Source organism: Mytilus galloprovincialis, chromosome 10, assembly GCF_965363235.1.
Source record: "Mytilus galloprovincialis chromosome 10, xbMytGall1.hap1.1, whole genome shotgun sequence".
Lineage (NCBI taxonomy): Eukaryota > Metazoa > Mollusca > Bivalvia > Mytilida > Mytilidae > Mytilus > Mytilus galloprovincialis.
Genome location: NC_134847.1, coordinates 22,608,423 through 22,739,810, shown reverse-complemented (window position 1 = coordinate 22,739,810; position 131,388 = coordinate 22,608,423). Strand labels below are relative to the sequence as shown.

Genomic DNA, 131,388 nt, shown 5'->3' with positions numbered 1-131,388 from the left:
AAAAAATGTAAATAGTGTATATAATGTTGTTGTGTTACGATTGTATTCTTCATTTATTTTTTTTTTGGTGGTGGAACTGTTCGACATACGAAAGTATAGTTACCCTATAAAGGATGTAAAGATCCAGAGAAGACGAAGAAGGTACTAGCTTATGCACTGTCGTGCAGCGCGTGTATAATATTATATAACCTTTCAAAAACGCTGCACTGAAGTAACTTTCACGCCATTTTATTATAGGGAACGAACCGCTTCCAAAATTTTAATAGAAAGTAAGGCCTGTCAACGTCAAGAGCCACTTTAGCCAATCAAACTATTTTTGCGTTTAAATTATACACTATATTATAGGTTTTTAAAGGTATGTCTGAGAGTTCTTTGTTATATACTCTATTTTACAAGTCGCTTGAAGATATACGCTACTAGTAAAGTCTCTAGTACACTTGTCTTGCTTTACGTAATTTAAATAAATATTAAATAAGGCAAAAGGGACACAAAACATACGCTACTAGTAAAGTGTCTAGTACACCTGTTTTGTTTAAATTACCGTAAATAAATAAGGATATAGGGCATGCGCTACTAGTAAAGTTTCTAGTACATTTGTCCTGTTTAAATAACGCCAAAGAGGAAGATTAGTTAAAAGACATACACTACTAGTAAAGTCTCTAGTATATTTGTTTTGATTTAAATAGTTGAGATAAGAATAAGGGTTTCAGGACTACACTGCAAGTACAGTCTCTAAAGCAATTGTCTTGAAGTAAATAAGAAAACCAAATTACGGATAAACACTATTTTGAGTAAACTTTGATATAAATTATATGGCATATACTGCTAGTAAAGTCTCTAGCACAATTGTCATAATTGTCATAATAGCTTAAATTTGTATAAGCTGAGATTAACTTATTTTCTCTTTATAAAACTATTTGTACATTCATTTACAAGTAAATATTTAAAAACCTTTAGATCTTAGGCATAAGCTCTAACACAGGGTCAGCTAGCACACTTGCCTATCTAAATTTTATACACTTGATATAACGCTCTAGCACAGGGTCAGCTAGCACACTTTTAAACATCAATATCAATCTGCTCAGCTCTTAATAAAACTCCATATCACGGCTTTGTGACGTCAAATACGTTGACCTGGCCTTATTAACTTTGACCCGGACATATCAGTGACGTCATAATGTTTGAACCGACGTTGATAAGTTTGACCCGAACTTATCAAGCCAACTTCCGGTTGCTGGTGAAACTAAGACAATACTTCCAAAAGACGCAAATACAGCCCGATAAATCGATTATCAGGTTATCGGCATGTATTAATATTGTAAAATATCAGCTGCTCGACATAATATGAAGGCTTTTTGATCTCGTTCGCTGCGCTTACTCGACAAAAAGCTTCATATTATGTCTCGCAGGTGATATTTTACGATATCAACATGCAGACAACCTGATAATCGGTACATATATATACCTCAGATATACCTTGTTTAATAATATTAGACAAACGCTACTAGTAAATCTCTAGTACATTTGTTTATTTGTTATATGTAATATTTGCTACTGGTCTCATTGTTATATACCAGTATCAGTGTATCTGAAGAAAACCCTAGTCAAATAATAAAAGCACACTATTGTTATTCATATTTTTATTGGTAAACTGTAGTTCTTAATAGTCCTTTATATATATTGAAAGTGACCATAACATCATGCCAATAATAAAGTATTGAACTTGAAATCATATTTCCCTTTCCTTTAGATTTTAACAAATCTAGCGAGACATAGAGATTGCTTTTCCAGTCAATATTTCTGGTTTGTTGTGTCACCTCAGTTGGTTCTGATTTTGAGATGTAGTCTTGGGTCAAGGTATTGAGTACGTTTATTGTTTTGGAGTTTGCTGACAACCTTATTTACCATATAGCTCTTGCGTGCTACATTTTTGGCATCCTCGGTGGAATTTGGTTTTCATTTGCGGATCCAGTGATACGAATATCTTTTAATTATGGTAAAAAAGGAAGAATCCAGCACTACATATACCAGGTGAAAGGGGCAAAATAGACACAGAGACAGATGCCCTCGAGACTGACACAGATGGTAATATGTACACAGACTTTTCAGAGCCAGAAACTGACGACAGAGATGTTACAGTAGTGCCAAAAGTAAGCTTGCTAAACTTGCGTAGCACTAGTTTTATACAAAATAGTTCAGATATCAGACCAAGAGAGAAGTCCACACAGAGAAGAACCTGAAATGCAAAGTCATGGTGACACAGCTGTTTATTGTATAATTAAAGGGGCGTTTCATAAAATGAAAGGTCAACTAGTGACAGCAATCCAATCAGCATTTAAGGGGTTCCATAGTGATACCAAGTTAACTGAAAAGGTGGAGACTAGAAAAGAAGGAAAAGACCAACCACGTCCAAAAGTGACCCAGGCAGATTACATCCTGTGATGTCCAACTTTGCCATCCTGTCAGACAGTGATGATAGTTCAGATGAAAGCAGCTATGAAGATTCTCTAGAAGGCAGTATAGATACCTGTAACATAACAGAGCCCAAAAGAAAACCTCCTCTGTCTAGTAATGTTAAATTACCTTCCTATACAGGCAAAGACAAGTGGGAGGCGTACTACAATAGATTTGAAGCTGTTTCTAATCTAAGTCATTGGGACGACAACACCAAGTTAGCAGAGCTACGTCCTCGTCTCCAAGGTGAAGCTAGTGACTTTGCCTTTGACCAACTAGTAACGGCCTTGCAATAGGGCTCTTCACGGTTAGTTCGGCCATATTGGATAGGGCCCAAAGAACATTATCAAGCTATATACCAGATTAACCAAAGAAATAAACAATAGATTTGGAACTTTCGAAACCAAGAAAAACTACAAAACATTTGTTTAATAGGCGAAACCCGAAACCGGACGAGAAACCAGAGGCCTATGCAGCGGAGCTGAAACGGATCTATGACAAAGCCTACAAAAACAGAGATATGAAAATTAGGCAAGAGGACCTGTTACAAAGATTTCTGATGAGAATTTCTGACCATGACAGTAGGGTCCATGTGGAGCTATATAAAGAACCAAACACCATTGCAGAAGCAGTGCAGGAATTTATTACTTTTACTGAAGCTATAAGTCCACAAGAAAATACAGTCAGCAAATTTAAGAAACAAGTTAGGCAGGTTAAGGGAAAACAGAAAACACAGTAAAAAGGGTAAAAACAAAGGAAAGAAACAAGATGGTCAATCTCATAGTGAAGACAGTAACCAAACTAACCCTCCTAAACCAGGATTCACCACGGTAGATATTGAACAAATTAAAGACATCATAAAGCAAGTAAACCAGGAAAAGAATATATGAAAACATACAGAAATCAAATGGGTACCAGGGGAACCCACATTTCAACTCTACACCTAATTATGTACCAGATTCTCACAGTTACAATAGAAGAGAAAGCATAAATACTGTAAATCCACCAAGTCAACAGGAGTATGGTAGTCAGGATACAAAGAAAAGTTTTGTTTGTTATTATTGTGGCCAGCCAGGACATTTTGCCAGGAACTGCTTTAGTAACCCCAAAAGACAACTTGACTTTAACAAAAAACCAAAAAAAAAACCGAAAATTTAGGTACATGAAGAAGTAAACTTCCTAACTGAACAATTTGTTCAACATATTTATGTTTAACAAATAAGGGTATGCTGCTAATATTAACAATGATACAACTTTAATAAAAGAACAAAGTTCCTATTTCCTCCACGTAGCACTTATTTTATCTAACAAAAGGCAATAGCCAACAATATTTTTATACGCCCGTAAAATTTTGGACGGGACGTAATATGGTATACAGCATATTATCCTAATTGCATTAAACTTTTAAAGTACAGCTCTTCATAAGAATCAGGCAGAGTGCCATATACACGTGATGTATGAGGGTTTCAGATTTTATCTATAAATGGCAAAGAAGAAGCAGTAACCACATCAAAAAATAAATTTGAGTGGAAAAATATGAGTGGTTGCCATGGTAACGGACACTCTTTTTTTGGGGTTGTTAAGAGTGGTAAAATCTTTCAAAAATCATCTTAATCACTACAATTCAGGGCCTGATATTGAATAGAATCAAGTATATTTCATCAATTTTCATAAGTAATGTTGATACAACTTGGTTTAAGCTTCATTTTAATTAAAATTGCATGTAAACCAAATTTGTAATTTTTTTGAAAAATTTTGCCAAAAAATGCATATTTTCAACTTTTCTGAATTTGGGATTTTTGCAAAATTATCAAATTTTCTCGGGTGTTTTTCAGAAAACTGCAAATGTGTACAGCATAGTTAGCACTGTAGTTATGAAGTTTAAATACTACTTTACCAAATTAAATAGAAAAATGCTTGGGACCTTTTTCAGTTTGATCACCATAGCAACTGATTTTTATTATTTGCAGAATATAGCAGTTTAAGAGCTTAAATGTACTTAATTGTTTCATAACCGATAAGAAAATACATAAAAGCATACGCTAACTCTAAATTACCATCAGCTAGAGTTGCTGACTTCAATAGTTACCATGGAAACACATATTATTCATAGCAACATCTATTTTAAAATCTATCAATGGATTTATGTAAAAAAAATACATATATAGAGAGTTTATATTCAAATTTGAATATGACAGCATGCTTTTCTTCACTCACACTCTCTTCTGTTTTTTTTCAAAAGGTTCAACAAATGTAATATATAATGTATCATTGGGGTTGGAAGGTTGGGAAAAGGGGGGGGGGGGGCGGGGGTAGGTTTATTTAAAAAAAAAAATCATACATGTAAATTCTTGAAACGATATAAACGTTTGGTCGTAGAGCCTGATTATGAATAGAATCAATTTTTTTTTAGAAATTTCATATATAACATCAATATAAATGGGGTTAAGCTTCAGAGCTTAGTAAAGATTACAGTTTAAGCCGACTGTTAGTTTTTTTGTAAAAATGTGCTAAAAAACACATATTTTTATTTTTGTTGAAATATGGAGTTTTGTGAAATCATTAATTTTTTTCGTGTGTTTTTCCGAAAAATGCAAATATGTAAAGCATATAAAAATGCAAGCATTGTAGTAACAAAATTTGAATACTACTTGACCTAATAAATAGAATATTGCGTGTTGCTCTCTTGAATTTTATCACCATATTATCGTATTTTCCCCTTGGAAACACAGATATTATTTGTTGAATTCTGCAGTATAGGAAATTCAATGTTCTCAATTGTTTCCAAACCTTTATAAAAAATACATAGAAGCATATAATTTTATATACTCTAACTCTAAACTACAATCCTTAAGTATTATTACAACAGTAGCCATGGTAACAAATATCACCAACACCCAATCAAAAGATATATAATATAATTTCATGATAAAAATTATATATAATTAAGTTTGATAATGTTAATTTTTCTAATGGGAATATAACTAAAATTGAGAATGGAAATGGGGAATGTGCCAAAGAGACAACAACCCGACCAAATAAAAAACAACAGCAGAGGGTCACCAACAGGTCCTCAATGCAGCGAGAAATTCCCGCACCCGGAGGCGCCCCTCAGCTGGCCCCTAAACAAATATATACTAGTCCAGTGATAATGAACGCCATACTAATTTCCAAATTGTACACAAGAAACTAAAATTAAAATAATACAAGACTAACAAAGGCCAGAGGCTCCTGACTTGGGACAGGCGCAAAAATGCGGCGGGGTTAAACATGTTTGTGAGATCTCAACTGCATGCTTTGCTTTGTTTCACTCTCAGTCCTGTCTTTGCTCCTTGAGAATACTCAACAAATTTAAATATATACACTTGTGGCATTTTGGAGGAGTAGTGGAGGTTGGGTGGTTTTTGTTTAAATCTTTCATAGATCCTTATGAGGAAAATTGAGAGGTTTAGCTATAAAACCAGGTTTAATCTAACATTTTCTACATAAGAAAATTTCTGTACAAAGTCGGTAACATATGACAGTTTTTATCTATTCGTTTGATGTATTTAAGGTTTTGATTTTGCCATTTGCTTAGGGATTTTCCATTTAGAATTTTCCTCAGTGTTCCGTGTATTTGTTATTTTACTTTTTCCTACAACGTTTTGGCAGGTTTTGTTCAGAGTTTCAATCTGGAAATCTATAATTATTCATAAAATTTTAGTAACAGATGATGAACTTCATGGGGATTGCAATAGCACATTCTAACTTTTGTCAAGGTCCATATAATTTTTGAAAGTATAGCTCTGGAAGGGAATTAAAAATGTTGGCAAACTTCTAATTTTCCTAGCACAATAACACTCCCTAGTCATGAGCCTGTATGTATGTGTTATAAAAAAAATTTCCGTTCGTTTTTTGTACATAAATTAGGCCGTTAGGTCTTTACATTGTCATTTTGGGACCTTTTACAGCAGACTATGCGGCATGGGCTTTGCTCATTGTTGAAGGCTGCATGATAACCTAAAGTTGTTAATTTCTGTGTCTTTTTGGTCTCTTGTGGAGTGCTGTCTCATTGGAAATTATACCACATCTTCTTTTTTAGCTCACCTCACCTGAAAAGTCAAGTGAGCTTTTCTCATCACTTGGCGTCCATCGTCCGGTGTCCGTCGTCCGTTGGGTTGCTGCCCCTGAATTGGTCATTTTAAGGAAATTTTGCTGTTTTTGGTTATTATCTTGAATATTATTATAGATAGAGATAAACTGTAAACAGAAATAATGTTCAGCAAAGTAAGATTTACAAATGAGTCAACATGACTGAAATGGTCAGTTGACCACTTTAGGAGTTATTGCCCTTTATAGTCAATTTTTAACCATTTTTCGTAAATCTTAGTAATCTTTTACAAAAATCTTCTCCTCTGAAACTATTGGGCCAAATTTAACCAAACTTGGCCACAATCATCTTTGGGGTATCTATAGTTTAAAAAATGTGTCCGGTGACCTGGCCATCCAACCAAGATGGCAGTCACGGCTAAAAATAGAACATAGGGGTAAAATGCAGTTTTTGGCTTACAACTCAAAAACTAAAGCATTTAGAGCAAATCTGACGAGGTTAAATTTTTTATCAGGTCAAGATCGATCTGTCCTGAAATTGTCAGATGGATTGAACAGCTGGTTGTTGGGTTGCTGCCCCTGAAATGGTAATTTTAAGGAAATTTTGCAGTTTTTGGTTATTATCTTGAATACTATTATAGATAGGGATAAACTGTAAACAGCAATAATGTTCAGCAAAGTAAGATCTACAAATAAGTCTAATGACCAAAATTGTCAGATAACTCCTTAAGGAGTCATTGTACTTTATAGTCAGTATTGAACAACTTTTCGCCATTTTTGTAACTTGTACAAAAATCTTCTTTTCTAAAACTATGGGCCAAATTTAACCAAACTTGGCCACAATCATTACTAGGGTGTCTATTGACCCTGCCTACCAACCAAGATGGCCGACATCAGTAAATACAGTAACAGGTGAGCGACACAGGCTCTTGAGAGTTTATATTAACAGAAATGATAAAAAATAATCTACACTAAAGTCGAAAAATATTATATGGACAGAAAAAAGGGCTCCAAAAAGGTTCTCCTAAGATGAAATAGTTACTTTTAGAAATTTCGTCAGTTAACCAGGCCATTTAAGGCAAACTATACAGTTCTAACCTTGTCTGGTTCTGGGTTTTAAACATTTTAAAGTATCAAACAAAGAAACGTAAAGCAAAATGTGCATAACTCGGGAACAGTTAAAGTGACGCCAACAAATTCAAACTTGATATCCGTTTTGTGTTTATCAGCATTGCGTATATTTTTCATAACATTTGGTTGAGGAAAACTAAAATTAGAAAATGGAAACAAACTTTGAGACGACTACCGTACTGACAGACATGGGTAAAACTTACTCCCCCACACATTGCGGCGCGGCCATAAAAGTGTGTATTTTAGTTTTTGCCCTTGTACCTTCGAATAGATAAAATGTGTGCAATGCGCGAGACATTCAAATTTGTTCTTTTATTTCACATGGGACGCTAAAGTCTTATATTCAACTTGTTGGGACTAGAAAGCATTGATAATTACAAAGACAAACAAGATTGGTATTTACTGCGCTGTTTCTAGTGTTGCAGTTAATTGAATAATACCATGTGTGTATTTTGTCTTAAAATTAACTGTTATTAATCTTGTATTTCTTAACACATTCTCAGCTTAGTGGTTTCATTCCAAATCTCGGGATTACTGCACCGTCTTTTATAAAGGTTACAGAGACAGATACAGAAAATAGGGGCGTAATTCAAGAAAAGGTTAAAAAAAGACATTGAGAGTAGCAAAACGATTTTTTTGAAGATTCAAAGATAAACAAATGATGCATTTTTACATGTTTACTATCTTAAAGGAGAAGAAGGGGATTTCAGAAGGATTAGAAGTGTGCTTCAGCTGAACCCCCCCCCTTTACACACACACACACACACACACACACACACACACACAAAACAAGATATAATGTTATCGGAAGCATGAACATATGAGATGTTGCAGTATGTAGTACGGTGCATAGTAAGAAATGATTCATAATTAATATAATTATTTTGTACAATAATTTTGTTTTGATATTTTGCCGGTTATAGCATAATCATTTTACCCGGTAGTACAATACTAACTTAGCAGATGTATCTATTCATCTTTCTCGGAGATCCTGAATTCCAATTGCGGAATAGTGCTACAACAAAGGAGTTATTAATGATATGCTAATAGCTATTTATTAAGAGGATTCAATTATACTGGACTTCTAATATCAACGATTACCAATTGACTATTATTATTTTTTAAGTCCCCACCGACTTAATATTTGTTCAATTTGTCTGTCCGTCTATCCACCCGTCTATCACACTTCAGTTTCAGTTTAGAAATGCTTTGACCAAATGATTCTATTTTTGGTTTGTAAGCTTATTATTATATTACAGGTCAAGTTTGTGAAATATACTTGTGGGATAACATCTCAAACTTGTGTGTGCTCTAAGAAATTAAGAACTTTCTTACAACTGTTAAGGGCCATATTTATCTTGCCTTAGGTTTGCCCGGGTATTGCAATCCAATGAAGTTCATCATCTGTTAACTTTTAAAAATTGATTATCAGATTATGAACTCGAAATTAAGTCCGACAAAACGCAATTATCTTTTCAAGGATCAACTTGTATGAAACATTTAAAAAAATTAACATACCCCCCTTTTTTCCCAACTCTCCAACCCCAATGTTACATTATATATTACATTTTTTGAACTGTATAAAAAAACATCAGACAAGACTGCGAGTGAAGCTAAGAATAAAGTCATATTCCAATTTGAAATAAACACCCTCAATTTGTGTATTTTTTTACATGAATTTCCATTTATGCTGTTTTTAGATGGATGTTGCTATGGATAATCTTTGTTTCCATGGTAACAATTGAAGGCAACAACACTTGTCGATAGTAATTTATAGTTTGCGTTAGCTTTTATGTATTTTCTTATCGGTTATGAAACAATTCAGGACATTTAAGCTCTTAAACTGCAATATTCTGCAATTAATAACTCCGTTTCCAAGGAAAAAATTGGTTGCTATGGTGATCAAACTGAAAAAGGTCCCAAGCATTTTTCTATTTAATTTGGTAAAGTAGTATTTAAACTTCTTAACTACAGTGCTAACTATGCTGTACACATTTGCAGTTTTCTGAAAAACACCCGAGAAAATTTAATAATTTCACAAAAATCCCAAATTCAGAAAAGTTGAAAATATGCATTTTTTGCCAAATTTTTTTTAAAAATTTACAAATTTGGTTTACATGCAATTTTAATTAAAATGAAGCTTAAACCAAGTTGTATCAACATTACATATGAAAATTGATGAAATATACTTGATTCTATTCAATATCAGGTCCTGAATTGTAGTGATTAAGATGATTTTTGAAAGATTTTACCACTCTTAACAACCCAAAAAAAAGAGTGTCCGTTACCATGGCAACCACTCATATTTTTCCACTCAAATTTATTTTTTGAGCAGTATGTGGTTACTGGTTCTTCCATGCCATTTATAGATAAAATCTGAAACCCTCATAAATTACGTGTATATGGCACTCTGCCTGATTCTTATGAAGAGCTGTACTTTAAAAGTTTAATGCAATTAGGATAATATGCTGTAAACCATATTACGTCTCGTCCAAAATTTTACGGGCGTATAAAAATATTGTTGGCTATTGCCTTTTGTTAGATAAAATAAGTGCTACGTGGAGGAAATAGGAACTTTGTTCTTTTATTAAAGTTGTATCATTGTTAATATTAGCAGCATACCCTTATTTGTTAAACATAAATATGTTGAACAAATTGTTCAGTTAGGAAGTTTACTTCTTCATGTACCTAAATTTTCGGTTTTTTTTTGTTTTTTGTTAAAGTCAAGTTGTCTTTTGGGGTTACTAAAGCAGTTCCTGGCAAAATGTCCTGGCTGGCCACAATAATAACAAACAAAACTTTTCTTTGTATCCTGACTACCATACTCCTGTTGACTTGGTGGATTTACAGTATTTATGCTTTCTCTTCTATTGTAACTGTGAGAATCTGGTACATAATTAGGTGTAGAGTTGAAATGTGGGTTCCCCTGGTACCCATTTGATTTCTGTATGTTTTCATCTCTCCTTTTCTCCTGGTTTACTTTATGATATCTTTAATTTGTTCAATATCTACCGTGGTGAATCCTGGTTTAGGAGGGTTAGTTTGGTTACTGTCTTCACTACGAGATTGACCATCTTGTTTCTTTCCTTTGTTTTTACCCTTTTTACTGTGTTTTCTGTTTTCCCTTAACCTGCCTAACTTGTTTCTTAAATTTGCTGACTGTATTTTCTTGTGGACTTATAGCTTCAGTAAAAGTAATAAATTCCTGCACTGCTTCTGCAATGGTGTTTGGTTCTTTATATAGCTTCACATGGACCCTACTGTCATGGTCAGAAAGTCTCATCAGAAATCTTTGTAACAGGTCCTCTTGCCTAATTTTCATATAGATATAGGAAGATGTGGTGTGAGTGCCAATGAGACAACTCTCCATACAAATAACAATTTAAAAAGTAAACCATTATAGGTTAAAGTACGGCCTTCAACACGGAGCCTTGGCTCACACCGAACAACAAGCTATAAAGGGCCCCAAAATTACTAGTGTAAAACCATTCAAACGGGAAAACCAACGGTCTAATCTATATAAACAAAACGAGAAACGAGAAACACGTATATATTACATAAACAAACGACAACTACTGTACATCAGATTCCTGACTTAGGACAGGTGCAAACATTTGCAGCGGGATTAAACGTTTTAATGGATCCAAACCTTCTCCCTTTTTCTGAAACAATAGCATAACATCACAACAAAGAAAAACATACGATAAAATATCAATTGGCAGACTTAACTCAATCAAAAAACGTATGATTAAACAATGAACGAATAAATTTGATCTGCGATATCTGAATACAAATGCACAGTTAATTAAATATTAGAGACAAACATTCATGACCAAAAAGCTAACAAACAAATTCAAACACAGGACATGACTGAGAAATATTTAACCAATCAATGTTCACTTTAGAAAAAAAACGGTTTTTTTATAATCTTGAAGTTTATACAAATGTTGTAAGAATAAGTGAAAAATTGAAGATATTACAAATAATGAAAGCTGGTGTACAGACAAGATCCATATAAATAAAAAATAACAAAAAAGCATTATAAACAGTATCAACAGGTCGAATTAACAAGAAAATACGATTTGAGAGTACTAGCAGTTACTGACAGCTAGTTAAAAGCCAAAACCAATAAATAATAAAAAATCATGCATCAGAGACTAAAATCGACTAAAACACATCACAGGGATTTAGTATTTTAACGTCATTAATAGTCAAAGAAGACATGACTTGTGCAATGCCAAAAATAAATGTATCGACAGGTAGTAGTATAGTGAAGAGCGACTTCTATAGAAATAAAAGTTAACGTGTCTGTGTCTCTATACATCTCGCCTAAAAAAATAATGAAATTTAGTTATGTTTTAATTTGCTAATGACAATATCAATATTAGTGCCAATGTGAACTATATTCAGAGATCTTATTACAATATTGGTACGATAACCCTTAATTACTTATAAGTTTGTTTAAAGGTTCAATGAATTTACAAGGATCACATAGTGATTTCCTCGCTTTAAGTACAATATTACCATAAAATTTAGGATGTGAAATACCATTTTTAATAAGCTTTCTACAGGTATAGCCAAATTTACTAATCAAATCTTTGTATCTATGAAAGAATTTAGTAAAAGTTTTAAGTAATTTATGGTATCGAAATCCCTGACACAACAATTTACCAGTGATGCATTGATTACGTTCGTTAAAATCTATGACATCAGAACACACACGGGCAAACCGAACGAGTTGCGATATATAAACACCGTATGATGGAGCCAAAGGCACATCGCCGTCTAAAAAAGGAAAATTAACAATAGGAAATGAAAAATCGTCTCTTTTGTCGTAAATTTTAGTGTGAAGTTTCCCGTTTGAAATTGAAATGTCTAAATCTAGAAAAGGACAACTGCTGCTGTTTATGTTAGATTTAGTTAAAGTAAGTTCGTTTGGGTAAATTTCTGAAGTATATTTAGAGAACTCTGGATTATTCAACGAAAAAATATCATCCAGATAACGGTAGGTATTTTTGAATGTATCAACCAAATGTAACAATGATGGGTCTTTACTGAGTTTGGTCATAAACTGAGATTCATAGCAATATAGAAATAAATCTGCTATTAAAGAGGCACAGTTGGTGCCCATAGGAATACCTCCCATAGGAATATCTCTGTTTTTGTAGGCTTTGTCATAGATCCGTTTCAGCTCCGCTGCATAGTCCTCTGGTTTCTCGTCCGGTTTCGGGTTTCGCCTATTAAACAAATGTTTTGTAGTTTTTCTTGGTTTCGAAAGTTCCAAATCTATTGTTTATTTCTTTGGTTAATCTGGTATATAGCTTGATAATGTTCTTTGGGCCCTATCCAATATGGCCGAACTAACCGTGAAGAGCCCTATTGCAAGGCCGTTACTAGTTGGTCAAAGGCAAAGTCACTAGCTTCACCTTGGAGACGAGGACGTAGCTCTGCTAACTTGGTGTTGTCGTCCCAATGACTTAGATTAGAAACAGCTTCAAATCTATTGTAGTACGCCTCCCACTTGTCTTTGCCTGTATAGGAAGGTAATTTAACATTACTAGACAGAGGAGGTTTTCTTTTGGGCTCTGTTATGTTACAGGTATCTATACTGCCTTCTAGAGAATCTTCATAGCTGTTTTCATCTGAACTATCATCACTGTCTGACAGGATGGCAAAGTTGGACATCACAGGATGTAATCTGCCTGGGTCACTTTTGGACGTGGTTGGTCTTTTCTTTCTTTTCTAGTCTCCACCTTTTCAGTTAACTTGGTATCACTATGGAACCCCTTAAATGCTGATTGGATTGCTGTCACTAGTTGACCTTTCATTTTATGAAACGCCCCTTTGATTATACAATAAACAGCTGTGTCACCATGACTTTGCATTTCAGGTTCTTCTCTGTGTGGACTTCTCTCTTGGTCTGATATCTGAACTATTTTGTATAAAACTAGTGCTACGCAAATTTAGCAAGCTTACTTTTGGCACTACTGTAACATCTCTGTCGTCAGTTTCTGGCTCTGAAAAGTCTGTGTACATATTATCTGTGTCAGTCTCGAGGGCATCTGTCTCTGTGTCTATTTTGCTCCTTTCACCTGGTATATGTAGTGCTGGATTCTTCCTTTATTACCATAATTAAAAGACATTAGTATCACTGGATCCGCAAATGAAAACCAAATTCCACCGAGGATGCCAAAAATGTAACGCGCAAGAGCTATATGGTAAATAAGGTTGTCAGCAAACTCCAAAACAATAAACGTACTCAATACCTTGACCCAAGACTACATCTCAAAATCAGAACCAACTGAGGTGACACAACAAACCAGAAATATTGACTGGAAAAGCAATCTCTATGTCTCGCTAGATTTGTTAAAATCTAAAGGAAAGGGAAATATGATTTCAAGTTCAATACTTTATTATTGGCATGATGTTATGGTCACTTTCAATATATATAAAGGACTATTAAGAACTACAGTTTACCAATAAAAATATGAATAACAATAGTGTGCTTTTATTATTTGACTAGGGTTTTCTTCAGATACACTGATACTGGTATATAACAATGAGACCAGTAGCAAATATTACATATAACAAATAAACAAATGTACTAGAGATTTACTAGTAGCGTTTGTCTAATATTATTAAACAAGGTATATCTGAGGTATATATATGTACCGATTATCAGGTTGTCTGGTTGTCTGCATGTTGATATCGTAAAATATCACCTGCGAGACATAAAATGAAGCTTTTTGTCGAGTAAGCGCAGCGAACGAGATAAAAAAGCCTTCATATTATGTCGAGCAGCTGATATTTTACAATATTAATACATGCCGATAACCTGATAATCGATTTATCGGGCTGAATTTGCGTCTTTTGGAAGTATTGTCTTAGTTTCACCAGCAACCGGAAGTTGGCTTGATAAGTTCGGGTCAAACTTATCAACGTCGGTTCAAACATTATGACGTCACTGATATGTCCGGGTCAAAGTTAATAAGGCCAGGTCAACGTATTTGACGTCACAAAGCCGTGATATGGAGTTTTATTAAGAGCTGAGCAGATTGATATTGATGTTTAAAAGTGTGCTAGCTGACCCTGTGCTAGAGCGTTATATCAAGTGTATAAAATTTAGATAGGCAAGTGTGCTAGCTGACCCTGTGTTAGAGCTTATGCCTAAGATCTAAAGGTTTTTAAATATTTACTTGTAAATGAATGTACAAATAGTTTTATAAAGAGAAAATAAGTTAATCTCAGCTTATACAAATTTAAGCTATTATGACAATTATGACAATTGTGCTAGAGACTTTACTAGCAGTATATGCCATATAATTTATATCAAAGTTTACTCAAAATAGTGTTTATCCGTAATTTGGTTTTCTTATTTACTTCAAGACAATTGCTATAGAGACTGTACTTGCAGTGTAGTCCTGAAACCCTTATTCTTATCTCAACTATTTAAATCAAAACAAATATACTAGAGACTTTACTAGTAGTGTATGTCTTTTAACTAATCTTCCTCTTTGGCGTTATTTAAACAGGACAAATGTACTAGAAACTTTACTAGTAGCGTATGCCCTATATCCTTATTTATTTAGTAATTTAAACAAAACAGGTGTACTAGACACTTTACTAGTAGCGTATGTTTTGTGTCCCTTTTTCCTTATTTAATATTTATTTAAATTACGTAAAGCAAGACAAGTGTACTAGAGACTTTACTCAGTAGCGTATGTCTTCAAGCGACTTGTAAAATAGAGTATATAACAAAGAACTCTCAGACATACCTTTAAAAACCTATAATATAGTGTATAATTTAAACGCAAAAATAGTTTGATTGGCTAAAGTGGACTCTTGACGTTGACAGGCCTTACTTTCTATTAAAATTTTGGAAGCGGTTCGTTCCCTATAATAAAATGGCGTGAAAGTGACTTCAGTGCAGCGTTTTTGAAAGGTTATATAATATTATACACGCGCTGCACGACAGTGCATAAGTACCTTCTTCGTCTTCTCTGGATCTTTACATCCTTTATAGGGTAACTATACTTTCGTACGTCGAACAGTTCCACCACCAAAAAAAAAATAAATGAAGAATACAATCGTAACACAACAACATTATATACACTATTTACATTTTTTATGTCTCTATGTGTTTTTTACAAGGGATGTTTACAGGTTTTATTTTAACTTTTACATTGGAAGTTTACAGTTTTTAAGACTTTTTACATGCAAAGTTAGAACTTTTTATGATTTTTACTTTGACCAGTTATTTTTTATACATGTATATATAAATGTATATATTTTTATACATGTATATATAAATGTATATATATATATATATATATATATATATTTTTTTTTTTGGTCTACTGATATTTAAAATGTGATAACATTTACAGATTAGGTCACATATTCACTTTTTAGATAATTCACAAAATGAAAAAAGACAAGATTTTTGGTCTTTGACCTTAAGGAATTCGCCTTTATATATCTTTAAAGTTAATTTGACTCTAATTTATTCACTGTGTATTAAATAGAAAGATGATGTTTTTACAACTATTTTCAGTTAATTCACAGAATATTTATGAACTGAAACTCTTAAGATTTAATAAGAAGGATTATACTGTTAAGAATAGTATTAAGTAGACTATTTTTTTTTTTTAAATGCAGTTTGTTTAAATTTTACATTGCTGCCCCTCCCATCCTTACACCCACTCTCAGACAGCCTTTTTCGTTGCTTGGTCTTTCATCACCAGTTGATATCGTGCGTTGTGTATGAGGAACACTAGTCTTCTTGGTTGGGATTCTATTTGAGACATCAGGTCAGATGTGACTCTGAATATCTTTTGTTTTTTTGTAATGTCCATTAATACTTAAATTGTCATTTCACATGTGAGATCTTCTTCACGCACATTCCCATTTGTGGTTAGTAGGTTCTTAATTGTTTGTAGTATTGCATGGATCTCGCAGGTAATCCCACGCTTCACATTCTATAAGCAAATGTTATAATGTCTCTTAATTCTTTACAGTCACAGGCTATACAATGATCTTCAGTTCCTTGATTCTTTGTCTATCTTATATCTTAAAGGTTGTAGCATATACGTTCCAGTTAATAGTTTGATCTTGGTAGGTACTCTCTTGCTGTCTCTTGGAGATTGGTGCTTGATTGGCATGATTATATCACTGTTAAGGTATCGAAGGCCGGTATAGAGCTTAGCTAGAGATGTTATTCGCTCAATCCAGTAGGCACTGATACTTTTTTAAGCTTTATTTAACAGTTCATCCTTTTTCATCTGAATATCCAGCCACTCACTTATATATGATAGAACAAGTATGATTTAAGATCACAGGAAACAGCAGTACCCCCAAGAGTTCGAAGTAATAAGTATGGCTTAAGATCGTTTCGCTATAATGCTGCAAAAATCTGGAATAAGCTACCGACCATTGTCGAATAGAAACATCTTTTGACCAATTCAAAAAATTGCCGGTACAAACATGGAATCCAGGTAACAGCTCATGCCAGTGCAGTGCATGCATATAGTGTTTATGCCTGTTTTATTTTAATTTTATTTTTTTGTGTGACTATATGATTTGTGCAATCTTATTATTAACTTGTGCTATGTTTTAAGTGTACTATATGCTTTTAACTTATATATGTCATTTATGGTATCTTACTATGCATTATATGTTTAAAATTGCCTGTTGTTTTTCATGACTTTTGTATGTGTGTATTGTATTGTGTGTGTGTATTGTATTTTGTTATTAAGTCGATTTGAAAAGCTCAATAGAGCTGTAGTCCAAATAATTTTGACGCCTTGGGCGGCTATTTTATAAAAAAAATTGGACGCCCTCAGGCCTGCGTCAATGAGGGAACTAAAAAAATCCAAATATAAAAATACCCTCAGAAGACGGCATGATTATCTGGACTAACTAGAGCTTGTGTTATGTAGTTTATTGAATATCGACTCTAAATAAAACTATGAATCTTGAATCTTGAATCACCTGCATCCTAGATCGTATTAAAATTTTAGCATGATTGTTTTACTTCAATAAACCACTGTTACTATTCATTGACTTGATGCACAATTGCCTCCTTGCTAGTTGTTTTTGGGTTGGGTACATACATTTATGAAGAGGGTCATAACCTTTAAGTGTATTTGTGCTTCTACTGGTAGTATCGCACAGCGGCATGCACGATAGATCTACCCTTAAGTGCCTCTACTTGCACTGATAGCCAATCAAAAAGCTCCATTCTTTATCAAGTTGAAACGACAAAGAATACAAAATTATTAAAATATAAACTTTTACATTTTCTAACATTACTCGTAAAATGAAACATTTCTATAACAGTTTCCACAAAAATTAAGGTAAAATACTTTATTCTTTTAATCAACCAATGAAATCGCTAGCCTTTCATCTGAGGTAATCTGGTAATGGCGACACATGAGCACTGTCTGTAACAGAAACGAAGATCGACAAGTTTAAGCAAAATGCATAACCTTCAGTGGGGAAAAGTAAATTCTAGAACTCAATTCGAATTTAAAAAAGAGTGTATATAAGTAAGTTTGGCTGTCATTGTCCAAAACTGACAGAAAGTATGTCTAAAGTGATCCCGAAAAAGTTTCAGATGAAAAAGTACGGGAACTTTCTCAAAAATTAACAAGTTTCAAAAATCTGAATATCACAATATTCCTCATTTTCTTCCCATTTGTTGGCACAAGTTTATAAACAAACACAATTCTTAAAGCATTTGCAATGACTAGATAAACATAAAAATATGGAAAGTAATTTTAACAAAATCTTGATGTTTACAATTTATGCAAAAATGAAAACATTCCTGACTTGGAATAATTTATGAAAATATCTCTTCTATAAACAATAAACAAACAGTAAAGTCTTATTATCATAGGAACTTAGCACTCATAAAATGTATAGAATAAATAACATTATCAACAATTTTAAACATATACCTTATCTATAACAAGGAAAAAACATATTTACAGCATAATAAAAATTAGTCCAAATAATTATGACGTCTTGAAAGGCTATTATAATTTTTTTCTTTGACACCTTACTTTGAAAGAAATTATAATAGCCTTTCAAGACGTCATAATTATTTGGACTAAATAAAAATATAAAATCAAAGTACTGAAGTACTGAACATCAGATGTCTGCAGGTTCTAGTGGATGATCAAAAGCACATGTCACAGAAACAGATCACATCTCTATACCTGAAACTGAGGTTAATTTACAGAGATATTTTTTTCCGATACAAGTTCGTGCTTGGATGATGAATAAATGACAGGAAATTCAACCTCACCGTAATAACTATCATATTGTGTATGATAATAGTCCAAGAGAATACACTGGTTTGTTGTTATATATTAATATGAGGCAGGTATTACCTGTAAATGGGGACGAAGTCTGTATGAATTATTTTTTTATACCCCCGCTTTAAAAAAGGGGGGGTATACTGTTTTATTTTATACCCCCGCTTTAAAAAAGGGGGGGTATACTGTTTAACCTCTGTCTGTCCGTCAGTCCGTCCGTCAGTCCGTCAGTCCGTCCGTCAGTCAGTCCGTCCCATGAAACTTTCGTCACATTTTTCTCAGGAACTACACATCCACCCTTTCTGTAATTTGGTATCAACATTTATATATGTTAACCATACCGTGTGATGCGTTTTCAGATTCATCACTTGACAACTTCCTGTTTACCGAACACTTGTATGATTTTACACATAATAGCCAAGTTGAAAATTTTCGTCACATTTTTCTCAGGAACTACACATCCACCCTTTCTGTAATTTGGTATCAACATTTATATATGTTAGCCATACCGTGTGATGCGTTTTCAGATTCATCACTTGACAACTTCCTGTTTACCGAACACTTGTATGATTTTACACATGATAGCCAAGTTGAAAATTTTCGTCACATTTTTCTCAGCAACTACAATACAAGGATTTCTGAAATTTGGTTTCAGGATTTATATAAGTCAGCTATACCGTGTGATGCGTTTTCAGATTCATCACTCGACAACTTCCTGTTTACCGAACACTTGTATGATTTTACACATGATAGCCAAGTTGAAAATTTTCGTCACATTTTTCTCAGGAACTACAATACAAGGATTTCTGAAATTTGGTTTCAGGATTTATATAAGTCAGCTATACCGTGTGATGCGTTTTCAGATTCATCACTTGACAACTTCCTGTTTACCGAACACTTGCATATTTTTACACTATTAATATTATCCACTTGCGGCGGGGGTATCATCAGTGAGCAGTAGCTCGCAGTTTCACTTGTTGTAACTTAAAATATTTGTTTAAAAAAAAGAAACGGAAATACCAGACTACGTGAATGAATTTTATTTTTACAGGACATTCGGTCTGGTAAGCATCCTAGCTTTACCAGACCGAATGAAATATTACCAGACCAATTTTTTTTTACATCTAATTGTATATTATCCGACAAAAAACAACAAACATATGACTTTGTTGTGCCCTACTCCTCCCCAAAATGCACAAATTAAAACAAAATGATGTAACAAGAGGGGATATTGTTATGAAAGTTGTGCACAATTGCTTGAATGCATTTCAGTGAAGAGTAATGCCCCATTTTATTGGATTTTGACAATGTTTGTGAACTAAACATAATTTAGAGTTTCTGTATAAAATATTATTTCCTGTTTCTTCTTTCTTTTTCATATATCTTTTGGTTTTCAATTCTTGTGGTTATATTTCATAGCTAAATTTTGTGATCTGCTTGGATTTTTATTCATTTATTGTATTTAAATCGGCAAACCCGGAATTATCCTTATCCGTTCCCAGAATCTGATCCGGTTTTATTTACATTTCCGGTTGTGCCAATGATGGCATCCATTGTTGTTTTTGACAGTCAGATATGTTTTTACCCGGATTTACACATTACTGATTGTCGATGTTCGGCATAAAGCTAGCGGTTGAACAAAATAAACATCGCTGTGATGAATAATAAAGATGAAAATGAATTTGAGATCGTTTGGCAATTTTGCTAGAATGTTCCATGAAAAAAAACACCGGACATTCGGACCGGAATTCAACAAAATTTTACCAGACCGATCCATTATTCACCGGATTTGTCTGACGGTCCGACGTATTTCGTGTAGTCTGAAATACGGTAACGTTTCCGATTTTGGTTCTGTTGTTAGGGATTTAGTTGTGACGTTATTTAAATTATGATGTCATATGCAATGTAAACAATGAAACGCTATCATCAGGTAACGTTTTTTCATATCAAGGAATTATTAAAAATGAAATTGGTATTGCGCGTTCCTTCCTATTATATACTAGACTGATAAATATATATTTTACTCAAAGTTTCATACAAACGAGACCGGAAAAAGGAAGTACATTGTACATTTCTGCGCAGGTCCAGGATTTCAAAACACGACAAAAACAAATTGAACGATTTTGAGTTCATTAGTACAATGAAAAATTCGGAAAATTTTCCAGTATTTTTTTTATTGAATTTTCTACTGTTATTGGGGACTCCGTCCCCATATAATATGAGGCAGGCATTACCTGTGAATGGGGATGAAGTTTGTTTAAATTAATTTTTTTGTAACTTAAATATTTGTTAAAAAAAAGAAACGAAATACCGTAACGTTTCCGATTTTGGTTCTGTTGTTAGGGATTTTACTTGTGACGTTATTTAAGTTATGCCGTCATGTTCAATGTAAACAAAGAAACGCAATGCATCAGGTAACATTTATTCATACCGAAGACAAAGAATGATTAAAAACGAAATATTGGTACAGTACTAGTGCATTCCGGTTATTTGCATAGCCTAATTGTCAGACGAAATTATGCAATAAAGCGGAGTATGCTTATATCCGAAATGCCAGAATACGGAGTCAAATCGCCGATAGTGCAGATCAGTAAAGGAAATACCGAAGAAAGACATCTAAAGAAAGATGAACGTCCTTATATAATCCACTTGCATTGACTTACAACATATTGAATGCTTACATGTACTTGTTCTAATAAAAGTTATTTGTCTAGTGTCATGCATTTTATTTCATTGTGTATACTTTCAATAAAGTTTATTAACACATTTAGTTTTAGTTTATTTATGTACCGACTTTTCCTTTACCTGAGATACGAAAATAAAATTGTTCTAAAAATAGATTTGTTTCTATGACCCGGATGTACAAATTATATTGTTACGCTTTGAATAAAACAAACTGTTGAACAATGCTACACAGTTCATAATCATTTGATACAATAAATGTGTAATGAACTGCCTTTTATATGCAGTATTTACCGATTGCACAGTGATGTAACACTGTTACTTTGCCCTCGTTAGTTTCGTACGTACATGTATGCCCCGGACGTATGCAAAGCAGTTAACAGGTAATGGGGCCCTGCACGGGTAATTTGCTGGACATGAGTGTTGAAAGTGAGAAAATATAATAATTAGAAGTTAATGTTCTTTTTAAAAAATATTAAAAATGAAAGATTGATGTATGAAATTCTTCAACCATATATAATTGCCCTGTAATATTCAACATAAATGTAGATCACCCCTAGCCCAATTACAAGATTGCACATTGGATAATGATCGATAATTAGCAGGCTTTATATTTTTTAAAATACACCCAAAATTTAATCTACGAGTTATCTATGAACAATGTTTGAAATCCAATCAATAATTAACACCTTTCTAGATAGAAGATCATAGAATGGTTGTGTTTTTACAACAATCAGCTGATTGACATTTTTATGACCTCGAGGCTTAAAATAGAATATGGGAAACTTTACCTGTGTACACATCGAGGCCTTTTTTTATAATCATATAAACACGAAAGAAACTGTTTTAAAACTTTATTTAAATAACACAGAAGTAAATGTGAAATAATATAAAAAATTATGATGCATTCCAGAATAATATACTTTCCAAATTGCCGTTTCCGGTCAAAAATCTCGTCAGTTTCAACTAAGCATATCTAGCTGGCGATTATTTTCTATGCAATTAACCGAAATGCCACTTGTGGGGCTATGCATATAACCGTACAATTTAACATTAGATGAATGGGAAATGGTTTTGTGCAGGAGAAAAGTATGCAATTAACCGAATTATGCTATTAAGCGGTATGCAATTAAGTGGAATCGACTAATGTTAGATGAAAATTTTTTTTCAAGCATTTAAAGTTTCTTTGTTTTCCAGTTCACTGCTTTTAACAAAGTTAAATCTATATCACCAGTTTAATCAAATTATAATTACCAGTAGTCTTCATTTGCTTCAATTAATTAAAATATTGTATTAAACTGTTGATTTAAACATGAGACTTTATATAACAACTGTTGAGAAGACAGGGGGACTGGCAATGTCTTAAATGACCTTTGTATCCGAGGTCAATGTCACATCAGCGAAGACACCTTAGCTTTAGTTATATTAGTAACAAGTAAAAGTCAAACTGTATAGCTGTTATTTGTTATTACAGTTATATAATAAGAAATTTTCCCTTCAACAACATGATCACCAACCCACTATAAATTGTAAAATAAAACCTTCTTTATTCTTTGTTATTACCCATCACTTCAATTGAACAGATTTTTATACATATAAAAAAGGAAGATGTGTTATGATTGCCAATGAGACAACTCTCCACAAGAGACCAAATGACACAGAAATTAACAACTATAGGTCACTGTACGGCCTTCAACAATGAGCAAAGCCCATACTGCATAGTCAGCTATAAAAGGCCCCGAAATGACAATGTAAAACAATTCAAAAGAGAAAACTAACGGCCTAATTTATGTACGAAAAAAGGAACCAAAAACAAATATGTAACACATAAAAACAAATGACAGCCACTGAATTACAGACTCCTGACTTGGGACAGGGACATAGACATACAAATATATCCATCAAATACTAAAGGTTTAGTTTGTTTAACAATTCGCTAAAATAAGCAACTATTTTTTTCCCCTACAATTTGAACATTATCTAGTTATGATTTAATTATATACAGTTTGCATGGCTAGCTTTTGAGATAATCTAATAAAGATAACTGTCTAGGTCTGGTAATTTATCAAAATATGTTAATACTTTGTTAACATTCGAAATTTAAGAATATTTTGTGAAATTATTTTGTTTTTAATATTACCGGTCATAAACCTCTTAAGCAAAATTTCTTTTCCAATATTACTATCACCAACTAAATACACAAAGCTGAAATTACTGCTTAATCAGTGTTGATACCACTGTAACTTATATGGTGGTGAAGTTAAAATCATCCCTTTTGTTAGTTTTTCAGATGCCATCACGAGCTGGTTGAATGTTATGGAATATCCGTTTCACAGATGATAATGCATATTTCCTTAATGTTGAAACTACAATCCCTTTATTCCAAAATTGTTAACAAACAAATTAAACTTAATACTGTCTTTGTACTGACATGAGCAACACAACAGCTGCCTCCTTACCCTTCCAGAGCACCTGAGATCACCCCCAGTTTTTGGTGGGGTTCTTGTTGCTCAGTCTTTAGTTTTCTTTGTTGTGTTCTGTTTACTATTATTTGTCTGTTGGTCTTTTATATATTACTAGAACACACCCGTGATATCGCGGGTCCGTGACTGAATTAAAGTTTATAACTATGCGCAAGCCTTATTTTAGTATTATTTTTTATCTGATAAAGTCATGCCGATAATAAGATACACAATTTTCTCTGCTTTCAAATCTTTCTGTTTGAACCCGTCGAACTGGAACTTATCAATTATTGGTAATATTAATTATTTGGATAACAAAAGGTCCTGGAATGGAGTAATTTTTAATCAACAGCATTGTCCTATGTTAGTTATAAATAAAGTTGAATTTTTTGATTCACTGTTTTATGTCATGGCCGCTAACTAATTGAAAACGGTTCCTATATATACACCTTATTTTTAGTCCAGATTTTTAGTATTCGTATTGTTATCTTAGAAAGTCTTACTGATTAAAATACTACAATAGGTAACAATTTGACAATGATTGAATTTAGTAGTGTCCGTGATCCGTGTATATAGCATAATCCTAAATACACCGTTTGGTGGTGCACCTGTTAGATGCGGAACGTACAGATATGGTAATAGGTAACAGGTGAATATACTATTGGTATCGGTATCGGACTCGACCGGAACTTCTTAATTATTGGCAATATTAATTACGTGGAAAACAAAAGGGCCTGGAGTGGTGTAATTTTTAATCTACACCTTTTTACTATATTAGTTATATATAAAGCTGAATTCTTTGATTCGTCGTTTGTACGTGATGACGGCTGACAAATTGGACCTCGTAATTTTAGTATTATAGATGTACCAGACATTTTTAATGAACATCATTTATTTCAAAATAGTCCTTTATCCTTTTAAGAATGTAGATGAGGTATAGTGAAAGGTCTTAAATAATGAATGCATATAATTGTGGTTTTTTTATACGGGACGTATTATGGTATACAAATGTCCGGTGTCCGTCTGTCTGTCTGTCTGTCTGTCCGTCCGTCCGTCTGTCCGGCGTAAACATGTCGCACCGTAACTTGAGAACGACTTATCCAAATTTCATGAAACTTAATATAGTTGTTTCTTATGATGGTCAAATGATCTGTATACTTTTTGGTGAAAATAAGATTTAAACTTTTTGAGTTACGGCACTTTATAACTAAAACAGGGGTGTGTTTTTTTCACATGTCGCACTGTATCTCAAAAACGATTCTTGATTATGACTTAAAACTTTACACACTTCTTAGTTATATTAATCTCAATATCTGTATACTTTTTGGTGATGATTCAAAATTTCATTTTTGAGTTTTTGAGTATTTTGTAAAAAAGGGGGAGGTTTTTTTTACATGTCGCGCCATATCTCAAAAACTATTTATGATTATTGCTTAAAACTTTACACATGTCTTTGTTATATTAATCTCAATATCTGTATACTTTTTGGTGATGATTCAAAATTTCATTTTTGAGTTATTAGTATTTTGTAAAAAAGGGGGAGGTTTTTTTTTACATGTTGTGCCGTATCTCAAAAACGATTTATGATTATTGCTTAAAACTTTACACACTTCTTTGTTCTATTAATCTAAAGATCTGTATACTTTTTGGTGATTATTCAAAATTTTATTTTTGAGTTATTGAGTATTTTGTAAAACAGGGGAGGGTTTTTTACATGTCGCGCCGTATCTCAAAAATAAGTTATGATTATTGCTTAAAACTTTACACACTTCTTTGATATATTAATCTAAAGATCTGTATACTTTTTGGTTTTGATTCAAAATTTTATTTTGGTAATATTTAGTTTTTGTAAAAAAAACTAGGGTGGGGGGTTTCACATGTCCCGCCGTGTCTCTAAAACAATATATGGTTATTGCTTAAAACTTTCTCATAAACTATTTATGATTATTGCATAAGACTTCCACATAAGACGTCGGGCGTATCATGCGCTCATGGCGCAGCTGTTTATTTGTTGTTAGTATATATTATGTTAAAACATACAGGTCAATTTGTTGCAGGTTGGTGATAGTATTGTTAGGAAGGCAAGAGAAACTTTAGAAAGGTCTATTAAACTGGTAGAAGACACACCAAAGTGGGGAGCAAAAGTCTTGTATGGCGATACTGATAGGTAGATTTGATTATACAGACAAATAGTTATTGCATTGAAAATTTTAGTAATGTGGTTGAGCTATTGCTATTTGATTAGTTCCAGCTAGATATGATATTTGATGACTCTGCATTGTGAGGTACTGACTTGAGATTCCTTACAAGATCATTTAGTACCTAGAAGATTACCAAGAGTTTACATTTCCAAACTTTGCTAATTGATCCTAAAATAGTATAAGTCCTTTGATAATAAACACAATATTGTATATCCTTGCCTGTACATTCTTCCTTAGATTCATTTATCTTTAGATTTACACGATTTAATGTTTCAAATAACAAATTATTTGTAGATTTATATTGTTTGACTCATAAAAATTGGAATTGTTGTTCCAATTATTGTTCCAACTTATTGTCTAACTATCAGTCTTAATTTGACAAATGTAAAAGTTTTGTATTAGAATTTTATCTTGTTAATTGAACACAAGTACATTAATGGAAATGCTGTAATCTTTCAAAAATAGGGAACGTGTAGTTTTACTATCATGACAATTCACTTGATCAAGGATTTGTATTATTTACAAAAACTTAACATGAACAATGAAAAATGTCAATAGAATGTGTATAATCTCCAGTTTTGAGGCCCAAACTCCAGCCTATAGTTTCCCTTGGAACTTTTATTATTCTGTTGTGAATCAAATTAATGAGTTTTAGTCAGTCATGGTTGTCATGAATTTGTCAACTAATGATATACAACTTCAACAATATTTTTTTCAGCATGTTCATCTTATTGAAAGGTAGAAGTAAAGATGATGCTTTCAAGATTGGTTATGAAATCTGTGATGCTGTAACAGATATGCATCCAAGTCCAATTAAACTCAAATTTGAAAAGGTAAATAGGATTTAATCTAAATCAAGTTAATTACTGGTATGAATAATTTGATTAAATGATTATGTATGATTCTGTGCACAAATAAGATGTTGTGTTGTTGCCTAAGCCAATACACAGCGCTCGTCAAGTTAAGACAAGATTTGAGTATTACTTTTACAGTGATGAAGTTGTTAAAAATTTTTGTCTTGCCTGCCACCACTGTCAAGAAAGCTTCACAAGCAACCAACCCGATAAAACTATGCAGAAAGTAGAGATTGAACAAGGCAAACCCAATCAAAAACAGTAACTTTCGTTGATGAATGACCTTTAGTGTACAGGTCTTCTATCATAATTTTATTCATTGCCAGACATTTTTGTATAGTTCCATGCCGCTGCTGGTGGACGTTTCGTCCTCTAGGTTATCACCAGCCCTGTAGTCAGCACTTTCGGTGTTGACATGAATATCAATTATATGGTCATTTTAAAAAATTTCCTGTTTACAAAATTATGAACTTTTCGAAATACTAAGGATTTTCTCATCCAAGGCATAGATTACCTTAGCCGTTTATGGCATAACTTTTGGGAATTTTTGGTCCTCAATGGTCTTCATCTTTGTTCTTCTTTGGCTTTATAACTTTTTTATTCTGAGCGTCACCGATGAGTCTTATGTAGATAAAACTCGCGTCTGGCATACTAAATTATGAGCCATGGTACCTTTGATAATTATTTTTCTTGGAAAAAGGAAAAACTTAATTGTGAATGGAATGTACTGAATAACTCTGATAGTTGGGTAAGGTGGCAGAAACTGCCTATAGCTATTGTTTGATGTGAGTTTAATGTTTTTTTTATTTAGGTTTATCTTCCTTGTGTCTTGCAAACAAAGAAGAGATATGTAGGATTTAGTTATGAAACGCGAGACCAAAAGGAACCAATATTTGATGCTAAAGGCATAGAAACAGTGCGAAGAGATGCATGTCCTGCTGTAGCAAAGGTTTGATTGTGCAATTTTTTATCCTTGTAACTAATTTTAAAGTGATAGACGAAAATCGTTGACCTATGACTATGTCTGTCATTTTATTATTCTGTCCTTTGTCATTGTAATTATAAGATTGTCATTGTAATTATAAGATAGAGAATTAATTAACAATTGTTTAGCTTGAATACATTACAAGTAAGTCATGCAATTTTACAGATAACAAAGAAAAGATAAAATGTTTCCTTGTCTGCATTCAAAAAGTTCCTGGTCTGAATTTTTTGGAGCTCAGAAGTGTATTTTCATATTTTCAAAAGATTTTTTTTCTAAGGCCACGTGACTGGCTTCTATTGTCCGCATCATAATCTTTCAAACTAAATAAAAACTTCTCCTCTTCTTGCCAAATTTAACCAAACAGCCACAATCATCATCAATATCTAGTTTTATAAATGTGTTACATGACCCTGCCTGTCAACAAAGATGGCCAGACATACAGACACATGGCTTAAAATAGAACATAGTCCTGGGTAAAATGGTAATTTTGTCTCAGGAAAACCAGTATGAAAAGAGAAAATCTAACAGAGGTAGAAATGTTCAGAATGTTGAGAACTTGCTGTTCATTTATGTCAAAACTGTCATACAACTTCTTGTGGGAGAAGCCCTATCAAATTTTACCAAATATTTTTTTCTTTTTTGCTTATTATTATGAAATCTATAATTTGAGAAGGAAAAAATATTAGAAAGACCAAATCTACAAATAAGTCACATGGCCAATATTGTTAGATGACTCTTTATTTGAATTATTGACCTATAATGACAAATTTTACCATTTTTATACAACGGCAGAACAAAATTTTGTGTTTATATAATGCTAGAATGTTGTCATTGTCATCTAGGTAGTCTTCTGACACATTTCGCTTCCGGACAATAACTTTAGTTTAAGTTAATGGATTTAAATGAAATTTTACAAGAAGGTTTAATACCACAGAAGGAAGGTTGGGATTGATTTTGGGGGTTATGGTCCCTATAGTTTAGGAATTAGGGGCCAAAAGGGGACCCAAATAAGCATTTTTCTAGTTTCTGGACAATAACTTGTGGAATGGTGTATGGATCTCTCTAAAATTATACCATAAATTTCCATACCACAAAGGGATGGTTAGAATTGGCTTTCTGGGGTTTTGGCTCAAACTGTTATAGGAATTAGTGGCAAAAAAGGGGGAAAACAAAGGTATTCTGGTTAAAGGACAATTTCTTAAGTACAAAACATAATTTAAAAGCAGTGTAAGGGAGGTAATTCAAACATGTTGCAAATTTTATTTCAATATATTTTGCAGAAGAAAAAGTGTAATTCAGCTGAAGTAAACCAACTCTTCTTTTGTTTTCTTACATTGTTATTTCTAGATGCCACTATTCAATTTCAGGTTTTGGAAAGATCTATAAAAGTATTGTTCACAACAAGAGATGTTTCACAGGTTAAGCAATATGTTCAGAACCAATGTCGCAAAATAATGGAGGAAAAAGTTAGTATGCTGGACTTGGTCTTTGCCAAGGAATTCAGAGGGATGTCTGGATACAAACCTGGGGCATGTGTTCCAGCTTTGGAAATCTCAAGGTACTTTTCAAATACATTGCTAGCTGGTAATAAATTGGTCAAACTCCATGTGTAGTAATATGAATTCTTTGATTATGCAACAAGTTATAAACAAGTTATGTTAAACAAAATTAAAGTTGTGCACCTTTGAAATATTATGTGGAAAATGATTGATTTTCTGTTTCCCCTTTGACAGTTTTCCAGTACAAATGTTTTAGGATGATAAGTGTAATGGTTTTTATTATGTCTATGAGCTGAAAGATAAAACACTGTCAGCCAATCAGAAGACGTGTTACATCCAAAATTAAATTATGACTCTGGAAATTGATGGTTTCTTGGGATAAAGATTGGTTACATAAGATATCTTTTTATTTTGAAAGGAAAAATATTTCAGGAAATAAAAAGGAGGGGACTGGAGATCCTGGAAAAGAAGTTTAACCTACCTCATGTTAAATTTACTTTTCCAAGAAGATATAGATTTACTTTTGTACTTCTATGTTGTGTTCCTTGAGTTCCTATATTTTACTAGACTAATCGAAGTCTCACGACAGCAAGACCGGAAGAAGAAATTAGAGTTATGTGTTCTGCGCAGATCCGGAAATTAAAAAACGCAACAACAAAAAAATTGAACGATTTTGAGTTCATTAGTACAATGAAAAATTTGGGAAATTTTCCCGATTTTTTTTTTTTTTAATTGAATTTTCAACTGTAATAGGAGACTTCGTCCCCATATTAATATTACGGTTGCATGTATAATCTATTTATATAATATGAGGCAGGCCTGTGAATGGGGACGAAGTCTATATGAATTATTTTTTTTGTTACTTACATAATTGTTAAAAAAAAGAAACAGAAATACCGTAACAATTTTTTTTATGCATGATGGAAATTTAAGCGATAGCAAGACATTAGTGACCTCAAGGTCATCCTCTGCAAAAATATATGCCCTGGGGGTTAATTGTCACAGTACTAAGGGGAGATAATCAATCCAAATAACTTCATAGGGGGTGAACAATAAAGATTTGTTTTATACTGTCAGGTTTGAGGTAACGGTAGGTTATACTTTGTGTATAATGTATTAAGGGGAGATAATCAATCCAATTGACTTCATAGAGGGTGAACAAAAAATTGGTTCTATACTGTTATGTTTGAGGTAATGGTAGGTTATACTTTGTGTATAATGTATTAAGGGGAGGTAATTAATCCAAATGAGTTCATCGGGGGTGAACAAAAAAGATTTGTTTCATACTGTCAGGTTTGAGGTAACGGTAGGTTATACTTTGTATATAATGTATTAAGGGGAGATAATCAATCCAAATGACTTCATAGGTGGTGAACAATAAAGATTTGTTTTATACTGTCAGGTTTGAGGTAATGGTAAGTTATATATACTTTGTGTATAATGTATTTAGGGGAGATAATCAATTCAAATGACTTCATAGGTGGTGAACAATAAAGATTGGTTTTATACTGTCAGGTTTGAGGTAATGGTAGGTAATATATACTTTGTGTATAATGTATTAAGGGGAGATAATCAATCCAAATGACTTCATCAGGGGTGAACAAAAAAATGTTTTATTCTGCCAGGTTTGAGGTAATGGTAGGTTATACTTTGTGTATAATGTATTAAGGGTAGAGGATCAATCCAAATGACTTCATATAGGGGTTGAACAATAAAGATTTGTTTTATACTCTCAGGTTTGAGGTAACGGTAGGTTATACTTTGTGTATAATGTATTAAGGGGAGATAATCAATCCAATTGACTTCATAAGGGGTGAACAAAAAGATTGGTTTTATACTGTAATCTTTGAGGTAATGGTAGGTTATACTTTGTGTATAATGTATTAAGGGGAGATAATTAATCCAAATGACTTCATAGGAGGTGAACAATAAAGATTTGTTTTATACTGTCAGGTTTGAAGTAACGGTAGGTTATACTTCGTGTATAATGTATTAAGGGGAGATAATCAATCCAAATCACTTCATAGGGGTAAACACAAAAATCGTTTGATACTGTCAGGTTTGAGGTTACAGTAGGTTATACTTTGTGTATAATGTATTAAGGGGAGATAATCAATCCAAATGACTTCATAGGCGGTGAACAATAAAGATTTGTTTAATACTGCCAGGTTTGAGGTAATGGTAGGTTATACTTTGTGTATAATGTATTAAGGGTAGAGGATCAATCCAAATGACTTCATATAGGGGTTGAACAATAAAGATTTGTTTTATACTGTCATGTTTGAGGTAACGGTAGGTTATACTTTGTGTATAATGTATTATTGGGAGATAATCAATCCAAATGACTTCATAGGGGGTAAACAATAAAGATTTGTTTTATACTGTCAGGTTTGAGGTAACGGTAGGTTATACTTTGTGTATAATGTATTAAGGGGAGATAATGAATCAAATGACATTATAGATAGTCAACAAAAAAATTGTTTTATACTGTCAGGTTTGAGGTAACAGTAGGTTATACTTTTTGTATAATGTATTAAGGGGGGATAATCAATCCAAATGACTTCATAGGTTGTGAACAATAAAAATAAAATTATACTGTCATGTTTAAGGTAACGGTAGGTTATACTTTGTGTACAATTTAATAAGGGGAGATAATGAATCAAATTACATTATAGGTAGTCAACAAAAAAATTGTTTTATACTGTCAGGTTTGAGGTAACGGTAGGTTATACTTTGTGTATAATGTATTAAGGGGAGATAATGAATCAAATGACATTATAGGTAGTCAACAAAAAAATTGTTTTATACTGTCAGGTTTGAGGTAACGGCAGGTTATACTTTGTGTATAATGTATTAAGGGGAGATAATCAATCCAAATGACTTCATAGGGGGTGAACACAAAAATTGTTTTATACTGTCAGGTTTGAGGTAACGGTAGGTTATACTTTGTGTATAATGTATTAAGGGGAGATAATGAATCAAATGACATTATAGGTAGTCAACAAAAAAATTGTTTTATACTGTCAGGTTTGAGGTAACGGCAGGTTATACTTTGTGTATAATGTATTAAGGGGAGATAATCAATCCAAATGACTTCATAGGGGGTGAACACAAAAATTGTTTTATACTGTCAGGTTTGAGGTAACGGTAGGTTATACTTTGTGTATAATGTATTAAGGGGAGATAATCAATCAAATGACATTATAGGTAATCAACAAAAAAATTGTTTTAAACTGTCAGGTTTGAGGTAACAGTAGGTTATACTTTGTGTATGATGTATTAAGGGGAGATAATCAATCCAAATGACTTCATAGGGGGTGAACACAAAAATTGTTTTATACTGTCAGGTTTGAGGTAACGGTAGGTTATACTTTGTGTATAATGTATTAAGGGGGGATAATCAATTCAAATGACTTCATAGGTTGTGAACAATAAAAATAAAATTATACTGTCATGTTAAAGGTAACGATAGGTTATACTTTGTGTATAATGTATTAAGGGGAGATAATGAATCAAATGACATTATAGGTAGTCAACAAAAAAATTGTTTTATACTGTCAGGTTTGAAGTAACGGTAGGTTATACTTTGTGTATAATGTATTTAGGGGAGATAATCAATCCAAATGACTTCATAGGGGGTGAACACAAAAATTGTTTTATACTGTCAGGTTTGAGGTAACGGTAGGTTATACTTTGTGTATAATGTATTAAGGGGAGATAATCAATCCAAATGACTTCATAGGGGGGTGAACAATAAAGATTTGTTTTATACTGTCAGGTTTGAGGTAATGGTAGGTTATACTTTGTGTATAATGTATTAAGGAGAGATAATGAATCAAATGACATTATAGGTAGTCAACAAAAAAATTGTTTTATACTGTCAGGTTTGAGGTAACGGTAGGTTATACTTTGTGTAAAATGTATTAAGGGAAGATAATCAATCCAAATGTCTTCATAGGGGGTGAACACAAAAATTGATTTATACTGTCGGGTTTGAAGTAACGGTAGGAGTTACTTTGTGTATAATGTGTTAAGGGGAGATAATCAATCAAAATGACTTCATAGGGGGTTAACAATGAAGATTTGTTTTATACTGTCAGGTTTGAGGTAACAGTAGGTTATACTTTGTGTATAATGTATTAAGGGGAGATAATCAATCCAAATGACTTCATAGGGGGTGAACAATAAAGATTTGTTTTATACTGTCAGGTTTGAGGTAATGGTAGGTTATACTTTGTGTATAATGTATTAAGGGGAGATAATCATTCCAAATGACTTCATAGGTGGTGAAGAATAAAAATAAAATTATACTGTCATGTTTAAGGTAACGGTAGGTTATACTTTGTGTATAATGTATTAAGGGGAGATAATGAATCAAATGACATTATAGGTAATCAACAAAAAAATTGTTTTATACTGTCAGGTTTGAGGTAACAGTAGGTTATACTTTGTGTATAATGTATTAAGGGGAGATGATCAATCCAAATGACTTCATAGGGGGGTGAACAATAAAGATTTGTTTTAAACTGTCAGGTTTGAGGTAATGGTAGGTTATACTTTGTGTATAATGTATTAAGGGGAGATAATCAATCCAAATGACTTCATAGGTGGTGAACAATAAAAATAAAATTATACTGTCATGTTTAAGGTAACGGTAGGTTATACTTTGTGTATAATGTATTAAGGAGAGATAATGAATCAAATGACATTATAGGGAGTCAACAAAAAAATTGTTTTATACTGTCAGGTTTGAGGTAACGGTAGGTTATACTTTGTGTATAATGTATTAAGGGGAGATAATCAATGCAAATGACTTCATAGGGGGTGAACAATGAAGATTTGTTTTATACTGTCAGGTTTGAGGTAATGGTAGGTTATACTTTGTGTATAATGTATTAAGGGGAGATAATCAATCCAATTGACTTCATAGGGGGGTGAACAATAAAGATTTGTTTTAAATTGTGAGGTTTGAGGTAATGGTAAGTTATACTTTGTGTATGATGTATTAAGGGGAGATAATGAATCAATTGACGTTATAAGTAGTCAACAAAAAAGTTGTTTTATACTGTCGGGTTTGAGGTAACGGTAGGTTATACTTTGTGTAAAATGTATTAAGGGAAGATAATCAATCCAAATGTCTTCATAGGGGGTGAACACAAAAATTGATTTATACTGTCAGGTTTGAAGTAACGGTAGGAGTTTCTTTGTGTATAATGTGTTGAGGGGAGATAATCAATCAAAATGACTTCATAGGAGGTTAACAATGAAGATTTGTTTTATACTGTCAGGTTTGAGGTAACAGTAGGTTATACTTTGTGTATAATGTATTAAGGGGAGATAATCAATCCAAATGACTTCATAGGGGGTGAACAATAAAGATTTGTTTTATACTGTCAGGTTTGAGGTAATGGTAGGTTATACTTTGTGTATAATGTATTAAGGGGAGATAATCAATCCAAATGACTTCATAGGTGGTGAACTATAAAAATAAAATTATACTGTCATGTTTAAGGTAACAGTAGGTTATACTTTGTGTATAATGTATTAAGGGGAGATAATGAATCAAATGACATTATAGGTAGTCAACAAAAAAATTGTCTTATACTGTCGGGTTTGAGGTAACGGTAGGTTATACTTTGTGTATAATGTATTAGGGGAGATAATCAATCCAAATGACTTCATAGGGGGTGAACAATAAAGTTTTGTTTTATACTGTCAGGTTTGAGGTAATGGTAGGTTATACTTTGTGTATAATGTATTAAGGGGAGATAATCAATCCAAATGACTTCATAGGGGGGTGAACAATAAAGATTTGTTTTGAACTGTGAGGTTTGAGGTAATGGTAGGTTATACTTTGTGTATGATGTATTAAGGGGAGATAATGAATCAAATGACATTATAGGTAGTCAACAAAAAAATTTTCATACTGTCAGGTTTGAGGCAGGGTAGGTTATACTTTGTGTATAATGTATTAAGGGGAGATAATCAATCCAAATGACTTCATAGGGGGTGAACACAAAAATTGTTTTATACTGTCAGGTTTGAGGTAATGGTAGGTTATACTTTGTGTATAATGTATTAAGGGGAGATAATCAATCCAAATGACTTCATAGGGGGGTGAACAATAAAGATTTGTTTTAAACTGTCATGTTTGAGGTAACAGTAGGTTATACTTTGTGTATAATGTATTAAGGGGAGATAATGAATGAAATGACGTTATAAGTAGTCAACAAAAAAATTGTTTTATACTGTCAGGTTTGAGGTTACGGTAGGTTATACTTTATGTAAAATGTATTAAGGGAAGATAATCAATCCAAATGTCTTCATAGGGGGTGAACACAAAAATTGATTTATACTGTCAGGTTTGAGGTAACGGTAGGAGTTACTTTGTGTATAATGTGATAAGGGGAGATAATCAATCCAAATGACTTCATAGGGGGTTAAAAATGAAGATTTGTTTTATACTGTCAGGTTTGAGGTAACAGTAGGTTATACTTTGTGTATAATGTATTAAGGGGAGATAATCAATCCAAATGACTTCATAGGGGGTGAACAATAAAGATTTGTTTTATACTGTCATGTTTGAGGTAACGGTAGGTTATACTTTGTGTATAATGTTTTAAGGGGAGATAATCAATCAAAATGACTTCATAGGGGGTTAACAATGAAGATTTGTTTTATACTGTCAGGTTTGAGGTAACAGTAGGTTATACTTTGTGTATATTGTATTAAGGGGAGATAATCAATCCAAATGACTTCATAGGGGGTGAACAATAAAGATTTGTTTTATACTGTCAGGTTTGAGGTAATGGTAGGTTATACTTTGTGTATAATGTATTAAGGGGAGATAATCAATCCAAATGACTTCATAGGTGGTGAACAATAAAAATAAAATTATACTGTCATGTTTAAGGTAACGGTAGGTTATATTTTGTGTATAATGTATTAAGGGGAGATAATGACTCAAATGACATTATAGGTAATCAACAAAAAAATTGTTTTATACTGTCAGGTTTGAGGTAACGGTAGGTTATACTTTGTGTATAATGTATTTAAGGGAGATAATCAATCCAAATGACTTCATAGGGGGTGAACACAAAATTGTTTTATACTGTCAGGTTTGAGGTAACGGTAGGTTATACTTTGTGTATAATGTATTAAGGGGGGATAATCAATTCAAATGACTTCATAGGTTGTGAACAATAAAAATAAAATTATACTGTCATGTTTAAGGTAACGGTAGGTTATACTTTGTGTATAATGTATTAAGGGGAGATAATGAATCAAATGACATTATAGGTAGTCAACAAAAAAATTGTTTTATACTGTCAGGTTTGAGGTAACGGCAGGTTATACTTTCTGTATAATGTATTAAGGGAAGATAATCAATCCAAATGACTTCATAGGGGGTGAACACAAAAATTGTTTTATACTGTCAGGTTTGAGGTAACGGTAGGTTATACTTTGTGTATAATGTATTAAGGGGAGATAATCAATCCAAATGACTTCATAGGGGGTTGAACAATAAAGATTTGTTTTAAACTGTCAGGTTTGAGGTAACGGAAGGTTATACTTTGTGTATAATGTATTAAGGGGAGTTAATCAATCAAATGACGTTATTAGTAGTCAACAAAAAAATTGTTTTATACTGTTGGGTTTGAGGTTACGGTAGGTTATACTTTGTGTAAAATGTATTAAGGGAAGATAATCAATCCAAATGTCTTCATAGGGGGTGAACACAAAAATTGATTTATACTGTCAGGTTTGAGGTAACGGTAGGAGTTACTTTGTGTATAATGTGTTAAGGGGAGATAATCAATCCAAATGACTTCATAGGGGGTTAACAATGAAGATTTGTTTTATAATGTCAGGTTTGAGGTAACAGTAGGTTATACTTTGTGTATAATGTATTAAGGGGAGATAATCAATCCAAATGACTTCATAGGGGTGAACAATAAAGATTTGTTTTATACTGTCATGTTTGAGGTAACGGTAGGTTATACTTTGTGTATAATGTTTTAAGGGGAGATAATCAAAATGACTTTATAGGTAGTGAACGAAAAGATTTTTTTATAGTGTCAGGTTTGAGGTAACGGTAGGTTATACTTTGTGTATAATGTATTAAAGGGAGATAATCAATCAAAATGACTTCATAGGTAGTGAATGAAAAGATTTTTTTATAGTGTCAGGTTTGAGGTAACCGTAGGTTATATTTTGTGTATAATGTATTAAGGGGAGATAATCAATCCAAATGACTTCATAGGGAGTGAACAATAAAGTTTTGTTTTATACTGTCAGGTTTGAGGTAACGGAAGGTTATACTTTGTGTATAATGTATTAAGGGGAGATAATCAATCCAAATGACTTCATAGGTGGTGAACAATAAAAATAAAATTATACTGTCATGTTTAAGGTAACAGTAGGTTATACTTTGTGTATAATGTATTAAGGGGAGATAATCAATCAAATGACATTATAGGTAGTCAACAAAAAAATTGTTTTATACTGTCAGGTTTGAGGTAACGGTAGGTTATACTTTGTGTATAATGTATTAAGGGGAGATAATCAATCCAAATGACTTCATAGGGGGTGAACAATAAAGTTTTGTTTTATACTGTCAGGTTTGAGGTAATGGTAGGTTATACTTTGTGTATAATGTATTCAGGGGAGATAATCAATCCAAATGACTTCATAGGGGGGTGAACAATAAAGATTTTGTTTTAAACTGTCAGGTTTGATGTAATGGTAGGTTATACTTTGTGTATAATGTATTAAGGGGAGATAATCAATCCAAATGACTTCATAGGTGGTGAACAATCAAAATAAAATTATACTGTCATGTTTAAGGTAACAGTAGGTTATACTTTGTGTATAATGTATTAAGGGGAAATAATGAATCAAATGACATTATAGGTAGTCAACAAAAAAATTGTTTTATACTGTCAGGTTTGAGGTAACGGTAGGTTATACTTTGTGTATAATGTATTAAGGGGAAATAATCAATCAAAATGACTTCATATGGGGTGAACAATAAAGATTTGTTTTACACTGTCATGTTTAAGGTAATTGTAGGTTATGCTTTGTGTATAATGTATTAAGGGTAGATAATCAATCCAAATGAATTGATAGGTGGTGAACAATAAAAATAAAATTACACTGTCATGTTTAAGGTTACGGTAGGTTATACTTTGAGTATAATGTATTAACCCTTTCAAGGCGAACAATGCGTTGAGGCATCCCCGTAGCCAGGCCGAACAATGTGTTGAGGCATCCCCGTAGCCAGGCCGAACAATGCTTTCAGGCATAGACAATCACGTGATAATCATATTTTTTTTGTCTTTTAACTCATTTCCCCCCGTAAAGCTACGTTTAACCAATACATATAGAGGTTTTCAGGAAGCTTGTATATCACAGTTAAAGAATACCAATTCTGACTGAATTTGATACCTTATATATACTTCAATACAATGAAAGATCGGTAGCGTCAACAAACAAAATAAGCCGCCGCCATTTTGTACAAGACATGTGATGCGAACATGTGATCTTTTTCGTCGAAAAAAGGTTATTTGGATTGAAAGTTGAATTTAATTTCATGAATATTTTGATTAACATTATGATACAAATTACGAAAAACGATTTTAAAAATTGCACGGAGAATAAAATCAAGTAATAATCCGACTTCCGTCGGCGCGGTAATTGGATTTTTCCCACGAGTGCAAAAGGTCGCACTCCTTTTATGGAAGTTCTAAATAAAACAATCCAATCACATTCCTCTCTCACTTGCCGATGTCAAGGACGCAAAATTATAGTAAATATTAGTAAAATGTCGTTTCATGGTCTGTATCGTGTCTGTAACATTCTGAGACAAAAATGTCCGATAGTTCTGAGAACGAGTTTGAGGGATTTTCGGTGGGAGAAGTAGATCTTCTTGGTCAACGGTATGAAATGCATTGACCTCAAAATGACATCGGTGATGATTTCATGATCACTCCTGAAGTGATGTTGAAAGAGAAGGGGTCAGCGAACTTTCAGACGAAAAAAATTACAGCTGGCAGATGTAAATATGTCCCCCAACAATGACTGTGGCACCAAGAATTTTATATTTTGAAATTTGAAAGAGGTCTTCCCCATTCATCCCAGAAGTAACTGGTCCACAAAACATATGAGACCCAAAGAAGGATATTTTTTCCAGATGTTTCTATCTCACAACCAAATAATTGATAGTTATAATTAGATAAGATAAGACATTTTTATTCCAAAGATAGAATATTTTGATTACAGAGATAAGATATTTTTATTCTAATTAAAGGGCCCATGAAGAGCAAAGTAATATTGCAATGATTTGATCATTAACATGAAACCGGTAATGTTTTTATAAATCATATATAAATGTGAATATAATCATCTCAAATCTAAGATGTTAAACCGCAGCCAGATCAGAGCCACACACATATATTAAAGTAAAAAATATTTTTATATTAACAGGCAATTATTCTCATATTCAATATATATGTACATTGACGGAAAATAAAATATAATTGTATGAGCTTTAGAATTTAGGACAAAAATGTTATATTTTCTGACAATGTACATAGATTGTTTTTATCCTGAAATTTATTAATCCCAACACTTGAAGGTTTTATCATGTTTAAAGTTATTAAAAATATAAGTCATGGTCTCTTAATTTTTCAAAGAAATGGACGTAATTATGCAGATAATAAGGTATCTTCACTTCACTGATACGCACCAGCGAGGTGAGCAAAGATGGGAGGCTAATAATGATGTATCTTACAAACTCAGAAATAAAAGACCCCCTTAACAGACAAAAATGAGGGACCAACATGTCCCCAAACGATAGGTGACCATTCATGATACCTTACAAAGTGAGGGATGCATTCAAGCAATTCATGCCTCCTAAAACAAAGAAATGGGCCATCAAACTTTGGGTTTTGGTAGCGTCAGACACAGTGTATGTCATATTGTGAAATCTACCACGTCAAGACAGATCAAACACATGTAGGTTAACTCTGTTTGCCAGTAGACTTTGGGAAACAAGATAAGGTGTCACATATGCTGGGCTAGGGTAAATATTAAAGGTACACAGGAAAAAAGGTTTCAAAATATGGTTGTGTTGAATGTAGAAAACCCCTTTGCCTACCCCATTGCTTCAATGTCTCCCACTCAGTCAAAAATTAAACTTTAACAGTTATTTTGTTACAATTTTTAAGTTGAAAGGATATTATATACATAATTTGTTGAAAAGGTTTTCACAGATAAGTTGTTGAAAGGATATTCATAATTTATATTTGTTGTTACAGTTGACATTTTCATTTAATAATTTTTGTCATTTTTTTTTAATAAGGAACATTAAATTATCTTCATCATTGAACAATACAAAACCAAAGACAGTGAAAATTCTAGCATCCCATGGAGTCAGGACACGTATAATAAATAATTTTAAAAATAAATCATAGACTTTTTCAAAGTAATTTTATTTTTAAAAGTTCATGATTGTCTTTCAACATTTAATTATGTCTCACTTAATTTATCAACACATTATTAAAGTGAGTGTTAAATGTACATGGATTAGTGTGTCAGGTCATCTTACATTTAATTAATATTTCCATGCAGTCAGTGGTTTGATACAAAAAAAAACACCAGAAAAAAATATTGGCACATTAAAAAAAAAAGCACATATTAATCTCAAAAGTTTTGATTTTACCAGATTAAAATATCATTAGATATCTCCATTAAAATATCAAAAATTCCACAAAAGATCCCAATAGTCAATTTATATCTATATTCATACAAAAATTCAAAGAAAACATCGGACTAAGAAAGACAACTCCAACTTATCCAGGGACACAACTTCCTATCTGGTGATTGCATTGTACAGGTAAAAAAATGGCCGCCGCGGAATTTGACAAACCATTTTCATTCGTATTTATTCTGACTAATAAGCTAGAATTTTGACTCTGGAGTTATTTTTTTCTATAAAACTTCGATAAAGGAACACTCGAAATTGTTAATTACCGTTTGTATTGTTAATTTAGAAGATGGGAGGCAAAAATGTAAACCGGTCACAAAAAAAAATAGGTGATTTTGCAAATCAAACGTCATTTTCTTTCCACAAAAGGTTAAACAAAATCAAAAGTAGGTATTGTCATGTAAATTTATTTATATTGCAACACTCCTTTGATACTTAAGTGTAACAATATCGAGTTTGAAACCGATTTGATGAGAAACAACAAAGATACACACGTTTTTTCTAAAACGTCATTTTTTTCCCCATTCACACGTCAAATTAATTCAGGCCAGGCAAACTGCGCGCGGAAATTTGATCAGGTCACACAACGTCGCGGAAAAAAACAATTCAGTAAGGAAAGTGTTAAGGGGAGATAATGAATCAAATGACATTATAGGTAGTCAACAAAAAAATTGTTTAATAGTACTGTCAGGTTTGAGGTAATGGTAGGTTGTACTTTGTGTATAATGTATTAAGGGGAGATAATCAATCCAAATGACTTCATAGGGGGTGAACACATAAATTGTTATATACTGTCAGGTTTGAGGTAACGGTAGGTTATACTTTGTGTATAATGTATTAAGGGGAGATAATCAATCCAAATGACTTCATAGGTGGTGAACAATAAAAATAAAATTATACTGTCATGTTTAAGGTAATGGTAGGTTATACTTTGTGTAAAATGTATTAAGGGGAGATAATGAATCAAATGACATTATAGGTAGTCAACAAAAAAATTGTTTCAACTGTCAGGTTTGAGGTAACAGTAGGTTATACTTTTTGTATAATGTATTAAGGGGAGATAATCAATCCAAATGACTTCATAGGGGGTGAACACAAAAATTGTTTTATACTGTCAGGTTCGAGGTAATGGTAGGTTATACTTTGTGTATAATGTATTAAGGGGAGATAATCAATCCAAATGACTTCATAGGGGGGTGAACAATAAAGATTTGTTTTAAACTGTCAGGTTTGAGGTAATGGTAGGTTATACTTTGTGTCTAATGTATTAAGGGGAGATAATCAATCCAAATGACTTCATAGGGGGTGAACACAAAAATTATTTTATACTGTCAGGTTTGAGGTAACGGTAGGTTATACTTTGTGTATAATGTATTAAGGGGAGATAATCAATCCAAATGACTTCATAGGGGGGTGAACAATAAAGATTTGTTTTATACTGTCAGGTTTGAGGTAATGGTAGGTTAAATATTGTGTTTAATGTATTAAGGGCAGATAATCAATCGAAATGACTTCATAGGGGGTGAAGACAAAAATTGTTTTATTCTGTCAGGTTTGAGGTAACGGTAGGTTATACTTTGTGTATAATGTATTAAGGGGAGAAAATCAATTCAAATGACTTCATAGGGGGTGAACACAAAAATTGTTTTATACTGTCAGGTTTGCGGTAACAGTAGGTTATAATTTGTGTACAATGTATAAAGGGGAGATGATCAATCCAAATGACTTCATAGGGGGTGAACAATAAAGATTTGTTTTATACTGTCAGGTTTGAGATAACAGTAGGTTATACTTTGTTTATAATGTATTAAGGGGAGATAATGAATCAAATGACATTATAGGTAGTCAACAAAAAAATTGTTTTATACTGTCAGGTTTGAGGTAACGGTAGGTTATATTTTGTGTATAATGTATTAAGGGGAGATAATCAATCCAAATGACTTTTTAGGTGGTGAACACAAAAATATTTTTATACTCTCATGTTTGAGGTAATGGTAGGTTATACTTTGTGTATAATGTATTAAGGGGAAATAATCAATCAAAATGACTTCATAGGGGGTGAACAATAAAGATTTGTTTTATACTGTCATGTTTCAGGTTATTGTAGGTTATACTTTGTGTATAATGTATTAAGGGTAGATAATCAATCCAAATGAATTCATAGGTGGTGAACAATCAAAATAAAATTATACTGTCATGTTTAAGGTTACGGTAGGTTATACTTTGAGTATAATGTATTAAGGGGAGATAATGAATCAAATGACATTATAGGTAGTCAACAAAAAAAATATTTTATACTGTCAGGTTTGAGGTAACGGTAGGTTATACTTTGTGTATAATGTATTCAGGCAATTTAAGGGGAGATAAACAATCCAAATGACTTCATAGGGGGGTGAACAATAAAGATTTGTTTTATACTGTCAGGTTTGAGGTAATGGTAGGTTATACTTCGTGTATAATGTATTAAGGGGAGATAATCAATCCAAATAGGTGGTGAACAATAAAAATAAAATTATACTGTCATGTTTAAGGTAATGGTGGGTTATACTTTGTGTATAATGTATTAAGGGGAGATAATCAATCAAAATGACTTCATAGGTAGTGAACGAAAAGATTTTTTTATAGTGTCAGGTTTGAGGTAACGGTATGTTATATTTTATGTATAATGTATTAAGGGGAGATAATCAATCCAAATGACTTCATAGGGAGTGAACAATAAAGATTTGTTTTATACTGTCAGGTTTGAGTTAACGGAAGGTTATACTTTGTGTATAATGTATTAAGGGGAGATAATCAATCCAACTGACTTCATAGGGGGTGAACAATAAAGATTTGTTTTATACTGTCATGTTTGAAGTAACAGTAGGTTATACTTTGTGTATAATGTATTAAAGGGAGATAATCAATCCAAATGACTTCATAGGGGGGTGAACAATAAAGATTTGTTTTCTACTGTCAGGTTTGAGGTAACGGTAGGTTATACTTTGTGTATAATGTATTAAGGGGAGATAATCAATCCAAATGACTTCATAGGGGGTGAACAATAAAGATTTGTTTTATACTGTCAGGTTTGAGGTAACAGTAGGTTATACTTTGTTTATAATGTTTTAAGGGGAGATAATGAATCAAATGACATTATAGGTAGTCAACAAAAAAATTGTTTTATACTGTCAGGTTTGAGGTAACGGTAGGTTATACTTTGTGTATAATGTATTAAGGGGAAATAATCAACCCAAATGACTTCATAGAGGGTGAACAATAAAGATTTGTTTTACACTGTCATGTTTAAGGTAATTGTAGGTTATACTTTGTGTATAATGTATTAAGGGTAGATAATCAATCCAAATGAATTGATAGGTGGTGAACAATAAAAATAAAATCATACTGTCATGTTTAAGGTTACGGTAGGTTATACTTTGAGTATAATGTATTAAGGGGAGATAATGAATCAAATGACATTATAGGTAGTCAACAAAAAAATTGTTTTATAGTACTGTCAGGTTTGAGGTAATGGTAGGTTATACTTTGTGTATAATGTATTAAGGGGAGATAATCAATCCAAATGACTTCATAGGGGGTGAACACAAATTGTTTTATACTGTCAGGTTTGAGGTAACGGTAGGTTATACTTTGTGTATAATGTATTAAGGGGAGATAATCAATCAAAATGACTTCATAGGTGGTGAACAATAAAAATAAAATTATACTGTCATGTTTAAGGTAATGGTAGGTTATACTTTGTGTATAATGTATTAAGGGGAGATAATGAATCAAATGACATTATAGGTAGTCAACAAAAAAATTGTTTCAACTGTCAGGTTTGAGGTAACGGTAGGTTATACTTTTTGTATAATGTATTAAGGGGAGATGATCAATCCAAATGACTTCATAGGGGGTGAACACAAAAATTGTTTTATACTGTCAGGTTTGAGGTAACGGTAGGTTATACTTTGTGTATAATGTATTAAGGGGAGATAATCAATCCAAATGACTTCATAGGGGGTTGAACAATAAAGATTTGTTTTAAACTGTCAGGTTTGAGGTAATGCTAGGTTATACTTTGTGTCTAATGTATTAAGGGGAGATAATCAATCCAAATGACTTCATAGGGGGTGAACACAAAAATTGTTTGATACTGTCAGGTTTGAGGTAACGGTAGGTTATACTTTGTGTATAATGTATTTAGGGGAGATAATCAATCCAAATGACTTCATAGGGGGGTGAACAATAAAGATTTGTTTTATACTGTCAGGTTTGAGGTAATGGTAGGTTAAATTTTGTGTTTAATGTATTAAGGGGAGATAATCAATCGAAATGACGTCATAGGGGGTGAAGACAAAAATTGTTTTATTCTGTCAGGTTTGAGGTAATGGTAGGTTATAATTTGTGTATAATGTATTAAGGGGAGAAAATCAATTCAAATGACTTCATAGGGCTGAACACAAAAATTGTTTTATACTGTCAGGTTTGCGGTAACGGTAGGTTATACTTTGTGTACAATGTATAAAGGGGAGATAATCAATCCAAATGTCTTCATAGTGGTGAACAATAAAGATTTGTTTTATACTGTCAGGTTTGAGGTAATGGTAGGTTATACTTTGTGTATAATGTATTAAGGGGAAATAATCAATCCAAATGACTTCATAGGGGGTGAACAATAAAGATTTGTTTTAAACTGTGATGTTTTAGGTTATTGTAGGTTATACTTTGTGTATAATGTATTAAGGGTAGATAATCAATCCAAATGAATTCATAGGTGGTGAACAATAAAAATAAAATTATACTGTCATGTTTAAGGTTACGGTAGGTTATACTTTGAGTATAATGTATTAAGGGGAGATAATGAATCAAATGACATTATAGGTAGTCAACAAAAAAAATGTTTTATACTGTCAGGTTTGAGGTAACAGTAGGTTATACTTTGTTTATAATGTATTAAGGGGAGATAATGAATCAAATGACATTATAGGTAGTCAACAAAAAAATTGTTTTATACTGTCAGGTTTGAGGTAACGGTAGGTTATACTTTGTGTATAATGTATTAAGGGGAGATAATCAATCCAAATGACTTCAAAGGGGGTGAACACAAAAATTGTTTTATACTGTCAGGTTTGAGGTAACGGTAGGTTATACTTTGTGTATAATGTATTAAGGGGAGATAATCAATCCAAATGACTTCATTAGGGGGTGAACAATAAAGATTTGTTTTATACTGTCAGGTTTGAGGTAATGGTAGGTTATACTTTGTGTATAATGTATTAAGGGGAGATAATCAATCCAAATGACTTCATAGGTGGTGAACAATAAAAATAAAATTATACTGTCATGTTTAAGGTAACGGTAGTTTATGCTTTGTGTATAATGTATTAAGGGGAGATAATGAATCAAATGACATTATAGGTAGTCAACAAAAAAATTGTTTTATACTGTCAGGTTTGAGGTAACGGTAGGTTATACTTTGTGTATAATGTATTAAGGGGAAATAATCAACTCAAATGACTTCATAGGGGGTGAACAATAAAGATTTGTTTTACACTGTCATGTTTAAGGTAATTGTAGGTTATACTTTGTGTATAATGTATTAAGGGTAGACAATCAATCCAAATGAATTGATAGGTGGTGAACAATAAAAATAAAATCATACTGTCATGTTTAAGGTTACGATAGGTTATACTTTGAGTATAATGTATTAAGGGGAGATAATCAATGAAATGACATTATAGGTAGTCAACAAAAAAATTGTTTTATACTGTCAGGTTTGAGGTAATGGTAGGTTATACTTTGTGTATAATGTATTAAGGGGAGATAATCAATCCAAATGACTTCATAGGGGGTGAACAATAAAGATTTGTTTTAAACTGTCAGGTTTGAGGTAATGGCAGGTTATACTTTGTGTATAATGTATTAAGGGGAGATAATCAATGCAAATGACTTCATAGGGGGTGAACACAAAAATTGTTTTATACTGTCAGGTTTGAGGTAACGGTAGGTTATACTTTGTGTATAATGTATTTAGGGGAGATAATCAATCCAAATGACTTCATAGGGGGTGAACACAAAAATTGTTTTATACTGTCAGGTTTGAGGTAACGGTAGGTTATACTTTGTGTATAATGTATTAAGGGGAGATAATCAATCCAAATGACTTCATAGGGGGTGAACAATAAAGATTTGTTTTATACTGTCATTTTGAGGTAATGGTAGGTTATACTTTGTGTATAATGTATTAAGGGGAGATAATGAATCAAATGACATTATAGGTAGTCAACAAAAAAATTGTTTTATACTGTCAGGTTTAAGGTAACGGTAGGTTATACTTTGTGTATAATGTATTAAGGGGAGATAATCAATCCAAATCACTTGATAGGGGGTGAACACAAAAATTGTTTTATACTGTCAGGTTTGATTTAACGGTAGGTTATACTTTGTGTATAATGTATTAAGGGGAGATAATCAATCAAAATGACTTCATAGTGGGGTGAACAATAAAGATTTGTTTTATACTGTCAGGTTTGAGGTAATGGTAGGTTATACTTTGTGTGTAATGTATTAAGGGGAGATAATCAATCCAAATGACTTCATAGGGGGTGAACAATAAAGATTTGTTTTAAACTGTCAGGTTTGAGGTAATGGCAGGTTATACCTTGTGTATAATGTATTAAGGGGAGATAATCAATGCAAATGACTTCATAGGGGGTGAACACAAAAATTGTTTTATACTGTCAGGTTTGAGGTAACGGTAGGTTATACTTTGTGTATAATGTATTAAGGGGAGATAATCAATATAATTGACTTCATAGGGGGCTGAACAATAAAGATTTGTTTTATACTGTCAGGTTTGAGGTAATGGTAGGTAATACTTTGTGTATAATGTATTAAGGGGAGATAATGAATCAAATGACATTATAGGTAGTCAACAAAAAAATTGTTTTATACTGTCAGGTTTAAGGTAACGGTAGGTTATACTTTGTGTATAATGTATTTAGGGGAGATAATCAATCCAAATGACTTGATAGGGGGTGAACACAAAAATTGTTTTATACTGTCAGGTTTGAGGTAACGGTAGGTTATACTTTGTGTATAATGTATTAAGGGGAGATAATCAATCAAAATGACTTCATAGTGGGGTGAACAATAAAGATTTGTTTTATACTGTCAGGTTTGAGATAATGGTAGGTTATACTTTGTGTATAATGTATTAAGGGGAGATAATCAATCCAAATGACTTCATAAGGGGGTGGACAATAAAGATTTCTTTTAAACTGTCAGGTTTGAGGTAATGGTAGGTTATACTTTGTGTATAATGTATTAAGGGGAAATAATGAATGCAAATGACTTCATAGGGGGTGAACACAAAAATTGTTTTATACTGTCAGGTTTGAGGTAACGGTAGGTTATATTTTAAGTATAATGTATTAAGGGGAGATAATCAATCCAAATGACTTCATAGGGGGGTGAACAATAAAGATTTGTTTTATACTGTGAGGTTTGAGGTAATGGTAGGTTATACTTTGTGTATAATGTATTTAGGGGAGATAATCAATCCAAATGACTTCATAGGGGGGTGAACAATAAAGATTTGTTTTATACTGTCAGGTTTGAGGTAATGGTAGGTTATACTTTGTGTATAATGAATTAAGGGGAGATAATCAATCCAAATGACTTCATAGGTGGTGAACAATAAAAATAAAATGATACTGTCATGTTTAAGGTAACGGTAGGTTATACTTTGTGTATAATGTATTAAGGGGAGATAATGAATCAAATGACATTATAGGTAGTCAACAAAATAATTGTTTTATACTGTCAGGTTTGAGGTAACGGAAGGTTATACTTTGTGTATAATGTATTAAGGGGAGATTATCAATCCAAATGACTTCATAGGGGGGTGAACAATAAAGATTTGTTTTATACTGTCAGGTTTGAGGTAATGGTAGGTTATACTTTGTGTGTAATGTATTAAGGGGAGATAATCAATCCAAATGACTTCATAGGGGGTGAACAATAAAGATTTGTTTTAAACTGTCAGGTTTGAGGTAATGGCAGGTTATACCTTGTGTATAATGTATTAAGGGGAGATAATCAATGCAAATGACTTCATAGGGGGTGAACACAAAAATTGTTTTATACTGTCAGGTTTGAGGTAACGGTAGGTTATACTTTGTGTATAATGTATTAAGGGGAGATAATCAATATAATTGACTTCATAGGGGGCTGAACAATAAAGATTTGTTTTATACTGTCAGGTTTGAGGTAATGGTAGGTAATACTTTGTGTATAATGTATTAAGGGGAGATAATGAATCAAATGACATTATAGGTAGTCAACAAAAAAATTGTTTTATACTGTCAGGTTTAAGGTAACGGTAGGTTATACTTTGTGTATAATGTATTTAGGGGAGATAATCAATCCAAATGACTTGATAGGGGGTGAACACAAAAATTGTTTTATACTGTCAGGTTTGAGGTAACGGTAGGTTATACTTTGTGTATAATGTATTAAGGGGAGATAATCAATCAAAATGACTTCATAGTGGGGTGAACAATAAAGATTTGTTTTATACTGTCAGGTTTGAGATAATGGTAGGTTATACTTTGTGTATAATGTATTAAGGGGAGATAATCAATCCAAATGACTTCATAAGGGGGTGGACAATAAAGATTTCTTTTAAACTGTCAGGTTTGAGGTAATGGTAGGTTATACTTTGTGTATAATGTATTAAGGGGAAATAATGAATGCAAATGACTTCATAGGGGGTGAACACAAAAATTGTTTTATACTGTCAGGTTTGAGGTAACGGTAGGTTATATTTTAAGTATAATGTATTAAGGGGAGATAATCAATCCAAATGACTTCATAGGGGGGTGAACAATAAAGATTTGTTTTATACTGTGAGGTTTGAGGTAATGGTAGGTTATACTTTGTGTATAATGTATTTAGGGGAGATAATCAATCCAAATGACTTCATAGGGGGGTGAACAATAAAGATTTGTTTTATACTGTCAGGTTTGAGGTAATGGTAGGTTATACTTTGTGTATAATGAATTAAGGGGAGATAATCAATCCAAATGACTTCATAGGTGGTGAACAATAAAAATAAAATGATACTGTCATGTTTAAGGTAACGGTAGGTTATACTTTGTGTATAATGTATTAAGGGGAGATAATGAATCAAATGACATTATAGGTAGTCAACAAAATAATTGTTTTATACTGTCAGGTTTGAGGTAACGGAAGGTTATACTTTGTGTATAATGTATTAAGGGGAGATTATCAATCCAAATGACTTCATAGGGGGGTGAACAATAAAGATTTGTTTTATACTGTCAGGTTTGAGGTAATGGTAGGTTATACTTTGGTATAATGTATTAAGGGGAGATAATCAATCCAAATGACTTCATAGGGGGGTGAACAATAAAGATTTGTTTTATACTGTCAGGTTTGAGGTAATGGTAGGTTATACTTTGTGTATAATGAATGAAGGGGAGATAATCAATCCAAATGACTTCATAGGTGGTGAACAATAAAAATAAAATGATACTGTCATGTTTAAGGTAATGGTAGGTTATACTTTGTGTATAATGTATTAAGGGGAGATAATCAATCGAAATGACTTCATAGTGGGGTGAACAATAAAGATTTGTTTTATACTGTCAGGTTTGAGGTAATGGTAGGTTATACTTTGTGTATAATGTATTAAGGGGAGATAATCAATCCAAATGACTTCATAGTTCGGTGAACAATAAAGATTTGTTTTACACTGTCAGGTTTGAGGTAATGGTAGGTTATACTTTGTGTATAATGAATTAAGGGGAGATAATCAATCCAAATGACTTCATAGGTGGTGAACAATAAAAATAAAATTATACTGTCATGTTTAAGGTAACGGTAGGTTATACTTTGTGAATAATGTATTAAGGGGAGATAATCAATTCAAATGACTTCATAGGTGGTGAACAATAAAAATAAAATTATACTGTCATGTTTAAGGTAACGGTAGGTTATACTTTGCGTATAATGTATTAAGGGGAGATAATCAATCCAAATATGTGGTGAACAATAAAGATAAAATTATACTGTCATGTTTAAGTTAACGGTAGGTTATACTTTGTGTATAATGTATTAAGGGGAGATAATCAATCCAAATGACTTCATAGAGGGTGAGCACAAAAATTGTTTTATACTGTCAGGTTTGAGGTAACAATAGGTTATACTTTGTGTATAATGTATTAAGGGGAGATAATCAATCCAAATGACTTCATAGGGGGGTGAACAATAAAGATTTGTTTTAAACTGTCAGATTTGAGGTAATGGTAGGTTATACTTTGTGTATAATGTATTTAGGGGAGATAATCAATCCAAATGACTTCATAGGTGGTGAACAATAAAATTAAAATTATACTGTCATGTTTAAGGTAACGGTAGGTTATACTTTGTGTATAATGTATTAAGGGGAGATAATGAATCAAATGACATTATAGATAGTCAACAAAAAAATTGTTTTATACTGTCAGGTTTGAGGTAACGGTAGGTTATACTTTGTGTATAATGTATTAAGGGGAGATAATCAATCCAAATGACTTCATAGGGGGGTGAACAATAAAGATTTGTTTTATACTGTCAGGTTTGAGGTAATGGTAGGTTATACTTTGTGTATAATGTATTAAGAGGAGATAATCAATCCAAATAGGTGGTGAACAATAAAGATAAAATTATACTGTCATGTTTAAGGTAACGGTAGGTTATACTTTGTGTATAATGTATTAAGGGGAGATAATGAATCAAATGACATTATAGGTAGTCAACAAAAAAATTGTTTTATACTGTCAGGTTTGAGGTAACAGTAAGTTATACTTTGTGTATAATGTATTTAGGGGAGATAATCAATCCAAATGACTTCATAGGGGGTGAACACAAAAATTGTTTTATACTGTCAGGTTTGAGGTAACGGTAGGTGATACTTTGTGTATAATGTATTAAGGAGAGATAATCAATCAAAATGACTTCATAGGGGGGTGAACAATAAAGATTTGTTTTATACTGTCAGGTTTGAGGTAATGGTAGGTTATACTTTGTGTATAATGTATTAAGGGGAGATAATCAATCCAAATGACTTCATAGGGGGTGAACACAAAAATTGTTTTATGTTTGAGGTAATGGTAGGTTATACTTTGTGTATAATGTATTGAGGGCAGATAATCAATCAAATGACATTATAGGTAGTCAACAAAAAAATTGTTTTATACTGTCAGGTTTGAGGTAACGGTAGGTTATACTTTGTGTATAATGTATTTAGGGGAGATAATGACTTCATAGGTGGTGAACAATAAAAATAAAATTATACTGTCATGTTTAAGGTAACAGTAGGTTATACTTTGTGTATAATGTATTAAGGGGAGATAATGAATCAAATGACATTATAGGTAGTCAACAAAAAAATTGTTTTATACTGTCAGGTTTGAGGTAACGGTAGGTTATACTTTGTGTATAATGTATTTAGGGGAGATAATCAATCCAAATGACTTCATTATAAGGGGTGAACACAAAAATTGTTTTATACTGTCAGGTTTGAGGTATCGGTAGGTTATACTTTGTGTATAATGTATTAAGGGGAGATAATCAATCCAAATGACTTCATAGGTGGTGAACAATAAAAATAAAATTATACTGTCATGTTTAAGGTAACGGTAGGTTATACTTTGTGTATAATGTATTAAGGGGAGATAATGAATCAAATGACATTATAGATAGTCAACAAAAAAATTGTTTTATACTGTCAGGTTTGAAGTAACGGTAGGTTATACTTTGTGTATAATGTATTTAGGGGAGATAATCCAAATGACTTCATAGGGGGTGAACACAAAAATTGTTTTATACTGTCAGGTTTGAGGTAACGGTAGGTTATACTTTGTGTATAATGTATTAAGGGGAGATAATCAATCCAAATGACTTCATAGGGGGGTGAACAATAAAGATTTGTTTTATACTGTCAGGTTGGAGGTAATGGTAGGTTATACTTTGTGTATAATGTATTAAGGGGAGATAATGAATCAAATGACATTATAGGTAGTCAACAAAAAAATTGTTTTATACTGTCAGGTTTAAGGTAACGGTAGGTTATACTTTGTGTATAATGTATTAAGGGGAGATAATCAATCCAAATGACTTCATAGGGGCGTGAACAATAAAGATTTGTTTTATACTGTCAGGTTTGAGGTAATGGTAGGTTATACTTTGTGTATAATGAATTAAGGGGAGATAATCAATCCAAATGACTTCATAGGTGGTGAACAATAAAAATAAAATGATACTGTCATGTTTAAGGTAACGGTAGGTTATACTTTGTGTATAATGTATTAAGGGGAGATAATGAATCAAATGACATTATAGGTAGTCAACAAAAAAATTGTTTTATACTGTCAGGTTTGAGGTAACGGTAGGTTATACTTTGTGTATAATGTATTAAGGGGAGATAATCAATCCAAATGACTTCATAGGTGGTGAACAATAAAAATAAAATGATACTGTCATGTTTAAGGTAATGGTAGGTTATACTTTGTGTATAATGTATTAAGGGGAGATAATGAATCAAATGACATTATAGGTAGTCGACAAAAATATTGTTTTATACTGTCAGGTTGAAGGTAACGATAGGTTATACTTTGTGCATAATGTATTAAGGGGAGATAATCAATCCAAATGACTTCATAGGGGGTGAACACAAAAATTGTTTTATACTGTCAGGTTTGAGGTAACGGTAGGTTATACTTTGTTTATAATGTATTAAGGGGAGGTAATCAATCCAAATGACTTCTTAGGGGGGTGAACAATAAAGATTTGTTTTATACTGTTGGGTTTGAGGTAATGGTAGGTTATACTTTGTGTATAATGTATTAAGTTGAGATAATCAAAACAAATAGTTGGTGAACAATAAATATAAAATTATACTGTCATGTTTAAGGTAACGGTAGGTTATACTTTGTGTATGATGTATTAAGGGGAGATAATGAATCAAATGACATTATAGGTAGTCAACAAAAAAATTGTTTTATACTGTCAGGTTTAAGGTAACGGTAGGTTATACTTTGTGTATAATGTATTTAGGGGAGATAATCAATCCAAATGACTTGATAGGGGTGAACACAAAAACTGTTTTATACTGTCAGGTTTGAGGTAACGGTAGTTTATACTTTGTGTATAATGTATTAAGGGGAGATAATCAATCCAAATGACTTCATAGGGGGGTGAACAATAAAGATTTGTTTTATACTGTCAGGTTTGAGGTAATGGTAGGTTATACTTTGTGTATAATGTATTAAGGGGAGATAATCAATGCAAATGACTTCATAGGGGGTGAACACAAAAATTGTTTTATACTGTCAGGTTTGAGGTAATGGTAGGTTATACTTTGTGTATAATGTATTAAGGGGAGATAATCAATCCAAATGACTTCATAGGGGGGTGAACAATAAAGATTTGTTTTATACTGTCAGGTTTGAGGTAATGGTAGGTTATACTTTGTGTATAATGTATTAAGGGGTGATAATCAATCAAAATGACTTCATAGGGGGGTGAACAATAAAGATTTGTTTTATACTGTCAGGTTTGAGGTAATGGTAGGTTATACTTTGTGTATAATGAATTAAGGGGAGATAATCAATCCAAATGACTTCATAGGTGGTGAACAATAAAAATAAAATGATACTGTCATGTTTAAGGTAACGGTAGGTTATACTTTGTGTATAATGTATTAAGGGGAGATAATGAATCAAATGACATTATAGGTAGTCAACAAAAAAATTGTTTTATACTGTCAGGTTTGAGGTAACGATAGGTTATACTTTGTGTATAATGTATTAAGGGGAGATTATCAATCCAAATGACTTCATAGGGGGTGAACAATAAAGATTTGTTTTATACTGTCAGGTTTGAGGTAATGGTAGGTTATACTTTGTGTATAATGTATTAAGGGGAGATAATCAATCCAAATGACTTCATAGGTGGTGAACAATAAAAATAAAATGATACTGTCATGTTTAAGGTAATGGTAGGTTATACTTTGTGTATAATGTATTAAGGGGAGATAATGAATCAAATGACATTATAGGTAGTCGACAAAAAAATTGTTTTATACTGTCAGGTTTGAGGTAACGATAGGTTATACTTTGTGCATAATGTATTAAGGGGAGATAATCAATCCAAATGACTTCATAGGGGGTGAACACAAAAATTGTTTTATACTGTCAGGTTTGAGGTAAGGATAGGTAATACTTTGTTTATAATGTATTAAGGGGAGGTAATCAATTCAAATGACTTCATAGGGGGGTGAACAATAAAGATTTGTTTTATACTGTCGGGTTTGAGGTAATGGTATGTTATACTTTGTGTATAATGTATTAAGGGGAGATAATCAAAACAAATAGGTGGTGAACAATAAATATAAAATTATACTGTCATGTTTAAGGTAACGGTAGGTTATACTTTGTGTATAATGTATTAAGGGGAGATAATGAATCAAATTACATTATAGGTAGTCAACAAAAAATTGTTTTATACTGTCAGGTTTAAGGTAACGGTAGGTTATACTTTGTGTATAATGTATTTAGGGGAGATAATCAATCCAAATGACTTCATAGGGGGTGAACACAAAAATTGTTTTATACTGTCAGGTTTGAGGTAACGGTAGATTATACTTTGTGTATAATGTATTAAGGGGAGATAATCAATCAAAATGACTTCATAGGGGGGTGAACAATAAAGATTTGTTTTATACTGTCAGGTTTGAGGTAATGGTAGGTTATACTTTGTGTATAATGTATTAAGGGGAGATAATCAATCCAAATGACTTCATAGGTGGTGAACAATAAAAATAAAATGATACTGTCATGTTTAAGGTAACGGTAGATTATACTTTGTGTATAATGTATTAAGGGGAGATAATCAATCAAAATGACTTCATAGGGGGGTGAACAATAAAGATTTGTTTTATACTGTCAGGTTTGAGGTAATGGTAGGTTATACTTTGTGTATAATGAATTAAGGGGAGATAATCAATCCAAATGACTTCATAGGTGGTGAACAATAAAAAAATGATACTGTCATGTTTAAGGTAATGGTAGGTTATACTTTGTGTATAATGAATTAAGGGGAGATAATCAATCCAAATGACTTCATAGGTGGTGAACAATAAAAATAAAATGATACTGTCATGTTTAAGGTAATGGTAGGTTATACTTTGTGTATAATGTATTAAGGGGAGATAATGAATCAAATGACATTATAGGTAGTCGACAAAAAAATTGTTTTATACTGTCAGGTTTGAGGTAACGATAGGTTATACTTTGTGCATAATGTATTAAGGGGAGATAATCAATCCAAATGACTTCATAGGGGGTGAACACAAAAATTGTTTTATACTGTCAGGTTTGAGGTAAGGGTAGGTAATACTTTGTTTATAATGTATTAAGGGGAGGTAATCAATTCAAATGACTTCATAGGGGGGTGAACAATAAAGATTTGTTTTATACTGTCGGGTTTGAGGTAATGGTATGTTATACTTTGTGTATAATGTATTAAGGGGAGATAATCAAAACAAATAGGTGGTGAACAATAAATACAAAATTATACTGTCATGTTTAAGGTAACGGTAGGTTATACTTTGTGTATAATGTATTAAGGGGAGATAATGAATCAAATTACATTATAGGTAGTCAACAAAAAAATTGTTTTGTACTGTCAGGTTTAAGGTAACGGTAGGTTATACTTTGTGTATAATGTATTTAGGGGAGATAATCAATCCAAATGACTTCATAGGGGGTGAACACAAAAATTGTTTTATACTGTCAGGTTTGAGGTAACGGTAGATTATACTTTGTGTATAATGTATTAAGGGGAGATAATCAATCAAAATGACTTCATAGGGGGGTGAACAATAAAGATTTGTTTTATACTGTCAGGTTTGAGGTAATGGAATTTTATACTTTGTGTATAATGAATTAAGGGGAGATAATCAATCCAAATGACTTCATAGGTGGTGAACAATAAAAAAATGATACTGTCATGTTTAAGGTAATGGTAGGTTATACTTTGTGTATAATGTATTAAGGAGAGATAATGAATCAAATGACATTATAGGTAGTCAACAAAAAAATTATTTTATACTGTCAGGTTTGAGGTAACGGTAGGTTTTACTTTGTGTATAATGTATTAAGGGGAGATAATCAATCAAAATGACTTCATAGGGGGGTGAACAATAAAGATTTGTTTTATACTGTCAGGTTTGAGGTAATGGTAGGTTATACTTTGTGTATAATGAATTAAGGGGAGATAATCAATCCAAATGACTTCATAGGTGGTGAACAATAAAAATAAAATGATACTGTCATGTTTAAGGTAACGGTAGGTTATACTTTGTGTATAATGTATTAAGGGGAGATAATGAATCAAATGACATTATAGGTAGTCAACAAAAAAATTGTTTTATACTGTCAGGTTTGAGGTAACGGTAGGTTATACTTTGTGTATAATGTATTCAGGGGAGATTATCAATCCAAATGACTTCATAGGGGGGTGAACAATGAAGATTTGTTTTATACTGTCAGGTTTGAGGTAATGGTAGGTTATACGTTGTGTATAATGTATAAAGGGGAGATAATCAATCCAAATGACTTCATAGGTGGTGAACAATAAAAATAAAATGATACTGTCATGTTTAAGGTAATGGTAGGTTATACTTTGTGTATAATGTATTAAGGGGAGATAATGAATCAAATGACATTATAAGTAGTCGACAAAAAAATTGTTTTATACTGTCAGGTTTGAGGTAACGATAGGTTATACTTTGTGCATAATGTATTAAGGGGAGATAATCAATCCAAATGACTTCATAGGGGGTGAACACAAAAATTGTTTTATACTGTCAGGTTTGAGGTAACGGTAGGTTATACTTTGTTTATAATGTATTAAGGGGAGGTAATCAATTCAAATGACTTCATAGGGGGGTGAACAATAAAGATTTGTTTTATACTGTCAGGTTTGAGGTAATGGTAGGTTATACTTTGTGTATAATGTATTAAGGGGAGATAATCAAAACAAATAGGTTGTGAACAATAAATATAAAATTATACTGTCATGTTTAAGGTAACGGTAGGTTCTACTTTGTGTATAATGTATTAAGGGGAGATAATGAATCAAATAACATTATAGGTAGTCAACAAAAAAATTGTTTTATACTGTCAGGTTTAAGGTAACGGTAGGTTATACTTTGTGTATAATGTATTTAGGGGAGATAATCAATCCAAATGACTTCATAGGGGGTGAACACAAAAATTGTTTTATACTGACAGGTTTGAGGTAACGGTAGGTTATACTTTGTGTATAATGTATTAAGGGGAGATAATCAATCGAAATGTCTTCCTAGGGGGGTGAACAATAAAGATTTGTTTTATACTGTCAGGTTTGAGGTAATGGTAGGTTATACTTTGTGTATAATGTATTAAGGGGAGATAATCAATCCAAATGACTTCATAGGGGGGTGAACAATAAAGATTTGTTTTAAACTGTCAGGTTTGAGGTAATGGTAGGTTATACTTTGTGTATAATGTATTAAGGGGAGATAATCAATCCAAATGACTTCATAGGTGGTGAACAATAAAAATAAAATGATACTGTCATGTTTAAGGTAACGGTAGGTTATACTTTGTGTATAATGTATTAAGGGGAGATAATGAATCAAATGACATTATAGGTAGTCGACAAAAAAATTGTTTTATACTGTCAGGTTTGAGGTAACGAGAGGTTATACTTTGTGCATAATGTATTAAGGGGAGATAATCAATCCAAATGACTTCATAGGGGGTGAACACAAAAATTGTTTTATACTGTCAGGTTTGAGGTAACGGTAGGTTATACTTTGTTTATAATGTATTAACGGGAGGTAATCAATCCAAATGACTTCATAGGGGGGTGAACAATAAAGATTTGTTTTATACTGTCGGGTTTGAGGTAATGGTAGGTTATACTTTGTGTATAATGTATTAAGGGGAGATAATGAATCAAATGACATAATAGGTAGTCAACAAAAAAATTGTTTTATACTGTCAGGTTTAAGGTAACGGTAGGTTATACTTTGTGTATAATGTATTAAGGGGACATAATCAATCCAAATGACTTCATAGGGGGGTGAACAATAAAGATTTGTTTTAAACTGTCAGGTTTGAGGTAATGGTAGGTTATACTTTGTGTATAATGTATTAAGGGGAGATAATCAATCCAAATGACTTCATAGGGGGTGAACACAAAAATTGTTTTATACTGTCAGGTTTGAGGTAACGGTAGGTTATACTTTGTGTTTAATGTATTAAGGGGAGATAATCAATCAAAATGACTTCATAGGGGGTTGAACAATAAAGATTTGTTTTATACTGTCAGGTTTGAGGTAATGGTAGGTTATACTTTGTGTATAATGTATTAAGGGGAGATAATCAATCCAAATGACTTCATAGGGGGTGAACACAAAAATTGTTTTATACTGTCAGGTTTGAGGTAACGGTAGGTTATACTTTGTGTTTAATGTATTAAGGGGAGATAATCAATCAAAATGACTTCATAGGGGGTTGAACAATAAAGATTTGTTTTATACTGTCAGGTTTGAGGTAATGGTAGGTTATACTTTGTGTATAATGTATTAAGGGGAGATAATCAATCCAAATGACTTCATAGGGGGGTGAACAATAAAGATTTGTTTTAAACTGTCAGGTTTGAGGTAATGGTAGGTTATACTTTGTGTATAATGTATTAAGGGGAGATAATCAATCCAAATGACTTCATAGGTGGTGAACAATAAAAATAAAATGATACTGTCATGTTTAGGGTAACGGTAGGTTATACTTTGTGTATAATGTATTAAGGGGAGATAATGAATCAAATGACATTATAGGTAGTCGACAAAAAAATTGTTTTATACTGTCAGGTTTGAGGTAACGAGAGGTTATACTTTGTGCATAATGTATTAAGGGGAGATAATCAATCCAAATGACTTCATAGGGGGTGAACACAAAAATTGTTTTATACTGTCAGGTTTGAGGTAACGGTAGGTTATACTTTGTGTTTAATGTATTAAGGGGAGATAATCAATCAAAATGACTTCATAGGGGGTTGAACAATAAAGATTTGTTTTATACTGTCAGGTTTGAGGTAATGGTAGGTTATACTTTGTGTATAATGTATTAAGGGGAGATGATCAATCCAAATGACTTCATAGGGGGGTGAACAATAAAGATTTGTTTTATACTGCCAGGTTTGAGGTAATGGTAGGTTATACTTTGTGTATAATGTATTAAGGGGAGATAATCAATCCAAATGACTTCATACATAGGTGGTGAACAATAAAAATAAAATGATACTGTCATGTTTAAGGTAACGGTAGGTTATACTTTGTGTATAATGTATTAAGGGGAGATAATGAATCAAATGACATTATAGGTAGTCAACAAAAAAATTGTTTTATACTGTCAGGTTTGAGGTAATGGTAGGTTATATGTTGTGTATAATGTATTAAGGGGAGATAATCAATCCAAATGACTTCATAGGTGGTGAACAATAAGAATAAAATGATACTGTCATGTGCAAGGTAATGGTAGGTTATACTTTGTGTATAATGTATTAAGGGGAGATAATGAATCAAATAACATTATAGGTAGTCGACAAAAAAATTGTTTTATACTGTCAGGTTTGAGGTAACGATAGGTTATATTTTGTGCATAATGTATTAAGGGGAGATAATCAATCCAAATGACTTCATAGGGGGTGAACACAAAAATTGTTTTATACTGTCAGGTTTGAGGTAACGAGAGGTTATACTTTGTGCATAATGTATTAAGGGGAGATAATCAATCCAAATGACTTCATAGGGGGTGAACACAAAAATTGTTTTATACTGTCAGGTTTGAGGTAACGGTAGGTTATACTTTGTTTATAATGTATTAACGGGAGGTAATCAATCCAAATGACTTCATAGGGGGGTGAACAATAAAGATTTGTTTTATACTGTCGGGTTTGAGGTAATGGTAGGTTATACTTTGTGTATAATGTATTAAGGGGAGATAATGAATCAAATGACATAATAGGTAGTCAACAAAAAAATTGTTTTATACTGTCAGTATTATAATCAATCCAAATGACTTCATAGGTGGTGAACAATAAAAATAAAATGATACTGTCATGTTTAGGGTAACGGTAGGTTATACTTTGTGTATAATGTATTAAGGGGAGATAATGAATCAAATGACATTATAGGTAGTCGACAAAAAAATTGTTTTATACTGTCAGGTTTGAGGTAACGAGAGGTTATACTTTGTGCATAATGTATTAAGGGGAGATAATCAATCCAAATGACTTCATAGGGGGTGAACACAAAAATTGTTTTATACTGTCAGGTTTGAGGTAACGGTAGGTTATACTTTGTTTATAATGTATTAACGGGAGGTAATCAATCCAAATGACTTCATAGGGGGGTGAACAATAAAGATTTGTTTTATACTGTCGGGTTTGAGGTAATGGTAGGTTATACTTTGTGTATAATGTATTAAGGGGAGATAATGAATCAAATGACATAATAGGTAGTCAACAAAAAAATTGTTTTATACTGTCAGGTTTAAGGTAACGGTAGGTTATACTTTGTGTATAATGTATTAAGGGGACATAATCAATCCAAATGACTTCATAGGGGGGTGAACAATAAAGATTTGTTTTAAACTGTCAGGTTTGAGGTAATGGTAGGTTATACTTTGTGTATAATGTATTAAGGGGAGATAATCAAAACAAATAGGTTGTGAACAATAAATATAAAATTATACTGTCATGTTTAAGGTAACGGTAGGTTATACTTTGTGTATAATGTATTAAGGGGAGATAATGAATCAAATAACATTATAGGTAGTCAACAAAAAAATTGTTTTATACTGTCAGGTTTAAGGTAACGATAGGTTATACTTTGTGTATAATGTATTTAGGGGAGATAATCAATCCAAATGACTTCATAGGGGGTGAACACAAAAATTGTTTTATACTGACAGGTTTGAGGTAACGGTAGGTTATACTTTGTGTATAATGTATTAAGGGGAGATAATCAATCGAAATGTCTTCATAGGGGGGTGAACAATAATGATTTGTTTTATACTGTCAGGTTTGAGGTAATGGTAGGTTATACTTTGTGTATAATGTATTAAGGGGAGATAATCAATCCAAATGACTTCATAGGGGGGTGAACAATAAAGATTTGTTTTAAACTGTCAGGTTTGAGGTAATGGTAGGTTATACTTTGTGTATAATGTATTAAGGGGAGATAATCAATCCAAATGACTTCATAGGTGGTGAACAATAAAAATAAAATGATACTGTCATGTTTAGGGTAACGGTAGGTTATACTTTGTGTATAATGTATTAAGGGGAGATAATGAATCAAATGACATTATAGGTAGTCGACAAAAAAATTGTTTTATACTGTCAGGTTTGAGGTAACGAGAGGTTATACTTTGTGCATAATGTATTAAGGGGAGATAATCAATCCAAATGACTTCATAGGGGGTGAACACAAAAATTGTTTTATACTGTCAGGTTTGAGGAAACGGTAGGTTATACTTTGTGTTTAATGTATTAAGGGGAGATAATCAATCAAAATGACTTCATAGGGGGTTGAACAATAAAGATTTGTTTTATACTGTCAGGTTTGAGGTAATGGTAGGTTATACTTTGTGTATAATGTATTAAGGGGAGATGATCAATCCAAATGACTTCATAGGGGGGTGAACAATAAAGATTTGTTTTATACTGCCAGGTTTGAGGTAATGGTAGGTTATACTTTGTGTATAATGTATTAAGGGGAGATAATCAATCCAAATGACTTCATACATAGGTGGTGAACAATAAAAATAAAATGATACTGTCATGTTTAAGGTAACGGTAGGTTATACTTTGTGTATAATGTATTAAGGGGAGATAATGAATCAAATGACATTATAGGTAGTCAACAAAAAAATTGTTTTATACTGTCAGGTTTGAGGTAATGGTAGGTTATATGTTGTGTATAATGTATTAAGGGGAGATAATCAATCCAAATGACTTCATAGGTGGTGAACAATAAGAATAAAATGATACTGTCATGTGCAAGGTAATGGTAGGTTATACTTTGTGTATAATGTATTAAGGGGAGATAATGAATCAAATAACATTATAGGTAGTCGACAAAAAAATTGTTTTATACTGTCAGGTTTGAGGTAACGATAGGTTATATTTTGTGCATAATGTATTAAGGGGAGATAATCAATCCAAATGACTTCATAGGGGGTGAACACAAAAATTGTTTTATACTGTCAGGTTTGAGGTAACAGTAGGTTATACTTTGTTTATAATGTATTAAGGGGAGGTAATCAATTCAAATGACCTCATAGGGGGGTGAACAATAAAGATTTGTTTTATACTGTCGGGTTTGAGGTAATGGTAGGTTATACTTTGTGTATAATGTATTAAGGGGAGATAATCAAAACAAATAGGTGGTGAATAATAAATATAAAATTATACTGTCATGTTAAAGGTAACGGTAGGTTATACTTTGTGTATAATGTATTAAGGGGAGATAATGAATCAAATGACATGATAGGTAGTCAACAAAAAAATTGTTTTATACTGTCAGGTTTGAGGTAACGGTAGGTTATACTTTGTGTATAATGTATTAAGGGGAGATTATCAATCCAAATGACTTCATAGGGGGGTGAACAATAAAGATTTGTTTTAAACTGTCAGGTTTGAGGTAATGGTAGGTTATACTTTGTGTATAATGTATTAAGGGGAGATAATCAATCCAAATGACTTCATAGGTGGTGAACAATAAAAATAAAATGATACTGTCATGTTTAAGGTAACGGTAGGTTATACTTTGTGTATAATGTATTAAGGGGAGATAATGAATCAAATGACATTATAGGTAGTCGACAAAAAAATTGTTTTATACTGTCAGGTTTGAGGTAACGAGAGGTTATACTTTGTGCATAATGTATTAAGGGGAGATAATCAATCCAAATGACTTCATAGGGGGTGAACACAAAAATTGTTTTATACTGTCAGGTTTGAGGTAACGGTAGGTTATACTTTGTTTATAATGTATTAACGGGAGTTAATCAATCCAAATGACTTCATAGGGGGGTGAACAATAAAGATTTGTTTTATACTGTCGGGTTTGAGGTAATGGTAGGTTATACTTTGTGTATAATGTATTAAGGGGAGATAATGAATCAAATGACATAATAGGTAGTCAACAAAAAAATTGTTTTATACTGTCAGGTTTAAGGTAACGGTAGGTTATACTTTGTGTATAATGTATTAAGGGGACATAATCAATCCAAATGACTTCATAGGGGGGTGAACAATAAAGATTTGTTTTAAACTGTCAGGTTTGAGGTAATGGTAGGTTATACTTTGTGTATAATGTATTAAGGGGAGATAATCAAAACAAATAGGTTGTGAACAATAAATATAAAATTATACTGTCATGTTTAAGGTAACGGTAGGTTATACTTTGTGTATAATGTATTAAGGGGAGATAATGAATCAAATAACATTATAGGTAGTCAACAAAAAAATTGTTTTATACTGTCAGGTTTAAGGTAACGATAGGTTATACTTTGTGTATAATGTATTTAGGGGAGATAACCAATCCAAATGACTTCATAGGGGGTGAACACAAAAATTGTTTTATACTGACAGGTTTGAGGTAACGGTAGGTTATACTTTGTGTATAATGTATTAAGGGGAGATAATCAATCGAAATGTCTTCATAGGGGGGTGAACAATAATGATTTGTTTTATACTGTCAGGTTTGAGGTAATGGTAGGTTATACTTTGTGTATAATGTATTAAGGGGAGATAATCAATCCAAATGACTTCATAGGGGGGTGAACAATAAAGATTTGTTTTAAACTGTCAGGTTTGAGGTAATGGTAGGTTATACTTTGTGTATAATGTATTAAGGGGAGATAATCAATCCAAATGACTTCATAGGTGGTGAACAATAAAAATAAAATGATACTGTCATGTTTAGGGTAACGGTAGGTTATACTTTGTGTATAATGTATTAAGGGGAGATAATGAATCAAATGACATTATAGGTAGTCGACAAAAAAATTGTTTTATACTGTCAGGTTTGAGGTAACGAGAGGTTATACTTTGTGCATAATGTATTAAGGGGAGATAATCAATCCAAATGACTTCATAGGGGGTGAACACAAAAATTGTTTTATACTGTCAGGTTTGAGGTAACGGTAGGTTATACTTTGTTTATAATGTATTAACGGGAGGTAATCAATCCAAATGACTTCATAGGGGGGTGAACAATAAAGATTTGTTTTATACTGTCGGGTTTGAGGTAATGGTAGGTTATACTTTGTGTATAATGTATTAAGGGGAGATAATGAATCAAATGACATAATAGGTAGTCAACAAAAAAATTGTTTTATACTGTCAGGTTTAAGGTAACGGTAGGTTATACTTTGTGTATAATGTATTAAGGGGACATAATCAATCCAAATGACTTCATAGGGGGGTGAACAATAAAGATTTGTTTTAAACTGTCAGGTTTGAGGTAATGGTAGGTTATACTTTGTGTATAATGTATTAAGGGGAGATAATCAAAACAAATAGGTTGTGAACAATAAATATAAAATTATACTGTCATGTTTAAGGTAACGGTAGGTTATACTTTGTGTATAATGTATTAAGGGGAGATAATGAATCAAATAACATTATAGGTAGTCAACAAAAAAATTGTTTTATACTGTCAGGTTTAAGGTAACGATAGGTTATACTTTGTGTATAATGTATTTAGGGGAGATAATCAATCCAAATGACTTCATAGGGGGTGAACACAAAAATTGTTTTATACTGACAGGTTTGAGGTAACGGTAGGTTATACTTTGTGTATAATGTATTAAGGGGAGATAATCAATCGAAATGTCTTCATAGGGGGGTGAACAATAATGATTTGTTTTATACTGTCAGGTTTGAGGTAATGGTAGGTTATACTTTGTGTATAATGTATTAAGGGGAGATAATCAAAACAAATAGGTGGTGAATAATAAATATAAAATTATACTGTCATGTTAAAGGTAACGGTAGGTTATACTTTGTGTATAATGTATTAAGGGGAGATAATGAATCAAATGACATGATAGGTAGTCAACAAAAAAATTGTTTTATACTGTCAGGTTTGAGGTAACGGTAGGTTATACTTTGTGTATAATGTATTAAGGGGAGATTATCAATCCAAATGACTTCATAGGGGGGTGAACAATAAAGATTTGTTTTAAACTGTCAGGTTTGAGGTAATGGTAGGTTATACTTTGTGTATAATGTATTAAGGGGAGATAATCAATCCAAATGACTTCATAGGTGGTGAACAATAAAAATAAAATTATACTGTCATGTTTAAGGTAACGGTAGGTTATACTTTGTGTATAATGTATTAAGGGGAGATAATGAATCAAATAACATTATAGGTAGTCAACAAAAAAATTGTTTTATACTGTCAGGTTTAAGGTAACGGTAGGTTATACTTTGTGTATAATGTATTTAGGGGAGATAATCAATCCAAATGACTTCATAGGGGGTGAACACAAAAATTGTTTTATACTGACAGGTTTGAGGTAACGGTAGGTTATACTTTGTGTATAATGTATTAAGGGGAGATAATCAATCGAAATGTCTTCATAGGGGGGTGAACAATAAAGATTTGTTTTATACTGTCAGGTTTGAGGTAATGGTAGGTTATTCTTTGTGTATAATGTATTAAGGGGAGATGATCAATCCAAATGACTTCATAGGGGGGTGAACAATAAAGATTTGTTTTATACTGTCAGGTTTGAGGTAATGGTAGGTTATACTTTGTGTATAATGTATTAAGGGGAGATAATCAATCCAAATGACTTCATACATAGGTGGTGAACAATAAAAATTAAAATGATACTGTCATGTTTAAGGTAACGGTAGGTTATACTTTGTGTATAGGTGTAATACCACCATTGATTTTTCCCTATTAGTCTTTGTTAAATTGGTACTTTTAAAAAAAATGTACAGAATTTACCTTTATTTCAACCAAAGAAATACTTTGCATGAATAAAGTTTAATCCTTTCCAGTGCTACAGTGAAAATTTCACACTACATTTCATTGCATATAAGAAAGTAACCTGCACCGGAAGTAAACAATCACATTTTTACCAGGTTATTTACTGGTTACCTGCTTTGGCAACTATGTAACCTTAACTTTCCAAAATATTTTATAAGACCATCAAATAAAAAAAGAATGATGCTTTCAGACACCCAACATACATGTTTATGACTCAGAAAAATTTAAGTGCATTGAAATGCAGGGTTAATTTTCTACAACTGTCAAATTCAAGGGAATATTTTTTTAGACCTACTTTCGTATGCAACCGGATGTGGCGTATCATGATTTGGTGGTATTACACCTAAAGAACACCTAAATGTCAAATAAACTTAATGTAATTTTTTTCCCTCCAATTGCAAGTTATTTCAAGCATAACTGCCAAGTTTTGTCTCAGTCAGATCTATAGTTTCAGAGAAAATCACTATAATGTAAGGCCATATCCTACGGCAATTTCAGTCTAATTTCTTCGACAAATCCAAATTTCAGTTTATCATTATAAAATGCAGTGTTGACTAATATCTGATCAAAAACTCATGATCTATGCATTCAAACAATTAAATAGAATACAAAAGACAACTTTTAGATGATAAACAATTTTATTGCACCTTTTAGAGTTCATTTGAAGGTCTGTTTTGGTCTGTTTTGGTCCATTTTTCCTCCTTCCTTCCTTTTTCATCAAAACTTGATATCTTTTGTCTAAAAAATAAAACAAATGTGATTATTTCCCCACAAAAATGATATAAATGTAATGTTAAATCAATAATTAAAGTGTTTTAGCTGAAAGAACTGTCTCTATAAATGTTAACAGTCTACACGGAAGTTTCTAGAAGCCCTTATGTGTAACTCGAGTTTTTAGTCTGTTCACCTGGTGTGACAAATAACGGTTCCCTTTCAGTCAACCATTTATTGTTACTGGTATCAAAGTCTTTTTATTTACTCATAACAGTATATTTCTAATAGATTTACACAAAGTGTCCACTTTCTTGTATTTTACATTAGAAAATGGGGAGAAAGAGTAATAAAAAATACCTCAAAATGTTTTTAAAAAGGGTTATGTCCCTTGGAATGCTGGTACAAAAAATTATTGGTAAGAATTATAAAGTTTAAGTATGTGAGACTGGATTCTGATGTGTATAAATCCAGGGCAAATAAGTGTTTAGATGATTTATTGTCTGTGCAAAATGTAGATGGCACAATGGCAAATTGTAAACTTTTGCGGCCAAAAAAAAGCACAAAAAACATGATGATAGTTGATACTTACTTTAATGCTGAAGTGTCATCTAGAGACCAATTCACATATAAGATTTTTCAACAGAATGCTCTTCAGAACATGTGAACACTGAAATAAAAAATTCACATGTTGTATAAACAAAACTGTTAGGGTATTATTTAAAATTTAACACAGTAAACTAAATACAGCTTTGTCTGTCCACCCATTTGACTTAGAAAACACCCGTAAACCCCCATTTCAAGGCAATTTTACCTCAAACGTGCTTTCTGTGTCTCAATCCATTCCGAATAGTCCATGTTTACAATGTATGAACTGGTTTATTAATAACTTTTAAAAATGAAAGTACAATAAGGTCACGAGTGCACATGTAGTTTCCCTAAATAGGTGTAATACCACCATTGATTTTTCCCTATTAGTCTTTGTTAAATTGGTACTTTTAAAAAAAATGTACAGAATTTACCTTTATTTCAACCAAAGAAATACTTTGCATGAATAAAGTTTAATCCTTTCCAGTGCTACAGTGAAAATTTCACACTACATTTCATTGCATATAAGAAAGTAACCTGCACCGGAAGTAAACAATCACATTTTTACCAGGTTATTTACTGGTTACCTGCTTTGGCAACTATGTAACCTTAACTTTCCAAAATATTTTATAAGACCATCAAATAAAAAAAGAATGATGCTTTCAGACACCCAACATACATGTTTATGACTCAGAAAAATTTAAGTGCATTGAAATGCAGGGTTAATTTTCTACAACTGTCAAATTCAAGGGAATATTTTTTTAGACCTACTTTCGTATGCAACCGGATGTGGCGTATCATGATTTGGTGGTATTACACCTATAATGTATTAAGGGGAGATAATGAATCAAATGACATTATAGGTAGTCAACAAAAAAATTGTTTTATACTGTCAGGTTTGAGGTAATGGTAGGTTATATGTTGTGTATAATGTACTAAGGGGAGATAATCAATCCAGATGACTTCATAGGTGGTGAACAATAAGAATAAAATGATACTGTCATGTGCAAGGTAATGGTAGGTTATACTTTGTGTATAATGTATTAAGGGGAGATAATGAATCAAATAACATTATAGGTAGTCGACAAAAAAATTATTTTATACTGTCAGGTTTGAGGTAACGATAGGTTATATTTTGTGCATAATGTATTAAGGGGAGATAATCAATCCAAATGACTTCATAGGGGGTGAACACAAAAATTGTTTTATACTGTCAGGTTTGAGGTAACGGTAGGTTATACTTTGTGTTTAATGTATTAATGGGAGATAATCAATCAAAATGACTTCATAAGGGGTTGAACAATAAAGATTTGTTTTATACTGTCAGGTTTGAGGTAATGGTAGGTTATACTTTGTGTATAATGTATTAAGGGGAGATAATCAATCCAAATGACTTCATACATAGGTGGTGAACAATAAAAATAAAATGATACTGTCATGTTTAAGGTAACGGTAGGTTATACTTTGTGTATAATGTATTAAGGGGAGATAATGAATCAAATGACATTATAGGTAGTCAACAAAAAAATTGTTTTATACTGTCAGGTTTGAGGTAATGGTAGGTTATATGTTGTGTATAATGTATTAAGGGGAGATAATCAATCCAAATGACTTCATAGGTGGTAAACAATAAGAATAAAATGATACTGTCATGTGCAAGGTAATGGTAGGTTATACTTTGTGTATAATGTATTAAGGGGAGATAATGAATCAAATAACATTATAGGTAGTCGACAAAAAAATTGTTTTATACTGTCAGGTTTGAGGTAACGATAGGTTATATTTTGTGCATAATGTATTAAGGGGAGATAATCAATCCAAATGACTTCATAGGGGGTGAACACAAAAGTTGTTTTATACTGTCAGGTTTGAGGTAACGGTAGGTTATACTTTGTTTATAATGTATTAAGGGGAGGTAATCAATTCAAATGACCTCATAGGGGGGTGAACAATAAAGATTTGTTTTATACTGTCGGGTTTGAGGTAATGGTAGGTTATACTTTGTGTATAATGTATTAAGGGGAGATAATCAAAACAAATAGGTGGTGAATAATAAATATAAAATTATACTGTCATGTTAAAGGTAACGGTAGGTTATACTTTGTGTATAATGTATTAAGGGGAGATAATGAATCAAATGACATTATAGGTAGTCAACAAAAAAATTGTTTTATACTGTCAGGTTTGAGGTAACGGTAGGTTATACTTTGTGTATAATGTATTAAGGGGAGATTATCAATCCAAATGACTTCATAGGGGGGTGAACAATAAAGATTTGTTTTAAACTGTCAGGTTTGAGGTAATGGTAGGTTATACTTTGTGTATAATGTATTAAGGGGAGATAATCAATCCAAATGACTTCATAGGTGGTGAACAATAAAAATAAAATGATACTGTCATGTTTAAGGTAACGGTAGGTTATACTTTGTGTATAATGTATTAAGGGGAGATAATGAATCAAATGACATTATAGGTAGTCGACAAAAAAATTGTTTTATACTGTCAGGTTTGAGGTAACGAGAGGTTATACTTTGTGCATAATGTATTAAGGGGAGATAATCAATCCAAATGACTTCATAGGGGGTGAACACAAAAATTGTTTTATACTGTCAGGTTTGAGGTAACGGTAGGTTATACTTTGTTTATAATGTATTAACGGGAGTTAATCAATCCAAATGACTTCATAGGGGGGTGAACAATAAAGATTTGTTTTATAATGTCGGGTTTGAGGTAATGGTAGGTTATACTTTGTGTATAATGTATTAAGGGGAGATAATGAATCAAATGACATAATAGGTAGTCAACAAAAAAATTGTTTTATACTGTCAGGTTTAAGGTAACGGTAGGTTATACTTTGTGTATAATGTATTAAGGGGACATAATCAATCCAAATGACTTCATACGGGGGTGAACAATAAAGATTTGTTTTAAACTGTCAGGTTTGAGGTAATGGTAGGTTATACTTTGTGTATAATGTATTAAGGGGAGATAATCAAAACAAATAGGTTGTGAACAATAAATATAAAATTATACTGTCATGTTTAAGGTAACGGTAGGTTATACTTTGTGTATAATGTATTAAGGGGAGATAATGAATCAAATAACATTATAGGTAGTCAACAAAAAAATTGTTTTATACTGTCAGGTTTAAGGTAACGGTAGGTTATACTTTGTGTATAATGTATTTAGGGGAGATAATCAATCCAAATGACTTCATAGGGGGTGAACACAAAAATTGTTTTATACTGACAGGTTTGAGGTAACGGTAGGTTATACTTTGTGTATAATGTATTAAGGGGAGATAATCAATCGAAATGTCTTCATAGGGGGGTGAACAATAAAGATTTGTTTTATACTGTCAGGTTTGAGGTAATGGTAGGTTATTCTTTGTGTATAATGTATTAAGGGGAGATGATCAATCCAAATGACTTCATAGGGGGGTGAACAATAAAGATTTGTTTTATACTGTCAGGTTTGAGGTAATGGTAGGTTATACTTTGTGTATAATGTATTAAGGGGAGATAATCAATCCAAATGACTTCATACATAGGTGGTGAACAATAAAAATTAAAATGATACTGTCATGTTTAAGGTAACGGTAGGTTATACTTTGTGTATAATGTATTAAGGGGAGATAATGAATCAAATGACATTATAGGTAGTCAACAAAAAAATTGTTTTATACTGTCAGGTTTGAGGTAATGGTAGGTTATATGTTGTGTATAATGTACTAAGGGGAGATAATCAATCCAGATGACTTCATAGGTGGTGAACAATAAGAATAAAATGATACTGTCATGTGCAAGGTAATGGTAGGTTATACTTTGTGTATAATGTATTAAGGGGAGATAATGAATCAAATAACATTATAGGTAGTCGACAAAAAAATTGTTTTATACTGTCAGGTTTGAGGTAACGATAGGTTATATTTTGTGCATAATGTATTAAGGGGAGATAATCAATCCAAATGACTTCATAGGGGGTGAACACAAAAATTGTTTTATACTGTCAGGTTTGAGGTAACGGTAGGTTATACTTTGTTTATAATGTATTAAGGGGAGGTAATCAATTCAAATGACCTCATAGGGGGGTGAACAATATAGATTTGTTTTATACTGTCGGGTTTGAGGTAATGGTAGGTTATACTTTGTGTATAATGTATTAAGGGGAGATAATCAAAACAAATAGGTGGTGAATAATAAATATAAAATTATACTGTCATGTTAAAGGTAACGGTAGGTTATACTTTGTGTATAATGTATTAAGGGGAGATAATGAATCAAATGACATTATAGGTAGTCAACAAAAAAATTGTTTTATACTGTCAGGTTTGAGGTAACGGTAGGTTATACTTTGTGTATAATGTATTAAGGGGAGATTATCAATCCAAATGACTTCATAGGGGGGTGAACAATAAAGATTTGTTTTAAACTGTCAGGTTTGAGGTAATGGTAGGTTATACTTTGTGTATAATGTATTAAGGGGAGATAATCAATCCAAATGACTTCATAGGTGGTGAACAATAAAAATAAAATGATACTGTCATGTTTAAGGTAACGGTAGGTTATACTTTGTGTATAATGTATTAAGGGGAGATAATGAATCAAATGACATTATAGGTAGTCGACAAAAAAATTGTTTTATACTGTCAGGTTTGAGGTAACGAGAGGTTATACTTTGTGCATAATGTATTAAGGGGAGATAATCAATCCAAATGACTTCATAGGGGGTGAACACAAAAATTGTTTTATACTGTCAGGTTTGAGGTAATGGTAGGTTATACTTTGTTTATAATGTATTAACGGGAGGTAATCAATCCAAATGACTTCATAGGGGGTGAACAATAAAGATTTGTTTTATACTGTCGGGTTTGAGGTAATGGTAGGTTATACTTTGTGTATAATGTATTAAGGGGAGATAATGAATCAAATGACATAATAGGTAGTCAACAAAAAAATTGTTTTATACTGTCAGGTTTAAGGTAACGGTAGGTTATACTTTGTGTATAATGTATTAAGGGGACATAATCAATCCAAATGACTTCATAGGGGGGTGAACAATAAAGATTTGTTTTAAACTGTCAGGTTTGAGGTAATGGTAGGTTATACTTTGTGTATAATGTATTAAGGGGAGATAATCAATCCAAATGACTTCATAGGGGGTGAACACAAAAATTGTTTTATACTGTCAGGTTTGAGGTAACGGTAGGTTATACTTTGTGTTTAATGTATTAAGGGGAGATAATCAATCAAAATGACTTCATAGGTGGTGAACAATAAAAATAAAATTATACTGTCATGTTTAAGGTAACGGTAGGTTATACTTTGTGTATAATGTATTAAGTGGAGATAATGAATCAAATGACATTATAGGTAGTCAACAAAAAAATTGTTTTATACTGTCAGGTTTGAGGTAACGGTAGGTTATACTTTGTGTATCATGTATTGAGGGGAGATAATCAATCCAAATGACTTCATAGGGGGTGAACACAAAAATTGTTTTATACTGTCAGGTTTGAGGTAACGGTAGGTTATACTTTGTGTATAATGTATTCAGGGGAGATAATCAATCCAAATGACTTCATAGGGGGGTGAACAATAAAAATTTGTTTTAAACTGTCAGGTTTGAGGTAATGGTAGGTTATACTTTGTGTATAATGTATTAAGGGGAGATAATCAATCCAAATGATTTGATAGGGGGGTAAACAATAAAGATTTGTTTTATACTGTCAGGTTTGAGGTAATGGTAGGTTATACTTTGTGTATAATGTATTAAGGGGAGATAATCAATCCAAATGACTTCATAGGGGTTGAACTTTATACTGTCAGGTTTGAGGTAACGGTAGGTTATACTTTGTGTATAATGTATTAAGGGGAGATAATTAATCCAAATGACTTCATTGGGGGGTGAACACAAAAATTGTTTTAAACTGTCAGGTTTGAGGTAATGGTAGGTTATACTTTGTGTATAATGTATTAAGGGGAGATAATGAATCAAATGACATTATAGGTAGTCAACAAAAAAATTGTTTTATACTGTCAGGTTTGAGGTAACGGTAGGTTATACTTTGTGTATAATGTATTTAGGGGAGATAATCAATCCAAATGACTTCATAGGTGGTGAACAATAAAAATAAAATGATACTGTCATGTTTAAGGTAACGGTAGGTTATACTTTGTGTATAATGTATTAAGGGGAGATAATGAATCAAATGACATTATAGGTAGTCGACAAAGAAATTGTTTTATACTGTCAGGTTTGAGGTAACGAGAGGTTATACTTTGTGCATAATGTATTAAGGGGAGATAATCAATCCAAATGACTTCATAGGGGGTGAACACAAAAATTGTTTTATACTGTCAGGTTTGAGGTAACGGTAGGTTATACTTTGTTTATAATGTATTAACGGGAGGTAATCAATCCAAATGACTTCATAGGGGGGTGAACAATAAAGATTTGTTTTATACTGTCGGGTTTGAGGTAATGGTAGGTTATACTTTGTGTATAATGTATTAAGGGGAGATAATGAATCAAATGACATAATAGGTAGTCAACAAAAAAATTGTTTTATACTGTCAGGTTTAAGGTAACGGTAGGTTATACTTTGTGTATAATGTATTAAGGGGACATAATCAATCCAAATGACTTCATAGGGGGGTGAACAATAAAGATTTGTTTTAAACTGTCAGGTTTGAGGTAATGGTAGGTTATACTTTGTGTATAATGTATTAAGGGGAGATAATCAATCCAAATGACTTCATAGGGGGTGAACACAAAAATTGTTTTATACTGTCAGGTTTGAGGTAACGGTAGGTTATACTTTGTGTTTAATGTATTAAGGGGAGATAATCAATCAAAATGACTTCATAGGGGGTTGAACAATAAAGATTTGTTTTATACTGTCAGGTTTGAGGTAATGGTAGGTTATACTTTGTGTATAATGTATTAAGGGGAGATGATCAATCCAAATGACTTCATAGGGGGGTGAACAATAAAGATTTGTTTTATACTGCCAGGTTTGAGGTAATGGTAGGTTATACTTTGTGTATAATGTATTAAGGGGAGATAATCAATCCAAATGACTTCATACATAGGTGGTGAACAATAAAAATAAAATGATACTGTCATGTTTAAGGTAACGGTAGGTTATACTTTGTGTATAATGTATTAAGGGGAGATAATGAATCAAATGACATTATAGGTAGTCAACAAAAAAATTGTTTTATACTGTCAGGTTTGAGGTAATGGTAGGTTATATGTTGTGTATAATGTATTAAGGGGAGATAATCAATCCAAATGACTTCATAGGTGGTGAACAATAAGAATAAAATGATACTGTCATGTGCAAGGTAATGGTAGTTTATTCTTTGTGTATAATGTATTAAGGGGAGATAATGAATCAAATAACATTATAGGTAGTCGACAAAAAAATTGTTTTATACTGTCAGGTTTGAGGTAACGATAGGTTATATTTTGTGCATAATGTATTAAGGGGAGATAATCAATCCAAATGACTTCATAGGGGGTGAACACAAAAATTGTTTTATACTGTCAGGTTTGAGGTAACGGTAGGTTATACTTTGTTTATAATGTATTAAGGGGAGGTAATCAATTCAAATGACCTCATAGGGGGGTGAACAATAAAGATTTGTTTTATACTGTCGGGTTTGAGGTAATGGTAGGTTATACTTTGTGTATAATGTATTAAGGGGAGATAATCAAAACAAATAGGTGGTGAATAATAAATATAAAATTATACTGTCATGTTAAAGGTAACGGTAGGTTATACTTTGTGTATAATGTATTAAGGGGAGATAATGAATCAAATGACATTATAGGTAGTCAACAAAAAAATTGTTTTATACTGTCAGGTTTGAGGTAACGGTAGGTTATACTTTGTGTATAATGTATTAAGGGGAGATTATCAATCCAAATGACTTCCTAGGGGGGTGAACAATAAAGATTTGTTTTAAACTGTCAGGTTTGAGGTAATGGTAGGTTATACTTTGTGTATAATGTATTAAGGGGAGATAATCAATCCAAATGACTTCATAGGTGGTGAACAATAAAAATAAAATGATACTGTCATGTTTAAGGTAACGGTAGGTTATACTTTGTGTATAATGTATTAAGGGGAGATAATCAAAACAAATAGGTTCTGAACAATAAATATAAAATTATACTGTCATGTTTAAGGTAACGGTAGGTTATACTTTGTGTATAATGTATTAAGGGGAGATAATGAATCAAATAACATTATAGGTAGTCAACAAAAAAATTGTTTTATACTGTCAGGTTTAAGGTAACGGTAGGTTATACTTTGTGTATAATGTATTTAGGGGAGATAATCAATCCAAATGACTTCATAGGGGTGAACACAAAAATTGTTTTATACTGACAGGTTTGAGGTAACGGTAGGTTATACTTTGTGTATAATGTATTAAGGGGAGATAATCAATCGAAATGTCTTCATAGGGGGGTGAACAATAAAGATTTGTTTTATACTGTCAGGTTTGAGGTAATGGTAGGTTATACTTTGTGTATAATGTATTAAGGGGAGATGATCAATCCAAATGACTTCATAGATGGGTGAACAATAAAGATTTGTTTTATACTGCCAGGTTTGAGGTAATGGTAGGTTATACTTTGTGTATAATGTATTAAGGGGAGATAATCAATCCAAATGACTTCATACATAGGTGGTGAACAATAAAAATAAAATGATACTGTCATGTTTAAGGTAACGGTAGGTTATACTTTGTGTATAATGTATTAAGGGGAGATAATGAATCAAATGACATTATAGGTAGTCAACAAAAAAATTGTTTTATACTGTCAGGTTTGAGGTAATGGTAGGTTATATGTTGTGTATAATGTATTAAGGGGAGATAAGCAATCCAAATGACTTCATAGGTGGTGAACAATAAGAATAAAATGATACTGTCATGTGCAAGGTAATGGTAGGTTATACTTTGTGTATAATGTATTAAGGGGAGATAATGAATCAAATAACATTATAGGTAGTCGACAAAAAAATTGTTTTATACTGTCAGGTTTGAGGTAACGATAGGTTATATTTTGTGCATAATGTATTAAGGGGAGATAATCAATCCAAATGACTTCATAGGGGGTGAACACAAAAATTGTTTTATACTGTCAGGTTTGAGGTAACGGTAGGTTAAACTTTGTTTATAATGTATTAAGGGGAGGTAATCAATTCAAATGACCTCATAGGGGGGTGAACAATATAGATTTGTTTTATACTGTCGGGTTTGAGGTAATGGTAGGTTATACTTTGTGTATAATGTATTAAGGGGAGATAATCAAAACAAATAGGTGGTGAATAATAAATATAAAATTATACTGTCATGTTAAAGGTAACGGTAGGTTATACTTTGTGTATAATGTATTAAGGGGAGATAATGAATCAAATGACATTATAGGTAGTCAACAAAAAAATTGTTTTATACTGTCAGGTTTGAGGTAACGGTAGGTTATACTTTGTGTATAATGTATTAAGGGGAGATTATCAATCCAAATGACTTCCTAGGGGGGTGAACAATAAAGATTTGTTTTAAACTGTCAGGTTTGAGGTAATGGTAGGTTATACTTTGTGTATAATGTATTAAGGGGAGATAATCAATCCAAATGACTTCATAGGTGGTGAACAATAAAAATAAAATGATACTGTCATGTTTAAGGTAACGGTAGGTTATACTTTGTGTATAATGTATTAAGGGGAGATAATCAAAACAAATAGGTTCTGAACAATAAATATAAAATTATACTGTCATGTTTAAGGTAACGGTAGGTTATACTTTGTGTATAATGTATTAAGGGGAGATAATGAATCAAATAACATTATAGGTAGTCAACAAAAAAATTGTTTTATACTGTCAGGTTTAAGGTAACGGTAGGTTATACTTTGTGTATAATGTATTTAGGGGAGATAATCAATCCAAATGACTTCATAGGGGTGAACACAAAAATTGTTTTATACTGACAGGTTTGAGGTAACGGTAGGTTATACTTTGTGTATAATGTATTAAGGGGAGATAATCAATCGAAATGTCTTCATAGGGGGGTGAACAATAAAGATTTGTTTTATACTGTCAGGTTTGAGGTAATGGTAGGTTATACTTTGTGTATAATGTATTAAGGGGAGATGATCAATCCAAATGACTTCATAGGGGGGTGAACAATAAAGATTTGTTTTATACTGCCAGGTTTGAGGTAATGGTAGGTTATACTTTGTGTATAATGTATTAAGGGGAGATAATCAATCCAAATGACTTCATACATAGGTGGTGAACAATAAAAATAAAATGATACTGTCATGTTTAAGGTAACGGTAGGTTATACTTTGTGTATAATGTATTAAGGGGAGATAATGAATCAAATGACATTATAGGTAGTCAACAAAAAAATTGTTTTATACTGTCAGGTTTGAGGTAATGGTAGGTTATATGTTGTGTATAATGTATTAAGGGGAGATAAGCAATCCAAATGACTTCATAGGTGGTGAACAATAAGAATAAAATGATACTGTCATGTGCAAGGTAATGGTAGGTTATACTTTGTGTATAATGTATTAAGGGGAGATAATGAATCAAATAACATTATAGGTAGTCGACAAAAAAATTGTTTTATACTGTCAGGTTTGAGGTAACGATAGGTTATATTTTGTGCATAATGTATTAAGGGGAGATAATCAATCCAAATGACTTCATAGGGGGTGAACACAAAAATTGTTTTATACTGTCAGGTTTGAGGTAACGGTAGGTTAAACTTTGTTTATAATGTATTAAGGGGAGGTAATCAATTCAAATGACCTCATAGGGGGGTGAACAATATAGATTTGTTTTATACTGTCGGGTTTGAGGTAATGGTAGGTTATACTTTGTGTATAATGTATTAAGGGGAGATAATCAAAACAAATAGGTGGTGAATAATAAATATAAAATTATACTGTCATGTTAAAGGTAACGGTAGGTTATACTTTGTGTATAATGTATTAAGGGGAGATAATGAATCAAATGACATTATAGGTAGTCAACAAAAAAATTGTTTTATACTGTCAGGTTTGAGGTAACGGTAGGTTATACTTTGTGTATAATGTATTAAGGGGAGATTATCAATCCAAATGACTTCCTAGGGGGGTGAACAATAAAGATTTGTTTTAAACTGTCAGGTTTGAGGTAATGGTAGGTTATACTTTGTGTATAATGTATTAAGGGGAGATAATCAATCCAAATGACTTCATAGGTGGTGAACAATAAAAATAAAATGATACTGTCATGTTTAAGGTAACGGTAGGTTATACTTTGTGTATAATGTATTAAGGGGAGATAATCAAAACAAATAGGTTCTGAACAATAAATATAAAATTATACTGTCATGTTTAAGGTAACGGTAGGTTATACTTTGTGTATAATGTATTAAGGGGAGATAATGAATCAAATAACATTATAGGTAGTCAACAAAAAAATTGTTTTATACTGTCAGGTTTAAGGTAACGGTAGGTTATACTTTGTGTATAATGTATTTAGGGGAGATAATCAATCCAAATGACTTCATAGGGGTGAACACAAAAATTGTTTTATACTGACAGGTTTGAGGTAACGGTAGGTTATACTTTGTGTATAATGTATTAAGGGGAGATAATCAATCGAAATGTCTTCATAGGGGGGTGAACAATAAAGATTTGTTTTATACTGTCAGGTTTGAGGTAATGGTAGGTTATACTTTGTGTATAATGTATTAAGGGGAGATGATCAATCCAAATGACTTCATAGGGGGGTGAACAATAAAGATTTGTTTTATACTGCCAGGTTTGAGGTAATGGTAGGTTAGACTTTGTGTATAATGTATTAAGGGGAGATAATCAATCCAAATGACTTCATACATAGGTGGTGAACAATAAAAATAAAATGATACTGTCATGTTTAAGGTAACGGTAGGTTATACTTTGTGTATAATGTATTAAGGGGAGATAATGAATCAAATGACATTATAGGTAGTCAACAAAAAAATTGTTTTATACTGTCAGGTTTGAGGTAATGGTAGGTTATATGTTGTGTATAATGTATTAAGGGGAGATAAGCAATCCAAATGACTTCATAGGTGGTGAACAATAAGAATAAAATGATACTGTCATGTGCAAGGTAATGGTAGGTTATACTTTGTGTATAATGTATTAAGGGGAGATAATGAATCAAATAACATTATAGGTAGTCGACAAAAAAATTGTTTTATACTGTCAGGTTTGAGGTAACGATAGGTTATATTTTGTGCATAATGTATTAAGGGGAGATAATCAATCCAAATGACTTCATAGGGGGTGAACACAAAAATTGTTTTATACTGTCAGGTTTGAGGTAACGGTAGGTTAAACTTTGTTTATAATGTATTAAGGGGAGGTAATCAATTCAAATGACCTCATAGGGGGGTGAACAATATAGATTTGTTTTATACTGTCGGGTTTGAGGTAATGGTAGGTTATACTTTGTGTATAATGTATTAAGGGGAGATAATCAAAACAAATAGGTGGTGAATAATAAATATAAAATTATACTGTCATGTTAAAGGTAACGGTAGGTTATACTTTGTGTATAATGTATTAAGGGGAGATAATGAATCAAATGACATTATAGGTAGTCAACAAAAAAATTGTTTTATACTGTCAGGTTTGAGGTAACGGTAGGTTATACTTTGTGTATAATGTATTAAGGGGAGATTATCAATCCAAATGACTTCATAGGGGGGTGAACAATAAAGATTTGTTTTAAACTGTCAGGTTTGAGGTAATGGTAGGTTATACTTTGTGTATAATGTATTAAGGGGAGATAATCAATCCAAATGACTTCATAGGTGGTGAACAATAAAAATAAAATGATACTGTCATGTTTAAGGTAACGGTAGGTTATACTTTGTGTATAATGTATTAAGGGGAGATAATGAATCAAATGACATTATAGGTAGTCGACAAAAAAATTGTTTTATACTGTCAGGTTTGAGGTAAGGAGAGGTTATACTTTGTGCATAATGTATTAAGGGGAGATAATCAATCCAAATGACTTCATAGGGGGTGAACACAAAAATTGTTTTATACTGTCAGGTTTGAGGTAACGGTAGGTTATACTTTGTTTATAATGTATTAACGGGAGTTAATCAATCCAAATGACTTCATAGGGGTTGGAACAATAAAGATTTGTTTTATACTGTCGGGTTTGAGGTAATGGTAGGTTATACTTTGTGTATAATGTATTAAGGGGAGATAATGAATCAAATGACATAATAGGTAGTCAACAAAAAAATTGTTTTATACTGTCAGGTTTAAGGTAACGGTAGGTTATACTTTGTGTATAATGTATTAAGGGGACATAATCAATCCAAATGACTTCATAGGGGGGTGAACAATAAAGATTTGTTTTAAACTGTCAGGTTTGAGGTAATGGTAGGTTATACTTTGTGTATAATGTATTAAGGGGAGATAATCAATCCAAATGACTTCATAGGGGGTGAACAATAAAGATTTGTTTTATACTGTCGGGGTTGAGGTAATGGTAGGTTATACTTTGTGTATAATGTAGTAAGGGGAGATAATCAAAACAAATAGGTGGTGAACAATAAATATAAAATTATACTGTCATGTTTAAGGTAACGGTAGGTTATACTTTGTGTATAATGTGTTAAGGGGAGATAATGAATCAAATGACATTATAGGTAGTCAACAAAAAAATTGTTTTATACTGTCAGGTTTAAGGTAACGGTAGGTTATACTTTGTGTATCATGTATTTAGGGGAGATAATCAATCCAAATGACTTCATAGGGGGTGAACACAAAAATTGTTTTATACTGTCAGGTTTGAGGTAACGGTAGGTTATACTTTGTGTATAATGTATTAAGGGGAGATAATCAATCCAAATGACTTCATAGGGGGGTGAACAATAAAGATTTGATTTATACTGTCAGGTTTGAGGTAATGGTAGGTTATACTGTGTGTATAATGTATAAAGGGGAGATAATCAATCCAAATCAATTCATAGGGGGGTGAACAATAAAGATTTGTTTTATACTGTCAGGTTTGAGGTAATGGTAGGTTATACTTTGTGTATAATGTATTAAGGGGAGATAATCAATCCAAATGACTTCATAAGTGGTGAACAATAAAAATAAAATGATACTGTCATGTTTAAGGTAACGGTAGGTTATACTTTGTGTATATTGTATTAAGGGGAGATAATGAATCAAATAACATTATAGGTAGTCAACAAAAAAATTGTTTTATACTGTCAGGTTTGAGGTAACGGTAGGTTATACTTTGTGTATAATTTATTAAGGGGAGATTATCAATCCAAATGTCTTCATAGGGGGGTGAACAATAAAGATTTGTTTTATACTGTCAGGTTTGAGGTAATGGTAGGTTATACTTTGTGTATAATGTATTAAGGGGAGATAATCAATCCAAATGACTTCATAGGGGGGTGAACAATGAAGATTTGTTTTATACTGTCAGGTTTGAGGTAATGGTAGGTTATACTTTGTGTATAATGTATTAAGGGGAGATAATCAATCGAAATGACTTCATAGGTGGTGAACAATAAAAATAAAATGATACTGTCATGTTTAAGGTAATGGTAGGTTATACTTTGTGTATAATGTATTAAGGGGAGATAATCAATCCAAATGACTTCATAGGTGGTGAACAATAAAAATAAAATGATACTGTCATGTTTAAGGTAATGGTAGGTTATACTTTGTGTATAATGTATTAAGGGAAGATAATGAATCAAATGACATTATAGGTAGTCGACAAAAAAAATGTTTTATACTGTCAGGTTTAAGGTAACGGTAGGTTATACTTTGTGTATAATGTATTTAGGGGAGATAATCAATCCAAATGACTTCTTAGGGGGTGAACACAAAAATTGTTTTATACTGTCAGATTTGAGGTGACGGTAGGTTATACTTTGTGTATAATGTATTAAGGGGAGATAATCAATCCAAATAGGTGGTGAACAATAAAAATAAAATTATACTGTCATGTTTAAGGTAACGGTAGGTTATACTTTGTGTATAATGTATTAAGGGGAGATAATGAATCAAATGACATTATAGGTAGTCAACATAAAAATTGTTTTATACTGTCAGGTTTGAGGTAACTGTAGGTTATACTTTGTGTATAATGTATTAAGGGGAGATATTCAATCCAAATGACTTCATAGGCGGTGAACAATAAAGATTTGTTTTATACTGTCAGGTTTAAGGTAATGGTAGGTTATACTTTGTGTATAATGTATTAAGGGGAGATAATCAATCCAAATGACTTCATAGGCGGTGAACAATAAAGATTTGTTTTATACTGTCAGGTTTGAGGTAATGGTAGGTTATACTTTGTGTATAATGTATTAAGGGGAGATAATCAATCCAAATGACTTCATAGGTGGTGAACAATAAAAATAAAATGATAGTCATGTTTAAGGTAACGGTAGGTTATACTTTGTGTAGAATGTATTAAGGGGAGATAATGAATCAAATGACATTATAGGTAGTCAACAAAAAAATTGTTTTATACTGTCAGGTTTGAGGTAACGGTAGGTTATACTTTGTGCATAATGTATTAAGGGGAGATAATCAATCCAAATGACTTCATAGGGGGTGAACACAAAAATTGTTTTATACTGTCAGGTTTGAGGTAACGGTAGCTTATACTTTGTGTATAATGTATTAAGGGGAGATAATCAATCCAAATGACTTCATAGGTGGTGAACAATAAAAATAAAATTATACTGTCATGTTTAAGGTAACAGTAGGTTATACTTTGTGTATAATGTATTAAGTGGAGATAATGAATCAAATGACATTATAGGTAGTCAACAAAAAAATTGTTTTATACTGTCAGGTTTGAGGTAACGGTAGGTTATACTTTGTGTATCATGTATTGAGGGGAGATAATCAATCCAAATGACTTCATAGGGGGTGAACACAAAAATTGTTTTATACTGTCAGGTTTGAGGTAACGGTAGGTTATACTTTGTGTATAATGTATTAAGGGGAGATAATGAATCAAATGACATTATAGGTAGTCAACAAAAAAAATTGTTTGATACTGTCAGGTTTGAGGTAACGGTAGGTTATACTTTGTGTATAATGTATTTAGGGGAGATAATCAATCCAAATCACTTCATAGGGGGTGAACAATAAAGATTTGTTTTATACTGTCAGGTTTGAGGTAATGGTAGGTTATACTTTGTGTATAATGTATTTAGGGGAGATAATCAATCCAAATGACTTCATAGGGGGTGAACACAAAAATTGTTTTATACTGTCAGGTTTGAGGTAACGGTAGGTTATACTTTGTGTATAATGTATTAAGGGGAGATAATCAATCCAAATGACTTCATTGGGGGGTGAACACAAAAATTGTTTTAAACTGTCAGGGTTGAGGTAATGGTAGGTTATACTTTGTGTATAATGTATTAAGGGGAGATAATCAATCCAAATGACTTCATAGGTGGTGAACAATAAAAATAAATTATACTGTCAGGTTTAAGGTAACGGTAGGTTATACTTTGTGTATAATGTATTAAGGTGAGATAATACATCAAATGACATTATAGGTAGTCAACAACAAAAATGTTTTATACTGTCAGGTTTGAGGTAATGGTAGGTTATACTTTGTGTATAATGTATTAAGGGGAGATTATCAATCCAAATGACTTCATAGGGGGTTGAACAATAAAGATTTGTTTTATACTGTCAGGTTTGAGGTAATGGTAGGTTATACTTTGTGTATAATGTATTAAGGGGAGATAATCAATCCAAATGACTTCAAAGGTGGTGAACAATAAAAATAAAATAATACTGTCATGTTTAAGGTAACAGTAGGTTATACTTTGTGTATAATGTATAAAGGGCAGATAATGAATCAAATGACATTATAGGTAGTCAACAACAAAATTGTTTTATACTGTCAGGTTTGAGGTAACGGTAGGTAATTGTGTATAATGTATTTAGGGGAGATAATCAATCCAAATGACTTCATAGGGGGGTGAACAATAAAGATTTGTTTTATACTGTCAGGTTTGAGGTAATGGTAGGTTATACTTTGTGTATAATGTATTAAGGGGAGATAATCAATCCAAATGACTTCATAGGGGGTGAACATAAAAAATTGTTTTATACTGTCAGGTTTGAGGTAAAGGTAAATTATACTTTGTGTATAATGTATTAAGGGGAGATAATCAATCCAAATGACTTCATAGATGGTGAACAAAATGATTGTTTCATACTGTCAGGTTTGAGTTAACATTGGGTTATACTTTGTGTATAATGTATTAAGGGGAGATAATCAATGCAAATGGCTCTAGGGGATAACAATTAAGATTTGTTTTATGCTGTCATGTTTGAGGTAACGGTAGGTTATACTTTGTGTATAATTCATTAAGGGGAGATAATCAATCCAAATGACTTCATATGTTGTGAACAATACAGATTTGTTTTATTCTGTCAGGTTTGAGGTAATGGTAGGTTATGCTTTGTGTATAATGTATAAGGGGAGATAATCAATCCAAATAACTTCATAGGGGTGAACAATAAAGATTTGTTTGATATTGTCAGGTTTGATGTAACCGTAGGTTATCCTTTGTGTATAATGTATAAGGGAGATAATCAATCCAAATTACTTCATAGGGGTGAAAAAAAATATTTGTTTTATTAACCGGATTTTTGTGACAAAAATGTCGGTTATTGATTTGGGGATGTACGGCGTGCGGCCGGGCGGGCGGGCGGGCGGGCTGTCGGCCGGGCGGCAATCAAATGTTGTCCGTGCATTAACTCATGAACCGTTCAACCAAAGCTTTTAAAATTTTAATATGTTATTCCTGACAACTATACGAAGGTCAAGTTCAATAATGGCGATTTTGACTTTTACCGTTCAGGAGTTATGGTTCTTGAAAGATTGAAAAATGGAGTTGTCCGTGCATTTACGCATGAACTGTTCTACCAAAGCTTCCCAAATTTTAATATGTTGTTACTAATGAAAGAATGGAGGTCAAGTTCAATAATGACGAATTTGACTTTTACCGTTCAGGAGTTATGGTTCTTGAAAGATTGAAAAATGGAGTTTCCAGTCGTGTCCTTGCATTTATGCATGAACTGTTCTACCAAAGCTTCCGAAATTTTAATATGCTGTTACTGATGACAAAATGGAGGTCAAGTTCAATAATGACGATTTTGACTTTTACCGTTCAGGAGTTATGGTTCTTGAAAGATTGAAAAATGGTTTTTCCCGTCGTGTCCGTGCATTTTCTCATGAACCATTCAATCAAAGCTTTTGAAATTTTGATATGTTGTTACTGATGACAAAATAGAGGTCAAGTTCAATAATGACGATTTTGACTTTTACCGTGCAGGAGTTATGGTTCTTGAAAGATCGTAAAATGGCGTTTCCATTCAGGTTGTTGCATTTACTCATGAACCATTCAATCTAAGCTTTTCAAATTTTAATATGTTGATACTGATGACAAAATGGAGGTCAAATTTGATATTGACGATTTTCACTTTCACCATTCATCAGTAATGGTTCTTGTGATATTGCCAGGACACAAATAAATGTTAATAAATCCGGTTTGCTGTCGTTGTGACAGCCTCTTGTATTGTCAGGTTTGATGAAATGGTAGGTTTTACTTTGTGGATGATGTATAAAGGGGAGATAATCAATCCAAATGACTTCATAGGGGGTGAACAATAAAAATTTGTTTTATTTTGTCAGGTTTGAGGTAATGGTAGGTTTTACTTTGTGTATGATGTATAAAGGGGAGATAATCAATCAAAATGATTTCATAGGGGGTGAACAATAAAGATTTGTTTTATTTTGTCAGGTTTGACGAAATGGTAGGTTTTACTTTGTGTATGATGTATAAAGGGGAGATAATCAATCCAAATGACGTCATAGGGGATGAACAATAAAGATTTGTTTTATATTGTCAGGTTTGAGGTAACAGTAGGTTATCCTTTGTGTATTATGTATTAAGGGGAGATAATCAATCCAAATGACTTTATAGGGGTGAAAAAAAGGATTGGTTTTATACTGTTATGTTTGAGGTAAGTTCGGTAGGTTATACTTTGTGTATAATGTATAAGGGGGGATAATCAATACAAATTACTTCATAGGGGGTGAACAAAAAGATTTGTTTTCTACTGTAATGTTTCAGGTAACGGTAGGTTTTTCTTTGTGAATAATGTATAAAGGGGAGATAATCAATCTTAATGACTTCATAAAGGGTGAACAATAAAGATTTGTTTGATATTGTCAGGTTTGAGGTAATGTTAGGTTTTACTTTGTGTATAATGTATAAAGGGGAGATAATCAATCCAAATGACTTCATAGGGGGTTAACAATGAAGATTTGTTTGATATTGTCAGGTTTGAGGTAACAATAGGTTATCCTTTGTGTATAATGTATTAAGGGGAGATAATCCAAATGACTTTATAGGGGGGAAACAATAAAGATTTGTTTTATTCTGTCAGGTTTGAGGTAAAGATAAGTTATACTTTGTGTATAATGTATTAAGGGGAGATAATCAATCCAAATGACTTCATAGGGGGTGAACAATAAAGATTTGTTTTATACTGTAATGTTTGAAGTAACGTAGGCTATACTTTGTGTATTATGTAGAAAGGGGAGATAATCAATCCAAATGACTTAATAGGGGGTGAACAATAAAGATTCATTTTATATTGTCAGGTTTGAGGTAACGGTAGGTTATACTTTGTGTATAATTTATTAAGGGGAGATATTCAATCGAAATGACTTCATATGTTGTGAACAATACAGATTTGTATTATACTGTCAGGTTTGAGGTAATGGTAGGTTATACTTTGTGTATAATGTATAAAGGGGAGGTAATTAATCCAAATGAGGTCATAGGGGGTGAATAATAAAAATTTGTTTTATATTGTCAGGTTTGAGGTAATGGTAGGTTATACTTTGTTTATAATGTATTAAGGGGAGATAATCAATCGAAATGACTTCATAGGGGGTTAACAATAAAGATTTGTTTTATACTGTCAGGTTTGAGGTAATGGTAGGTTATACTTTGTGTATATTTTATTAAGGGGAGATAATCAATCCAAATGACTTCATATGTTGTGAACAAAAAGATTTGTTTTCTCCTGTAATGTTTGAGGTTACGGTAGGTTATACTGTGTGTATATTATATAAGGGGAGATAATCAGTCCAAATTACTTCATAGGGGGTGAACAATAAAGATTTGTTTTAAATTTTAAGGTTTGAGGTAACGGTAGGTTATACTTTGTGTATAATGTATTAAGGGTAGATAATCAATCCAAATGACTTCATAGGGGGTGAACAATAAAGATTTGTTTTATACTGTAATGTTTGAAGTAACGTAGGCTATACTTTGTGTATAATGTTAAAAGGGGAGATAATCAATCCAAATGACTTAATAGGGGGTGAACAATAAAGATTCATTTTATATTGTCCGGTTTGAGGTAACGATAGGTTATACTTTGTGTATAATGTATAAAGAGGAGATAATTAATCCAAATGACTTCATAGGGGATGAACAATAAAGATTTGTTTTATACTGTCAGGTTTGAGGTAATGGTAGGTTTTACTTTGTGTATAATGTATTAAGGGGAGATAATCAATCCAAATGCCTTCATAAGGGTGATGATTTGTTTTATATTGTCAGGTTTGAGGTAATGGTAGGTTATCCTTTGTGTATAATGTATTAAGGGGAAATAATCAATCCAAATGACTTTATAGGAGTTAACAATAAAGATTTGCTTTATTCTGTCAGGTTTGAGGTAACGGTAGGTTATACTTTGTGTATTATGTATTAAGGGGAAATAATCAATCCAAATGACTTCATAGGCGGTGAACAATAAAGATTTGTTTTATACTGCCAGGTTTGAGGTAATGGAAGGTTATACTTTGTGTATAATGTATTAAGGGGAGATAATCAATCCAAATGACTTCATAGGGAGTGAAAAAAAATATTTGTTTTATATGGTCCAGTTTGAGGTAATGGTAGGGGGTGAACAATAAAAATTTGTTTTATATTGTCACGTTGGAGGTAAAAGTAGGTTATACTTTGTGTATAATGTATTAAGGGGAGATAATCAAAAGAAATGACTTCATAAAAAATACTTTAAAATTCTTAAATATACCTACCTGGACTGTCAGGTTACCATAAATTTCAATATAAATAATATGCACATGTATATTTACTGGTAGCATTCCAAAGTTATGTTTCTGTGAGATGAAACAAAGAGAGCATAACTGAGAGCCAGTATGTTAACAAAATTTAATACCTATAAATATTCTAGATTTCCCCAAAAGAGGTGTGGTTAGAGAAACAACTGTATTCACAAAGTGCAACCTGTAGAAAGAGACTGATATCATGCAGAAGTATTTCTGGAGATCATCTGGTTTTATCTTTCGGAAGCAGTCCACATGGAAAGATAATTATGCTAAACGAATGACATGATGATTAATATACTGAGTGCCAATGAAAACGCAACACTTTTGTTTTTAAAAAAAATCTTATAATTTTTATTTTATTTATATTAGAACTTGGTATAGTTGGTTAAAAATGACTTTTAAGACAATTGTCGACAATTTTACGGTTGAGTGATTTTTGGAACAAATGCGAAGTAAGGGTTATTTTGAACAGACATAAACCAAGTTCACCGCTTTTCAACATACCCACCATTTTCACGATTTTTTCATTTAAAGCTTGGCTAATGTCATGAATTTTCCCGCCCTTATTGTTAACAAACTGCAATAAACATCTGAGTAAATGCCAGGACTTTCTGACAACCAGCGACATGCAGTTTTGGGCATGATCCAATGAAGCCTTTCACAGTATACAATTACGAGAAGACTGAAGTTGTAGCCTCTACAATAACCCAAATCATCCACAAATTCAACCAAAATGAATCATTTAATGATAGGCCACATCCTAGGATACAAAAAGCAAGAAACGCTCAGCAAGACCGATACATTTAGTATCGACTCTGATGGCTGTTCAAATGTCACGAGAGTTCAATGGTGGTCACGGTAGAACCTTTGGAGCAATTTCTGTAAAGCACCATTTGCGCAGAAATTGTTAAAGAGCACCACAGTCTTTCCTTAGTGACATCTAAACGGCCATCTGGCGTAAACATCGAATTCTGTAGACCAAAAACATTCATTATGTACCAAAAAACATCAGTGGTGGTTACATAGACATTTGGCACGCGCCTTGTCCAAAAGTCTTGCTTTTCGCCGGATTTTGGTCCAATCGAGCAAATTTTGCATCAGATTTAACATGGTTTAGACGATGAAAACCACCACCAATATCATAAAGTCAGCTTGAGTTTGCTTTGCGGGACAAGTGGAATAAAATTCCTCGGGATCACATTAAACGTCCGGGATGATCAACTCCACGGCGCTGTGGAGATTGCACTGCACCACGGGGCTGTAACATTTTGTGTTAGGACTGTGAGTTGATGATTCGACATTAGATGTTTCGTTTACCTATTGCGCACGAAAGATGACAAGGAAACAGTTTTTGTTTGATATCGATCTATTGTTAAAATTGTTAATTTTCAAGAACAATTTATTTTGAAAGATTATCATTTCTAGTATAAATTTTATTTTTGAAAAACCAAGTGTTGTGTTTTCATTGGCACTCAGTATAGAAGTGTGAAGATGACCCCATTACCCCTTAAAGTACTATATGGAGTCATTGTCATTCATTGGATACCAATTTTAGTGGATTTCGTTGGTACAGGTGAAATGTGAAATTAGATATTCAACGGCTGAAAATTTGTATAAAGGCTTGAAAGCAGACTTAAGCAAAACCACAAATGAAATATCCATGAATGTGTAAGTTTTCCTTAATCCATGAAAATTGGTACCCACAAAAATAAATGAATCCACAGATTGATTCACTTGACTATGAATTGGAATTGCATAAAAAATAGAAAAAAGAGAAAGGAAATGTCTCATATACCTGGTATGCAACAAAGAAACACTTTTATTTTTATGCCCCACCTATGATAGTAGAGGGGCATTATGTTCTTTGGTCTGTGAGTCCGTTCGTTCGTATGTCCATTCGCCCATTCGTTTGTTTGTCTGTTCCGCTTCAGGTTAAAGTTTTTGGTCTAGGTAGTTTTTATTGAAGTTGAAGTCCACTCAACCTGAACTTAGTGTACATGTTCCATATGATATGATCTTTCTAATTTTAATGCCAAATAATAGTGCCAGTGGGGCATTCGTGTACTTTGGACTTTATTTCTCCTGCTAGTCCAGCATTGTTTATAGTAAACCTGGACTATTTTTTATTTTTCAGTGCAACGTTTTTGCTTTTTAGCTCACCTGGCCCGATGAATTGGACAACCCGTTGATGGGTTGCTGCCCCTGAAATGGTAATTTTAAGGAAATTTTGCTGTTTTTGGTTATTATCTTGAATATTATTATAGATAGAGATAAACTGTAAACAGCAAAAATGTTCAGCAAAGTAAGATCTACAAACTGTTGACCCTTTAAGGAGTTATTGCCCTTTAGTCAATATTGAACAACTTTTCGTAAATCTTACTTATCTTTTACAAAAATCTTCTCCTCTAAAACTACTAGGCCAAATTAAACCAAACTTGACCACAATCATCATTGGGGTATCTAGTTTAAATATTGTGTCCGGTGACCCGGCCAACCAACCAAGATGGCCGCCATGGCTAAAAATAGAACATAGGGGTAAAATGCAGTTTTTGCTTATAACTCTGAAACCAAAGCATTTAGAGCAAATCTGACAGGGTAAAATTGTTTATCAGGTCAACATCTATCTGCCCTGAAATTGAATCTGACAACCTGTTGTTGGGTTGTTGCCCCTGAATTGGTAATTTTAAGGAAATTTTGCTGTTTTTGGTTATTATCTTGATTATTATTATAGACAGAGATAAACTGTAAACATCAATAATGTTCAGCAAAGTAAGATTTACAAATAAGTCAACATGACGAAAATGGTCAATTGACCCCTAAGGAGTTATTGTCCTTTATAGTCAATTATTAACAATTTTCATAAAATTTGTAAATTGTAACCTAACATTTTCCACAGAAACTACTGGGCCAAGTTCATTATAGATAGAGATAATTGTAAGCAGCAAGAATGTTCAGTAAAGTAAGATTTACAAACACATCACCATCACCAAAACACAATTTTGTCATGAATCCATCTGCTTCCTTTGTTTAATATTCATATAGACCAAGGTGAGCGACACAGGCTCTTTAGAGCCTCTAGTTTTATTTTAAGTGTTTCCATGTTCATAATGCCCCTTTACCATCCTCTTGAAATCGGAATACAACTTCATGGGGACTCAAGTACATTTAACAGCAAGATTCTTTCATTCAATGGGAGATAACTCTGTAAAATTTGTAAATGATTTTTTGTGCATTTGACATTCAAATCATAAACCTTTGAATTATTTTTTGTATTCCATCTTTCATATTAATTTCACAAAAGATGTATAATGTCAATTTTCAATGATTTTCATGGTGTGGAAATAAGACTTATAGATCTAATACATAGGTAGGTACCAGTATGTTATTCCTGTTTGGAAAAAAAATAGTTTTTATAAAAAATATTTCAGAAATATTATTTTCATGTGGTCTGAATGTTTATAAAGAGTTTGATCAGAAATCTCCTCTTACATCTATCAGTACAATAATATGTCTGATGTAATTACTCAACAGTGTGTTGGGTTGCTGTCAACCATATGTTCTCAACATCTATTACATATTTGTAGACTTTGTCTATTTAATATACATATAGTATGTCTGGAACTTATACATGTATCTGTTAATCCCAGAGTATATCAACAATGGTCCTTTCAAACCATTTTGAATAACTAAGCATTTTACATTTCAGGTTAGCATCACAGCTTGTCAATAAGGATGGAGGCTGAGAATGACCATTGGATGGGACTTTTATGGTAAGAATGAAAATAAAGATTTATGAACTATTCAGCTTAAGAGAATGTTAATACCACAGTTTTTATAGTTGTAGATCTTAGGTTTAAATGTTTTCTTTAGTTATAACTCAATGTTAAACTCGAAGGGACGTAAAAATTTTAGGAAATCTTAATGTTTTTTTGTTATCTTAACATCAATTCTCTGTAAGGATGACCCAAATTTAAAAATTAATGGCTAAACTATTTTTTTTTTAAAGTTATGTATTTTTGGTTTAAATTAAAGGAATGAACCATGAGAACATAAAAAGACAAATTTTTTTATTGCCATGGTCTTGTTGCCATGGAAACCGGGCTGTCTTTGGATGATATAGCCATTTTTGTGTATTTCAGCAAATGACCTATTGAAAGATATTTAGGCAAATTGATACAATAACTTCCACTGCAGCAGTTGTGTTAATGATTATACCGATGTAAAAAATCTTTAAAACCACATATTGACAAAATTTGAGTACTTTTTTAGATGTAAGTGTCGTTATGTAGTATTTTTTTACTGAAAAGTACTAGATTTTTGACCATTTTGAGCATGTTATTTACTCCAAAAGCAGAATTTCCCAATTATATCATTATAAAAAAATGAAATAAAGGTTGTTTTCTCTTCAAATGTATCCAAAAATATTTTTGGGGCAATAACTCTGAAAGCCACCTACATATAGATTTTATTGATCCTAATACCCGTATATGCAATGATTGTACAAGTTTAAAAATGCAGGACTTCTGGAAAGTTCGGAGAGCCGACAACCTTGCTTTGGAAGTTGCTGAACTGACTGTAGTGAGTTATGTCCCCTTTTTGAAACTCTTCAGTAATAAGAGAGAGAAGATCTACACAAATGGCAGACACACAAGTTTACTAAATGTCAACAACTAAAACATATTTTAACCATTATGAGTGTAGAATGTACTTTCTTTAGGAAAATTGCATCAATCAATTGTGATCTGCAAATACCATTACATTTGAACAGTTTCAATCAACAGACTTAAACACAACTTTTTGTAGAGCTAGGGCTTATAACATTGTGACTCCAATCCTCATGATGATGATGGAACTAACATTTGTCAAAACCATTTAAATTTAATTCACCAAATATCAGCAAACAGAAGTAGAAAACAATCTTGTGACGTTCCAGAATTAATAATCAAGAAACAAAGTAGGAGCAAAGGAACGGCTATTTCTGCAGACAGAAAAATTGGGGTAGAACATGTTCCCATCATTTACAGAGGATTTTGAAAATAAATAACTCAGCCTTGATAATCACAAAAATAAATGGTTTGTTCTATAGTAGTTTGAAAATAAATTACCTGACTCGCAATGTATTGAAAAATAAATAACTCAGCAGGTCTAATCAAAAGTATGAGATGGTACCAGTTTCTTCATAAATTCATCTTCTTTCCATAAAAATCGGGAAACACATCCCAATTTTTAGCTCACCTGGCCCTTAAGTGAGGTTTTCCCATCACTAGGCGTCCAGCGTCGTCGTCGTTGTCCATCGTCGTTAACTTTTACAAAAATCTTCTCCTCTGAAACTACTGGGCCAAATTTAACCAAACATAGCCACAATCATCATTTGGGTATCTAGTTTTAAAAATTTGTGGCGTGACCCGGCATACCAACCAAGATGGCCGCCATGGCTAAAAATAGAACATAGGGGTAAAATGTAGATTTTGACTCATAACTCTGAAAGCTAAGCATTTAGAGCAAATCTGATTAGGTAAAATTGTCTATTAAGTCAACATCTATCTGCCCTGAAATTTTCAGACAAATCAGACAACCCGTTGTTGGGTTGCTGCCACCAAATTAGTAATTTTAAGGAAAATTTTGCAGTATTTGGTTATTATCTTGAATATTATTATGGATAGAGATAAACTGTAAACAGCAATAATGTTCAGCAAAGTAAGATCTACAAAAAAATTTCATGACCAAATTTGTCAGAGGACCCCTTAAGGAGTTCTTGCCCTTTATAGTCAATATTGAACAACTTTTAGTCATTTTTTGTAACTTGTACAAAAATCTTCTTCTCTGAAACTACAGGGCCAAATTTAACCAAACTTGGCCACAATCATCATTGTGGTATAAAGTTTTAAAAATGTGTCTGATGACCCGGCCTACCAAACAAAATGGCTGACATTGTTAAAATTAGAACATAGTGGTAAAATGCAGTATTTGCTTTATATCTTTGAAACTAATACATTTAGGGCAAATCTTTCAAGATGTAAATGTCCATCAGAATAAGATCTATCCCCTCACAAATTTTCAGATGAATCCGACAACCCGTTGTTGGGTTGCTGCCCTAAAATTGGTAATTTTAAGGAAATTTTGCAGTTTTTGGTTATTATCTTGAATACTATTATAGATAGAGGTAAACTGTGAACAGCAATAATGTTCAGCAAAGTAAGATCTACAAATAAGTCAACATGACCAAAATTATTAGAGGACCCCTTAAGGAGTAATTGCCCTTTATAGTCAATATTGAACAACTTTTTGTCATTTTTGTAACTTGTACAAAAATCTTCTTTTCTAAAACTCTGGGCCAAATTTAACCAAACTTGGCCACAATCATTACTAGGGTATCTATTTAAAGAAAGTGTCTAATGACCCCGCCTACCAACCAAGATGGCCGACATCAGTAAATACAGTAACAGGTAAATACAGTAACAGGTGAGCGACACACAGTGGTGGATCGAGAACTTTTCCTAAGGGGGGGGGCCCGCTCCAGTCATGCTTCAATGATTCCCTATATAATCAACCAAATTTTTCCCACGATTATATAATTAAATCATATTAAAACTAATAAAAGTATACTCAATAGAAAGTTCTGAAAAAACAAAAGCATTTTCAAAATTTCAAATGTAAAACAAAATTTTTTATGGAGCAGAATTTTAATGAATCGCATGTCTAGCCACTTTGTCCAAACGTTATTTTTTTCCATCCCTCAGTTGAAATATGTGATATAGATAGAAAATGTGCATTTATTATACTAAATTACCATATTTAAAAGATACAAACTATAAATTCATACAAATGGCTATATGAGTCGGGTGTTTTCACTAACATCATGACCTTATAATTTTATTTTAGAAAGCATTCCCTATGTCTAGCCATTATGTCCAAAGGCGTCATTTAGACGTTTCTTCACAGTAGCGTCTTTTATATGAATACACACTAGTCCGTCTAGGTAGTTAAAATGATGCCAAAATGTTCATTCCAAAAAGGTCTGATGAATCCAAATAACACTCAGATTTAAAATAAAAATCCCACACACATCAGGATTATACTCTTTTATATAGACACAGTGAGAAAAGGGGGAGGGACTAGGGATAATTTTTTATGGACAAAAGTTTTCACACAAATCTAAGAACACCTCAGTCAGGATTCTACTTCGTCAAAATTATCTCCCCATTACGCCAGCATAGAAATGGAAGCCATTGTAGCCAGGGATGACGCGCTGCCAATTTTGCTCATGAAAACCGATAAATTTATCAACATAGCACCATTACGATCCTTATATGTCAGTTGTATTTTAAAAGACAAATGTATCTACTAGCTAATGAGTATCAGTTAATGATCTTGTTAGCATTGATTTAACTTAAAACTATTGTCTGATTGGTTGTCAGGTGGAATTTTTGAAAATTCTTAAACATTAAGAAAAATTCTAATCAAATATTTCATGGAAGGGCAGACTAAAAAATTTCAGTGGTTGTAGATTATAAACCATAGTTATCACCCACAAAAAATTATATTTTTTCAAAGATATGCATTTTCATCATCCAACTTAAAAGACTGTCGTGAAGTACTTTTAGTAAATAAAAAAAAAGCTATTCGATCACACCTACTTTGTTTTTGTGATTCATTAGATAGGTATTTCACTTGGCCCATATATTTCATCGTTTCATACTGTGATTTTTTTATGTTATAAAGTCAACCTGTAGCTTTGATAATAAAAATGATAGAATCTAAAGAGAGATGATATATCAAATACTCTTGCTTTGTACATTTTAAAGACAAAATATGCACCTCAAACACGCCCTAACATAAATAGGTGCACTCTATTTTCTCTTTTCGATACAATTGTTACCCACTTTTGGGACTTTTTTCTTGAGTCACATAATGGAAGGGCAGACACGAAAATTACTGAACTAATAGATTGATATGTTCTCTGTCCGTGGTAATTTTTTTTTTAAATCGGAGGTTATGCATTTTCTACATCCAACTTGATAGATACCCATGTCGTCGACTTGATATCTAATTGTTCTGCATTGCAATGCAATAGATAAATTGAAAACTTATGAAAATGGTGTTTTTAAAATAAAACACTTCGTAATTGAGAAGAAATATCGTTTTATTTGTTTCTATTAACTTAAAAAAAAATTTGTTACTATAGTAAACATTACAGTAAGCATTTATCAACTTCTCTAACAAAGAGCTTCGATTCTTTTGTTCTATTTCAACAGGGTTTCCGCCTGACCTTTACAGATTAGAATCCGAGGTACAACGATGTTATAAACTTTAAACAATTATATAAATACTGTATTTGTGAATTGTAAATATAACCATAAGTGCTTAAAAAAAACAGAGAAAGAGCATATAGAGTCTAAAAACTTGCACATTTAGATATTAGACAAAAGTGATTTCATCCTAAAAAAAATAATCTACTAAAAATGAGTTAAAATTATATTTTTCTAAATTATTTTATGAAATAAATACTTTTTAAAGATGTAGAAATGATTAATTTTAACCTCATATGTCCCGGCGGCATTAAGAATAAGCGCAAAGATTTTTTTTTTTAATTTTGCATTTTTTTTTCACTTCTTAAAAAACGATTCTTACGAAATTCGTGGCCTTATAAACAATAAAACTTCAATCTTTCCTTCGTCATATGGTATTTATTTTATAAAACTCGGCCGAGGAGGTACTCTGCAATATTTTTTGAAAAATAGTGCAAAATCGGAGTCAAAATTTTTATATTTTCATGTTACATCTTGCAACGCAATACTGTGCGTAACGTCAATGTATAGGTCACTGTCACTATGCATGTATGGCCTTCAAAATAAGCAAAACCCATGCCATATATTGTAATGCTAGTCAACTTTAAAGACTAATTATGAAATAATTCAAATCAGAAAATCAATGTCCTTCAAAATGACCTACATACATATAAAATATGTCTGACAGGGTTAAGAGAAATATAAACAAGGAATTATCTGCATCTGCATGGCTAACCCTATTTAGCTGGGTTAGTTATCTTCATGCATTTCTAATCAATTTTCCAGAATTCAAAATTATTCCAGATTCAAATCATTCCTTGTTCATATGATATACTATTTCACTTAAAGTTTTTAATTTGCCATATTTGCTGTCGAGTTTAGATTTCAAGCTAAAAAAAGAATTGAATTGAAAACATACTTATACCTATAATTGTTTACTTTTACAAATTGTGACTTGGATGGAGAGGCGTCTCATTGGCACTCATATCACATCTTTATGTCTATAAATGGATATTTCTGAACAACACTAAATAAGTTTGATGAAATTTTCACAGAAATATCCAGATGTCCTTCTTTTTTCCCAGTGCTAAGATGTTCAAAACTTGTTGATGATCTTTTTGTATAGTTTTCATTTTCTACTTTATTACTTAATGAGACAACTATACATCATGTACATCCAAGTCACGATAGATTAAATTCAATGATTATAGGTCAAAGTGCAGCCTTCAACATGCAGTCTAGAACCTCAGCAGTGCAGCCTTCAACATGCAGTCTAGAACCTCAGCAAATCAATTTTTATTAAGGGTCCAAATTTTCTTCTATCTTGAAATGTTGTAAATCTGAAGTACTGCATTCTGAGATTGACCATTAATTCATCTAGCACTTCATGTGTCTATTGAAAGTGTCTAAGTAAAGTATTAACCTGCAATGTATTGGGCTATATAAATGTTGTTTGACTGTGAGTGTCATTTGATTAAAGTAGCGTCCTTATTTCAAACTTATTGTTGAAAATGTTCATCTCTACATCATAAACAATTTTATGCATGCTGTTATAATTTAGAATTAAAAGGTTTTGCTGTTTCTTCTATAAATACATCACTTGTGCCTTAATAATGAAAAATAAACTTGTTTTCAAACATGACATATTAATTAGGATGGACAATGTTTTATAAAAATGAGTGATTTTTTTTCCAGAAAAAAAGTTAAAATCAATCAGATTACAAAACTATGTATTCAACTGAAAGTAATTTACATTTGGATATGTCCTTGGTGCCTGCTTGGTTTGAATGTATTTGTATAGTACTTGATTTTCTTTTATATTTTTGTTCAGTCAGATGTGTTTTTTACTTCCAAAAGTCACTTCTGTGGATCAGCATCCTACTCAACTGTTTTTATACGATCTCAAAAAAATGTTTGCGTCGTATAATGCTATCATGTCGTAGTCGTCCGAAGACACATTTAGTTTCCGGACAATAACTTTAGTTTTAGTAAATGGATCTTTATAAATTTTTACCAGAAGGTTCAATACCACTAAAGGAAGGTTGGGATAGATTTTGGGGGTTATGGTCCCAAAAGTTTTGGAATTACGGGCCAAAAAGGGGCCCAAAATAAGCATTTTTGTAGTTTTCAAACAAATAACTTGTGTTTTAGTGTATGAATCTCTCTGAAATTATACAAGTTTTCATTTTATTAGGGGATGGATAGTATTGATTTTGGGGGTTATGGTCCCAATAGTTTAGGAATTAGGGGCCAAAAAGGTGGCCCAAAATAAGCATTTTTGTAGTTTTCAAACAATTACTTGTGTTTAAGTGTATGAATCTCTCTGAAATGATACCACCAGTTTCCAAACAATGAAGGGATAGTAAGAATTGACTTTGGGGGTTATGGCTCGAAATGTTTTGGAATTAGGGGCAAAAAAAAGGGGGAAAAACTTGTTTTTTCTGGTCAATAGACAACCCATTAAGATGATTTAAAAGCAGTGTAAGGTAGGTAATTCAAAAACATTTAACATACAATGTTGGATATGTTCAGATTTACCTCCCTTACACTACTTGTAAATTATGTATAAAGAAATGTCAGGTTTTTGACTAATGGCCAAAAAAAGGGGAGTGGTAGTAGTTTTCAATTTTTTTTCTCAAATTTCAAATTTTTGAAGTTTGAAGGATAAATCTTTAATTGCACAATATTGTGCAATATATGTGTAAGATCTTGACATTTGTTTTGTGTAAGAAACCCATAGTATGTCAAAAATTTGATCACAATCCAAATTCAGAGCTGTATCAAGCTTGAATGTTGTGTCCATACTTGCCCCAATTGTTCAGGGTTCAACCTTTGCGGTAGTAAAAAGCTGCACCCTGCGGAGCACCTGGTTAGTTTATGACAGGATAGCTTCCCTTAGTAAATGTGGTAGATACTTAGTCAGCACAGTCAGTATACACACTGCCTTGTATAAACACAGATGTCTCAGGTTGAGCTAAGATAGCACTTTTTTAGCACAGTCAGTATACACACTGTCTAGTAACACAGATGTCTCAGGTTGACCTAAGATAGCACTTTTTCAGCACAGTCCGTATACACACTGTCTTGTAACACAGATGTCTCAGGTTGAACTAAGATTGCACTTTTTCAGCAAAGTCAGTATACACACTGCCTTGTAACACAGATGTCTCAGGTTGAGCTAAGATAGCACTTTTTCAGCACAGTCAGTATACACACTGCCTTGTATAAACACAGATGTTTCAGGTTGAACTAAGATAGCACTTTTTCAGCACAGTCAGTATACACACTGCCTTGTAAAACAGATGTCTCAGGTTGACCTAAGATAGCACTTTTTCAGCACAGTCAGTATACACACTGTCTTGTAAAACAGATGTTTCAGGTTGACCTAAGATAGCATTTTTCAGCACAGTCAGTATACACACTGCCTTGTATTAACACAGATGTCTCAGATTGAACTAAGATAGCACTTTTTCAGCACAGTCAGTATTCACACTGCCTTGTAACACAGATGTCTCAGATTGAACTAAGATAGCACTTTTTCAGCACAGTCAGTATACACACTGCCTTGTATTAACACAGATGTCTCAGATTGAACTAAGATAGCACTTTTTCAGCACAGTCAGTATTCACACTGCCTTGTAACACAGATGTCTCAGATTGAACTAAGATAGCACTTTTTCAGCACAGTCAGTATACACACTGCCTTGAAACAGATGTCTCAGGTTGAACTAAGATAGCACTTTTTCAGCACAGTCAGTATTCACACTGCCTTGTAACACAGATGTCTCAGGTTCAAGTGTTTTGTAATGACATTCATGCTCTCTGATTTCATTGACACCCAACTTAAATAAACAATGGTGGTTAAAGAGGAATTCCTGCTAGGGTATATGTGTGACAGTCATAATGGTATGATGACGGTTGTTGGTGGGAGTGTGACTGGATTGATTCCCTTAGTAAAAGTGGTAGATACTGAAGTCAACAGTATGCAGTGGAGCTTTGGAAGTATTAGCTGCCTTGTAACTCAGAGGATCCTGGTTCAAGTCCTTGGGAGATGAAAATCTTTTTGTATGTATAATCATGCTCTCACGTTACCAGTGCAATGGAAAGAGAGTGTATTCATTAAAGTTTAATTTTTACCGAAAAACAAACTTCATGTACACATAATGACATTTACAGGATAAATAGTCACACAAACAATAACCTTTTTTATCAAGTGTTATATGTCATTTTTATATTTTTTTTCTTTAAGGACAGTGCCTGTTCAACTTTAAGCTTTGATTTACCAATATTACAAGATGTGAACAGTACCGACAGGCAGTCATTGATAAAGATGCATTTCTGGCTTTGGACGAAAATATGTGATTCTATTACGTCATATCACTTCCGCCATCAGATGAGAAGCACTGCGCAACCGCAACCTCAGTGTACTGTCAACTTTCGTTGAGGACTGACGTGTGTTAGTAACCTCGTATTGCAACCTTGAAAATTGATTTGTTATTTAATTATATGACTTCGAGGAAGTCAATTAATAAATTTATTGAAGATTTAATGTGATTAAATCTGGTTTATAATTTTTTATAGAAATTATTTTCATTCTCGTGTGGGTTTGAGATTACTATTCTGTAAACAAATATGGCGGACGCCATGATACAGTCTCGTGATAAGAAATCAGAGAAAACGCCTGATAAGAAGGCATCAAGTGTAGACGATGACTATTTAAGATTAGAGGATGAAGATGCTTTACTCTTTGATAAACCAAAGGAGGCTAAAACAAGGTCGAAAACTTCTAAGGCTTCGTCCAAGTCTGCTTCTCAGGGGAAGCCCCCTTCCTCGAGTACGCCGTCCACTTCTAAAGCAAAGTCTAGTACTAGTAGTGTCAGTGGTGACGCTAATAATAACAATGAAATGCTAGATATATTGAAGCAGATAAGATCTGAACAAGTAAAAACCAACTGTAGGGTTGATAACATGCACAAGAGAATAGACGCTCTTTATGATGATGAATATCAATATGATGATGAAAATCAAAACGAGTCTGATTGTTATGATGACGCTTGTGACGAGGTCCAAGCAGATAATGAAAAAAGGGATGAACCCCCTAGTAAGAAACAAAAATCTGACTCTTGTGAAGAGACAAGATTTGCTAGCATGAGCAAAAAATTTAGGTCTGGTGAAAAGTATGCACCATCTATTAATGAACAGTTGGCTAATAATATAACTGATATTTTTAGAAATGGGATTTCTTCTGAGAGATTTTCAGATCTCATGAAAGATGAGAAACTTCAGAGACCACAAAATTGTGACGGTCTCGTTACTGTTCAAACTGACCAGGTTATTTGGGATATTTTAAGTCCCGAGACTAAAACAGTCGATAACAAAATGAAAACTATTCAGTCTGTAGTTGTGAAGACAGCTACTGTCATGGCTAAAGTTATTAATAAACTAGATTTAATGTTAGAGAAAGAGGAGTGTACTGAGCATAGTAATATGTTAGACGACTGTATGGATTCACTCGCTCTGATGGGGCATGCTAACAGATTAGTATGCTTGATGAGAAGAACTCTCATGAAGTATGATATCATTGGTGAATATGGACATTTGCTGAATGCTACAGTCCCTTATGATAAAAACCTATTTGGTGGTGATGTGGTCAAAACTGTTGATGATATTGGCAAGTGTAGTAGAATATCAAATAAAATCCGAGGAAGGGGTGGTTTCAACAGTGGCTTTAATAGAGGCGGTCGTAGACCTTGGTATTTTAGGATCTCTGGTAGAGGCACAGGCCGTGGTAGAGGTATCGGCCGTGGTAGAGCATCTCGTGCAGGCTCAGATAAGACTGGAGAATCAAAAAACTCCAGGTGGACTCACAACAAATACAGATATTAAAACCTGATGTTGTGAGTATAAATTTTGTAGCAGGTAGATTGAAAAATTATATAAATAAATGGGAAGAAATTACTTCAGACAGTAATATTTTAGATATTGCTCATAAATGTCCCATTGAGTTTATTGATGGTATACATCCTATTCAAAATCAAGCAACTATTAGAAACATAGTAGCAAATGATAATAATACTAGAATAATAGATGCAGAAATTCAAAATTTACTGAATATTAAAGTAATTGAAAAGGTAAAATCTATTGAAGGAGAATATATTTCACCAATATTTGTGACACCAAAAAAGAATGGTGAATATCGGATGATACTAAATTTAAAAAAGTTAAATGAACATGTAGAGTATCACCATTTTAAAATGGACACTTTTGAAATGGCATTGCATTTGATAAAACAAAACTGTTACATGGCTAGTGTCGATCTGCGCCATGCTTATTATTCAGTGCCCATTGATGAGCAATATCAAAAATATTTGAGATTTATTTGGAAAGGTTCTATTTATCAATATACTTGCTTACCAAATGGGTTGGCAAGTGCACCACGTTTATTCACAAAACTTATGAAAGTGGTATATGCTACACTCCGCAGATCAGGTCATATCAATATAGGTTATATTGATGATTCTTTATTGATAGGCGATACAATTGCAGAGTGTAGTCTAAATATCCAAGATACTGTGAAATTGGTATCTGATTTGGGATTCATAGTACATGAGAAAAAATCTGTTCTTATACCTACAAAGAAAATTCAATTTTTAGGGTTTTTGATAGACTCTGAAAAAATGATTGTCACTTTAACACTAGACAAAAAAGAAATGATACATGAAGAAAGTCAAAAATTACTTTCAAAACAAATCTCTAAAATAAGAGAAGTTGCTAGTTATATAGGCTTGATAATCTCAAGTTTTTCTGCTGTTGATTATGGTCAACTGTATTATAGAGATATTGAAATAGAAAAAATACATGCCTTAAAGATGGCTAAGGGCAATTTTGATGTCAATATGGAAATAACTGATAAAATGAAAAAAGAAATTATTTGGTGGTCATGTAATATTTATACACAGTCCAGAGTTTTGGACAGAGTTAATCCACAAATTATTTTACAAACTGATGCTTCACTCTCTGGCTGGGGAGCAGTACTTATTGACAACAAAACAGGAGGTAGATGGACCCCTGATGAACAAAAATATCATATAAATTATTTAGAATTACTAGCAATTTTGTATGGTTTGAAATCATTTGAATCTCAATTAAAATGTTTTACACATGTGAAAATATTAACTGACAATACTACAGCAGTAAGCTATGTCAATAAAATGGGTGGAATTAAGTCAATATGTTGTAACACTATTGCAAAATCTATTTGGTTTTGGGCAAAGAAACACAATGTGTGGCTCACTGCTAGCCACATTGCTGGAACTGAAAATACTATTGCTGATGCTGAATCTAGAAAGTTCAATGATCAAGTTGAATGGCAGTTAAACAAAGACATTTTTTGTGATATATGTGAACTGTGGGGTGACCCCCAAATTGATTTATTTGCATCTCGCCTAAACTCACAATTGAAAAGGTTTTGTTCATGGAAACCTGACCCTGATGCTAGTTTTATAGATGCTTTTTCTATAGACTGGAGTGACTTTAAATGCTATTTATTTCCTCCTTTCAGTTTACTAGGTAGATGTGTACAGAAGATCTTGAAAGACAAGACAACAGTTATTTTAGTAGCGCCGTTATGGCCGACTCAAGCATGGTTTACTCTGGTGATGCAGATGTTAATCGATACACCCATACTGGTTATAGCAAGGAAAGATCTACTGACTCTTCCTTACAAAGACACTGTCCATCCATTGAACAAAACATTGAATCTAATGATATGTCATGTATCAGGAAACAGTTTATTGACAGAGGAATTTCGACAAAAACTGCCAGCATCATGTTATGCTCTTGGAGAAAAAGCACTAAAAAACAGTACAAAGTATTTGTCAAAAAGTGGTTTTCTTACTGTCGTGAAAGGAAAATTAGTGAAGTTCAAATTTCTATAAATATAGTGCTTGATTATTTGACTATTTTATATGAAAATGGTCTTGGCTACAGTTCCATAAATACAGCAAGATCTGCTCTTTCTGCACTAGGTTTAGTGATAGATAATGTCCTTGTAGGAGCACATCCTTTAGTAGTCAGATTCATGAAAGGAGTTTATAATCTTAGACCTACAAAATCTAAGAACATTTGTGTATGGGATGTATCATTAGTTTTGAACTACTTGAGAAAGCTTTCACCTGTAAATATGTTAACTTTACAAGAAGTAACGTTGAAGCTCGTTATGTTGATAGCATTAACAAATGCTACTCGTGTACAAACACTGAAGTTTTTAAGTGTTGACTGTATGGAAAAATTGAGGGATGAATTTGTTTTTCATTTAGATGTTTTATTAAAACAGTCTAGACCAGGATATAAGAATCCAGATGTCAAACTGAAAGCTTTTCCTCCAGATAGGAGGTTGTGTGTATATACTGTTTTGAAAGAATACATTAAACGTACTAAAATTTTGCGTGTTCACACTAAGCAGTTGCTTATCAGTTACATTAAGCCGCATAAAGCAGTTACTTGCAGCACTATTTCCCGTTGGATTAAAGTAGTTTTGCAAAAATCGGGTATAGACACTCGACAATTTAGTGCTCATTCAGTGAGATCTGCAGCTACGTCTAAAGCTAAACTGTACAATGTTTCTTTAGCTGATATTATGAGTAAAGCGGGTTGGACAAATGTGAATACTTTTGCAACTTTCTATAACAAGAGAATTATAAATTCTAATAGTTTTGATGTAAATGTGTTGAATAACTGATTTGTTTACATTTATATATATAAAAGTTACTATTGAAAATTTTTTGAGTGTGCTTTAAAATCTCATCTGATGGCGGAAGTGATATGACGTAATAGAATTACTAAATTAAACGATACTTACCTTGGTTAAAGTTGAAGTTTAATTTGAATTCTATGTAGTCATAGAATCACTGAAGTGATCAGATGCCACCACCCTCCCTACAGCTGTGTAGTTGATAGGGCTTATATATATATGCTATTGGTAGAGTACCACTTGGCTTTATCATCAAAAAATTTGTATCTTTAAAGACTGAGGTTGCGGTTGCGCAGTGCTTCTCATCTGATCACTTCAGTGATTCTATGACTACATAGAATTCAAATTAAACTTCAACTTTAACCAAGGTAAGTATCGTTTAATTTAGTAATTATGATTCAGAAACCAAACTACTAAAGGTATTCACTGCATTCCAAATATTTATATCAGTATAAAAACTTTCTTATCATTATTCAATATTTGTTCACAGAAGAACCTCCTTTTTAATGATTTGATTTAGAACAAATTCCTATGATTCCTTTCGGTAAGCAACTATTACACATATAGTAATGTACAGATACATAACATAGATCTTAATTTTAAGTGAATAGTTATTATATATGTAAGCTTGTGTTTTTATAGAATTTGATGTCATAATTATAAAATTTGTAAATTTTAGAATTTATGCTGTGGTCAGGCTAAATACAAACTGTATTTTTATGTTAAGTCTATGTTTAATACTTTTCCACATAATGTATATTTTATGTATTATTTCTTGGAAGAATGTACCACAGTTAGTTGCAAGAAGAAGAAATACATTCACATGCATGTGTGAAGCAGAAAGAATGGCTTTTGTAGACAATTTTGCTACAAGTGAAATTTGAGGTATATTAGTATACACCTATAATGACTATCTGCTCTAACCTTAATATATGTATATTTTTACCATGTTTTGCCTCACAACCAATTTAAGATTAATAAGTCAGTATATATGTAAGACTCAGATCGACGTCCAGTCTCTAATCGACTTCCGTTCCTCAAATCGACGTCCAAATCTGACTTCACAATAAAATATCCTTCCAAATCGACAGCCAATTTTATACCTATCTAATCGACGTCCATGTTTTGGCTTCTCTAATCGACGTCAAATTTTTAGCTTCTCTAATCAAGGTCTGTTTTTTGGACACCGAATACAAAATTGACCAGAACCGACAGCAGCTGAAATCTGTAGACTTTTGAACATATTATGTGTGACAAATAGGATCTATTTAAAAAAAAAAAAAAAAATAAAGATACATTTTGTATATAACAATGTCTTACTAGACTTAATATGTAAACAGGTTGTGATATCATTTTTTTTAATTTTAGAAATTACATAAGAATAAGGAGATATGGTATGCCATGAATAATGTAAACAATTCAAATTAGAAAATTGACAGTCTTATTTATCAAAAAAAAAAATCCTAAAAACAAATATGACAGACATAGACCATCGGAAACAACTGCACTCTAGCCCATAGAGAATATGACGGGGTTAAACATGTGTTTGAGCAGATGTGTAACAGCACAACATAAAACATAATGCCAATTTTGTGCAAATATGAGAACAGTTGTGTAACAGCACAACATAAAACATAATGCCAATTTCTTGTGTATATGTTTCACTCCTGGTGAAAAACTCAGTAATTTGTGTAAAAATATTCAAGAGTCCAAATAATAATACTCAAAAAAATTAAAAAATTGTCTGTACTTCTTTATTTTGTCTTTTGTAGAAGATTGAATAATGCCCTCTTGATGTCGTTTGGTTGGTTTCTTTTTGTCGTTAGGTTGCTTTTTCTTCGACATCCACTTATATGCATGTCATTTGTAAACATGAATCGATTCGATTAACTTTTTATCAAGATAAAATTAAATATGCATGATACCTATTTCGGGTTGAAAAAAAATCTATATGGAAAGTATGTACAAATGTTTGAACCCTACACAACATGTACAGGTAAAAGTGTAAACAATTAAATCCAGTAATTTATTATTTATTGATATTGGACATTGATTAAAGACGACTAAAATCAATCGGGCGTAGTTTTGGAAATACATACTGTCACATTGGATCATAGATTTGAGAATGTGACATCAGATTTAGAAGTCGATTTGAGAAACGGCTGTCATTTCGAGGAACAGACGTTGATTAGAGGCCAGACGTCGATCTGACTCTTAACATATATTCTGAAAATGCTTGTACTTTCAACCAAACTCTTGTTCATATACTTTATCTTACATATGAATTTCCTACTTCAAAGCTTACATAGTTTATCTATTGTTCCTGAAGTTTTAACTTGATGTTTTTTAGAAAAATCTGCAAATTACTTATTCATCTTTAATAAATAGAAGTGGTTCAACAGTTGCATAGAGCTTGAGACATTAGGGGAGTCTGTGGAACCTCCGTATCCAGGTACCCTTTGATATTTTATAGCAGGCAATAAATGCCATTTATTTCAACATTAGTCAAGAATGAAATGTATAGATCTCTATCATCACAATCAGTACAACCACCCTTAATAAACCTTTCACCACACTCAATTTACATATCACCACACTCAATATAATTATCATCACACTTAATATACCTATCACCACACTTAATATGACTGTCAACGCTCAATATACCTATCATCACACTTAATATACCTATCACCACACTCAATATAACTAACACCACACTCGATATGACTATGACCACACTCAATATACCTATCACCCCACTTAAGGGCATCCGATACAGTTTCAAGGGAGTTAACTCTTGGCGCAACGTTGCGCGTTTGAATTCCCGCAAAACGTCACTTTTTGCGGGACGTAATGCGTGTCATTTTCCGTAATAAGAAACGTAATGTGGAATTTCCATGCTCCAATTTCTGTTTCTCCCGCATGCTAATTTCTACGCCATTAATATTAGTCAGTGCATTTGATTCTACCAGGATAACAGTCTAATAACATAATAATAAATAAAACACATTACTGTTTCTTTGAGATCTTCAACAAATATCGTATAGTGAGCAATCTCAAGACGACTGACCCTTTTGGTGTTACTAATATCATGCCTGTCAATTAAAATTTTAGTATCATTCATCATCCACGATTTGGTCCGGATTCGATTTTTTATTACACGTAACAGCACAGAAAACCAATGATATTTTAAAACTAATACCGAAAATGTATGTACACGAAGAAGTCAATTTCCTTTCTAAACAATGTATTCAATTTATTTATGTAAAAAAAATAATGGTATGCCGCTAATACAAACAATGATACAACTTTTATAAAAGAACAAAGTTTCTATTTCCTCCACGTTGCACGTAGTTTATCTAACAAAAGGCAATAGCAAACAATATGTTTATACACCCGTAAAAATTTTGACGGGACATAATGGTATAAAAATGCCCGCGTCCGTCTGTCCGTCGTAAATATAGTTACGGCATATTATCATTAAACTGAACATGGTTTTTTTCAGTCATGATGGTCAAACGATCTGTATCATTTTTGGTGAACTTTATGAGTTACAGGACTTCGTAACTAGAACAGTTTTTTTTTACAGTTCGCGCTGTATCTAGAAAACGTTTTATGACTATTATTCAAAACTTTACACACTTCTTGGTTATATAATTCTGAAGAATTTGTATATACTTTTGAGAATGATTCAGAATTTGATTTTAGAGTTATTGAGTTTATGACAAAAAGGGGGTGGGGGTTCACATGTCGCGCCGTATCTCAGAAACTATCTATAATTATTGCATAAAACTTCACATACTTTTTAGTTAAATTATTCTTAAGATCTGTATACTTTGGTGATGATTCTTTAATTCATTTTTGAGTTCTTGAATTTTTATTGAGCTTCAATTTGGGGATCATATAAAACATGTTGTGATATATATAAACTTCCTATTGAGCAAGAATAATGAATGAGTCAGGATATACCTAGCATGACTTCCCGTACAACCCACGTGTTATTTTAAAAACATATATTATGTTGTTTTTTTTTCATAAGACGAAGGGCGTATCATGCGCTCGAAGCGCAGCTGTTTATTTTTTTCTTTATTTTTTTTATAGATATATTAGAGAAATGACGGAATGACAGAAAATACAATACAATTTTCTATACAATTAATATTTCCAAATGGCATAACTCTTTTAAAGAATAGTTGATATGCACTGATTTTCGAACGTGTCCATACGATATCAGTTTTATAGAAAGTTGGCAAGAATGGTACACTTGAAAAATCTAATTAACCAGAAGTCCGGAAGGACAGACAGGGGAATGGACATACGGTATTCTATGTACGCGCTGTGGTGAAAAAAATATATAGTTATTTACCATTAAAATTACGCTATGAGAGAATGATTTTATAATCGCAACTAATCGTAATATATCCAGTCCTCTCGCTATTAATTCAATCGTTTTTTAGCCAAATCAAAAATTTCAAAATTATAGTTTCTCTGTCTGGACAAAAGCATCCATTAGCAAATTGAAGATTCTCCTTTGTAAGATTTTGCTTCTGTTTTCTGACCACATAAAACAGAAGATGTGGTATAATTGCCAATTAGACAACTCTCAACAAGAGACAAACATGACACAGAAATTAACAACTATAGGTCACCGTACGGTCTTCAACAATGAGCAAAACCCATACCGCATAGTCAGCTATAAAAGGTCCCGAAATGACAAGGTAAAACAACTCAAACGAGAAAAGAAACGGCATAATTTATGTGCTGCAATTTATGTACAAAAAAAGAAATTCCGTTTGCAGGAGAATGCTGAGTTCACACGTAATTCGAATTAGTTTAATTCACAATCGAAATGTTTTACGTCCTAGCGTAAATTCTAATTCAAATTGAAATGCGTGTCAAATTTGATTACTGTCCAATCGACGCTAACTTTTTTAAAATTCGTATCAACAAAAACGGATTTTCTCAGTGATAAAAACGTAAATTAAAGGATATTAAGGAGTATGTGTAATGAAACAGCAGCCACCAAACAAAACAAACAAAACAAAACAAAGAACAACATATAGAGGTCATCATACAGTATGAAATAATATACGAGTGTGTACAGTAAATGTACCTGTATGTCATGTTCTAAATTGCCGAGTCTTTAACGTTTGAAAGCCGTAAAAATTATCAATAAGTAATAACTTTTCTTGAGATGTTTCTCACTTAGACCACAAACACAGAGAGGTATTGGTTATTCACATGATTTTACTTTCGAAAACAATGTTACCAATTTATAGATAGTACTTTACAAGCAATATTTATACATTTGAAAAATGTCGCCGGTAATTTAAAGCAATAACGTCGAAATTGTCTGCCAGCGACGTCGTGCACTTTAGCGCTAACGTTGAGGTTACAAAGGGGTGACGCAATTTTTTAGGATAAATCGCGATTATCATGGAATCCAGCACGGTGACCTATATTTTTTATTTGAGATTTGAAGAAAGCATGACAAAATGCAGTTTATGCAGAAAAATGATAAAAATGACATTTTCAGAAACAGTTTTTTTTCCATTTTTTTAGGTTTAGAAAAATACCACTTTGAGCATCTGGTCCGCAATGTCAAGCAAGACTTGAATAATTTTATAGTTATTCCTGTAGTGATTTATTTTTTTCTTTATTGCCATTTATCACAGCTTCAGATTGAACCCGATCTTGATAATTTACGACGAAGAATATCTGCTCCAAAAATTTTATAACATTGCCTAATTTTTTTACAAAATTGCACAAATCCCCAATTTTCAGCCTCAATTTTCTCGAAAACAAGCTTGGTGACCTATGTTTTATTTTGTGTTTTATTTTATAACTCGCCAAGGCCTACAACATATTTCAAAATTATAAAAATGACATTATATCGAGAAACTGTATCGGATGCCCTTAATATACATATCACCCCACTTAATATACATATCACCCCACTTAATATACATATCACCACACTCAATATAACTATCACCACACTCAATATGACTATGACAACAGTCAATGTACCCTATCACCATACTCAATATACCTATCACCACACTCAATATGACTGTCACCACACCTAATATACCTATCACCACAATCAATATAACTGTCACCACACTTAATATAACTATCACCACATAACTATGACAACACTCTATATACCTATCACCACACTCAATATAACTAAGACAACACTCAATATACATTTTGTACCTATCACCATACTTAATATACATATCACCACACTCAATATAACTATCACCACACTCAATATGACTATGACAACAGTCAATATGACAACAGTCAATATGACTATGACAACACTCAATATACCTTATCACCACACTCAATATACCTGTCACCACATTCAATATAATTGTAACCACACTCGATATACCTATCACCACAATCAATATACCTATCACCGCACTCAATATACCTATCACCACACTCAATATACCTATCACCACACTCAATATAACTGTCACCACACTTATTATGCCAGCTTTAGCTGGCACTTATGGTAGAAGCATCGTTTTGGAATAAAGAACGATAACTCTCTCTACACGACCCATCTGAAAAGTTTTGTCACTCTCGTTAAATCTCGTACGATTATTTTTTTTAATGGCGGCCGAATTGAACGTTTCAACGCAAGCTTGAAAAAACGGGACAGATCATAATAATAATAACGATGTTTAATACGACATTAATTTTTATTTGTTTACAAAAACAAGAATTCAGAAATTTTGGTAACTCGTGTAGCTTATTTTTAATTTATTGTACTACGGAAATTACCGAAGTTAGGACAACAACAACTGACGCCATGTTTCGTCTGCTTCAACTTTCCATTATCAGTGAGGTCTAAACAAATTACTTAAATAATCACAGGTACTTCATTTAAAAGTCACAAAATCATAATTAACGATAACATATTTAGCGTAAAAGTTCTGTCCAGGCATGGGAACACAGAAAAAACCTATACAAGCAATACAATTCGGATTTTTGTCTTTATAATGACCATGCGGCATGCGAGGTAAACTCCGGTGCACTGGTTGACCTTGACTACTTATGTTCATCTGCCACATAATTCCCCACAACAAGGAACAGTGATAATGACATTGGTTATACTGTTGAATGTGATCACGGTTATTCATGTAGCCAATGGCGAATCCAGAACTATTCATAAGGGGGGCACGCTGACGGGGCGCTCCAGTCATGCTTAAGTGATTCCCTATAAAATCAACAGTTTTTTCCAACGAAAATGCTCTACCCCCCCCCCCCCCCCCCCCCTGGATCCGCCTATGGTAGCCCACAGACTAAGTCACAACTTTAATAACAAAAGTTTAAAACAAAAAAAATATTCAAATAATTCACAATCTTCTAGTTATTATGATAACCCATGAGAATACCATGACTTTGATAGGTATATAATGCAGGGCATGTTACTTGGAAGTATGTGGTATATCCTTTAAAATTCAAGCTACAGCAGTCCACTGTATATTTTATGCGTCAGTTTAAACCTGATCAAAACATTTTTACTCTACTAAAGTACTTTATCACTATATACATGTATCACTATCAGGTTCACATTTCAATCTATTTAGCAATACACACTTATGGTTACATGTATATAACTTCACAGTACCAAAATTGCAAACTGCAGAAATCTCACAAGTTTTCTTTCAACATTATCTAATTAAATCATCTTTTTAAAATTAGCAAATTAAATTTGTTACCAGCATCCTTTTCTTAAAAACATAATAGTTGAAGCATGGAATAATATCAAATTGTGTGAAATATTTGAAGAAATAAAACAAAACATAATGTTTATATTCCAGTTTTAAGGATTTGAAATTAACCATACATGTAATGATGTATGGAATTTGGGTACTGACCTCATTACAGTATCATGGATTGTTTGGAGGTCATTTCAAACCCATTTTTCTATGACTCTACATGGACTCAAAATTAAATTGGTGTAACTATATTATAAACAAGGATAGTCTACAAAATAAGCACAGAATAAACTTTTGCCTGGTACATTTAAAAAAGTTGATGAAAAAAACTGATAATAAGTGCAATTTGGGTATTCTCAAACTACAAATTTATTTTCATGACCAAAAAAAAAAAGTACAAACCTAAAGGCAATAAAATGCTTCACCGCGCACAGCCTGCTATGACCACAGATGTATATTTAGCATATAAAAAACACCAATTTTTTTATGTCAGTTGAAATCAAACATATTTTAATTTTGGACCCTTCAAACTTCAATATGGACTAATTTGAAAACAGGTATCAGGTGAACCCAAACATTTCTATTCATGAGGAGGCTCTGACTCCTTAATTTCATATGATAGTAAGTCCTACAAAAATATTGAAAATGTGTACATTTTATTTTTTTTTTCTAGCTTCTCTCATGTGAAAGCGGTACCTTTTTGGTCACTATTTATGTGTTGTGTCTAAATAAAAGTTGTAACACTTTATAATGACTAAACAGGTTAAACAAATACTTCTCAAGAAACAGAAAAAGAAAACAACCTGGAACAGCACCAGCCATGCCAGTATATGTATGAATAAAAACTCAGATCAGAATAGCATGGACAATATGTTAGTTATATGTCCTTGTTAATATATAGTGAGGAAAGTTATCAATAATTCTGCAGATAATGCAATTTTATCAAGTGTTTTGTATATTTTCTGTTAAAATTTTCACACAATCAGTGAAACGCTCAAACAGGCTAAACTAAGTTTTTATTACTGAAAGTTTCAAACAATGACAAGTGTTTTATTTACCAAATAACTCATGTGTTTCTGTGAGAGAAAAAAATCATGTGTAGTTTTGGGGATGAAAGGGAAAGAAGATCCTTTTGCAGCACACTGGCGCATGTCAATTGTGAATATATATATACTTACCAAATATATTTTCTTTACCATGATACTTACGTCGACATTGTCAAGAAGTACACATCATAGGGAAAATGCACAAATTACAGATCAAATATTTAAAACACCCTAATTTGTGTGCATCTCCTGCCAAATCAGTATTTGTTGCATCTATATATACTAGACCAGTATAATCAATGTAAAAAGGGTAAATTTTGGAAGAAAAACCAAAAAGTTTCATAGAGATCCATTCACTTATACTCAAGTTATTGTCTGGAAAACAACTATGACATGATTAAACATTACTCAAAAGCAAGTTTTTGACATGCTTGTATTTCCCATTTCCATTCTCAATTTTATTCTGTTGTCATATAAAAACTTGAAAAGTAAGCAACATCATGTACATGTAACAAAAAAAAATATTTGCAAGAAATGACATAAAACTGACTCTGAATTAGTACATGAAATTGATGTAGAAATCACAAACTGAAGATGATCAGGAATACAAATGTTTTTTTTATTCGAGTCAGATTTTTTTCACCTCAGCGCTAACAAATAAAATTATTTAGTCAAAATTTAACACTAGTATTAAGGTTTATCATAACAAATTGGCAAATACGGCCATTGTCACCTAAAAAAACTACTGTGTACAGACTTACCTGTGCGGTTTGGGAAGTTTTAAATGTTTTTATATATGTAAAAGTTAAATTTATTTTACATATCTGAAAGATAAAATCATTTTTTGTGAAGATCTGGATTCAAAATATTCTTTTTTGTCCTTTGCTTGAATAGATTTTTTATTCATCAATTTGGGAATTTCATCAGAATATTTTTTTCGAAAAAATACCATAACCCCTCCTGCCTTTTCAAGTTCAATGATCGTTCCCTAAACATTTTCCATCTGAACTTATAATTTTATTTTAGACATAAACAATATGTTAATGTAGCCTAGGACATTCGTTCTGAACATGCATGAAATATTTGCCACTGGACGTTAAACAACCAACTACCAATCAATTTATATAGGACATTGTCTTAGTATAAAGCTGGCATTTAAGGTAGCGCCTTCCTCATATTATAACTATCACCACATGACTATGACAACATTCATTATACCTATCACCAAACTCAATATACCTATCACCACACTCAATATAACTGTCACCACACTGAATATACCTATCACCATACTCAATATGACTATCACCACACTTAATATAACTATGACAACACTCTATATACCTATAACCCCCTTAATATACCTATCACCACACTCAATTTAACTTTGACAACACTCAATATACCTAGTATCATACTCAATATTGACACTTAATATACCTATCATCACACTTAATATAATCACCACACTCAATATACATATCACCACACTTAATGTTACTATTACCACACTCAATATACCTATCACCAAACTCAATATACCTATCACCACACTCAATATAACTGTCACCACACTCAATATACTTATCACCACAATCAATATTACTGTCACCACACTTAATATTATTATCACCACATAACTATGACAGCATTCAATATACCTATCACCAAACTCAATATACCTATCACCACACTCAATATAACTATCACCACACTCAATATACTTATCACCACACTTAATATAACTATCACCACACTTAATATAACTATCACCACACTCGATATGACTATGACCACACTCCCTCAGTATACCATTAAAATTTTCATAAATTAATGATTTATATTATATATATGCTCTCCAGATATTGCATTAGAGTTTTTTCACTTTATACCAGGCACAAAGATAGAGTATTTATTAAAGATAAGATAACAAGAGATATGATGTTAACATTTTGTAAGAAAGATGCCATGTTCCAACACAATGATTTTGTAAGAATGAAAAACAGATTGAAAACACAGCAAGAAGCATTAGAATGATTTTTGGTACATTTAGAAGATATCGGTATGTTGTATATTGTGCATATGAACAATGAAAACACTTCATATTTGTTTACATTTTTACATGATATTAATTTGTATATAGTTAAATTATATCCCCTCTTCAGACTTGATATACAGCTCTGATTTAACATATAAAATTTCCAGCAGTCCATGGCATTCTTGAATAGTATTTTAAAGTCATACAAAACTTCTAACTAAAACAGAAAGTTTAACATGTTTTAAATACTAGGATAGTAAAACAAGTGAACATGAACTTTTTTTTCAGAAAAATTCCTGTGTCTTTAAACATGTTCCAATATTGAATTATTGGCTTCCTGGACACTAATTTACTAATATTTTACAATGTACTTTAATTACAACACCTATCATTATAGCTTTCACCACCGCATAACCCATGTGCAAATTAAGGGAACACCATGATGTGTAAAAATGTGAACACACATTTTTTTTAGGGTTAAAGTCATATGAAACGATTGACTGGTGAAAAATAATTTTAATCCAATTTTTGAACCAATGCATGTATATATCATCAAGAAAGTCTTCTGTGCAGGTCGTGTTCGTAGCCAAGTTTACCGATTCTCACCTTATAGTAAACAATCAACAAATTTTTACAAAAAGGTTCATGCTATAAAGGTCACCTTGCATATGGAAAATATGATGACAAATTGCTGAGACCTGAAAGCCAGCAATTGAGAAAAAAGTAAATTTCTTCTATATGTGAACAAATTAAAGTATTTTCATCAGAAAAAAGTATATGTTCATAGGTTTAAGAATGAAAACTATCCATTGAGTTATAAAAAAAAAATATGCATCATTTTTGTTTTATTTGAGGTTTCATATCACTTTAATGAAGCATTAGATTTTAAATAATTTTCTTTTGTTGCAGGTTGCATTCAGAGTTGTCCTGAGGATTATCAAGATTTTATCAGGATGCTTTCCTACAACTCCCCAGTGTGTGCTGCCTTCCCTTATGATCAATTAGACAATATAAGATATATCATTGATAACAAAAATTTCAGGCAAAATCTTCATATAATGAAAAGTATCCAAAGCGCTGTATACGTTTTGTTTGAATTAATATGTGCAGTACCTGACCTTCCACAATTTATGAGGAACATACTAAGTGCAGTAGTTGATATTACTACTAAAACTTTTATAATTGATGAACATGAAACATCATCTGAAGTCATACAGAATGCTCTGGCATATTTTCCAAATTTACCAAAGATCAGATGCAGGGGATTATATGTTATGGACAAGAAAATGGATGAAAAAGTTTGTACAAAGAGAGAGTCGTCATCCTTCTCTCCTTCCTCAGATTTTTACAGTGTTCTGCCCACATGGTATGATTAATATAAATAATTATTTCAGATTAAACTATAAAAAAGATAAAAAGAGTTGTAAATAATTCAATAGTATTATTATTATTATTACTGGGAATGTTAGATATGTATGAGTCAGCACTTTTTTCTGTAAATATTTGGATAGGTCAGAACTGATTTTATAGTACATTTGTAGAACATTTTGCTATGAATTTTGTTGGTGTGTAGGAAATTTCTTTTGCAGGCACACAATCATAATAACTGAGAAATAACAATTTTATTATGATTTTAATGTCTTTTGGAAATAAATGAATCATTTCACATAGAAACATAACAATTTAGAAATAATTAAATCATTATATAAACATGAAACCACAAATTTTATAACCTTGATCATCTTACTATTGTCAAATGAATAGAGTTACCTCCCATATTGAAGCTTGTAAAATTATACTTGTTTGATATATTCAATATATAGCCTCTGATAAATGCTGAAAATTAGGAAATAACTATAGAAATAGATTTGCATCCTAAGTAATATTTAGTTTCAAAATTACAGTATAACTTCAAGAGCACATGTATTTAAAAAAATTACTCTACATTAAAAGCTGAAGCTGTCCTCTATTACATGCATCCATTCTAGGAAGTTGTATCTAATGAATGATATTTTACATCAATTCTAAAGACAAAAATAGGACTGATATATATATATATCTTGTTCCAAAAATATTTCAAACACAGGACTTATATTGTACATGTATTTCTAGAACCAAGCAGAATATAATTAAGGTACATGTAGTCCGGCCGATCGGTGAAAAAATTGCTCAAATAATGAGGAAAGCACCAATTTTTGCATAATGGCACATTTTTGTGGACTGAGCAACATTAGCTATGGACCCATCCTCAAAATTCAATATGGCGGCTTATTTCAAGATGGCTGCCGTACGTTCTAAAATATTTTCCAGTATTGCACAAACCAGTGGATTTGATGCTGGAAGCACAAAAATCAACATACATTTGTATTTGAATGACTTGGTATTCTTAGCAAGATTTTATTTTGATCTATCTTTGAAATACAAAATGGCGGCTATTTTCAAAATGGCCGCCTTGAAAGATAAGCAAATATTCATTATTGAGAATTGACCTGAATATAAGCATTTATTGATGTATAGTGTCATTTAGTATATGTCCCAGTTCTGTCCTTTTTGATTTTGCCTTGCTTGTCATTTCATACACAAAGTAGTAGCTTTCATAAAAAGCTGCAGTAGTAGCTTTCATAAAAAGCTGCAGTAGAAGCTTTCATAAAAAGCTGCAGTAGTAGCTTTCATTAAAAGTTGCACTATTTGTTATCTTGGGTCACACATAAAAGCTGTGATTTGGGATTTATTTGCCGTAAGATATTATGCAGTGCCTATCGTATTTTTGGGTCGCAATATTTTGCAATTTGAGATATTAAACTGAATTGAGAATCATTTAAACACATATCAGTGAAATGGCAGGAATTGAGGACAACAAGGACAAGAACATTGAAATGGCAGAAACCGAATCACTTGGGGATATGGAGAAACCCACAGCTGAAGACGCTTTAACAGAAGACAGCTCAGAAATGACTATTAAACAATTATACTTAGAATTTCTAGCAGATAGTAAATCTAATGCTCAAAGAACAGCTGAGATGTACTGCAATATAAAACAGAGCGAAGTGCGAATTGATAAAATATGTGTTGGTCTCATAACGTTTCAAGCTGAACAGAAAGAAGCAATAAATATTAATAACGAACAGATGAGAGCAATATTTCAGCAACTTCAGCAGTCTGAAGACAGGTTAGACCACAAGGTTAGTAATAATTGCCTGGCGGAATTGATGGTCAGACCAATAAGATATTCAATGTTGTGGTGAGACGAATGGACAAGCTGACAACAACTGAAGAAAGAGACACAGTTCAATTTAAAAGTGCATTTGAACAGCAGGATACCTTACAACAACTGGCATCGGTTTTAAATGAATTAGTGGACAATCGAAATAAAGAAGTTAAACTTCCTGCAATGGACACATCATCTAAGCCAAACTTTGACCTTAGCCAGTACAACGCAAGTTTACCAAAAATACACAACAAAATCCATGCCTTGGGTCTTTCCCCTATTGTAGTTCGCATGAACCATCAACCGCACCAACTCTGTTGAAGTAGTTAGTAGTTATCAAAGGTACCAGGATTATAATTTTGTACGCCAGACGCGCGTTTCGTCTACATAAGATTCATCAGTGACACTCATATCAAAATATGTATCAAGCCAAACAAGTACGAAGTTGAAGAGCATTGAAAATCCAAAATTCCAAAAAGTTGTATCAAATACGGCTAAGGTAATCTATTTCTGGGATAATTAAATCCTTAGTTTTTCGATAAATCAAAGTTTTGTAAACGGAAAATTTATAAAAATGACCACATAATTGATATTCATGTCAACACCGAAGTGCTGACTACTGGCTGGTGGATTGAAGGTTTCTTCACATTAAGTCAAAAGTCCTATGTCAAGGTCCTTGGCCCTGCATGAGACAGTTCAAATTATTCAACAACAATCTCAATTTAAGAACATACTATAAACCTCTAGTACTTATCAAGGATACCAGAAAAAGGCTTGTGTCTTCTTACTCACACCATTACAGAAACAATTGGCTTCAAGTGGATTCTATCAAGTTTCTCTAATGCTGAATGCAGTGCCTACTTACGGTATCATCTCCGTCGAGTCAATGGTAAATCCCACATTTAACACTCCAATAATGACAACCTCGTCAGGTCCTGGAGCTCTAACAGGCTTCACATGACTGCAAGCTGACTCCATTGACCGATCCAGAAAAGGGCAGAGGAAACCAAAAGAGTGTGACAACACCTCTTCTTCCGACTCCTCATTGGAGAGAGAATATACCCGATGGCAAGAAAATATTGGGGACCGGAGCCGAAGCCTACAGCTACCAAAAATGCCAAAACGTTATTGAAGAGGATCCATGACTTGGGAGTCGTTTATTTACCAATTTGAACGAACTGCCGGTAGTTGACAATGGGAAAACAAAAAAAATGTGTGTAGCAGCGCTTCAACAAGAAAGACGATCAAACCAGATTGGAACTGAAGCATTCCGTCAAGGATGTAAAGACAATCATTTTGCAAGGCATGTAATAGACAGGAACCCAGGAACATTAAACAAGGCGTTCAAACAATTGAAACCCTCAATAGCAAACCAGATGGCGATATATGGATCAAAAAGTGCCAATTATGACCATTGACAAGTCTACTTTGCTGATGGTGCAGTATCACCGACCGATAAAGGAAATATAAGCAGTCATTTGGATAATGAGGTGCATAACCTGACACAAATTGTCACAAAACTAGCTGATATTATGCTTTCAACTAATCAGCATAACCGTGGATTGGCCGATTAATATATAACCTCGGTTTCTTTTTATCAAATAATCATGGACGATCACCAGTTCAATGGAGGATCACCTGATCAATAAACACGTGGAAGATCTTCTGAGCAATACAATCGCGGTAGATCGCCAGATAGAAATACACACTAGCTTAATGTCCATCGATCGCATCCCCCCACTAAGCTAGAGATCATATAGTCCATAAAGACAACGGTTAGCATCTTCACGGACAAACTGCAGAAATCCCGGTTATTTCAGACAACGGTCACCTTCACCAGGATACGGACCAAATCAAAGTGCAACCCCAACAATGGAGTCTTTAAACAGCAAAGGATCGGGCCAGTAGGCCAACGCACGATTCTAAAGTCTATTGGCCATGAAACATCACCTCATTACAAAATCGAACAGAGGCCCACGGCCTCCTCCGATATTGTCATCAGACGAACCATTCGAAAGAGCTTAGCAGTACGAGGTACTATACATGACAAGAATGTGAGCATGATTGTGGACACTACTGCAATGATAAAATTAGTAAATGAGAAATTAATACCGGCAGAAAATGGAGATTTGGAGAACGCAACGCTACGTGGTTTGGGTTAACAGCTTGTTATTGGGAATTAATAGAGTAAACATACAATGGGATGTGTGCAAAGAGCCATTAACAGACGATGTTATACTTCGGCTAGATATTCTGGACACACTGAGTGCAGTGATAAACCTGAGTACTCCCACAATTACCATCAACACTAAAGTAATAAATGCGGCATTTGTTTACAGTGGAAACGAGATTTCAACTCAGCAAGTTTGCATAAAACGAACCATCACAGTTCCGCTAATCTAAAAAATGACTGTTACCATCAACACTAATAAAAGTGCTGACCAGGAGTGTATTTTAGGACCATGCTCGCTGAATAATTGCAAATTTGTTTCGCACGTAGTTGGAAAGGAAATGGTTGCCCCTTAACCATTTTAAATGGTGGTAATCGTCTAATCCGCACGAAGAAAGGTACACCTATTGATTACATAGAATAATTTTACGATGTAGATGAAAACGCGATTAGTGACGTAAGACGTGGCAATGAAGAGACACGAGACAAGGTGCCCTCGGCACTGCCTCAAAGTTCAGATGTGTTACCTACTATTCAACCACATTTAACCGACCTATATTAACCTTCAATCGACTCGTTTCAACCTATTTCATTCCAACCATTAAAACTGAAAGCGTTTAAAGAACAATTACAATAACATGTAACATATTGATTCACGTTTTGAATTTCACTATTTGTTTTAGTATATGCAGCCATATTTGCAACTGTTTGTGTTATAGAAATAACCATATTCTTTTTTTTTTATATATTTTAAAATTAATTGATAACAAATTCAAAAACATGAAGTCCATTTTTAAAGAATCATTACTTTACTTTCCGAAATTATATAGAATACCTTTAGGACAATCTTGATATTTATACCGTTTTTCCGCCATCTTGAAAATGGCAGCCATATTGGATTTTTCAGAGTGGGTCCATAGCTGAAATCAAATGCTATATAACCAAAATCTACTATGCAAAGTTTCATGCTTTCCTCATCAAGTGAGCAATTCTGCTCTATATCTGCACCAATCGGCCGGACTAATGTATTACATGCAGATTATAAAAGTTCTATTCAAAGAGTTTTATTGTGGTACGATTAAAACATTCTGTAGGTAATGCATACCTCCCTATTTGATTGGACTTACGTAGAAACTTAAAAAGGGATCTGAATTTAATACAAAACTGTTACAAAGGGGAGATAAATCATTGATTAGAATTATAACTGACTGTCATTTTAAGAAAAGATCATCGATGAATTTCACATGCCAAAAAAGAATTATCAATTCCAATCTTCTCAATTGCTGTTCTTGTTCCAGGTGTTATATTGATTGAAATAAAAAAAGATTCCTGTTGAAAAGATAAGTGACCAATGTTTTTCCAGGATTAACTCCAAAATATTTATAAATGAAAATATTTCCTTCAATCTTTTCTTTGAACTGTGTCTGTATCATTAAAGGACTTGTTTAAATAAAACAAAACAGTGAACTTTCTGTATTTTAATTTCAATTTCCACAGACATTTGTTATGGTTTTGAGGTGATGGATTCTGTAGAGTCTCCAGCCTGGCCTTTTACCTTCCTGAAAAACCAGATTTAAAGGTAATGAAAAATTTATTTATTTATTTCTATCCTTATAAAATACTCCTTTCTCCATTTCAAAAATCTAAATATTGATATGACTTTTCTCATTCCGCCTTTCTCACCTTCTTATTTACTAAATGCTGTTAATACTAAAATTGAGAATGGAAAGGGGAAATGTTTTCCATTGGAGTACAACTAATGACCAGGAAACCACCAAAGACCACCAATGGGTCTTCATTCGAATTTTTGATTAGAGCATTATTAAGTTTTGTATCCTTATGTCTCTGAAATTTCTGCCTACAGATTACTTATGGCAAGGGTATCAGAAGTCACAAATACCTCACAGTTCCAATTATCTTATTGAAAGCTTTTATCTTTCTTTTTCAGTTCCACCAACAGCAATAATTTATGACAATGCTTGCAATCTTCAACAGTCTTAACAGAGACCCTGGATTTTTCAATTTCCTCTGGAACCATACAGATGGACACATTTTTTACCGGATATTCATATGTTTAACTAATGGGTTGGTTTTTTTTATCAACTTTCTGTCGTATCGCTGTCAATTTGTATTAAAATTTTAACGTCGTTATCAATGTTATCAATACATATTCAATTATTTACGAGAAATATGCAATTTACTACCATTGTCTAAACTCAAAATACAGCAAATAGTTAAAAAGGACATGAAAAAATTGATTAACCATATTTATATCCGCTTACTGAGCCCCTATTGAATACAAATATGGATATTTCTTAGAATTGTCGGTCATCCTTTAAAAGTTGCGGTCATCTTTTACCAATTACGTCCACTCTTGTTATAAATTGCTGATCTTGTAACTGTCATCTTGATTATGATTTACGGTCATATAAGTGATTTTTTTAAATCCAATTTCCCGTTTCATACACATTTCTCGGTAGCAATTTGTGATTTCTGTGTGAATCTTTTATAAAATTACATCGCTCCAATGTATGCTTTGTAAAGAAAATGATATAGAAACCCTTTAACAGGCAATACAGAAACTGACCTAATTTTTCATCCAACATCTTGGGTCCGTCCCATGAAACTTTCGTCACATTTTTCTCAGGAACTACACATCCACCCTTTCTGTAATTTGGTATCAACATTTATATATGTCAGCCATACTGTGTGATGCGTTTTCAGATTCATCACTTGACAACTTCCTGTTTACCGAACACTTGTCTGATTTTACACATGATAGCCAAGTTGAAAATTTTCGTCACATTTTTCTCAGGAACTACAATACAAGGATTTCTGAAATTTGGTTTCAGGATTTATATAAGTCAGCTATACCGTGTGATGCGTTTTCAGATTCATCACTCGACAACTTCCTGTTTACCGAACACTTGTATGATTTTACACATGATAACCAAGTTAAAAATTTTCGTCACATTTTTCTCAGGAACTACAATACAAGGATTTCTGAAATTTGGTTTCAGGGTTTTTATAAGTCAGCTATACCGTGTGATGCGTTTTCAGATTCATCACTCGACAACTTCCTGTTTACCGAACACTTGCATATTTTTACACTATTAATATTATCCACTTGCGGCGGGGGTATCATCAGTGAGCAGTAGCTCGCAGTTTCACTTGTTCACTCTGTTCGGTCCTGCCTTCTTTTTTTTTTAGTTTATCCTGACTTTTTTTACCTTAATTGTCGTCCTGACTTTTTTTTTTTGCAAGTGTCTCATCCTGCCTTTTTTTTACTCAAAACTCCTGTCCTGCCTATTTTTTTCAAATTTCATCCTAGCCCCCCTCCCCCATAAAAATCAAATGGTAGCTCCCTTATAGTTTCTAAAAAATGAACTTGACCAAGAAAACTAAACATTGACCAATGAACCATGAAAATGAGGTCAAGGTCAGATGAACCATGCAAGGCAGACATGTCATCGATCAGCTTACAATTCTTCCATACAACAAATATAGTTGACCTTGTGCTTATAGTTACAGCAAAACAGACCAAAACATTAACTTAACACTGAGCAATGAACCATGAAAATAAGCTCAAGGTCAAATAAAACCAGGAGACTGACATGTACATCATAAAATATTTCCATACCAAATATAGTTGACATATTGCATATAGTATTAAAAACAAGACCAAAACTCAAAAACTTAACTTTGACCACTGAAACATGAAATTGAGGTCAAGGTCAGATGACACCTGCCAACTAGACATGTACACTTTACAATCATTCCATACACCAAATATAGTAGACCTATAGCATTCAGTATAAGAAACGCAAAAACTTAACTATAACCACTGAACCATAAAAATGAGGTCAAGGTCAGATGACACCTACCAGTTGGACATGTACACCTTACGGACCTTCCATGCACCAGATATAGGAGACCTATTGCTTATAGTATCTGAGATCTTGTTCACTGATCCATGGAATGAGGTCGAGGTCAAGTGAAAACTGTCTGACGGGCATGATGACCTTGCAAGGTATGAACATATAGGCAAAACCCAAAAAGGAGGCTTTAACAGAAAAATAATCAAAACGGAAAGTCCCAAATCAAATGAAACAAGAGTGACAGCAAACCTGATTTTTCTGCACAGTTCGAACCCTGAACAGTTGAACAAGTAAGGACACAACATGTAAGATTAAAACAGCTCTAAATTTGGATTGTGATTGAATATTTGACACAGCATAGGTAAGTGAACCAAAATTAATGTGGTAAAAAAAAAATTGAAATGGGACATTTGCCTATTTATATTTATAATATGCTCAGTTGAAAAATCGACTTCGTTCTTATGTTGTACTGTTATACCACTGTCCCAAGTAAGGAGCCTGTAATTCAGTGGTTGTCGTTTGTTTTTGTGTTACATATTTGTTTTTCGTTATTTTTTTAGTACATAAATAATGCTGTTAGTTTTCTCGTTTGAATTGTTTTACATTCGTCATTTCGGGGCCTTTTATAGCTGACTATGCGGTATGGGCTTTGCACATTGTTGAAGGCCGTACGGTGACCTATAATTGTTAATTTCTATGTCATTTTGGTCTCTTGTGGAGAGTTGTCTCATTGGCAATCATACCACTTCTTATATTTTTTTTATATTCACCATCTCATTAAACAGAGATTTTTCTACAAAAATGGGAATCGTAGATACACATTTCTTGTTTTGGGTTACAATAATTCATATTTTGCGAAGAACCACGCTGAATCTACCAGAAAATATACTAAAGATGATATCATCAAAATGCTGGACTTTTTGATCGACAATATATTTGTTGAGTTTGGAGGATTTATATTTCAACAGACAGTCGGTATTCCAATGGGTACTAATTGTGCACCCATACTGGCAGATTTGTTTTTGTACTCGTATGAAGCAGAATTCATTCATGACCTTCTAAAAGACAAAGAAAAAAGCACCTTGCGAAATTCTTTAATTTTACTTTTCGATATATTGATGATGTCCTATCATAGAATAACCAATATTTCAGCCAATACTTACATCTCATATATCCCAGTGAACTTGAAATTAAGGATACTACTGATACTAGAAGGATTGCTGCATACCTTGATCTTTCCCTCAATATTGACACAGATGGACGACTTCACACGAAAATCTATGATAAACGGGACGATTCCAACTTTCCAACAAGCGTTAGCCTTTCAAAAAGGCTATTCGACTCTTAGCTAATGAAAATGGAAAGTGCTATCGCTTTGTAGATTAATTCCTTTACTAAAATAGCCCCGTGCATCAATCAACAAATTTTACCACACACGTGAGGTCACACGCTATGAAGTAGTATCGTTTAACGTTGTTGTAAATGTTTACTCCAGAAGATTCGACTATTATAGATAAAGGTTACCTGTGTAAAATCTAATTGCTAAAATAGAGAGGACAAATCCGATACTCTACGGGATTGAAGGACATTTACTTGGTTTGGTTTGTCCTAACCAATCAATAAACTTTGATTATTCACGTCTCGTAATATCTTCCAATCAGGTAGCAAGAAAAATTCACGCACTAACTGTCCATCGTTCAATTCTTAATCTCGACTCCTAGGAGTCGAGAATTATCAATCAGTTCCCATTTCCCCTCTACTCATTCGTATGGTGTTTACATATCTCAGTTGATACGTTATGCTCGTGCATGTTCACACTATACAGACTTCATGTACAGGAGTGTGCTCCTAACACAGAAACTGCAGCAACAAAGTTATGAGGAGGACAGATTAACAAGAGTGCACAGGCTGAAATGTCTCGCCTTCTTTACTAATCATTGATATTATGATGATAGTCCTAAATATAAATCTTTACTAGAACACGCGAAATCGCGGGCATATACAGCTTGTGAACTGTTGTAGAATGATTTTTTGTAAAAGATATTATGTATGGAGAATTTCATAAAAGGTATCAAAAGCCCTCTCCCTTTTTCTAAAGTCCGATATTTGTTTTCTTTCTGTTAAATTCAATTGTTTTCGTGTGTCTAGCCTCAGACCACAATTATTCTTCTCCTTTGCTACAATGCTTCTTTTGGTAAAAGTAAAATCAAATTAAAAATTTTCACCGTTTCAAACATGAAATAAATGTAACTGCTTATATATAGACCATTATTAGTCTAATAACATATGCTTCTAGGACAATCCATCAGTGCTTTTTCTTTTGAGAGCCTTATTAACATGCCAGTGGTAGGATATGAATCATGTATAAATGACTAAGACCGACTAAGGCTAATTTGAGGGGTGGTCAGAGGGGTCCTGATCCTGAAATCCCGGACTTAAAACCATAAAATCCCGAGATGCAGAATTTAAAGAAATTCATATTCCGAAATCCCGAAATCGAAAAATATATCCCTGGATCCCGTAAGGATCAATCCCTAAATCCCGAGCTTAAAAACACCCGATCCCGACACCCCGAAATAGGTCCTGCCTCCCTCTTATCTCTACCTTACTTTCATTTTTGCCAAATCACTATTTTCCCTTTCAACAATAAATTTGTATGCCCCATGGGTATTATGTTTTCTAGTCTGTGCATCCGTGCGTTCGTTCGTTCGTCCGTTCGTTCGTTCGTCCGTCCGTTCGTTCGTTCGTTCGTCCGTCTGTCCCGCTTCAGGTTAAAGTTTTTGGTCGAAGTAGTTTTAGATGAAGTTGAGCATGTTTTACTTATTTTAATATATATGCAAGTGGTATGACCCCTTAAATAGTAAACAGAATCAGGGACTTTCTATACTAACATAGAAAGTCCCTGACAGAATACAGAGTCTCTATATATTAAAGTAGTATAATCGTAGTTTACATGTAGATAAACGCGAAAAATAAGTGTCCTCTATAAGGAGGTATAATAGTTGTGGTTCTTGCGATCGAAACACCATGATAATGAGAACGCTCTGATTGGCTTATTTATTTTTCATTTTTGTTATCTATCATACGATTGGTTGTATTTGTTAATGTTTCAAACCGGAAGTCTTATCTATGACTAAAAGTTAGTCCGATGACGGAATCATATCCGGACTCCTTTTTTGTCGTTTTTCTCCCAAAATAACTCAATCTGAATAATCATAAGAATGGATGCCAAATACGACTATGCATGTTACCTATAGGACACAGAGGCATGATGATTGATTTATTGTGGAAGGAAGAGAAGCGACACACAAAATGAGGTCTTCTCGTTTAATAGTATAGATTACAACTGTCACATAAACTAAACATTAGCCAAGAAAACTAAACATTGACAAATGAACCATAAAATTGAGATCAAGGTCAGATGAACCATGGCAGGCAGGCATGTACAGCTAACAATTCTTCGATACAACAAATATGGTTGGCCTATTGCTTATAGTTTAAGAAAAACAGACGAAAACACAAAAACTTAACACTGAGCAATGAACCTTGAAAATGAGGTCAAGGTCAAATAAAACCTGCCCAACTGACATTATAGATCATGAAATATTTCCCAAACACCAAATATAGTTGACCTATTGAATATAGTATTAGAAAAAAAGCCCATAACTCAAAAACTTAACTTTGACCACTAAACCATGAAAATGAGGTCAAGGTCAGATGACACCTGCTAGCTAGACCAGTACACCTTACAATCATATCATACCCCAAATAAAGTAGACCTATTGCCAAAAATATACCACTGGGGGGTTACCATAAAAAAAATATTTTAACTAGGGGGGTCACACAATAAAGGTTTTTATGTCTGACTTGTATATAAATTGTTGACAAAATTGAAGTGAGTGTGCGATCTGTGAAATAGTGTCTTGGGCTTAAATCTTCATAAAACATGACCAAGTATTGTCTAACCTATAATTATAAGTAATAGGATAACTATATTTGGTATGTGCGTAACTTGCAAGTTCCTCATGCCCATCAAACAGTTTTCACTTGACCTCGACCTCATTTCATGGATCAGTAAACAAGGTTAAGTTTTGGTGGTCAAGTCCATATCTC

The 131,388-nt window shown here is 32.7% G+C and overlaps 2 protein-coding genes and 3 long non-coding RNA genes across 7 annotated transcripts; 4 read left to right on the top strand and 1 right to left on the bottom strand.

Moving 5' to 3' along the window:
• The first annotated feature begins 18,089 nt into the window (after positions 1–18,089).
• Positions 18,090–90,949, top strand: LOC143047179 (DNA polymerase zeta catalytic subunit-like). Of its 2 annotated transcripts, none has more exons than XM_076220165.1 (6): positions 18,090–18,221; positions 26,194–26,303; positions 27,056–27,170; positions 28,003–28,140; positions 29,544–29,734; positions 90,273–90,949. In XM_076220165.1, exons 3-6 carry the CDS (start codon positions 27,057–27,059, stop codon positions 90,295–90,297), a joined length of 468 nt encoding a protein of 155 aa, XP_076076280.1. In that variant the 5' UTR covers positions 18,090–18,221; positions 26,194–26,303; position 27,056; the 3' UTR covers positions 90,298–90,949. The 2 variants fall into 2 exon arrangements, with proteins under 2 accessions (XP_076076280.1, XP_076076281.1); XM_076220166.1 differs by lacking the exon at positions 90,273–90,949 and adding an exon at positions 30,108–30,340.
• On the bottom strand, positions 67,497–69,733 carry LOC143049040 (uncharacterized). The gene is made up of 3 exons (XR_012970019.1): positions 69,349–69,733; positions 68,919–68,996; positions 67,497–68,353 (listed from the first exon to the last, which is right to left on the bottom strand). It is a non-coding gene; the product is annotated as an uncharacterized LOC143049040 (long non-coding RNA).
• Positions 90,950–90,960: 11 nt separating the features above from the next.
• LOC143047182 (uncharacterized) lies at positions 90,961–102,799 on the top strand. The gene is made up of 3 exons (XR_012969431.1): positions 90,961–91,815; positions 93,854–93,917; positions 102,685–102,799. It is a non-coding gene; the product is annotated as an uncharacterized LOC143047182 (long non-coding RNA).
• Positions 102,800–106,012: 3,213 nt separating this feature from the next.
• LOC143047178 (uncharacterized) lies at positions 106,013–107,217 on the top strand. The gene has a single exon (XM_076220164.1). It carries the CDS (start codon positions 106,063–106,065, stop codon positions 107,173–107,175), a length of 1,113 nt encoding a protein of 370 aa, XP_076076279.1. The 5' UTR covers positions 106,013–106,062; the 3' UTR covers positions 107,176–107,217.
• A 357-nt stretch (positions 107,218–107,574) lies between these two features.
• LOC143047181 (uncharacterized) lies at positions 107,575–125,294 on the top strand. Of its 2 annotated transcripts, XR_012969429.1 has the most exons (6): positions 107,575–107,606; positions 107,970–108,121; positions 109,576–109,639; positions 117,877–118,043; positions 118,929–119,385; positions 124,895–125,294. It is a non-coding gene; the product is annotated as an uncharacterized LOC143047181 (long non-coding RNA). The 2 variants fall into 2 exon arrangements; XR_012969430.1 differs by lacking the exons at positions 107,575–107,606; positions 107,970–108,121 and having other exon boundaries at positions 109,544–109,639.
• The last annotated feature ends 6,094 nt before the right edge of the window (positions 125,295–131,388 follow it).

Bases quoted from the DNA above. Each gene is read 5' to 3' on its own strand.
- LOC143047179 (XM_076220165.1), top strand. From the start codon at position 27,057: ATGTTCATCTTATTGAAAGGTAGAAGTAAAGATGATGCTTTCAAGATT. The intron at 27,171-28,002 runs GTAAATAGGATT...TTTTTTATTTAG, and splicing joins TTAAACTCAAATTTGAAAAG to GTTTATCTTCCTTGTGTCTT. The intron at 28,141-29,543 runs GTTTGATTGTGC...ATTCAATTTCAG, and splicing joins CATGTCCTGCTGTAGCAAAG to GTTTTGGAAAGATCTATAAA.
- LOC143047178 (XM_076220164.1), top strand. From the start codon at position 106,063: ATGGCCGACTCAAGCATGGTTTACTCTGGTGATGCAGATGTTAATCGA.